The sequence below is a fragment of the Saccopteryx bilineata genome, chromosome 11 (genome assembly GCF_036850765.1).
Source record: "Saccopteryx bilineata isolate mSacBil1 chromosome 11, mSacBil1_pri_phased_curated, whole genome shotgun sequence".
Taxonomy (NCBI): Eukaryota; Metazoa; Chordata; class Mammalia; order Chiroptera; family Emballonuridae; genus Saccopteryx; species Saccopteryx bilineata.
Window position 1 is genome coordinate 71160265 of NC_089500.1, and position 112651 is coordinate 71272915.

The 112651-nt window shown below is 48.7% G+C and overlaps 5 protein-coding genes across 9 annotated transcripts in view; 2 read left to right on the plus strand and 3 right to left on the minus strand.

Moving 5' to 3' along the window:
- Positions 1–255, minus strand: part of AMPD2 (adenosine monophosphate deaminase 2) — a 13780-nt gene extending 13525 nt beyond the window's left edge. For all 3 annotated transcript variants that reach the window (XM_066247647.1, XM_066247643.1, XM_066247642.1), the window contains exon 1: positions 1–255. This exon is cut by the window's left edge and continues 174 nt beyond it. The gene's annotated coding sequence lies outside the window, so the exon portion shown is untranslated.
- Positions 256–9310: 9055 nt separating this feature from the next.
- On the plus strand, positions 9311–17395 carry GNAT2 (G protein subunit alpha transducin 2). Its single transcript, XM_066246915.1, has 9 exons — positions 9311–9540; positions 9651–9827; positions 11434–11476; positions 11720–11861; positions 12577–12734; positions 13089–13217; positions 13471–13600; positions 15117–15270; positions 15802–17395. Exons 2-9 carry the CDS (start codon positions 9710–9712, stop codon positions 15990–15992), a joined length of 1065 nt encoding a protein of 354 aa, XP_066103012.1. The 5' UTR covers positions 9311–9540; positions 9651–9709; the 3' UTR covers positions 15993–17395.
- Positions 17396–25255: 7860 nt separating this feature from the next.
- Positions 25256–68359, minus strand: GNAI3 (G protein subunit alpha i3). The gene is made up of 9 exons (XM_066247624.1): positions 68113–68359; positions 42887–42929; positions 42630–42771; positions 37508–37665; positions 34314–34442; positions 31190–31319; positions 30614–30767; positions 26468–26680; positions 25256–26378 (listed from the first exon to the last, which is right to left on the minus strand). The coding sequence occupies exons 1-8, from the start codon at positions 68228–68230 to the stop codon at positions 26490–26492; spliced, it is 1065 nt and encodes a 354-aa protein (XP_066103721.1). The 5' UTR covers positions 68231–68359; the 3' UTR covers positions 25256–26378; positions 26468–26489.
- Positions 68360–70253: 1894 nt separating this feature from the next.
- On the minus strand, positions 70254–75013 carry GPR61 (G protein-coupled receptor 61). 3 transcript variants are annotated; one of them, XM_066247622.1, is made up of 3 exons: positions 72913–75013; positions 71440–71513; positions 70254–70853 (listed from the first exon to the last, which is right to left on the minus strand). In XM_066247622.1, exon 1 carries the CDS (start codon positions 74518–74520, stop codon positions 73168–73170), a length of 1353 nt encoding a protein of 450 aa, XP_066103719.1. In that variant the 5' UTR covers positions 74521–75013; the 3' UTR covers positions 70254–70853; positions 71440–71513; positions 72913–73167. The 3 variants fall into 3 exon arrangements, with proteins under 3 accessions (XP_066103719.1, XP_066103718.1, XP_066103717.1); XM_066247621.1 differs by having other exon boundaries at positions 71156–71513; XM_066247620.1 differs by having other exon boundaries at positions 70254–71513.
- Positions 75014–104706: 29693 nt separating this feature from the next.
- On the plus strand, positions 104707–109987 carry AMIGO1 (adhesion molecule with Ig like domain 1). The gene is made up of 2 exons (XM_066247619.1): positions 104707–104845; positions 105295–109987. Exon 2 carries the CDS (start codon positions 105356–105358, stop codon positions 106814–106816), a length of 1461 nt encoding a protein of 486 aa, XP_066103716.1. The 5' UTR covers positions 104707–104845; positions 105295–105355; the 3' UTR covers positions 106817–109987.
- Positions 109988–112651: the final 2664 nt, after the last annotated feature.

Genomic DNA, 112651 nt, shown 5'->3' on the forward strand with positions numbered 1-112651 from the left:
GCTGGCAGGAGGTGGACCCCCGCTGACCTTGGCCGCTCCACTGGCCTGGAAGACCCCCAGGCCCACACTCGACAGGCGGGCAGGCCACGTGCTCCCAGCAGAGTGGGACCCGGCACTCGTCTGGGCTTCTCCCCACACTCTCCGGGGGTTCGGGGTCGGCCCGCCGTAGCTGGATCTTAGGGTAGTCACGCAACAGGTGCGACCCTACAGAGACCTGGGCAGCGCCGCCCCTAGTCTCCACCGCCCCAGACCCCGCCCCTAAGCCGGCTGGCCCCGCCCCGCCATCTTTCCTTCACCCGGCGCCACGTGGGCCGCTGCCCCTAAGCGGTCGGCCCCGCCGGTTCTAGTGCAAGTTCTGTGCGTCAGCTTCTCATCAGTAAATGCGATGAGGCAATGGCACTACCTCACTGAAAGGAGTTATTGCACGAAGTCAGCGCCCAGTGAAAGATAGCTATTATTACAGTCCCAGGGTTCACTTTTAGGAGAACTACCCACGGCATTCTCACCCTGGGTGTCTGTTTTCTCCTGGCAGGCGTGGGTAGGCAGGGTGTGCCCTGCATTCTGGCTCCCCTTCCCACATACATTTCTATATTTGTTGGTTAAGAGCTTAGGCTCTGTGGCCAGAATGCCTCAGTTCAATTCCAGACTCCACCAATTTCCTTACTGACTTTGGGAAAGTTACTTAACCTAGCTGAACTTCTATTTTGTCTGCAAAATGAGTGGAAGAGACCCTGCTTTATATGGTGGTTGTTAGGGTAAATGAGCTCGTATAAGTGCTCGGAACAGTGCCTGACCTGTAATCACTACCCCGTTAATATTTGTGTATTATTGCTTTGGCCTTGGAGTTGGTTCCCTATTAACACGCCCACAGGTTGATTCACCTTGCAGCCTACGAAAAGGTGGAGTTGGGCTGTTTGAGGGACTGCAGACACCCCACCCAGCCAGCACCCTCACTCCCAAGTAACCGAGAATCCCACCTAAAGGCACCTTGCTGGGGAAAGTCCCTAATACTTCACTGAACGTAAGAGTATCAGCAGCAATCAGTCTTTTTCCGATTTCTCCACCTTGTGGGAGCCCTTTGCCCCCCCCCAGGCAGTTTTATTAATGCTGTTTGTCCCGCTCGTCCCAGTTCTCAACACCCCCACAGCCGAATTCCTTCCCAAATTCTGCCTCCCCCATCTTCCCCCAAGCTGGATCATGGACCCTGAACCCTCTTCTCTACCTGCATCTGGTGTCACCTCCATTGATCCCTGTCCACAGCTAGCTCCTCACACAGGACAAACTCCAAAAACATGGCCTCCATAAACATGGTGGGGGGGAGGAGTTCACCTCACAAAGATTCAGTATAACTAAAAAGGGGATAGGTAGGGTGACACCACGTTATCCCATTAAATAAGCAAAGGTTAAGGGGAAACGTCCTCATGCATGCGAACGTGTAGTTAGTAAGCTGGCACACACACGCACTACTGGTGGGCATAAACGTTGACATGATCTTTCTGAAATGTAGTAATATAAATCTAGTAATATAAGATCAGGAATCTCTTAAAAATCCATACTATTTGACCCAGTAATCCACTTTCAGGAAATTATTCTTCTAAAGAGAGCAGCCCGAAAAACACGCAGGAGGTTGTTAATAACTGCAACATTTATCATGTACAGGGGCTGGCTACTTAAATGTCCAACAATCAGGGAATATTTCAATTCTGTCACATACATACAAGTGAAATACAGCCATTAAAAATTACTCTTGGCCTGACCAGGTGGGGGCGCAGTGGATAGAGCATCAGACTGGGATGCAGAAGGACCCAGGTTCAAGACCCCGAGGTCGCCAGTTTGAGCGCGGGCTCATCTGGTTTGAGCAAAAAGCTCACCGGCTTGAGCCCGAGGTCGCTGGCTCAAGCAAGGGGTTACTTGGTCTGCTTAAGGCCTGCAGTCAAGGCACATGAAAAAGCAATCAATGAACAACTAAGGTGTTGCAACACACATTGAAAAACTAATGATTGATGCTTCTCATTTAAAAATTTAAAAAACTGGCCAGTTGGCTCAGCGGTGGAGCGTCGGCCTGGCGTGCGGGGGACCCGGGTTTGATTCCCGGCCAGGGCACATAGGAGAAGCGCCCATTTGCTTCTCCACCCCCCCCCTCCTTCCTCTCTGTCTCTCTCTTCCCCTCCGCAGCCAAGGCTCCAATGGAGCAAGGATGGCCCGGGCGCTGGGGATGGCTTCTTGGCCTCTGCCCCAGGCGCTAGAGTGGCTCTGGTCTTGGCAGAGCGACGCCCCGGAGGGGCAGAGCATCGCCCCCTGGTGGGCAGAGCATCGCCCCTGGTGGGCGTGCCGGGTGGATCCCAGTCGGGCGCATGCGGGAGTCTGTCTGACTGTCTCTCCCCGTTTCCAGCTTCAGAAAAATACAAAAAAAAAATAATAATAATAAAAATTTTTTAAATTAAAAAAAAATTACTCTTGGAGAATTTCCTCCTGAGGTAGAAATGTTTATGATGTAAAGTGAGGAGGAAAATGGATGTTAAAATCTGTCCATAGGGCCCTAACTGTGGGACATATATGAATAGGAAATAAACACACTAGAATGTTCACAAATAATTACCTGTGAGTGGCAGGTTTATGGCTTATATTTATTTTCTTCTTTATGCTTATCTGCATTTTAAAAATTATCCACAATACATATTCAATACTTTTCCAATCAAGGGAACAGAAACAAACCAAAGTCTGTAAAAATCTTTAATAACCTCCATAACCCTACCCCAACAGGCTCTCCTGGGTTCTAATCCCAGACTAAGTTGGTCTTGGAGCCCTTAGGAATTCTAAGACCTCCCAACAATAAATAATAAGTCCCCAAACTAAATATCAAGCACCAGGTGACCATGTAGAATGCCAACTATATTCTGATAAAATGCAAATTTTATCACATAGTTTTAAGGGGTGATACCTTGCATTGGGCCAGGTCAATTTAGGATTCCCCTTTCATCCAGATCTGCCTACCTATTTACCTACCTGAACAGCCCACAGTTTGCAAGTCCCTGCCCTCCGTCCTACCCAGGCAAACCGGTTCACTCGTCCCTTCATGCTTCTCCCCAAGTGACGTGCGACACACCCTTCACCCTCCCCATGTTCAGGCCCTTTGGTACACTGTCCCTGCTTGGAAGCCTGCCCTGATTACAGCATCCATCTTCCCACCTACACAACCCCAGCAAGAATCTCGGTGGGGTTTCCACTGCCTACGTAGAACAGGGTTTGGGAAATAAAGGAGTGAGTCATCCCTGGGGCCTCGGCTCTTTTCATATTGGGACCTCAGTGTTGTCTTTGAGCCTCTGGAATCTTCCCCCAGCTCTAAACACAGCTTCCTCCCCTCCTTGCCTATTCACCAGATGTTCCTTAAATAACCCTCCTTGAACCCCGCTGATGGATGTTCCTTCATTCTCTCAAGATCTGCTTCTCTGAGGTCTGGCCTGAGCTCACCTGTGATGGCAGCCTCCAACCCAGGCCTGGCCACTCTCTGCAGATATTAGACTTGGAAGAGAACACTTGCACCTCAAAAAGCTTCCTCGCCAGGACAATCCCTCCAACCATACTCTATGCCTAGATCCTTCTAGAACCAAGCTATCCAGCTCTTGTTCCTCAGCTTGTCCCAGTGGCCACCCGCCCCTTCATCCCAGTCACCAGCCTTGTTTATAGCACCCTGCAGCTGTATCCATCTGTCCTTGTTTATGTCTCTCTAAAGTTGTAGCCACTTTGTTGCTCAAGGCCCTTCACGGCTGGCCCCAGTTTCCCTTTCCTGTCCGAATCTCCAGCACCTCCCCCCACCATTGCCTTCACTCTCTCACTCCAGTCCAGTTCCATCCGGCCTCCCCATCTTCTCTGAGCACACTTGTACCTGTGCCCCCATGCCTTCCTCTTCTCACTCTCTTCCCTCTCGCAAAAGTGCCTGTCCCCCATTCCTACTGTGCTCTGCTTCTCTGTGCAGAGTCTGTCCATTTGACAATCGCTCCGTCCTCTCTCTATTACGGAACTGATCGGTCGGACAGTTAGCTGTGTGAATCCCTGACTTTCCTCCTGGGGTGCAGGCTGGGTTTTAAACCGTTCCAGATTCTCCAGCACTGGCACAGGGTTGTTTTAATTAAGTTGTTTCTCTGTGAATTTACCCCACCTCTGCCTATGGACTGGGAGGTCCTGAAGGCAGTTCCTCATTTTTCATCTCCCCTCTACACGCGAGCGCACACACGCTCCAACTGGGTGTGAGATCCTGAGATCTCTCCCTTAGCTCAGGAAACAGGACCAAAATCGTTAGGAAATGGTGATTCTTTTTTCACTCAAAATGATATGATGATGAGGCTGGTGAACTAGGTAGGACACCTGAGCTCTAGTCAATTCTGATACTAAGTTGTTTATTAATATTGAGACAATAGAGGGACTTGGGCCTGAAAATGGAAAAATACCAGGTGGTCAGGAGCCAAGTTAAGACAAGGTAGCCAGAAGATGTCAAAATCAGTGTTACACATGTGCAGTTGATCAACATTTGGACGCTATAGGACCTTCTTGGGATGGTGGTAATGAGCAATGCCATCATCTTGCCCCCACAGCACAGGCCTGGAAATAGTTGCCAAGCAACCCGGAGAAGGAAGAAGTAACCTCACCCTGACATGCTAAATTCTACTCCCTCAACCCTTTCAGCAAGTCTGCCTTTTCCTGCGAGCCCATCTTTCTTGTCGCACAAACCTGCTTTGTCCCCAGCTTATAAAAGCAGCCAAGCAGAGCCAGCCCCCATACCAGCTCAGAGGACCTGTCTTTCCTCTGTGCTGCCTCCCATGTGCTCAAGTGTAAGCTTAATAAAAATCTGTCTAGAAATTTCTCCAGGGTTTTCTCTCGATTTCTATCTTGAGGAACCCAATGCCATTAACCACATGAGGATCGCCACCTCTAAAATAGGAATGGCGCCTATGTGCTTTATCCACTCCACCAGGACACTGAACCCAAATGCAGTAATCAAGTAGAGCTGCCACAGGTGCGAGACAGGAGCTGGGGACGCGAGGCAGGTCTCCGGAAGCAGGATGGCGCATGCGCAGTAGCACGTCTGTGCTATGGGGCCAGCTGAGGGTCAGGAGTTCCCTTGTTCAGCCTAGTCGCCTGCCCCGTTGTGGGAAAGGGGAGCCAGTGAGCTACGCAGCAAGTAGAAATAGTATAAACGTTTGCAGTCGTAGCAGCTGAAAAAAGGAATGAGCTCAAACATTTCCCCCATGTGAAAAACAGGTCAGGGGTTCCTTTACCAAGCCAAGTGCTGCTGTTATTAAGCTCATGCATTTATTTGCCTGTCTTTTTTTGCCCAAGTGTTCTTTTTCTGGCTGGTATGTCTGTTTACTAAACTTTATGACCTTGAACAAGTTACTTAACCCTCCAGTCTGTTGTCTGGTCTGTAAACTGGGGACAAGAGCACCCCGCTTGAAGTTACTGCAGGACTCCTTGCTCTGCACCCTGTAAATTGTCTAGCACAGCTCCTGGCAGCCCCTTGCTGTGACCAGCAGGGGCGGCGGCACAGCTCTACCAATACAACAGGCAGGCTAGGGCAGGTATTACTGAAACCTCCTAGCCAAGATTCCAAGGCAGTCACAATTTCAAAGACACTCCCCTGTTCTCCCTTCAGTCAGGAGGCACTTGTCCCCTTTTTTATTTTTATTTTTTGTATTTTTCTGAAGCTGGAAATGGGGAGAGACAGTCAGACAGACTCCCGCATGCGCCCCACCGGGATCCACCCGGCACGCCCACCAGGGGCGACGCTCTGCCCACCAGGGGGCAATGCTCTGCCCCTCCGAGGCATCGCTCTGCCTTGACCAGAGCCACTCTAGCGCCTGGGGCAGAGGCCAAGGAGCCATCCCCAGCGCCCGGGCCATTCTTGCTCCAATGGAGCCTCGCTGCGGGAGGGGAAGAGAGAGACAGAGAGGAAGGAGAGGGGGAGGGGTGGAGAAGCAGATGGGCGCTTCTCCTGTGTGCCCTGGCCGGGAATCGAACCCGGGTCCCCCGCACGCTAGGCCGACGCTCTACCACTGAGCCAACCGGCCAGGGCCACACTTGTCCACTTTTGATCAAGAAAACATGATTGCCATGGAAGGCACCGTGGCAGCTATTTCTCCATCAGCTCCGAGAGTCTGGGCTCCAGGCCCAGAGCTTCCCAGTCAGACCCCTGGATACACAGCTACAAGGCGGTGGGGAGGAGGAAGGTGGTCAGCCTGGCTGGGGGTTCCTGGTGGGAGGGAGTCCCTCTGGCGGCTGCTGCACAGTCCCAGCTCATAAAGGAAAGAGAAAGTTAAATCCTTTGAGCTGAGTGGTTCCCTACCTGGGCTTCAAATCAGAATCACTGGAGCAAATTCAAAAATCTTCATGCCTGGACTGTATTCCAGACCAATTAAATCAGTAATTGTTTTTTAAAAGCTCTTTAAGTAAATTTAAATGGACACCAGAAGTTGAGAACCACTGTTCTGGATCAGAGTTTTTCAAACTTGCCATATGACAATAATCATCTATCAGTTTACAATATAGTTACTCAGGCTCTGGAATTAACACACCATTACTAGAACTTACCGATTCTAAACACACTCTTTTAATTTTATTTATTTTTTACAGAGACAGAGAGTGAGTCAGAGAGAGGGATAGATAGGGACAGACAGGAACGGAGAGAGATGAGAAGCATCAATCATTAGTTTTTCATTGTGCATTGCAACAACCTAGTTGTTCATTGATTGCTGTCTCATATGTGCCTTGACAGTGGGCCTTCAAGGACCGAGTGGGCCTTGCTGGAGCCAGCGACCTTGGGTTCAAGTTGGTGGGCTTTTTTGCTCAAACCAGATGAGCCCATGCTCAAGCTGGCGACCTCGGGGTCTCGAACCTGGGTCCTCTGCATCCCAGTCTGATGCTCTATCCACTGTACCATCGCCTGGTCAGGCTAAACACACTCTTTTAAAACCATGTATAACATTTGAACACCTTTGAGGTTGGATGATCTTCCAAACAGCGGTCCCTAAGTTTTGATGAAATGCATGAGCATTCCAGGTGGTCCTTATCACGAGGAGAGTGTGAGGACAAACCAGCTCCCAGTCCGCCCTGGGCAGTGCTCCCCAGCATTGATGTCCTTGAGGTCACCTGCGATCCTGTTAACAAGGCAGGTTCTGGGTTCAGGCCCGCGAGGCTGCATTTCTAACAAGCTCCCAGGTGACCTGGGTTGGATCCTGCACACACTTGGGCAGCAAAGACCTAAAGTGTCTCATTCTGCAGAGGCCCCCCCCACCTCTTACTTTAGGTAAACTGAGGTAACCGGTACAGAGAAATGTAACTGGTGGGGAGGGCGTTTGTTGGGCAAATGAGTTTGTAAAATTTGTATTTTCTGAGTTGCTCACTTTTTTTTTTTTTTTTAATTTTTTATTTATTCATTTTAGAGAGGAGAGGGAGAGACAGAGAGAGAGAGAGGGAAGGGGGGAGGAGCTGGAAGCATCAACTCCCATATGTGCCTTGACCAGGCAAGCCCAGGGTTTTGAACCGGCGACCTCAGCATTTCCAGGTCGACGCTTTATCCACTGCGCCACCACAGGTCAGGCTGAGTTGCTCACTTTTATTGTTAAAAATGGCTGCCGCCTGACCAGGCGGTGGCGCAGTAGATAGAGCATCGGACTGGGACCTGGAGGATCCAGGTTCGAGACCCTGAGGTTGCCAGCTTGAGCACAGGCTCATCTGGTTTGAGCAAAAAGCTCATCAGCTTGAACCCAAGGTCGCTGGCTTGAGCAAGGGGTTACCTGGTCTGCTGTAGCCCCACGGTCAAGGCACATATAGGAAAGCAATCAATGAACAACTAAAGTGCCTCCCTCCATCAGCACCCATGAGCTTGTCCTTGACCCAGGAACAGAACCAGGGCCGGGATGGACCCACCTGTCTCCAAATCTAACAACAAAACGGATGATTGATGCTTCTGATCTCTCTCCATTCCTGTCTGTCTGTCCCTGTCTATCCCTCTCTCTGACTCTATCTCTCTCTGTCTCTGTAAAAGAAAAAGAAAAAAAGCTACCCAGATATGTGATCTGTGAAACTGCTAATTACCTCCCTGCTTGGGAAGGGCCATTGTTATGGTAATGTTTGCTGGAGGAGGGGTTTTTCACCAAAAAGTTTTAAGAAGAAGGAGGAAGGAGAGAGAAGGAAGCCATTTTTTGCAGAGAAGGCAGCCAAGATGTCAGGGTGCTGAAGGAGAAGCCAGTGTGTGCCGAGATGAAAAGGGAGAAGGTGTGTAGATGGGAAACAGAGGTGAGAGCTCTTGTGAGCTCCGCTGAGACTTGTGGGGGCTTTGATTCTAGGAAAAATCAGAAACGATTCTCCTGGCTGTGGAACTGGAGAAGGTGTGAGCGGGTTTTGGAGCCCTCTGTGTGTTTGTTTTTACTCGCTGGCCGGTTGTGAGGCTAGAATAAAGGAATGGCCCGCCATTTTTCAGTTCCACTGTTTCTTTACCGTCTGTCTGAATCTATGTGAACCTGCACCTGCCTGGCTGTGGTGGCCGTGGCTACCGGCCCTCCTGTAGCATTCAGTCCATCTGTGAGGCAATTGCTGAACCGCACTCGTGTCTCCCAGGAAGGGGCAGCTGGGCTGGGGTTGAGGGAGGGCTGCCCCAACCCTTGAGAAGCCAGAGGCTGGAGCCCTATTTCCCAAGGACACAGTTTGCTACGTGAGGCAGCACAGCCCGCCGCCTTGAAGACCCCCGAGTTCACTCACCAAGTGAAGCTGGGCCTTGGGGGGCGTTAGCGGATCTAGAGGAAGCAGCCCCATTCTTTTGACCACATACCCTTTTCCCTCCCTCCCTCCCTCTCTCCCTCCCTCCCTCCCTCCCTTCACCAAACCCTTACTGAGGATCCACTAGGTCGGCTGATTCAGAGAGGAGTCAGATTTGGTCCCTGACCTCCGGGGGGGAGGAATTCGGTCTGGGGCCAACTCACATGTAACAACACAAAGCACAGTGTGAATGTGTAAGAGCCATTGACAGAAGTGTGTACAAGGACAGGAGCCAACAGAACGATGCTAAGAGCTTTCTGGTACAGCAGCTGCTGGAAGAAACACGTCTACTCTTTCCAAGGAAGGGCAGCATCCCAAGCAAAAATCCTTGCCAGGCCGCCCGCAGCGATAGAAGAGTGTGCTTTGACGCCTTGAAGCCCTCGAAACCAAGACCCTGAAATCTGGACTCTGAGGGAGGCTTCCCACGTTTGTGCTTGTAATCTCTAGGTCTGAGATGCCAGTGAACCTGAGAAAGAGACTGTCAGGGGCTCAGCCATTCTTCCATTCCAGAGCTCTGGTGCCCACAGCCTCCCTTCCTGTGTCAGAATCCAGCAGATCACTTCCCTAGACAGCGAAACACTGGAGTCCTTGCCTTTTGTCACACTGAGCTCTTAATTGGCTTGGCCCATCACATCGCTAGAGGTAAAGGCTCCAATCCCAGACTAAGTAGGTCTCCAGCTGGGGTGGAAGTCTTGGCCAGCCAGCCCAGACTGGCAGGGGACCAGGGGGGTGAGATCGGGAGCCTGCTCCCTCGCCCAACCCCCGGTAGACTAGCTTTCTGGGACCGAGGAACTGATACGCAATCCTGGTTTACTTTGTCCTCATCTTCCTCCCCGCAGATAGAAACCCTCGAGGAGAAAGGAGCGTCGGGGCTGGAGGAAGCAGCCCGGGCAGAGAGATGGGAGGCGGCGTCAGCGCTGAGGACAGGGAGCTGGCCAAGAGGTCCAAGGAGCTGGAGAGGCGGCTGCAGGAGGACGCCGACAAGGAGGCCAAGACCGTCAAGCTGCTGCTGCTGGGTGAGCGGGAGGGGACAGTGAGCTAGAGGAGGAGAAGGCCCTGCTCCTTCCTGTGTGTCCCGGATGGAGGTGGGTTCCGGCCCGCCCCAGGGGGAGGCAGGGGGACGGGTCTCAGGCCAGGGGGATGGGAGCTCTGGGCTGAGCACAGCCACCCCGACACACAGAATGCCAAAGCTCCTCCGGAATTGTCCTGCTTGTCCTTGAACCAGGAACAGAACCAGGGCCGGGATGGACCCACCCGTCCTCCAAGCCCACACCTGATGGCCTGGCAAATACCGCAGACCCTGGACTTGCAGACCATGTCCCAATCTGCAGGCAGAGAACTCTGAGTCAAGGACTCAGAAGTCCTACCATATGTATAATCAGCGTCCCGTCGTCCCGGGGACAGGCCCACTCGTCAAGTATCCTGGTCCCGTCTTCTTGTTCTCAGTAACACTTAGCAGTAGGGAGCCCTGAGGTGGAGGGATGGCGTCTCCGGGAGCAGTGCTCTCCCGCTTTCTGCCCGAGAGCCCCCCTCGAAGGCCCCCGCCAGAGGGGGAGTTCATGCCCTTGATGAGCTCCTAAGCAGATCAGCGGTTTGGGCTGAAAACAGAAAAGCTCCCAGTGGTCAGAGCAACTGGTCACGGCTGTAAAGAGAACTAAGACGGTGGAGTTCGGGACACCCAATGGCAGTGCAGAGGGGTGCAGCCGGGGTGGCAGGCCGGGCAGCGTGTCCAAACCCAGGAGCAGCCCGGGACCTGCAGCCCCACCCGGGTGCGGCCTGGCTCTGGGGACACGCTAATAGAACACCCCTCTGCAAGCTGGGCCCCAGCTCCACAGAGCCCAGGAGGCCACAGAAGGGGGAAGAGAGCCGCTGGGCCACTGGGAGACCTTTTAAGCCTAAGCGGCTTTCTTCTGCATTCAGGATAAGCAGCTTGAGTTGGGGAACAAGCACAAGCTAAGGGGGCGGGAGGGGGGGAGACATGGGGCCATATAGATTGGGGGGGGAGGCCCAGGGGCTCGTGAGTGCTGAAGGAGGGAGAGCAGAGTGTGAAGGAGGAGAGGAGGGCATTTCAGTCAGTAAAGGAAACAGCATGACGATGAAAAATGCAGTATTTCTGTGAAGGAACGCAGCTCTCTCCCATCCTGCCCCAAGGTCACTCTCCTGAGTAACATGGTCAGAGAGCAGGAATGTGTTCAAGGAATCTCCCGAATCTGTCCCTGGTTCTCAGTGAGAGTTGCCACCTCCCCCCCACCCCCACCTTCTCCTGTGGGGACATCTGGAAATGTCCAGAGGCATTTTTGGTTGTCGCAACTGTAAGCATCGAGTGCTGCTGACTTCTCATGGGTGGAGGCCAGGGATGCTGCTAAACCCTCTCCAATGCGCAGGACAGCACCCCCCTCCCGAAAAACCACCCAGCCCAAAATGCCACTAGCGCTGAGGTCGAGAAACCGCTCTAAATCCAGACGGACTGGCCCGAGCTGGAGCTCCAGGCCGGCAGAACGGAGGGCAGCAATGAGCCACTGCTGTTCCGCACACATGGCTCCCAGGCAGGCCCGGCGTCTCACTGAGGGGGGTGGGGTGGGGGCAGGAGCAGATCTGGAGCATGAGCGTCCCTCCCTGCAGGTGCCGGAGAGTCGGGAAAGAGCACCATCGTCAAACAGATGAAGTGAGTAGGAACAAAGCCCCGAAGGACCGAGGGAGGGAGAGGCACGGAGAGAGGGCTCTTTAGCTTTAAGGCGCCCTGATGTGAAGGATACAAAGGACCCAATGCCCCTCTAACTCTCCACTTTGGGGACAGCAGTAGGAAGAGAGAGAGCAGGCTCCTACGACCCTTGAAGTCCTCCCAGATCCCCACTGCCTTAGGTCCGGCCGCCCAGGCCCAGCTGAGGGTCGGTGTGCGCTCCCGCAGGATTATTCATCAGGACGGCTATTCGCCGGAAGAGTGCCTGGAATACAAGTCCATCATCTACGGCAACGTGCTGCAGTCCATCCTGGCCATCATCCGGGCCATGTCCACACTGGGCATCGACTACGCCGAACCAAGCTGCGCGGTACGTGCTTGACGGCATGTGGTGAGGGGCGGGAGGAAGAAAGGCTAATAAGAAACAGACGCGCGGCCAGCAAGCTGTGCGGAACCGTGGGCCAGAGGAGTTCGGCACAACTAAAATCCCACACACTGAGCTTCCAAATCGTTTTCCTTCAGTCTTGGACGAGTATGCACTTCCAGCCTTTATAGCAAGTGTCTACAAAAATCTGCTGACAGCTTCCTCTGCCTTTTGTCTTCTGTTACCATTTAAATCGCTCCCCTCGGGCTCCTTGTCCTGGCTATGGGACTTGTGTGAACTCAATCCCTAGTTCCAATATGGCCTTTCCTCAGATTTAACACAGTGACAGGTTCCTGTCTACTATCTTGTCTCCCCATGGCCAGTCTGGTCTTTAAACCTCCAGTCTCCCCAGTAGAGGACCGCATTCTGGGGCAGCAGCACACTTTCGGACTAAGGATGGAGGGTAGGAACACAGGGAGGAAGTCCCTGGGCCCTCTGCTCCCTGCTGGGCACCCCAGGACTGGGTAGATTGTCGCCCTCCACATCTCAGAAGCCCCCTCAGAAAGTACCCAGTATGTTTTCATAGGGGATCTTCTCTGGACAGTGTCTCCACCTCAGGCCTTGGTTAGCATCGCACACTGCTTCCCTTCCCGCAGACCTCCCGGGGCCTCTGGAAAGCCAGGACTCCTGTGTGGGCCTCAGCCAGGTTTCTGCCTTGCAGGACGACGGGCGGCAGCTCAACAACCTGGCCGACTCCATCGAGGAGGGCACCATGCCCCCCGAGCTGGTGGAGGTCATCAGGAAGCTGTGGAAGGATGGCGGGGTGCAAGCCTGCTTCGACAGAGCCGCCGAGTACCAGCTCAACGACTCGGCGTCCTAGTGAGGCTCTGACGGGGGAGGGGGGAGGGATCGCAGGCTGCCTTCTGGGGGATGCCCCACCCAGCCTGAAGGGCCAGTCACTGAAGCTGGGGACCCAGGGACTGAGTTCAGCCTGCCCTTTCACTGTGCTTGGAATGGAACGCCTTCAGACCGGGCCATGTGCCACATTCCACATTTCCTGCCACTCTATTGCTTTGCATTGGCCCCCAAAGCCGAACACCTCGAATTCCAAACGCGGACTCCAGCCCTGGTCCCATCGCCAAGCTAGCTGGATGCCTGTGGGTAAGATTCTTTCCTTTCCTGGCTTTGGCTGCAGGAAATTTAATGTCATCCATGCCAATCACTTTTCTCTAGCTACCTGAACCAATTAGACCGGATCACGGCCCCTGACTACCTCCCTAATGAGCAAGATGTGCTCCGGTCCCGAGTCAAAACCACAGGCATCATTGAGACCAAGTTTTCCGTCAAAGACTTGAACTTCAGGTGAGTGCGTGGTCCCCTGAAGGCACCAGCAGACACACATCCGGTTCCCTGATAGCAGAGGGCGTGAGTGTGCTTCCTGACCTTCGCTGGGGCCCAGTCTGCATCAGTGTCCTGCTGCCCCTCCTCCCGGCCACCTTCCCATCTGACCACCAACTGGCCCCAAAGTGGCCAGTTCCGGGGGTTGGGGAGGAGACCACACCGAGTGCATGTGGGTCACAGCTGGGCACAGAATGAGAACAGCTGTCTCCCTCAGGATGTTTGACGTGGGGGGACAGCGGTCAGAGAGGAAGAAGTGGATCCACTGCTTCGAGGGCGTCACCTGCATCATTTTCTGTGCTGCTCTCAGTGCCTACGACATGGTGCTGGTGGAAGACGACGAAGTGGTAAGTGGCCCTTGTACCAGGCAACCTTGAAAGACAGGCCCCCATGACCATTCCTCAAAGCTGTGCATCACTCCCAATGCTGGACTTGGGTCAGATCAGCTAACAGTGACATACTACCAGTCTTCCAGCAGGCCCATCCATACCACAGGCAAATAATTCTAGAAAAACCTCTTCTTCTGCCAGCCCCAGCTTAGCTTCTAGGTTGGCACTTTAGAGGTCCGGAGTTACTGAGAGTGAGCACAAAGCCCGTAAGAGGAACTGAGTGTTAAAGGGATAAGGGTCATCACCTTGGCAAAGCAAAGGAGTTACATTAGTACTTCCTGGGGAAGTGAGGGGTGGGAGACGGAAGTGATGGAGCAGCAGGAACAGCGTGTGCTGTGCACCTTCATGCTGTTCACGTTAGCCCAGACACACACAGGCCTAAGCAGCGAGACCAGACCAGGTTCCTCACATGCCGCATCAAGTGGCAGCCAGACGACTACCTGCGGGTCAGTCTCTCGAGCCTGTAGTTTTCCAGCACAGGGAGCTCTGCAGGACAAGTGTCAGCCCCACCGTCACCTTCTGAGTTTGAGACAGAGGATGTCAACGGTATGGCTAACACTGATTTCACATAAGCATCGGCTTCATTCATGGAGGCCCAGAGCTTACTGACAGAAGACGAAGCTCCTGTCTTCTCCCTTCTCTTTAGTAGTTCAAGTTCACATCAGAGCACTCTGAATACCTTCCAGACGAAATGTCTTACAGGGCCATTCATTTTCCAAGACCTCGAGTCAATGAGGTCTTAAAGGGTTTTGCAGGAGTATTAACAACGAGAAGAGGCTACAGATTAGGTTTGTTTTCTTTATTAGATGAAAGGATTGAGCCCAAGTGAGCTAACAGCATGCTTCCAGACCCTGAGCACAGGCTGGCGGGGGCACTGGGCAGCCTCTGGGCTCTGCGGATGCCCAGCACCATCTCCCCCTCACGCAGAGTGGCCGCCGAACAAGGGAATAAGGCAGAAGTGCTTGTGGGGTGGGGAATTCTCGAGGCCTCACCATTTGGCACCAGGGCAAAGGATCTCGCTGATGTTCCTGCCCAAACTGAGATTCAGGAGTCCGTAACAGAAGCCTATCAAACTCACCCCGGAGACGCAAATGGGTACATGCTAACTCGGGCCCAGCTCAACCCTGTACCAGCAGTTTATGGATGTCAACACCCTTAGCTGTGCCCTGGCTGCCAACGACTGCATAGCATTCTTGACCTTCACCATCACAGACGTTCCCCATATATGATCTCATTCACCTTGTATAATCACCCTATACGACAGAGAAGACTCAGAAAAGCTCTGTACTTTCCCCCAGACCACAGCCGTGATAGAGAGGATTAGAAGGCAGATTTGGTTGGCGGCACTCAAAAGAAATAACCTATCCCCTATCTTTCCTTTCACATTTGGACACTAGTCTCTCCAAGAGCAGGAGGTAAGACAGATACCCCACAAGCCCAGCCTGATATCTCTGATGGTATTTCCTCTCACCAGAATCGTATGCATGAGTCACTGCACCTGTTCAACAGCATATGTAACCACAAGTTCTTTGCGGCGACTTCCATTGTCCTCTTTCTCAACAAGAAGGACCTCTTTGAGGAAAAAATCAAGAAAGTCCACCTCGGCATTTGCTTTCCAGAGTACGATGGTAAGTGTCAAGGGCTGGAGACAATGGTAATGCCGTCTTTGTGGTGACTGGTGACAGCCTCATGAACTACACCAAGGGGACATAAAAGGACTTGTCTTTGAGGAGTACTAAGTGAAACCCCTGCTTTGCCACGTTGATGATCCCTTTTCCCTTTAATACTCCTTCCTCTTAGGAGCTTTGTGATGTCCAAGTGATACTTGGATGTCTAATCTGAGAGACTTGGGCATTTAGTTAGAGGTTTAAGTTCAGATGTCTCTGGAATAGAGCAGACATTAGATGCAAGAGAGCCACTGACTATTCAGGTGCTACTTACCAGGAACCCAGGGTGGAGACATAGACCTCTCTTCCTCAATTTCTTTGGTTAACTCGGGTGAGAGATGCTGGAGTGCATTACAGGAGAGGAACCTCCCTCCTCGACCCCCCAACCGCAGCCGTTTAGCGCATTTTGAGAATCAGGTCACCTAAAAAGTAAGCGAGCAGCTAAGAGGAGTGCATTTACCCTACTTCTTTACTATTTTTCTGGAAAACCAGGAAACAACTCTTATGAGGATGCAGGAAATTATATCAAGAGCCAATTCCTTGACCTCAACATGCGAAAGGATGTCAAAGAAATCTACAGTCACATGACCTGTGCTACGGACACGCAAAATGTCAAGTTTGTATTTGATGCAGTTACAGATATTATCATCAAAGAAAACCTCAAGGACTGCGGGCTCTTCTAACCTTCATTCCTCAAGGATACCCTCTACGAACAGGCTTGGAATCTGGGGGATTTCAAGCAGACAATCACAGGTCACGACACCATGACACAGGGAATGAATGCATTCTCCCAGGGAGCTGGGGTATGCAGGGTTGCAACTCTCTCTCCCACATTCTTTGCAAAGCTGGGTAGCTAGTGCACTTTAAAGAGCCCAGGCCCGGAGGCAGGAGACCCAGTTTCCCACACTGGTTCTACAACTCACTCTAGAATGTAAAGACTTCATCTCTCTGAGCCTAGAGTCACTTCCCTATAAGACAAAGGTAACTTCTTCACTACTTCACAGGGTTATGACGACGACGACAATCAAAGCTGAAGGGAAGGCACAGGAAGGCTGTGTGGTTAGAGTCGCAGAAAGAAATCCTATATAAAAGCTGCCATGTATGAAAGTCAACACCAGGTGTAGATGAACTATCCCAAGCAAAACAGCAAAATGCAATTAACAACGAAACCTCAGTAAGCCCCCCCCCCCCCCCTTAGCTAACAGACCTCTGTGTGCCCTTAGCTCAGAGATCTGGATCCCTGAGCAGGAGAGAGGAGCTGGTTTCTAAGGCACGCATCTAAAAATGATCCTCTTTATTAAGCACAGACTAGCCCTCTGCCCACCCCCAAGCTGCTGAAAGAACCCAGCTTCCTTCATAAGTAACGGTTTCTCAGCCCCACAAGACACTTTCTGAATAAACCTGAACGACATCAACACATTCCCACTTGTGGTGTTAATGATTTTATTGCCACTTCTCTATCATAGAATTTAAGAGTATGTGAGCAATCTTAGAATTCTCATTTCAACAGCTACGTGTTTCAGAACAAAAAAAGGCAGCTGATCTTGCTTCAGGCAATAAAAAATTCCCTGCAGTTGGGTCTGTTCCCATGACATGTGGCTGAACACGTCCTCCCAAACAGACCGAGAAGAGAACTAGTCCTTTTAACTCCTTTGAAGGGAAAGGAAGCTCGCATTTATCCTGACAGGAGGTTGTGAAGTCACGCATAGATTTAGCATTGACAACTACTAGTGAGGAAGGCTCCTGGCATCCAGATTTAGTATATAAAAGAATGTGTCAATTGAAATGAAAATACTCCCCTTGCCAGAAACACACCTTCGTCCTTAGGCTGCTACTCGCAATATTGATACTAGCCATATGAGCTGGAAATACGCTGGAGAATAAATTTGCAGCTGTTAAAACTGGATTCGCTTAATAGTCTGATTCCTTGAAAAGAAACCAACTTGGGAGCATTACCAGAGAATTAAGGAAAACTCTGCCCGCTGTCTACCGAAAACCTTAAGCCAAAGAAAAAACATGGGTAAGGTTTCTCATGTCCAAGAGCTGCTCAGGAACACTATTATTATTAAATGGCTTGCACCAACTATGACGGACCTGCTTGCTTTAGTTCAACATACAGGGGTTCTGAGATGTTTGTTTGTACGTGCAAGGATCCCTCTGACAGTCTAATGAAATCTACAGGCCTCTTCTCACAATATTTAAAACCGCATAAAGTAAATTCAGAGTACTACAAAGAAAACCAACATACTGAATACAGTTCTATCTTTGCAGCTCTGATGCACCAGGCTGGAATCTTCGCTACAGCAATGACCTTGTCTACACATGCCCCAAATGTGTGATTTATCCCATTTAATCCATCCTCATAAAGGGGAGGAGCCCTGCCTTCCCCCAGTCATACTAGATTGTTTGCTTCTGTGAATAACTTTTCCTTAATCTCTGAATCTGGCAGGAATTGTTATGGGCCGAACTATTCAGGCCGAACCCAGGCTTTTTGGTTGCTTGGTGGTTTAGATGTTCCTATAGAACCTGTCCTACAGAATGAGCATGGGAACAGAGCCAGTCGGGCAGGTCTGGTGGAACACCCCTAGCAAAATAAAGCAGTGTCCTTTAATCCTCCTTTTTCTCTGGTTGCCATCCCAACTTTCACGGGTTTATAAACAAATTCACACAAACCACCTTGTGCGAACACTCAAGTTTACTTTGGAGGCGGGAGTAGCAGCATCTAAAGCTACCATGCTGCACAGCTGTGTTAGGGCCTGGTTATTCATCTTCTAACGCTCTCAAGCCAAACCTCTTCTGGCAAGCCGATACGGGGTAAAACTTAGGGGGCGGCGGTCATCCATTCATCTGTGTCTTAGAACAAAATCAAGGTAATTTTCTGAAACTCTTGGCCAACACTAGGCGTTCCTCTGAGTAAAGGTCAAACGCTCTGGACAGGCCTCCCAAAAAGGCACTCCTCTTCACCCCAGCTTCAGGGTCAGGCCCAGAGGTGACTCCGGAACTCCACGTGCCAGGGCTGGAGACAAAGGGCACCACTGCCGCTTCCCAACAGTTGGCTTCTTTTTATCCCACGGACTATGTGGTGAGTGTGCACGCAAAGTTCTCTGCACGAAACAGCGGCTAGAAAGCTTAAACCCCAAATTAAGCCACATCCTCTGCTGTCTTTGTCTTCTCCTGCTTCATTTTAAATTTACTCTATCCTGTTGAATTTTAAGTACTTTTATAAGCGATCAGAAGTTCTTTTTGGGAACAAGGTCAGAAACAAATATTCAACCCTACTCTCATGAACTGCAACCTTAACTCTTAGAACATTAAAGCTAGAAGGAACTTAAAAACATTCCAGCCCCATCACTAGCAATTTATGGGTAAGAAACTAAGGCCCAGGGAGGTAGAATGTCTTTATCAAGATCACGCTGCTTGGAAGCAGCAGATGGAGAACTTCAAAACAAGTCTTCTGAGCCCACAGCCAGTGATCTTCACGCACGCCGGCACACTCCCGTTGGTCGGTTTCCTCACTCTCCTAAGCTCCTCCCATTCCCAACCAAAGTCAGTTATTTTTTCATTGTGCATCTCTAAATCAGAAATAGTTAACAAAATCATTCCAAACTAAATAAAAGAGGGTCTCAAATGTGGAATTAACATAAAATAACAAAAATAAACACCGCTTTGTTTGCTGAAGGTATAATTTCCTGTCCGTATCCTGGAGGGCAGAGACCGCATTGCACTTCTCTTGCAGTGCATTAGACACTGATGACAGTAAACCAGGTTCCAATCATAAGTAAATCTAATGAAAAAAATTTTTTTACAATACGATTGTACAAAAAGGACATATACAGTATGTTCCATTTACATGAGGCAGAATGCCATTTCCCAGGGCTGAGTGGAGAGGGGAATAGTGTTTACTGGGGACCGAGCTTCACTTTGGGAAGATGAAAAGTTCTGGAGACGGTTGGAGGTGACAAGTATGGGACAGTGTGAATGTAAACACCACCGAACTGTACGCTTTCAGATTCTTTTTTTTTTTTTTTTTTTTTTGCATTTTTCTGAAGCTGGAAACAGGGAGAGACAGTCAGACAGACTCCCGCATGCGCCTGACCGGGATCCACCCGGCACGCCCACCATGGGGCGATGCTCTGCCCACCAGGGGGTGATGCTCTGTCCATCCTGGGCATCGCCATGTTGCGACCAGAGCCACTCTAGCGCCTGAGGCAGAGGCCACAGAGCCATCCCCAGCGCCCCGGCCATCTTTGCTCCAATGGAGCCTCGGCTGCGGGAGGGGAAGAGAGAGACAGAGAGGAAGGCGCAGCGGAGGGGTGGAGAAGCAAATGGGCGCTTCTCCTGTGTGCCCTGGCCGGGAATCGAACCCGGGTCCTCTGCACGCTAGGCCGACGCTCTACCACTGAGCCAACCGGCCAGGGCTCAGATTCTTAAGATGGTAAGTTTTATGTTACATATATTTTACCACAATAAAAAAATGGAAAAACACCCACTATAACTAGAGATGGGCTTTTATGTTTCTGTGGATAAGAATGAGGAAAGAAGCACACAAATCCAATCTTAAAAGCAGTGTAAAGACACTGACTTGTAATAGGTCCTATGCCGATTTAAAAAAAAAATCATTTACATGTACCCCAAACAGTTCAAATCAGGACAGCCCCATCACCAAGGGGAGAAATACCAGCACTCCAAACCCAGTCTACACGTGGTGGCGTACCCTGGACCAAAGCGTGCCAGCCACGCTGGGTGGAGAAGCCCCCACCCCCAGCCCGGAACACAGAACCCAGCAGGACTTCAGCGTCAGGCCGGGGACCTTGAGGAGTGTGCCAGAACCTCTGGTGGTCCTGCTAGGTCAAAGCATGAAGACAGGCCCTGGCCAGTTGGCTCAGCGGTGGAGCGTCGGCCTGGCATGTGGGGGACCCGGGTTCGATTCCTGGCCAGGGCACACAGGAGAAGCGCCCATTTGCTTCTCCACCCCCCCCTCCTTCCTCTCTGTCTCTCTCTTCCCCTCCCGCAGCCGAGGCTCCATTGGAGCAAGGATGGCCCGGGCGCTGAGGATGGCTCCTTGGCCTCTGCCCCAGGCGCTGGAGTGGCTCTGGTCGCGGTGGAGCCACGCCCCGGAGGGGCGGAGCATCGCCCCCTGGTGGGCAGGGCTTCACCCCTGGTGGGCGTGCCGGGTAGATCCCAGTCGGCACATGCGGGAGTCTGTCTGACTGTCTCTCCCCGTTTCCAGCTTCAAGAAAAAGAAAAAGAAAAAAAAAAAAGCATGAAGACAGTTCGGGAAGGTCAGACACCCAGCAAATTGCAGAAGGGGTCTTTTCCGCCTTTTGGTCATGAAAAGCAAGCACTATATGACTAGAAAATAAAGAACTGGATTTACATGCAGAACAAAGACCTTTCACCTGTTCCCCATACAGCTGGACTTCATTTCAGATCCTCAAAGTGAACACGGGAAGTGACGCGAGCAAAGACAACCAGACCAGCTGCAATGAACCCGGTTCGTGGATGTCAGCGCCTTAGATGACGTTTTTTATATTGCAGTATAATCTGGAATATCATGAATATTCACAAAGCACGTTTAAATTAAATGTTACTTCTATTTGATGAGAGCCATGGAACATCACAGTTGGAAGGTATCACTAAGCCTGTCTTTAGTTAACAGAATAGTGATGTAAAACTGAAAGATTTCACAGGTAGGCGGGAGCAGGGGAAAAACCAGAACCTAGCACACCAAACTCTCCATCCTCCTGAGTCTGAGGTCTCAGGACCCTGACGCTACACGAGCAAGAGTGAACAGTTAGCACAGGCAAGTTAGACATACATCTTGTGATGTATGTCTACCAGGACCTCTCCCACAGGGACTGCGGGCGCATGAGGGTAGTAGTTAGGACAGATTTTCAAACGGTGCGCTGCAAGAATTTTTAAAACATGTGATGCCTGACGATTTAGTCAGAGGCACTGGCCTCTTTTCCCTTAGGATGTCAAATAAAAAAATGACAACAGCCAGCACAAAAATAGCCATCCAGTGTGAATAAAAATTATATATTTTGTCAGACTAGCAAAAATACATTTTTTGGTGTGCCGTAGAATTGTAGTTTATCTGTGCCATGAGATGAAAGACATTGAAAATCGCTGGGTTAGGAGATGAAAAAATCAAGTTGTACAAAATTTAACATTGTAGCTCTCAAAAACCTTACAGCTGAGTGACACTATACACTGAGACGCCGTGTCCCCGCTGTGCACCTACTAATTATGTTGCTTCTGCAACCCTGTTGATCCCCATAGACTTCGGGCAGAGAACAGCACTGGGCATACAAAGCCTTTAATATATATTTGACTCCTCAATCATGCCCCTTCCCAAACCCTCTCAAAGACTTTCATTCCCTAGCTCAGGCCGGCTAGCGTTGCCCTTTATTCCCCAATGGTACATGTTCAAGTTATTACGTATACAGCTAGTGCTGTCCCAGGGTTTTATCTTTACTTTGATGTGTGTAGTTTTCAAGTTTCACTGCAAAAATGTAGTGATATAAATAAATGTTTAGAAGCCCGTTTCTTGTTTTGTTTTAATTTTATAAAAACTCAACACTCTGTATCTGAAATGTAAGAATATTCTGAGCAGTTCTCATACTAACAGAATTTTTTTGGGGCGGAAGACACTGTAAATCATGCACAGAAAGTGCTTCTTACTGGCAAAAGGAACTCAGTTGTTCACTAGTGATTCTGAGGTTACCTGCCTGCTCTTTGTGCTGATACTGAATTTAATATTAGGCGCTACTCAGTTGTCCCCAAATGTTGGCCCAGGTTAGCTGCTGCATCATAACCACTTGAGGAATTAAGTAAACACATGCTCCTAGGACCTGTCCCAGACATCTTAACGCAGTAGGTTAGCCAAGGAATGTCTGTATCTTAACTGTGCATCTCAGGCACCCACTCCGTGTAACATTCCGTGTATCTCATTCCTGAGAAGACCGAGTTAGGCCAGCTCGAGGCTTGCCTCAGTGCTGGAGGAAACCGCCCTGTCCCGCCCCGGTCTGGGCCGCAGAGCTCGGGAAAGGGTATGACAAGACAGTGGGGCTGCGGAGGGGGCGTGTAAACCTTAACCAAAGGTAACAGAACAAAGATCTGGACCATCCTGGAATTTAGTTCTCTGATACCTCACTTACATCTTCCTCTTACTTCCCCACAGCTGTTAACAAGACCAACTTTCAACGTGAGGCCTCCTGCGCGTGGCTGGCCATGACGCCATGTGGACAGCTGCGGCCGGCCCAAGGTCATAGCTCCCATCTGCGCGACTGCGCTTGGAGTAGAACACAGAAATTACCTGAAGTACTGGGAAACTGAGATCACTTTGTTCTTAAAGTCAGTATCACATATGAAAGATTTCTCAAGTGGTATCAGTGAAGGGAGTCAAGGCTCTTTTAGGTTTTTATAAATGAGTTGAGGACGTGAATGAACATCTGGAAGGGGAAACATCCATCAATCAAAGGCAAGGTTTGGCCCTGGCCGGTTGGCTCAGCAGTAGAGCGTCGGCCTGGCGTGCGGGGGACCCGGGTTCGATTCCCGGCCAGGGCACATAGGAGAAGCGCCCATTTGCTTCTCCACCCCCCCCCCTCCTTCCTCTCTGTCTCTCTCTTCCCCTCCCGCAGCCAAGGCTCCATTGGAGCAAAGATGGCCCGGGCGCTGGGCATGGCTCTGTGGCCTCCGCCTCAGGCGCTAGAGTGGCTCTGGTCGCGGCAGAGCAACGCCCCCGGAGGGGCAGAGCATCACCCCCTGGTGGGCAGAGCATCGCCCCTGGTGGGCGTGCAGGGTGGATCCCGGTCGGGCGCATGCGGGAGTCTGTCTGTCTCTCCCTGTTTCCAGCTTCAGAAAAATACAAAAAAAAAAAAAAAAAAAAAGGCAAGGTTTAATGGAAATGAGGGTGCCTTTACCGGATGTGTGGCGGCCAGTACAGCACGGCGCTCGGCCACAGGACGCCCCACACCTATGCTAAGCGAATGGATAGGCGGTGAAGGAACTAGTCAGGCGAGGCAAAGAGTGTTCAAAGTCACAACTACAAACCAGAGAACAATGACCAGGAGGTACAAAAATAAGGTGGGCAAATGAATCAGAAGAACCAGCAATTATTTTTAAATACTCCAAAATGTGCATATAAAACAAACAGTACATGAGAGAATAAATAAGAAACAAGGCTAGAGAACTGTTTTTAAAAATTTGGTCCATCTATTCTTAGAATGCAGCACCTTGTAAAAAAGAATCATCTATCAGTGAAAATAAAGTGATAAACTGACCTAGACTTAGGCACCTAACTCTCCAAGATGAGAATGTCATCTTAACCCGCACTTCCGAGTCACTATAAAAGTTTTGGAATGTTCATGCCAGGAGGTGAAACTGTTGAAAGGCTGAATTGTAAGGTAGGAAATACTAGCCATGAAGAAGTAGGATGCTTCTTCCTCTTTAACTAGAGTTCAGTGGACGGACAGCAATTCTACAGCCCAAGGGTTAATCAGGTGAAGATATGACTGTCAACAAAATGAAGTTACTATTGCAGTCCTTCCTGCTAGGGTCTAATAAATACTGTTCTTATTAAAATTTAATTTTCTTAGGTGTGCTTATTTCTTGGATGGTCCGAAGCCTGGCCACTTGAGTTCTGAAATATGATCCACCACAAATTTCCAGCATTCTTCACAGACAAGACACAAAGCAACTTTGTGTTTCTTTGATTACAAATATCAATCCTTTTTCTTCAAACTAGTAGATATGTTTCACCCCACATTCTAATTCTGCTGTAAGAAAAAAAATCTTTTATTTCAAAATACGATAGTGATTTGCAAGGCTGATAATCAGAATGATGTTTTGAAAGCTACAGCTTACTAGCCCACTGGCCAAGAGTCCATCTCTGAGATAAAGCCAGATGATGTGGACCTAAGACATATTTGAAAACCCTTGAATTTAAATTGAGTCCCTGTGTCTGCAAGGTGTGTGCATTTAGGTTAAATTATTTGGGATGATGGGGTAGGGGTTGGTCTTCATGTAAATACAGAACAAGTGTAAATGGTGTAGAGGCAGAAAAGTGGAGAACTGTTTCTCACTAACAAAGGGCTAAAAATGAACATGTAGATGTACTCAAATGCAAATACAAAATGCATTTCAAAATAAAATTAACTTTTTTTGGTTTATCTGTTATTCTGGGTTATGAACAACACCATCCCATTAGCCCAGACTATCACCGATGACCACAGTTACAACAGTATTGGAGCAGTTCTCATTTCCAGATGATTCTATTTACAGAACACAATAAGGAAAAGATATATTCAAAACAAACAAGAACTATCAAACCTATTTACATTGTAGGTATAAGTCAATCACCAGTTTTCCAACCCTAAAAAAAAAATTTGTTAGATAACATAGTTTACTATCTGCAGAGTTATATTTGCTGAAAAAGAATAAGAAAAAACAACACTACCAATAAAGGCACTGAACTACTGTGGCTTACTTTTTGAACCAAACTTTTTTTTTTAAACCAGTGATAGGTCACATCAAAAAATGAAATAGAATCCAGTTCTAAAAGACTGGACCCCAAAGGCACTGCTTAAATTGTGGATACAGAATGCTCAAACTGTCTTCTCTTCATTGCCTCCCCCAGTGGACCATCCAATAGTCAAAGACATTTGCTGTACATTGTACAAAGGGACCTGCGGGCTGAGGCGAATATAGCTCTCCACACAACCAAAATATAAATCTGGAAAATGGACTGTGACTACAAATCACTTACACAGACAGGACATAAGACCTTCAGGCCAGCCAAGACTCACAATACTACTGCACCAGAAGACTAGACCTCCTGGGAACCTTTCTACTAAACCCACTCTCAGACAAATGCCAAAGCGCACTCACCGGGGCAAAAAGAAACATGTCCAGAAATGACTAGTTACAAACAGGAACAAACCTGGACTCTTTACTCACCATTTTAATACTGCCGCCAACTATAACAGATCAAAATCTGTACACACACAAAGTAGAAAAAGGTCCCAAAATGCAATTGTTTCGGCAAAAGAAGGTACTAAGGAAGTTAACATTGCTACAATAAAAACAATGGCAAACAGGGATTTGGCACCACGTTTACAAAGTAAAGGCATGCACTGTTAACACACGTTAGATGTTTCCCAGCAGAAAAGGCCATGGAAGGTGGAAAACAAGGGGTATCTTTTACAAAACTCCCTGCGACTGAGACAAACAAGAATCAAAGCAGTCAATTCGGTAGGGATGTAGCAGCAAAGTCACTGGTTCTGTTTGAAATTGAGCAATTTGCATTTCTGATTGGCAGCTGCCGTGGGTGTGTCTGTATCCAAGAAGTTGACTTTACCAAACTACAGGAGCATTTATCTAGTAATTTGCTAATCAGCATAAACCAAGTTAAACTTTAACTAAAGGCTTAAAAAAAAAGAGCTAGAATCTTATTACAGTGTAATTACCATTTAGAAACCATAATGGTACTTTCAACAGGATAATAATGCAAAACTTCATCCAAAAAAGCCATAATTATAGCCCCAATAACTGAAGAATTACATAATTACAGAAATATTATACTCTGACCATACCAAGTTAAAAAACAAAGAGTTCCTACTAAGAGGAATATTTTCAAGAGGATCTGCTCAAATGTGCATAGTTAAGACTGTGTTTTAATAAAGATTCTTTTGCAAACAAAGAAAATTTAGTAAAGTTATTCTTGATGGAAAAAAACCCTCTAAAAATGAACTACTGATGGTCTGTTAAGAAGAGGGGAAAAGAATAAGCTACACATTGAGTTCTGGAACGCAGCACCTCAACCTCACATCGGCCCTAAACATTGAGATTATGAAAACCAAGCGATGTCCTGATTCATACTTTACATTTGTTCCAATTCCAATGTCTGACTTTAGCATCTCGTGTCAATTAAAGTTCCCTAATACAGAAGATTGTGCTAGACAGTGCTAAGATTCCACAGGCGCTGCCATGCCTGGTCCCGCTGACGCTCACCGCTGCCCCGGGAGACAGCAACGGAAGTCTGGTCTCAATACTCCACACGGTCATAACTGGAAAAGAAGAGCATCCTTAGTTAGAGAGCGTTGCTAAGTCAAGAGATGTCACTGTAGCGCTGTCAACAAAGCCATCCGAGGTTTACCTTTCTCTCACACCCACACACTTCAATAAAGTCCGCACTCCTTTAAGTTGTTTTTAATGATGACGTCTGTAACAGCATCAAAAACAAACTGCACGTTCTTGGTGTCTGTGGCACAGGTGAAGTGGGTGTAGATCTCCTTGGTGTCTTTTCTCCTGTTCAGATCTTCAAACTGGCACTGGATGTAAGCAGCTGCTTCTTCGTACGTGTTGGAACCTGAACGGACACCCAATAGTCTCAGTTCCAACTATAACAGCTGCCTGAACTCAACTCAGTCAGGCCAGCACCACTTGCTGACGAAGACAGGGAATGTGACCCAACTGAACACTGACAGACTTCCATATTTCTATAATCACTAGATTCTTCTTGAGAGCAGACTCATATCAGTATAAATGAAATAAAATCATCGCACACAAAGATCTAGAAAAACAAGACCTAACATTTCTCCTTCCTCTTTTCATTTCGACTTTTTGGTTACAAATTCTAGAAAGCAGAAAACTAGGGAAATAGAAGACATTTCTAGAACACAATAGTTTAAAAGGTCACAAAGCCTGTGCTCCTTAAGTGAAATAATTCAAAAGGGTAAGTCCTGCTTCTTTTCAAAATCACTCCAATGTTAAGGGTTTTAGCCTCAGGGCTGCATGGTAATAATTTAAATAACCAAAGGTAAACTAATAGATACAAATGGAAAGGTCCCTGAATTACATACCTGTAAGTAATTTTATGGTATGTGAATTTTATCTCAATATGCAGTTTTTTGGGGAAGAATTTTGGGTTTGAAAGAGAGAAAAAGAGAAAGAGAAACATCAATTTGTTGTTATGCATTCGTTGGTTGATTCCTGTATGGACCCTGACCGGGAATCAAACCCACAATCTTGCTACCCTTGGTGTAGCAAGACGATGCTCTGACCAACTGAACTATCCGCTCGAGGCAATGCTGTATTTTTTTAAGGTGAGTGGACCAAAAGTAAACCCCATTTTCAACCACATTTGTAATGAACACCCTTAGCCACCTGCTTCCTCCTCCATCTTGTCTGCCTGTGAGCCTTCAGAGCAGTCCTAGAAACTGGCTACCGAACCAGGGCAACGCAACAAAAACACAGTCACTCCTGGGCACCAGAGGCTACTTTCAGTGATACTAAGCAAGACAAAAAATGCCAGCAACTACATATAAACACTAAATAACAAAGAAAAGCTTAAAAAGGGGGTATTATTTCAACAAAGTATTTAAAGAACTGAAGGAAGATAGTTTGGCAGGGGCTTGAAATGATTTTCTTGACATCATGCAATTTAAAAAAGGTAGATGATTGAAGTCTATTTGGTCTTGTAGGAACAGATGCTGATACTTGGGAAATCAGGACTGTGAGAATCCTTACGCAGAATAAAGTCAACGGAAACAGGGTTGGAAGGTCACTAAAAAAATTAAAATGTGACACTGAGGATTTTGCTATGCGTGAAGATTCCCAGATGGAACATTAATGTTGCTTAAGAAAGATTACTCGCATCCTAAAACTTGCCTAACTTTCTACACTCACTACCCAGCTCGCACCTCCCACCTCATCCTGAACGGATTTCCAGCCTCCCTGAGGAACAGTGGCCAAGGGGTTTAAGTTGTAATTTAAACCTTTTAGCTCAACACCTTGCTTAAAAAATTACTGCTATCTGCACTTATATTTGTGTCTCTGGCCTTAGAGAGGTCTTCCCTCTGGTTCAAAATTTAACTGCTCTTCTTTAAAAGTTGAGTGAAATTCACATACCATATAAACCAGTGGTCCCCAATCTTTTTTGGGCCACGGACTAGTTTAATGTCAGAAAATATTTTCACAAACCGGCCTTTAGGGTGGGACGGATAAATGTATCACGCGACGGAGACAAGCGTCAAGAGTGAATCTTAGACAGATGTAACAGAGGGAATCTGGTCATTTTAAAAAAATAAAACATCGTTCAGACTTAAACATAAATAAAACGGAAATAATGTAAGTTATTTATTCTTTCTCTGCAGACTAGTACCAAATGGCCCACGGATCGGTACCGGTCCACGGCCTGGGGACCACTGATATAAACCATTTAAAGTGTACAATACAGCAGCATTTCCTGTATTCAAGATGTTAAGCAACCACCACCTCTCTCTAGTTTTAAAACTTGTTCACCACCCTAGAAAAACATCCCAGTTCCATTAATCACTCCCCATTCCCCCACTCCCACCCGGCAATTTCCTGATAACCACCAACCAATCTGCCCTCTGTCTCTCTGGATTTGCCTATTTTAGATGTATCCTATAAAAGGAATCACACAAATGTGACCTTCTGTGTTTGGCTTCTTTCACACAGCATAATGTTTATGGGGTTCATCCCAGCTGTAGCACCCATCAGTTCTTCCTTTTTGATGGCTGAATAATATTTCATTGCATGGACCTACCATTCTTTGTCCATCCATTCACCCTAACAAGACTTTTTTATTTTTTTAAAAAGATTTATTGGTTTTAGAGAGAAAAGAGGGAGGAAGAAAGGCACAAGGGGGAGGAGCAGGAAGCATCAACTCATAGTTGCTTCTCATATGTACCTTGACCGGACATGCCTGGGGTTTTGAACTGGCGACCTCAGCATTCCAGTGTCTGTCTGCTCAGCGAGTAAGCGTTCCCATTCCCTGGGAAATACCCAGCTCTGATCTAAAGGTCATGGTGGTGCAGCCCTGGCAGGCATGTTCAAGAACCTGAACCCAGGGCCAACCAATCCCAGCCTAGCCTGGTCTTCCAAACAGAAGAGAATAGGGGGTGTGGCGGGGAGGCGGTGGCGGAGGGTGCAGGGGGAATACATGGGGACGGAGGGAGACCTGACTTGCGGGGTGGGGGAGGTAAACACAATACAGTGTACAGGTGATGTGCTGTACAACCGTGCACTTGAAACCATGTAATTCTGTTAGCCAAGTCACCCCAATAAATTCAATTAAATAAGTAAATAAATAGATGGAGGAGACATAGAAACTGTGGCAGAACCACCTTTTGTCACATAAACTAAGCAGGAAAAAAAGTTGGTAAGAAGAGCAAAGAATAAAGAAAAGGACACAGAGAAGGAGGAAAAAATAGGAAATGTTTCCAGGATTCTTGACAGCTGTCTGTTTGCTAGTTCTGACTGCATTCTTCAAACATGTCTCCTTCTTGCTCTTGGCTTCTATGATGTCCTCACCAAAGTTTGTATTGCATCCAAAGAGCCTCCACTAATTCAGCTCCCCTACTATCTTTGTTGCCATTTATCTCATAATCCTTTTGAAACACAGTTCCTACATGTTTCCCAATTAAACTCTGCACTAGCTCCCCACTGTCTCAGCACAGGAAGCCAGGCCCTCCGTGAGCTCCCCTGCCCGTCCCTCCAAAACATTCCCCCGCCCCCTAAAGCTCCAGCCACACCACACTCCTAAGTTCCAGAAGCAACCATGACATTTTTCCACCTCTGTACTGTCATCCATGCTATTCCCTCTTTTTAAAATGTTTGTATTGCCCTGTCTCCCTAGTGATTTCTAATTCATCCTCTTACCATCTCATTCCAAATGTCATTTCCTCTAGAAAAAGACAACACTGACCCCACAGGGTAACCACTGCACTGCTTCTGTTCTTATTCATGAACATCTCATATGACAGTGAAATTCTATGCGTGTGTGTGTCTCTCTACAACTAATGTCAGTTTTTAAAAAATTTGTATTTAGACAATTAATTTTAATGGGGCGACATAGATCAGAGTGCATAAATTCAGAGAAAACATCTCCAGATCATTTTGACATTTGATTATGTTGTATACCCATCAGCCAAAGTCAAATTACCCTCTGTCACCTTTTATTTGGTTTTCTTTATGCCCCTCTCCTCCCTCTAATGTCAGTTTCTTGAGTGCAATGATTGTACCCTATTCTTGTATTTTCCTGAATGTATTTATACTAAATTTTTATTTTTGTCTTTCTCTCTATTCCTCAAAAAAAAAGAGGACAGGCATATAAAACAAACTAGTAAACTCGTTTATGTCTGGAATAGCATTTTGGCCTTAAGGGGTCTTAATCACACACTTAAGCTGGTTGTTCAACATGAAAAGCAGCTGTAGGTGAGTCACTTGTGTTGACCTAGGGTGGGTCCCTCCTACAGAATCTGTCATGACTCCTTACCCGTGTATTCCGGATAACAGATAGTTAATGGACTCCTCTTTATTTTTTCCTCAAAAAGATCTTTCTTGTTGAGGAAGAGAATGATTGAAGTGTCTGTAAACCATTTGTTGTTACAAATGCTGTCAAACAGTTTCATGCTTTCATGCATTCGGTTCTGAAAAAGAAATAAAGAACGATAGGTCAGTAACAAAAAGTAAAGGTGGATTACTGTTCATGAAAAAACAGACCAAGAAGTTTTCAAAGCACTGAATGGCACTCATGAGATTAAGCCAGACACTGAAAACAAAAGCTGGGCTGGTCCTCGTTTCTGTGATTCCTGGAAGGCTGGCGCTGGGAAGGAGGACTGGCTGGCGAGAGGACTTCACCCTGCCCACAGACTCATGTGCTGTCATCTCTTAGGAGTTAACAGGGCATGAATGGATATTCTGAAAATCTAACCTCACCGACAAGGAAAAAGATGAAGACTAGTAAGTTTTGATCCGACGAGCACACAGGTGTACAAAGTCTTCCTTCCTACGAGTTACTTTCCACTCCCCGGATGCACAAGACAGGCTTTTCTCAGCAGCTCTGACATACCATCTCCTCATCCTCAGCCAGAACAAGGTCATAATCACTGAGGGCCACACAGAAGATAATTGCTGTCACTCCCTCAAAACAGTGGATCCACTTCTTCCGTTCTGATCTTTGGCCACCTACATCAAACATCCTGAGTGAGGGGGAAAGCACAAGTTCAGCAAGGTCACACACGCACATCTGCTGCGTATTCCAAACCCCGTTTATCACAGAAAAACCAAAGAGCGGACAAAATGTTGTCAAAATAATTATCTGTGGTTTAAAGCAAAATAAAATATGAGAAAATAAATTTTCAGAATAATCAAAATTCTCCTTTTAGAGAATGAGTTGAGCTTCCTTTTCTACTGAAGCTTGTACCAGCTGTGCCATGCCAGCAGACTAAGCATTAAAATGGACTAAAGGAAGGAGAAGGAGGACAGGAAAAATAAAAAGCTGAATGATACAGCTTAAGATACTAGCAATACAACTAATATTTATTAACTGTTTACCATGGTGCCAGACACCACCCTAAACAACTTCAGTACATTAACTGATCTAACCCTCACAGTGCTCCTGTAGGTACCCGTTTTACAGATGGAACAACTGAGGCACACTAACAAATGGGGCGTGGGGAGCTGCACCCCAGACTGACTCCAGCCCCCAAGCTCTTCTCCCCACGCCACTGCATCTCTCAATGACCCACCTCTTTCGTTCAGAGGACAGAACACAATATAAATCCCAACTTGTGTTCTCTTCCATAACCTCACAACCTCTCCCACTGATTTGATTTCCTTTTTTAACTGAGGTATAACTAAGATAATGTTTTCCTTGCTCAAAGAAAATAATATTTTAGAGAGTAATTATGGAAAATAAATTGTATTTTATGGTAGGACTCTTTAAGAACTCACTATCTAAAAACAAACTATAAACAATGTGTCTCAACCCCAAGTCTTATTTGAACCTAATTAATAATAATTAAACCTCAAATGTGCACACATGCGATGTTGCATCCAGATTCGCTTGTGCCCACTGCTCCATTCTGGGGGCTTTCTTGATACCCTGACTCAGTTGCTGAACTTCTGTCAGCAACGTCCTCATCTACCTCCTCCAGGACTAGAAACACCTGCACAGCTTTGTCTCGGCTGGCACGGGGTCTGAGCAGGTACGCACAAATGGTTAGAGACATTTATAAGATGTATGTTTGATGATGGAGACAAAATGCTTAAAGGTTAAAACTCTGCCAAGCTGGTTTAGTTTATCAGATCTACAGTGACTGGGGGTCTATTTCCAGGAATTGTTTCCCTGCAGAGATTGAGAGAAGTTAAAAGAGAGTTGAGTAACTTCTCAATGTGTGTTTGAAGAGAACAGTCATCTTATCTCTTCATGACCCAACTTTTTCTTCTGATGACCTTGCAGTGTTTCTCACCCTTTAGTCATGATAGCTATGATGATGCAATCCCAAGTTGGCTTTAATACAGGATCACACTATAGATTTTAGGAAAGCTAATGTCATAGGTTTCACCATGGACGTATCTCAAGGAGAGACCAATATTTTCAGTTTACTCCATTTTCTTCTGAAAAGTCCCTAAAACTGGTTGAACACTATGAAGTTCCCAAGATGGGTTTTTACCACATATTAACATTACAATATCATTCACTCACAGATCAACATTTTATAAACATTACCTCATAACTGAGAGGCAAGTAAGCAATTACACAATGCCTTGTATATAGTAGATGCTCAATAAATGTTTGAATAAATGGATAGTGGTTTTGCCTAGAGAGAAGAGGAAAAGTAAGAAAGGATAGTATTTCATTACAAGATATCTGCATGCCAATAATAAAGTGGGTACAGCACTTTAATTATATCCTGACATAAGAAGACCAGTGGGATTTATCTAACTAAAGATCAATCTATAACAAAATCAACAAGAAAGTTTCCCCACATTAAATAAACAAGGGTCACAACATTTAATTGTAAATGGATTACTAATCTTACAGTACAAAGAGACATCTCATTCCTATGGTTTCATGGGTGATAATCCAAGTGGCTTCTGCTACTCTTGTTAAATAAACCCACAGTACTAAACATAAGCAGCTCTTCTAGTCTATAGCTATTCAGGTGAACTGCTATTTCCTGTACCAGGTTTCAAATCCGTTTAGGTGTGTAAAGATTTCAAGACCTCAACTGAATCTAGTTTACACAGTAATACATTAAAATCTGTGCACTTCACAAGTCCTCTGAATCGATTATTTTCAGAGAAAAAACAGAGAGGATCTGAGCTAAGTTACATTTGCATGCAAAAATGCCATCACATTCTAGGTACGTGCATAACGAGGTAGCTAAAAAGAACATCACATACTGAAGAGGAAAAGTCTACTTCTAATCTCAAAGGTCACAAAAGCTGAAAACAGGAACCAAAGACAGTTCTAATATTTGCAAAAGACCATGAACATAGAACAAGCTGAAGCCTATTTTGGAATTACTAATGCAGATGAGAAAATCCTTTGTATTAAAACACTAGAATTTTCTCTAAACAGCCATTGTTTATATGCCATCATCCCTCCCCAAAATACCTCTGGGCCCAGATCACTTTTCCATTCTGCACTATATTAATAACTTAGTTGTGCACGATACTGTGCACAGGTCAGTCCGAGAGCCATGACTACATTCCATTATCTTAAAGGGATATGCAACCCGGTAAAAAAGAATGACACTGATGAGAAGAACATTTCTATCTTAATGCCAAAAAGGCAGAATAAGGCCACAGAACTGGTTTCCTGTCCTATCAGTACTGTTGTCACCCTTTTAACAGCAAATACTCAATACCTGTTCTGGCGGTCCCAACAAAAAGCAGCTGAAAAGAATAAAATTATAAATAAACATTGATAACCATGATTACTTTTACTGATACTTAAGTTACAATTTAATTTTAAATTTAGCTCCTCCAAATGGAAAAATGCATTTATGCTATTTGGAGAAAAAATACTTGGGCTCCCATAGTTAAAACACTCAAATACTAGCTGATGAATATAAGTTTCTAAACCAAGAAATATTGCCTAGAGAAGTTTTACTCTGATTAAGAGATACCAACTAAAGAAAAGGTATTTCTTTCAGGCCCATCCAGCCAAAAGGCTCATGACTTACTTGAAGTACAGGTCTTTGAAGGTGAAATGCGTTTCCACAATGCCTGTGGTCTTCACTCTTGTCCGCAGGACATCTTGCTGAGTTGGAATGTAGTTGGTTTGGGATATTCTATCCAAATCATTTAGGTAACTAAATAAAATACACATTTACTGTTACCTGATGAAGCCAACCATGTGCACAGCAAGTCAACAGACTGAACTAGTTCCCTGCAAAAGCAGAACCTGAACTGACGAGGCAGAACAGAGCCAGATCTTCAGTGTCCCAGAAACAGTAGTAAGAAAATGTGGGCCTAGCATGAGACAATTACAACAGGTTCTACATACAGTACACAAAAGTGGTTTCAATTCTACCAGAGTTAAACTGGGAAGGCCAATTAAAAACAAATATGGAAATGTTACACTTCTTAAAAAAAGATTCCTGGCCCTGGCCGGTTGGCTCAGCGGTAGAGCGTCGACCTAGTGTGCGGAGGACCTGGGTTCGATTCCCGGCCAGGGCACACAGGAGAAGCGCCCATTAGCTTCTCCACCCCTCCGCCGCGCCTTCCTCTCTGTCTCTCTCTTCCCCTCCCGCAGCCAAGGCTCCATTGGAGCAAAGATGGCCCGGGCGCTGGGGATGGCTCTGTGGCCTCTGCCTCAGGCGCTAGAGTGGCTCTGGTCGCAACATGGCGACGCCCAGGATGGGCAGAGCATCGCCCCCTGGTGGGCAGAGCGTTGCCCCTGGTGGGCGTGCCGGGTGGATCCCGGTCGGGCTCATGCGGGAGTCTGTCTGACTGTCTCTCCCTGTTTCCAGCTTCAGAAAAATGAAAAAGAAAAAAAAAGGAAAAAAAAAAAAAAAAAAAAGATTCCTGAAGGCCCTGGCTGGTTGGCTCAGCGGTAGAGCGTCGGCCTGGCGTGCAGGGGACCCGGGTTCGATTCCCGGCCAGGGCACATAGGAGACGCGCCCATTTGCTTCTCTACCCCCCACCCCTCCTTCCTCTCTGTCTCTCTCTTCCCCTCCCGCAGCCAAGGCTCCATTGGAGCAAGGATGGCCCGGGCGCTGGGGATGGCTTCTTGGCCTCTGCCTCAGGCGCTAGAGTGGCTCTGGTCGCAACGTGGCGACGCCCAGGATGGGCAGAGCATCGCCCCCTGGTGGGCAGAGCATCGCCCCTGGTGGGCGTGCCGGGTGGATCCCGGTCGGGCGCATGCGGGAGTCTGTCTGACTGTCTCTCCCTGTTTCCAGCTTCAGAAAAATGAAAAGAAAAATAAATAAATAAATAAAAAATAAAAAATCTAAGCCAAAAAGAAGCTATAAATACCTTCAAAGAAATTTGTCAGTGAAATAATTAAAAGACTGCTTCAAAATGAAATTACACTCTTCACAATTTCAGGGTTTCTAAAGAATTTTTGGCCTGACAAGTGAAGAGCAGGTGCATCACTCTAAGTGAATCATCAGGAAGGAATCAGTCCAGCTTAGGTCCACAATCACAGGGAGTGGGTGTAGTCAGGGATTCAGAGCTTATTGAGTGTATGATGAAAAAACAATTACAACCTAGCTCTGATGATGACTAGAAGAATTATTTAAACTAACAATATCTGCAATTTAAAAATACTATTAAAAGATGGGCAAGAATCCTGAAATGCTCCTAAAGTCAAATTTTCTCTTAAAGAATAAGTAAGCTTTTCAAACATCATTTAATTTCTTCTTGTAACAATGTAAGCTAGAATGAGGATGGGAAAGTAGAGAAATATAATACTGGAAAAATATCTTCATGTTTAAAAGTGCCTTCATTTAGTAAAGAAATGAATCTGCCTGACCAGGCATTGGCGCAGTGGACAGAGCATCGGACCGGGATGCGGAGGACCCAGATTCAAGACCCCGAGGTCCCCAGCTTGAGTGCAGGCTCAGCTGATTTGAGCAAAAAGCTCACCAGCTTGAGCCCAAGGTTGCTGGCTCGAGCAAGGGGTCACTCACTCTGCTATAGCCCCTGGTCAAGGCACATATGAGAAATCAATCAATGAACAACTAAGGAACTGCAACAAAGAATTAATGTTTCTCATCTCTCCCCCTTCCTGTCTGTCTGTCCCTCTCTCTGACTCTGTCTCTCCCACAAGAAAAAAAAAAAAAGAAATGAATCTAAGTAACAACTCACCAAGCCCCAAAAATGCATGTTAAAAAAAAAAAGCAGCGTTCTGAATATAGGTCTTGTAAGTAACCATGTCGTAAAAGAAACAAAATAGGATAGCAGGCTGCTCCAGAATATTAATTACACATTTACTAAAACTGCCTAACACTCAAGAGGATTTCCTTGACAACAGATGCTCAACTTCGTTCTAAGACTCAACATTATCTATCGAGTCTGCTGTTGTGATCTGGCAAAAGATTTCTAAGTGGTGACTGGTACTTGAGAAATCCACCATGCAACCCAGCCAGAGAGAGCTGGATGCATAAAAACGGTTATCACCGTTCTGAATTCCCTCGCTGGCTGGCAGTCGGCAGGGCTCTGACGCGGAGGGGACGGACTGAGCTGGAAGAGAACCAGCACCCGAGAGCCGCTCGCCAATTCCACGTGCTGACTATAAAGCACCATCCATGGTGCCAAGTCTCCCATGTACACTCCAAGAGGAAACGTTTTTCTCCATGTCATACAAAAAGGCCAGGGGCTCTACAACTAAACTGAAACCATCTTTATAAGGAATCTGTATACTTTGAAGCTGTCTGTTACCTGACCATCTTTTTTTTTTTTTTTTTTGTATTTTTCTGAAGCTAGAAACGGGGAGAGATAGTCAGACAGACTCCCGCATGCGCCCGACCGGGATCCATCCGGCACGCCCACCAGGGGCGACGCTCTGCCCACCAGGGGGCGATGCTCTGCCCCTCTGGAGCGTAGCTCTTTTGCGACCAGAGCCACTCCAGCGCCTGGGGCAGAGGCCAAGGAGCCATCCCCAGCGCCCAGGCCATCTTTGCTCCAGTGGAGCCTTGGCTGCAGGAAGGGAAGAGAGAGACAGAGAGGAAGGAGAGGGGGAGGGGTGGAGAAGCAGATGGGCGCTTCTCCTGTGTGCCCTGGCCGGGAATCGAACCCGGGACCCCTGCCAGGCCGACGCTCTACCACTGAGACAACTGGCCAGGGCCCTGACCATCTTCTTAAGGATGGGCTATGACTTTCTCCAGGCACCACGTTATTTTCTGTTACAGTTTCACAGAGAGAAATGACTTACTAGGAAGCAGAATCATTGAGCTGATACTCCCTGGATCTGCAGAAGCAAGCCTGCACCCCACCATCTCGCCATAACCGCTTAATCACGCCTGCTAGCTCTGGAGTCATGACTCCTTCTTCGGCACTGCCAGCCAAGACGAACAGCTGTCGGGCATCGTCCTGTAGAGAGGGACAGGTGAGTCTCCACTTCTCAAAGACTTGGCGAGGCTCTAACACAGACATGCACACAGAAAAGCATTAAATGTTACATTATTTCTAAAGAGGCACTACAGAGGCCTCTGCTGGCAGGGCAGTAGGAGAGAATGTACAGTGACCTCTGACCCCTTCTCCACTACGGTTAGGAGTACAGAGCTGAGCACACGAGTGGTTTCACGCTCCCTACCCCTACCTGCCACTTCTCTACACACCACCACCCCTGCAGAGATCTCTTCTGACTGGCTCACACACCTCCATCTGGTTACTCATCAATTCTGACAGGAAAAAACTGGCCTGTGAGACAGACACATGTAATTCATTCACATTCTGGTCAAGGAAGCCTCCAATAAAAATAACAAAAAGGCTGGCACCTAAGAGGTCAAGTTGTACATGTCAAACAGAATAAAACAAGGCTCAAGAAAAAAATGTACCCTCCTTTCCTTTCAGGTCACAGGAATTGGAAGCCTAGTGGGGGAAATGAACCCCCAGGGAAAACCCAGTCTCTGGATGTCCCCAGAGGAGTAATAGCCCTCTGAATAAGACAGGGCGGCAAAGGCAGCAGGAGGAAAAGAAAGTTACGAGAGATTTGATCAAACTTCATAAGTCATAGACACGGCTTTACAAGTGGTTATAGGTTTTAAACTTAAAATATGGGAGAGGAAGAGAGGACCGAAAGGGGCTCTGAGAACTGACTTTTTTGCCTTATTCTTCTCCGCCCTAATTGTCAGATGATACAAAAATGAACACCAGTGTCATGGAAGGATTCCCCACTCAAATCTAATAGTGACCTCCTCAGGAGATTTCCAAATGACTACACAAACACATAGCCTAAGACAGCGCCCTCTGGGCAAAGAAAAAGTAAGGGGGCGGGGAGCAGTCAACTGTATCACCAGCGGTCATCACAACAGTCAAGCAGCCAGCAAGAAGCTTTTCAGCCCCTAGGTGCAAGCACAACCACAAACTCTCTCTCTCTCTTCTTTTTAGATTTTATTTACTGATTTTTGGATGGGTAAGGGAAGAAGCAGAAAGTATCAACTCATAGTTGCTTCCTGTATGTGCCTTGACCAGGCAAGTGCAGGGATTTGAATCGGCGACCTGAGCGTTCCAGGTCAATGCTTTATCCACTGCGCCAGCACAGGTCAGGCCCATCCACATACTCTAAGACTTCTCTATCCACCTAAACAAAGCAAAGCAAAACAAAACTAACCAGAGGGAATTCCAATTAATTTTGCCAAACTCAGGGTCTTCGCCTCAATGGCATTTGCCAAGTAATTTGTCCTTTAGGATCCTTCCCTGAATTTCCTGTACTTTTTTAGCCCAACCCTCTCTAAGAAAGTTTATCTAACATCTGTATTCCCCTCCTCTCTTTCCGGAGATAAAAATTTAATATAAAGGAATGAATGACTAAGAAAAGTGGAAAAAATACATAAATTGGCACTCAACAGGGAGCAGGCCCTCTGATGCAGGTGGTATAGTGCTTTCACATTGGAAGACTTGAACAGTCTCTTGGCTCTGAAATTTGACCTATACTCATGCAGGTATTCACAAACTTCAATAAGCATTACTTTTTAATATAATGATCCTAGCCTGACCAGGTGGTGGCGCAGTGGATAGAGCGTCGGACTGGGATGCGGAAGGACCCAGGTTCGAGACCCCGAGGTCACCAGCTTGAGCATGGGCTCATCTGGCTTGAGCAAAGAGCTCACCAGCTTGGACCCAAGGTCGCTGGCTCCAGGGGGGTTACTCGGTCTGCTGAAGGCCCACGGTCAAGGCACATGTGAGAAAGCAATCAATGAACAACTAAGAAGTCGCAACGCGCAAGGAGAAACTGATGATTGATGCTTCTCATCTCTCTTCGTTCCTGTCTGTCTGTCCCTGTCTATCTCTGCCTCTGTAAAAAAAAAAAAAAAAAAAAAAAAAAATCCTAATTTTAGAAACTTGATAAAATAGAAAACGAGCTACTGCTACATGATTTTGCTGTCCTGACTTTGTCAACACTGTTTTTGGAGAAATGCTTTTCCTCTATCACTTATCCTCTTCCACTGACCAATCTTGCTTCCCCACAATAAACCTTGATCAGTCTGTAAAGAAGTCCCTCTATGCAATGAACTTCTTATCTTTATCCTAAGCAGATGTGAAAAAGCAACCTGCCCACAATCAGCTTTATTCTTTCCCATCCACTCTCTAACCAACCCTAAACAACTAGAGGAGGACAACAGAGGAGCTATAAATATCAAATCTTATGTCTTAAAAAAAAGTGTAAAAAATTATATAGGAGTATAGATCTGGGTGGGTGGGTGCTGGAGAGCGAGGTGACTCAGGAGGCCTGAGGGGAATTAATGATGTCAACTATATCTGACGACAAAGAAGTGTAAGGACCCAAAAATTAATGAAACAGACTTGATAAATTAAATTAAGGAGCCTGACCAGGGAGTGGCACAATGGATAGAGCGTCAGGACTGGGACACAGAGGACCCAGGTTCGAAACCTCGAGGTTGCCAGCTCGAGCATGGGCTTACTAGCTTGAGCGAGGGGTCACTGGCTTGAGCGTGGGATCATAGACATGTCCCCATGGAGGCTGGCTTGAGCCCAAAGGTCACTGGCTTGAACAAGTGGTCACTCGCTCTGATGTAGCCCTAGCCACATCAAGGCAAATGTGAGAAAGTAATCACTAAACAACTAAGGAGCTACAACAAAGAATTGATACTTCTCACCTCTCTCCCTTCCTGTCTGTCTGTCCCTATCTGTCCCTCTCTCTGACTTGTCAAAAGAAAAAAAAAAGAAATGAAAGGAGAAGGGATCATACGGTCTAAATGTTCATGTCTTCCCCAAATTTAGAGGTTGAAATCCTAATGCCCAATGTGACCGTATTAGGAGGTGGAGCTTAGGTCACAAGGATAGAGCCCTCAGGAGTGAGAGTCATGCCTTTATGATAGAGACCCTATAGAGATCCCTGCTCCTCTACCATGTGAGGACGCGGCAAGATGTATGCAACGTGGAGGAGGGACCTCGTCCAGCCTGATATTGGACTGCCAACCTCCAGAAGTGGGAGAAATAAATTTTCATTGTTCGTAAGCTATGGAATCTATGCTATTCTGTTATAGCAGCCCAAACTGACTGCGACTGAAAATGTGAACTGCAGCTGGTGAAAAAGGAGTGACAGGACCCAAGATTAACAACAACTAATTTGATAATGGAAAGAAATAAAAGGAAGAATGATCAAGAGAAAAGACAAAGGGTGCAAAATAAAAAAGAAACTAAGAAAAGAAGTCAATAATTGAGATGGAGAAAAAGCCAACAAAGAGAGGGAAGAGCACAAACACAGTATTACTGACCAGTTATCAGACACAGCAAATATGGGTTAACAAAAGTTTATAGTTGTTCATATGGAAAGTAATACAAAAATTAACACATAATAATATAATAATTAACTGTTTTATGTACTCACAACTGTAAACCTACTTTTGCCCCATCTTGTACAGTTAGGTGAGAGGAAAAAATGAGAAAAAGGAGGGAGAAAAGAGACACAGGAGAGAGCTGGTAGGAAGAGGAAAAAAGAAAAAAGAAAAGAAAAGCAGAAGGTAAGAGAAGGAAAGGCAAAAAGACAGCCAGCCTGACCTGTGGGGGAGCAGTGGATAGAGCATCGACCTGGGACACGGAGGTGGCCGGCTCAAGGCCCCAGCATTCCTGGTCAAGGCACATTTGAGAAGCAACTACGAGTTGAAGCTTCCTGCTTCCCCCCTTCTCTCTCTCTATCTCAAAATCAATAAATAAAATCTTTAAAAAGAAAGAAAGAAGGAAAGCAAAATAAACTTTATCTATTCTTGCCTTAGCTATCACATTTCCTCTGCTCGGGGGCTTAGAGAAATAGTCCCTAATATCTGTGATGTGGTACCTTTTCACAAAAACCTGAGAGCCATGTCTCCCACATTCCCTCTTCCCTTATCCTTTGCTATCTTCTCTCCAACATTCTCCAGTCCTTCCTTAGCTCCTCCCTTCCCTACGCCACTTCTAGGACCTCCTCATCTAATACCATCCAATTATAGACACCATGCATTATGTTTACCTTCAACAATTTCCCTATTTACTTACTGATATTAATTTGCACTTGACTGATGAGTTGAGAGCTGCTCAGAAGAGTCCCTGAGCTACTTTGCGGACAGAGGCGAGGCCTTCAGGCAGCCTCCCCGCATTCCTTCCTTTCACTGCCCATTGCACCTACGTGTGACACTCCGGATGACTCCCTTAGTCCAGGACATCCCTCTCTGCAATCCCAGGCTTCTGTGGAATTTAGCTGACCATAAAAGCTTCCCTGTCCTCATTTTGGTCCTTGCCCCACTATAGCAAACATCCTAATTTACAAACTAGCCCTTTAGGGCCCACTAAGTATTATAATTAATCAACATGATTTTGACTATCTGCCATGCGCAAGAATTATACTACGGCACAGGAGAATCCACTCCTATAGCCTATAGTTCAATGTAGTATAGGGATACAGTAGTCCTGAATACCTGAAAACTGCCTTTAAAATTTAGGTTTGGTGTGCATGTCCTTACCAAGTATATTATGGGAGACTGGTATTTGCCTTTAATCTCAACACCTCAGAAAACAGAGCTACATACCATGGCAAACTCTTGTAAATCATATCAATGTACTGTCATTTGCTATAAAATAAAAACCAGTGCTGTAAAAGGAGCAAGTGAAGAAAATTTTATAACAGAAACCTCCAATGTTCATTTCCTAGACTCTTCTTTGTGTGCTAATCTAGCATCTCCTAAAGCGGATGGCTAACCTTCTCAAATGAACACATAGTACTTTGCTACATCTCACCTCATTGCTTAAATTCATTTCCTTAAAACATGAAGCAAATTTTGCATAACTGCATCTCCTGAGAAAAAGCAAGTGGAGAGGAAATGAGAAGCACTCACGGCTCTGGCGGCTTCCCCAAAGTCGATCTTGAGCCGCCCCATGGCCCTGATGATGGCGATGATGGACTGGATAGTGTTGCTATAGACGACCACTTTATACTGCTTACATTCCTCCTCGGAGTAGCCATCCTCGTGAATGATTCTTGGAAAAGAAGAAAACCACAAATCATTACCCTGGACCCAAAATGAAAAGGTCCTGTGGGCTTTCACGCATTATGAGGAAATGCAGGCTTACAAAAGGCCTCGTTTCAACTTACTTCATCTGCTTCACGATGGTGCTTTTACCAGATTCTCCAGCACCTGAAAGAAAAGAAAATCAGACTTTGAACTCATCTGTAATCGAACACAAAAGCATGAAATCAACATGAGTGATAACTGCAGATTAACGGAAACCACAGGTCCTAAGGAAAATCTTGCTGAAGTTTTCTATCAGGAAAAAACACTGAACTTCCACATTAGTTTGTTGTTGTTGTTTTTTAAACTTTCTTTATGTAACTCAGCAACCGAATCAAGTTCACTGAGAGTGTCCCGGGGCCTACAACATACCACTTGTACGAAGCAGGCCCTCTCAAGGAGCTAAGCCAACACAAACACCTTCAGGAACTCATCTTCCACAAGAAACAGGATACAGACACTGAACATAGGCAAAAATGAGATGATCTGTTATGGCCAATTCACTTTGATTAATGCCTCAATCAACACCCACGACCTGAGAACTGTTCCAAGAGCAATCCTCTCAATGATGGGACTAAAGAGTCCAAAACAGAAGCAGAGGAGGCACTACCCCCAGTGCTTTCTCACTCTACACCCCTCCACACCCAGAGCACGATTCCCTCCTCATCCAGCTAGAACCACTTTAATGACCACGGATGGTCAGATGGGCCCTCTGAACTCCTTGACCTTCCTGCATTTCCCTAGCCAGTTCATTCTCCCACTTTCCAACATGCCTGTGCCACAACCTCTCTTCTCTCTTAAACCTTACAAACCCCTCCCACTCGACTCTCAGCTGATGATCTTAAACACACACACACACACACACACACTCCTACCTTCCCTGACTCTTTCCTTTAGCTACCACTCCATCTTTTCTCTTCCTCTTTACAGCCAACCCCTCTGAGCCGTCTATACTCCCGCTCTCCAGTGCTGAGCCTCCAGTTCTGCCCTCCACGCAGGTGTTCCTACCCACCACGATACCGAGTGACAGCAGGTGTTCCTACCCACCACGATACCGAGTGACACCACATCTCAAGGTCTCCAACCACTTTCATCTGAACAAACCCAATGGTCAGTTCTCGGTCCTCATCTTACTCCATCTCTTAAAACAGATTTTGTCCAAGCTGATGACTTCTCCCTTGAAATATTTTCTTCACCACATCCTCTGGTTTGACTCCTATCCACTCCTTCTCAGTCTCCTCCCTCCTGTTTCTGAATTCTAAAGGCCATATTATTTCCTTGGCACTTTTCTACGTTCATTCTCTAGGTCATCTTATCTAATCTCATGGTTTTAAATACCATTCATAAACTAATTATAATAGTTACCACCTAATGAGAACTGAGTGCCAGACACGGTTCTAAGCCCTTTGCTTGTATTAACCTAGTGACCGTACTTCCCCATGGATAAGACACACCTTAATTTCAGGGCCTGAAACTTGAAAAAACAAAGTATCACATAAAGTTATTGAACTCAAGTTTTATTCATCATTAAATTCATACAACTCCTCATCACTGTCAGAACTCCCATCCATTAGCTTGTCCTCATCTGTGTCTGATGACGAATCAATCTTCAACAATGAGTGCAAAAACAAGTGCGAAAAACCGGGAAAAGCCAGTAAAAAATCTACAACCACTGTATAAAACGCACCCCGTTTTAAGACCCCAAATTTTTCGGGGAAAGGTGCATCTTATACATGATGTAAGTAATTCCCACAGTTTGGCTACAAAGTCGTATACTGCCTCTCTGCCAAAGATTTCCAAATTTAGATCTCTAGTCTTGGCTTCTAACCTTGGCTCCAGACTCACACATCTAACCATCTACCTGATATAGCTATCTCATTGGGTTTCTGTTAGACATCTCAAACCTAAAATGCCCCAAACCCAGTGCCGCTTCCCCGCCTCACCACCGAAGCCTGCCCTGCCCTGTTCCTCATCTCAGTGACACCAGCTGACTCAGTCGCTCAAGCTAAAAATGGTAAGCGACACACAACTAACAGATGAAATGTGAATGCCAGTACCAGTATGTACATTAAATATTAGTAAAGGTTCATTTCTAAAATAAATGAATAGCTCTGACAGTTTCTTCTTGCAGGACAATGGAAGAACTAGAGCACAAGGGAAACCACAGGCTCTCAGTGCAAAACCTCCCTAAAGGCTCTGATGCTTCAGACCGTGCCTTTCCTACAGCCACTGCTCCGCTCGGCAGCGGAATGAAGTCTGTACACTGCAAACCAGCTCAGGTCCCAGCTCTGCCCCCAAATTCTCCGGTGGCCTCCAATTACTCACCCAAACCCACCGACAGGAGGCCCACTGTGCACTGGCCCCTGCCTGCCCGTCCCCCTCGACTCTGGTCCCTCTCCACTTTGTTCTGTCTGCTCGTCAGACCAGATTTCTTGCTTTTCCTCCAACATACCAAACTGGTTCTCACTAAGCTTGATCCTGACTCATGGTCTCTGTGTCCACCATTCCCTCTGCCTGAAAGAAGTTTTTACCAAGTGTTCCTCTTCCTTCAGAACACCCTTCCTTGACTAAACCACCTAAAAAGCCCCGCCCATCACTTCTCCCCCTTCACTCTGTATTATATATTTTTTCAAAGCACTGTCACATCTTCAACATTACAGATTTGCTAATTTCCTGTCTTCTCCACTAAAATATAAGCTTCATGAAGGTTTATGCATTTCTGTCTTCTCAGGGCCTAAAACTGGGCCTGACACAAACTGGTCATGCAAATAAATAGTGCTGAACAGATAAATGGCTAATGTTTTTTTGTTTTTTGTTTTTTAATATATCATCTTTTTTTAAAATTTTTTTAAATTTATTCATTTTAGAGAGGAGAGAGAAAGACAGAGAGAGAGAGAGAGAGAGAGAGAGAGAGAGAGAGAGAGGAGAGATAGGGGAGGAGCTGGAAGCATCAACTCCCATATGTGCCTTGACCAGGCAAGCCCAGGGTTTCGAACCGGCGACCTCAGCATTTCCAGGTTGATGCTTTATCCACTGCGCCACCACAGGTCAGGCATGGCTAATGTTTTAATACGTATGATCTTTTACTAAATATTTCTCAACTCGGTCAACTAAAAATGTTAAAATAAAATTCAAATAACTTAAGATCCAGGTATCTACATTTTTACAGCCTCAAACAGGACATTTACATACAACTTTCTCTCTGTTCTTATCACCTAATCAATAATCAGGGCAGCACTAAAATACTTTATGTTCAAGGAGCACACTGAGAACGTTCTAATGACACTGTTAGAAAGAAGGGATTTCTCCTGTGCATATCTTAAAAATAACAACAACAAAAAATTCTAATGATTTGATTTTGATTCTAGGGAAGAAAACACGAAAGTGTACCAGTTATATTTTAAATAGTTTAAAAGAGAATTCCCAAGTTATCCCACGTTAGCAATAACAACTAAATTAACTAGGAAAAGCAGGGATTAATGAAGTAATATTCACCATTCTTTTATATATTAAAAACAGCATTTCTACCACTTATTATTTTAAGTGAAATAACAACTTCAGAGTCCATTTCCATCCATTTCATTAAGTTCTACCTGATGAAGGTGCTGATTAAAATACATATATGTAAATATGGTACCCTACCTCTCTGTTTTTCCAAGGCTCCCTGATAAAGTGTCAGTTTGTCCTTCTCTTCGTTATGACACCATACATATATATTCCACCCAAGCTTTTATTATGTATCCAGTTCCATCTCTTAAAAGAAGGCACCTCTGATTGCCCACAGAACTGAGTAAGATTTATTTCCGTGGGTGTTCCAAAGCATTTTATACAAATAAAGACTGAATCACTTTATAACAAAAGTGTTGGACCCATTTGGCTTCTGGATCACCATGAAAAGTGCCACCATCTTACTTTTCTTCCAAGTACGAAATCTAAGAGTCATCTGGAACCCACTCCTTCTCTCCTTACATCAGACTGTAACAAAATCTTCTCTCCTAAAGCATTTCTCAAATTAATCCTTTCTACGCCTCACATGTCCAAGCCCAACGTTGTCCCAATTATATGTTACTGCGGCATTTTTCTCAAAATTCCAGCTCAATGGGTCCTTCTCATCATTTCCAAATGGCACTATTCTAAAAAGCACTAGTTTATCTACTAATTATCCAAATTCTAACATTTTCTATAACCCTTTCTTATTAGGTCTGCACTCTTCATTTGTGCCTCAGTCCTCTGTGCTCTTTTGCTTCGGGAGTCATTCCCCTCTGGTAACTCCTTGCTCTTAGGTTTTCCCCATATTGCTTCCTATGTCTCACCTCCCTCCCTCAGTATGTATATGGTGTTTGGAGCTCCCTGACTTTATCTACATCTTTTTACCTACTTTCTTTCAAAATTCATCACAAGTGGAGGGAGAGTCACCCGCCCGTCTTGGATCTACCGGGGTAGTAACCATAAGTATATGTGGCACAGGACCACAACAAGGGACGGCAAAGACAAGCTGCGGCCTGGAGAGGGCTGAAGAGGCCTCCGCAGACAGAGGCATGGAGCCGGGCAGGGCCCGGTGTGCAGCAGAGGAGAGTCGGAAAGGCCGCAGAGACAGGCGGGAACAGGATCAGTTCGACTTGGAAGATTATCCTTAAAACAATATGTAGCTAAAGATCATCCTCTATCAATAGGAAGAAAGGATGAGGAGTAAAGCTACAGAGATTTTTGAAAGAAAAAGGGCAGAAGGAGCTAAGTTAGATGGTCTCGCTCTCAGTACAAGCAAGGCAATACAGAGAATAAGGAGGTGGGATTTAGACACAAACAGAACAAGAAGTATGTGCACAGCTCAGCGTAATCACCAACACTGTCCGATGAAAAACACCTCACCAGTACAACCTCTATTCTAGAGCTACTGTATTTACCTAAACACGTTCTACATTTTATTTTTGAGGAGCTCCCTGCGAGCGGGCCCCATATTACGTGCCCCGATTCCTTCCCACAATACAGACCGCATTAGGGGAATGAAAAATGAGAGATGGTGAGGATTCCTTCGCAAGATTTTTTTTCAAAGGCCAGTGAAATGTTAACATAAATAAATCATTATCCCATAAGTAAATACATTCAGCTCACATACAACCTGCTTTTAAAAATTAACCCTGAAAGATGTCTGAGCCTCAAAAACAGCGTCACCTGATGCCTTCTCTTTTTCCTCTTTCACTGTGACTAAAGAAAACTGAAAAGCCAGTCCACAGAAGGAATAGATATATATCGTGCTCCTTTACACTCTTGTGCCTTCAGGGATAAGGTTTACTTATGTGTAAAATGGGTCAACCGAGGATGCTTAGAACAGTGCCCGACACACATTAGACAGTCAAAACATACCAACCAGCTATTACTATGAAGAATGTTTTCACTGTCAGAATACCACCATCTAATGTTAGGGCCCAAAGAATGTAATTGAATGAAAATTCCTTGGATGTTGATATTGGTTCAAAATCCCAGTGGCAGCTGTTTCCCAACAATCAAACCTTAGATGGAATACATATTCTTAAACAGCAACTTATAACCTAAAAGCTACAGCAAACTACATGGAAGCACCAGTCATTTTCTCCAACCCACTCAGAGGAACAAAAAAAAAAAAACCTCTCTGGGTTAAATACATTTTTGACTCAAGATAGCTGGTCCACTACCTCCTCTGCCACACTCCTCACCACCTGCACCTCTACAGCTTTCCCTGTGTTTCCTGCTTGTCCCACTGCCTCGTGTACTAGTGGTAATTCCAGCAGCACCTGGAACATCTTTTCCTTCTCAATACTGGTTTCCATAAAAAAGCTCGAAAGATCTTTTTAAAGGCCAGGATTATAACTAGAGCGCTGCCCCTTTTTGGGATGCCTACACAGTTAAGTCCCAATAGGGCACTATTTGTGGATAACCCTCTAGCCCATGCTAGATCAAGACACTCCTGGTCGCTCTACAGTCCCCATTATCAGACATATGGGAACATACAACTACAGCAGGACAGACTTCCATCCTACAACAGTTTGAAACTCAGCCAGCACATAAATTTGATTTTTCTTTCTCACTTATACCTGACCTTGCATTTACAACTCACACACTTAAAAAGATTTTTTTAGTAAATGATACCATGTCATAATAAACTCCATGGAAGAGTAGACTTTAGTCCTAGCTCTGCCATGACTAACTGTGGAACCATGGGCAAGTCACCTAGCTTCACAATGCCTGTCTCCTTATATACTGCTCACAAAAATGAGGGGATATAGCCCTGGCCGGCTGGCTCAGCGGTAGAGCGTCGGCCTAGCGTGCGGAGGACCCGGGTTCGATTCCCGGCCAGGGCACACACAGGAGAAGCGCCCATTTGCTTCTCCACCCCTCCGCTGCGCTTTCCTCTCTGTCTCTCTCTTCCCCTCCCGCAGCCAAGGCTCCATTGGAGCAAAGATGGCCCGGGCGCTGGGGATGGCTCTGTGGCCTCTACCTCAGGCACTAGAGTGGCTCTGGTCGCAACATGGCGACGCTCAGGATGGGCAGAGCGTCGCCCCTGGTGGGCGTGCCAGGTGGATCCCGGTCGGGCGCATGCGGGAGTCTGTCTGACTGTCTCTCCCCGTTTCCAGCTTCAGAAAAATGAAAAAAAAAAAAAAAAAAAAAATGAGGGGATATTTCAAAACGAATATGAAGCTATAAAATATCCCCTCATTTTTGTGAGCAGTGTATATAAAATGTGAAGGGCTTTGGCCTCCGTGTGCTCTATGATTGCACACTAACATTATGACTATAATTATATAAAGGCTAAGAGCAGACAAAATCTCTAATTCTGACACACACAGGCTTGAAATCAAACCATGATTCACCTCTTCCTATTAACCCAACCATTCACAACAGCCACAATTCAGCAATGAGAGTGTTCTCCAATCAGGCACTCCTGATCAAGAGGGGGACAAAGAGTAGAAAGAGACAGTGCAGCAACAGAAAGGAAGGGATGGCAGTCTGACAGCAAACCTCTAGTCATGCTCTACTCTGTCATGATATAATCTCAAACTGGCAGAAAAAAATGTGACTATCCACAGCTAAAGGTCACAGGAACACAGTGCATGCTAGTCCAGTCATAAGACTATCGTATCTATGGTTCCTGCTGATTCCTTTTATTTTTTTATTCATTTTTTTTTAGAGAGGAGAGAGAGACAGAGAGAGAGAAGGGGGGAGGAGCTGGAAGCATCAACTCCCATATGTGCCTTGACCAGGCAGGCCCAGGGTTTCGAACCGGCGACCTCAGCATTTCCAAGTCGAAGCTTTATCCACTGCGCCACCACAGGTCAGGCTGCTTCCTTTTTATTGACATGAAAAATTCAGATTAATCCTGACTGGTGGGCACAGTGGATAGAGCATCGGCCTAGGAAGCTGTGGTCCCAGGTTAGAGACCCCGAGGCAGCTGGCTTAAACATGGAATCATGTGCATGATCCTATGGTTGCTGGCTGAGCCCAGAGGTCACTGGCTTGAGCAACGAGTCACTGGCTGAAGTCCCTCAAGCCCCCACATCAAGGCCTGTATGAGAAGCAATCATGCCAAAGCGCCACAACTACGAGTTGGTGCTTACTATCGGTTGGTGCTTCTCATTTTTCTCCTTTCCTGTCTCTCTCCCTCTCTTAAAAAAAAACTTTTTTTTTTCAAATTATGGCACTTCAATTAAAATGCTTTTCAAGGTACTGTTCTTAATACAAAAACCAGTCACTTTCTAATTCAGTTAATGAAAAGGTTACCACAATTACAGAAGAGAAAAATGTCACAGAGCAAACAAAATGTTTAGTCTTTTTTTTCCCAAGCAATTTTTATATGTGTTACAAACTGCTGGGCAGAGACTTCAAAAACTATTTTTCATGTGAAATTAGCAAGTTCCTTAGCCTGAAATTTCCACAGAGCCCATTGTCCCTTTCCCGTGCCCAGCCTCCACATATAAACATCCTTGAAACCCTATCCAGTTCAAACTTCAAGTCTCTGTGGAGGCTTCTCCACTCCCTCGGCATATTACTACTCCCGCTCGGATGCTGGCATGGATTATTCACTGTCTTTCAGCATCTGTTCCAGAGGTTAATTTCCCAAAATTCAGTCCCATACTGTCCTTTCCAAACACCTCGCCTTATTTTATCTCCCAGACATCTCTGGCTACTTTAAAAAAATTTATCTGACTATCTTCCCATCTTCTCAGTTTTCGTAAGCTGCTAATTGGTTTTCCAGGGTTGTTTTAAAATGGCAACGAAACTCTTTTGTATTACAGGGAACTTCCACACCCGTGTGCTTCTCCCTCGAGGGCACTGACTAGGCTTAGCCTGATCCTATAGGCTAGTGTCAAACACCATCCCACGAATACTTGGTCAAATTACTGTAATTATTTGGGTTTGTACTTGTTTAGGACTCCCGTAGTCCTACGCTCAAAAGCACATTCTTCAAAAGCACAAAATAGTGTTCTTGTTGGGTGCCCCCCCCCCCCAAGCTAGACCACAATCCAGGGCCGGCAGGCACATGACAACTGCGGGCACATGAATGGCTTGCGTTTCTATGACAGTCAATGGTTACCTAATCACATTTTGCAAATGCTGGTTGCAATGGATGGAATTTTCGATGTGGGCAGTTAACAGAAACAGAAGATTTCCATTCCTCTGCTATCTTTTGCTCAGCCCCACACCCATTCCTGGCTGTGCCCTCACCCCACAACTACACCTGACAATAATCTGGACTCGCTCACAAGCCTCCACCCAGTCTCCCTGCTCCTTTCGACACCTTACTGAAGCCTGTCCCAGCTCCCTGGCACCCCTTCCATCCACTTCAGTGAAACTACCACCAATCTGTCCCGTCCACCCCGTACCCCAAACCTAAAAGAGTGCATGAACACAGTGAGTCCTCATTAACTATCTGTTCAGTGAGTGAATAAACGAACATCGTCAGGGGAAAAGACGGCAGTGAGTTGCGAGGGGGACAGAGAAAATGGTCTCTCCCCTCAAAAGGTCTTTCTAGGAATCAACCACTAAAAAGGTTTATAGTGTATATAAGGAATTTTTGATAAAAGTTAATTGATAGATTAGACAGAGTTTAAGAGTGTCTATCTTCCCATAACCCCATGCAGAGATCTCTACTCTGCCTCCTCAGTGGAAAATGGCCTACATATGGGCCACTGCCCTCCCTGCAACTGGCTCAGGAAGTAAACACCTGGCCAGGAGTCACCCGTCCGGGCTGCCAGAGGGTCTGCACCCTGTTCCATCAGATTATCTGAGGAATCCGCACACAGAGAGAACAAATAACCCTAAACTACAAGGTTGCAAGGTGTGAAAACCAAGGCTACCATCACAGGGCCTTCAGGCACACCAGGGTCACACAGGGAAGGACCAGGGGCAGCTGCGAGCGAGGAGCCAGGAAGGTGCCCCGACAGAGAGAGAGCACACAGAAGAGACAGAGGTGAGGAAACAGAACGGCTGGACCAAAGAGACAAAACAAAAGAGGGAAGGACAAAGGAGAACAAGGGAAGACGACAGAAAGCAAAAAGAGGCAGGGAGAGGGAAGACAAGGAGAAAGAGACAGGACCTGAAGGCGGCAGAGACGAAGCAGCCTGGCAGTGCCGTGCCCTACCCTCCCGTTCTCCCTGCGCTCCCGGGAAACCTCGCTGTTCTCACAGTAATTCCCTCCCAACTCTGAGCTGGCCTGAAGAAGTGTTCTATTCCTTGTGACGAGAACAAAACAAAAAATAAGGAAACTGACTGGGACTGGCTTGAAGTTCATTAGAATCAATTACCTTTTCCTGGCTTTAAAAAAATCTTAATTTGGTTAAATTAAATTTTGACTACATAAAAGGGAATATCTGTGAAATTCCAAAATATTACAAAAGATACATCTGTGCACCTACCACTCAGCATAAAATATTAAAGATGACTAGTTATCTCTGATGTCACCTGTGTCGCTCCCCAACATCAATTACTTTTTCCGTGAAATATTTCTAGGAGGTAAATATGCAATGAGGGAGGGGAGGTAGTAAAAAAGAAAAACAACCCTAACAACCAAAATATGTTCGGCTTCCACAGTAGTCTATTTGTTCTGTTCCACATCTTTCTCCCATTACATGGGACACTATCCTATTGTTTTACAAGCCTATAAACCATAAAGCTAATAGCCATTTTAACATTCACAAATCACCGAAGGAAGATGGCGGTTTGATTTAGAGGGGAAAAAAGGCAGGTCACTTCACCAAGGAGCTCTGCTCAAAACGTTATCACTTGAGAATATGAACAAGGTAACTTGAGTGTGGCCAAAGATCAGGTGTTCTGTACGGGCAACGGGCCAGTGAGAGGGAGAAGTGGGGTTCCCTTCTCACTTTTGCAGCCTATAAAGTGGATGCTTGAGGGAGCTGTCACTGGCAAGTAAGGGGGGATTAACCTCTGGCTGCCTCAGTGTCCTAAGTATGGCTTCTGTTGAATCAATTTCCTTTCACTTCTTTGAAAGCAAGCCATTTTTATGTAAATTATATGGTATGTACATAAGACATCACTGAAAACTAATTTTGCCAAGGTATACTTCTAACTAGCCCTGCTTCCAAATTTTCTTGTGAGATAGAAATGTAAAATGTTCAAATTAGGCCTGTGGTGGCGCAGTGGACAGAGCATGGACCTGGAACGCTAAGGTTGCCAGTTCGAAGCCTTGGGCTTGCCCGGTCAGGGCATATACAACAAGCAACCAATGAACAGCTAGAGCAGGGGTAGTCAACCTTTTTTATACCTACTGCCCACTTTTGTATCTCTATTAGTAGTAAAATTTTCTAACCGCCCACAGGTTCCACAGTAATGGTGATTTATAAAGTAGTTACAGCAAGTTAAAGCATATAATAATAATTACTTACCAAGTACTTTATGTAGGATTTTCGCTAAGTTTGGCAGAATAAATCTTTATAAAACAACTTACTATAGTTAAATCTATCTTTTTATTTATACTTTGGTTGCTCCGCTAACACCCACCATGAAAGCTGGGAATGCCCACTAGTGGGCGGTAGGGACCAGGTTGACCACCACTGAGCTAGAGTGAAGCAACTATAAGTTGATACTTATCGCTCCCCCTGTTTCTGTAAAAATCAATAAATAAAATTTTTTAATTTTTTTTTTTTTTTTTACAGAGACAGAGAGAGAGTTAGAGAGAGGGATAGACAGGGACAGACTGACAGGAACGGAGAGATGAGAAGCATCAATCATTAGTTTTTCGTTGCACATTGCAACACCTTAGTTGTTCATTGATTGCTTTCTCATATGTGCCTTGACCACGGGCCTTCAGCAGACCAAGTAACCCCCTTGCTGGAGTCAGCGACCTTGGGTCCAAGCTGGTAAGCTTTTGCTCAAACCGGATGAGCCCGCGCTCAAGTTGGCGACCTCGGGGTCTCGAACCTGGGTCCTCCTCTGCATCCCAGTCCAATACTGCGCCACTGCCTGGTCAGGCTAATTATTTTTTTAAAAATTCAAATCAACACTCTTCTCACCCCTGCATACCTTTCCAGCATTAGTCCCTCTGCTTCTAGATCAAGCCTTCATCCAGGCGAATCTAATTATTTGCTCACTGATTATTTCTGAGCTTTTGTACATACTATTATTCTTTCTGTCTGGATGCACTTCTCTGCAGTCTCTGCCTTCTATTCATTCTTCAAAGTCCACCTCAAATATCACCTCCCCTGGGAGGGCTGCCCTGATAGGTCTCTTTCTCCTCCTCCTTCCAAGATTTGGCTACTCCTTCTGTAACCACATGCCACATATATTATCACTGTTTACTTCTGTATCTCCACGGCTCAAATTGCTTGGGAGTTCTAGTTCTCAGTTATTTTCTATCTCCAAGGTAGGAGCGTACCTGAGCACACAGAAGATGGCCAGAGAGCCTAATCACAAGTGGCTGAATAAATGAGCCTCCTTTGACCAGTGCAACACTGAAAGCCAGAAAGCCAAACAACAGTAGTCTTGACTAAATGCAATGCAGTGTCCTGGGCTGGCCCCCGGAGCAGAGAGTGTCAGTGGGAAAACTGCTGAAACCCCAATACAGAGTGACGCCCAGGGCTGACAAACATATGTTGCCACATGGCCACGCTACGGGAAACCAGGTGAAAGCATACAGGAACTCTGTACTACATCTGTGCCTTTTCTATAAATCTAAAATTATTTCAAAATAAAGTTTATTTAAAGAGCTTTAAAGTAGTCTAGAAACGGTTAAAAGAACTACAAATACTGACAAAAACATTCATCAGGAAAGCAACAAAAGAACAACAGAAATGTGAAATCTGCACCAAATAAAAGGAAAACTCCCAGTTTCATACCTATTCAGTGCAGTTCGATGTGCGCTCACACAAAGATTTTTTTTTTTTTTTTGTATTTTTCTGAAGTTGGAAACGGGGAGGCAGTCAGACAGACTCCCGCATGCGCCCAAATGGGATCCACCTGCCATGCCCACCAGGGGGTGATGCTCTGCCCATCTGGGGCATCACTCTGTGCAACCAGAGCCATTCTAGCGCCTGAGGCAGAGGCCATAGATAGAGCCATCCCCAGCACCTGGGCCAACTTTGCTCCAATGGAGGCTTGGCTGTGGGAGGGGAAGAGAGAGAGGAAGGAGAGGGGGAGGGGTGGAGAAGCAGATGGGCGCTTCTCCTGTGTACCCTGGCCGGGAATCGAACCCAGGACTCCTGCACGTCAGGCCGACACTCTACCACTGAGCCAACCGGCCAGGGCCTCACGCACAGATTTTTTAGCTCCTCAGGTAGCTATCCCATATAGCCTCTACAGACTCGTCACTGACTGATGGCCTACCAGAACGGGGTTTCTCCACCAAACTGCTGGTTTCCTTCAACAGCTTATCCCACCAAGTAATGTTATTTCTATGTGGTGGCGCTTCGTTTTAAACGCGCTGATATTCACGTTGCACTTTGGTCACAGATTCGAATTTAGCGAGCCACGGAACACACTGAACTATCCTCTGTACCGTCCACATCTCGACTGGCATGGCCGTGGGCTGCTCTGCTGTATACACGGTGTTACGTCATCTTCTGCGCATGCACATATGCTGCCACATCATCCTACAGAAACTGGGAGGGTTTTCCTTTTATTTGGTACAAATTTCACATTTCTATCTTCTTTTGTTGCCTTCCCTGTGACCAGTCAAAAGTACACCATGACTTTACGGACACCCTGTACTACTCTTCTTAGAAGTAAAGAAAGAAAGGAAATTCTTTTTTAGCAACCTGAAATGAACTAGGTATGTGAGAATGTATTAATGTTGCAAATTGGTGAACTACTGAAATAGTTCAATGTTATTTTCCGAAATACATAACTGAGCACGGCGAGTTTAAGGTGCACTGTCACATCATAGACACCAGAACTGCACTATGTAAATCATGGTCGCAATTACATCACTATCTCAAACACAGCCCTGTTTTGAAGTTAATCATTTCCACGTTCTAACTTCAGAAAACAGAGGGGGAAATGTTGTATTAAAAGTATGCCACTCTAGCCTGACCTGTGGTGGCACAGTGGATAAAGCGTCAACCTGGAAACGCTGAGGTTGCCAGTTCAAAACCCTGGGCTTACCTGGTCAAGGCACATATGGGAGTTGATGCTTCCTGCTCCTCCCCCCCCTCCCCTCCCTATAATGAATAAAATCTTTAAAAAAAAAAAAGTATGCCACTCTAAACCAATCCTTCTGTAATTTATAGTAATTCATAAAATGTAATCTCCAAGATCCTAGGTAAAATCCATTTCCTTACAACACTATCCATTTAATAAGATTCTTTAAAAACTAGGGATATCAATACATGACTAAAACAGAAAGCCACATACAGTGTAACATTTCCATAAGGTTTAGAATTCAATGGAATACTATTTTAATTTCAAAACCCAACCATTACTGGAAAATTACAAGACACCAAGAATCAAGCCACCTTGTGAATTTTAAAGAAGTCTGATTTAAATGATCCCTGTGTCGCCAGTGTAATAAGTGTTAACATCAGGCCACATGGACAAAGCAGGAAATACAGCACAATATAAACATACAAATAGAGTGTATGCTTTCATCATGGTGAGACATGCCTGACTCTACAGCTGCAAATTGAATGAGCAGCTAGAAAAAATTTAGAACACTAAAACCTTTGGATTAAGCAATTTTTAGATGTAATATACTTACATCATTCAAAAAACTAAGACTTTTTATATGAATATTAAAAACATTAACCCATTTGAGTAGACTTGATGACAAAAAAGAGGTTCCCGGCACCAAACACAGAGCACAATGATACCTCAGCTAACATCCCTCTTAAACTTTTCATATCACCTGACCTATGGTGGCATAATGCATAAAAGCGTCCACCTGGAACGCTGAAGTCACCAGTTCGAAACCCTGGGCTTGCCTGGTCAAGGCACACATGGGAGTTGATACTTCCTGCTCCTCTCCCACTTCTTTCTCTTTCTCTCTCTTTCTCCCCCCCACTCCCTCCCCCTCTCTCTCTCCCCCCTCTAAAAAATGGATATATAAAAAAATCTTTTGGCTCTGGCCGGTTGGCTCAGCGGCAGAGCGTCGGCCTGGCATGCGGGGGACCCGGGTTCGATTCCCGGCCAGGGTACATAGGAGAAGCGCCCATTTGCTTCTCCACCCCCCTTTCCTCTCTGTCTCTCTCCTCTGTCTCTCTCTTCCCCTCCCGCAGCCAAGGCTCCATTGGAGCAAAGATGGCCTCGGGCGCTGGGGATGGCTCCTTGGCCTCTGCCCCAGGCACTAGTGTGGCTCTGGTCGCGCAGAGCAACGCCCCGGAGGGGCAGAGCATCGCCCCCTGGTGGGCAAAGCATCGCCCCTGGTGGGCGTGCCGGATCGATCCCGGTCGGCACATGCGGCAGTCTGTCTGTCTCTCCCGGTTTCCAGCTTCAGAAAAATACAAAAAAAAAAAATCTTTTTAAAAAACCCAAAAAAATTTTCAGTATCTTTCAGGTCTAACCTGTCAAGCAAAGGAAAGGAAATTCATGTCTAAAGTCTAGATCCTCCTGACCCTTGTCTCAAAGACTAGGCCATTTTTCAGGTAGAAAGTAAACAAATTTGTTCTTTTTAGTATGTTTCTTTGGTTAGTTTCCATCAGCTATATTAATTTCTGTTATAACTTAATAGCAAAACATGGAAAATAGGATATTTCATTTACATAGAGCACTGTATCCAAACAGAACAATTAAACAGTGATACTAACACAATGTTATTCAGTTCAAGCAGCTTGAATTACAGAAATGATACAGATGATTGCTAAGCAGGTAACAGGATAGCCTGGATAGATAAAGGATTAAAGATAATTCTAACTTGCTAAACACTGAAAAAAAAAATACCAAAAACTAAGACAGTTAAAAAGCTGGAGGATGAAATTAAATATTAGAACAATTTCTATTTTTAAAAGAATCCTCTTGCAAAAAAGAGAGCGGTCTAGATGGTTTTACATTTTGATTCCTACCAAACCCTAAAGGAATAGATCATCTCAAACTATTTTAGAAAGAAGAAATAGGGAAGTTCCCAACTCAATTTATAAGACTAAAAAGAAAAAAAAGAGAATAATTTCTTTATATTCTCTTGACCATTTGCACCAGGCGCCCCCAAATTGCGGCCTCGAGGCCATTTATCCGGCCCCGCCGCACTTCCGGAAGGGACACCTCTTTCATTGGTGGTCAGTGAGAGGAGCACTGTATGTGGTGGCCCTCCAACAGTCTGAGGGACAGTGAACTGGCCCCTGTGTAAAAAGTTTGGGGACCCTTGATTTACACTATGGACACTTTATGTCATTTACTGTATTTCCTCATGTACACGACACACATTTTTTCAAAATATTTGGGGTCTAAAAACTGGGTGCATCTTATACAGTGGTTGTAGATGTTTTTACTTGCATTTCCTGCTTTTTCGCACTTGTTTTTGCACTCATTGTTGAAGACAGTGATTCATCATCAGACACAGACGAGGTTGAGAGTTTTGACAGTGATGAGGAGTTGTATGAATTTTATGATGAATAAAACTTGAGTTCAGTAACTTTACATAATACATTTTTTTTCACATTTCAGGCCCATCTTTATACATGGAAGCATCTTATACACGGGGAAATATGGTATGCCTTTCAGTTTTTTTGTTTGTTTCTAAGTGAGAGGTGGGGGGGGCAGAAAGACAGACTGCCAAACCTGGACTCACCCTCTACCAGGCAATGCTCTGCTCTTCTGGGGCCACTGCTCTGCTGCTCTGCAACCAGCTATTTTATTTTAGCACCTGAGGCAAGGCCATGGAACCATCCTCAGGGCCTGGGGCCAACTTGCTCAACCATTCAAGCCATGTTGCAGGAGAGGAAGACAAAGAGAGAGAGAGAGAGAGAAACAGAGAGAGAGAGAGAGAGAGAAAGAGAAGGGAGAGGGGATGGGAGGGGTGGAGAAGCAGATGATCACTTCTCCTGTGTGCCCCCACTGGGAATCGAACCTGGGACTTCCACACGTCATCAGGCCAATGTTCCACCGCAGAGCCAACCAGCCAGTGCCTAACTTCAGTTTTTAACTATCTTCCTGAACAGCTTTATTATGTTAAATTAAGTTCAATTAAACTCAAGAATTAGAGAACTAATAATGCAAAAATAGCCCTCTTCATAACTTGCTAAAATATTCCATCTGGTTGATAATATTAACTTCACAAAGGACCCCTGAAATCAGACCTCATTATGCCGAACAAGGAAAATGAAGCTCAGACTCTAGGACTGATCCCCAATTTCCAGGCCTTATACTGCATGGTACCTCCTATTTCCGAATTGAGTTACAGTTCAAAGAGATTTTATTAGTGTTAGCCTACTGTATACTGTTTTAAAAAACAAATTTTTAAATAAACATCAGTAATGTGAACAAATTTAGCGTCTTATGAGATCTACGTTTCTATTTTTTGTCTTTATAGCTAACATTCTAGCTCCTAAGTACTGAAAGCATCTTTTCCTCCTCACTTTCCCCGATGACCCCTAACTCCTAATAAAACCACACTAAATGAACTAAATGTAAGACAAGGCATGATAACTCAGATCTATGATGAATGTGCTTTGCCAAATGTTTTTACCTACTCCCTAAAAAAAAATCCTCTATGCAAAATTATTGACAAGGAGCAAAATAGTCTGTTTGACCTCTTTCCTTAGCTTTGGACAATTTTCTGGTGCTCATAGAAACAGTAGGAGAAACACAGCCAGGAAAAAGCAGGGATGGTGATGCACAGACCCTGTACTGATCATATGCTTCAGAAAATTAATTCCTGAATTAAAATTAAAGTAATTAAATTCAGGTGACCTTAACTATCCTGAGTTGGATGTGTTCATAATGGGAGTTTAAAATTGTGTACTCTACCTTAAGTTAAATTTACTGACATCTCCTAACCATACAAAATGACAACTTAATATTGAGAATGAGCAGGCATATTCTTGTGATTTAATGAAAAACTAAAGTAGAGATATGTTTAGTTTTTCCACATTTCCATCTCATTCCATTAAATTTTACTTGTATTTAATGAATGCCTACTAGATAGGACTGTCTTCTGGTAATCATTAATTCTCTATCCATCGTTTTTTTGAGAGAGAGAGACAGGAAGGGAGGGAGATGAGAAGCATCAACTCATAGTTGTGGCACTTTAGTTGTTCACTGATTGCTTCTCATACATGCCTTTACTGGAGGGCTCCAGCCCAGACAGCGACCCTTTGCTCAAGCCAGCAATCTTAGGCTTCAAGCCAGTGACCTTTGTGCTAAAGCCAGCAACCATGGGGTCATGTCTATGATCCGTCTATGATCCCATGCTCAAGCTGATGAATCTACGCTTAAGCTGGTGAGCCTGTGCTCAATCTGGTGACCTCGGGGTTTTGAACCTGGGACCAGGTCAACACTCTATTCACTGTACCACCACTGGTCAGGCTATCCAGGACTTTTTTTTTTTTTTTTTTACAGAGACAGAGAGAGAGTCAGAGAGAGGGATAGAGAGGGACAGACAGACAGGAACAGAGAGATGAGAAGCATCAATCATTAGTTTTTCGTTGCGCATTGCAACACCTTATTCATTGATTGCTTTCTCATATGTGCCTTGACCGTGGGGCTACAGCAGACCGAGTAACCCTTTGCTCGAGCCAGCGACCTTGAGTCCAAGCTGGTGAGCTTTTGCTCAAACCAGATGAGCCCGTGCTCAAGCTGGCGACCTCGGGGTCTCGAACCTGGGTCCTCGGCATCCCAGTCCAATGCTCTATCCACTGTGCCAATGCCTGGTCAGGCTATCCAGGACTTTTTAATAGAGAATTTGACTCACCCACTCTTTGAAAGGGTCAGCCTTATGGAACTCATAATACCTAATAAATCCTGCCATATTCCCTCCACAGCTGATCAGATAGCAGTGAGCAGCTGACACAGCTGGGCCAATCTGATATTCCTTCCCAGGAACCTGAAATGGGGATACTGGGAACTGGAGTCAGATGACATGAAACACCTGAACTACCAGGTCAGGCAGGGTGTGAGCCAGAAGTGTCAGAGTAAGCGAAAGCTGAAAACTGGGGGTGGCAAAGAAGTCATAAGTGAGCAGAGAAAGCTGATCTGAAGAGGTGACTTACCAACAAAGCAGAGCAAATGACCCTTCTGCTCTAGGAGAAATGGGGGACAAGGGTACGTATCACAATCCATGTGCATGCGACCTGGCTCTGTTTCATTTCTTTTTTTTTTTTTTTTTTTTTTTTTTCCATTTTTCTGAAGCTGGAAACAGGGAGAGACAGTCAGACAGACTCCCGCATGCGCCCGACCGGGATCCACCCGGCACGCCCACCAGGGGCGACGCTCTGCCCACCAGGGGGCGATGCTCTGCCCATCCTGGGCGTCGCCATATTGTGACCAGAGCCGCTCTAGCGCCTGAGGCAGAGGCCAGAGCCATCCCCAGCGCCCGGGCCATCTTTGCTCCAATGGAGCCTTGGCTGCGGGAGGGGAAGAGAGAGACAGAGAGGAAAGCGCGGCGGAAGGGTGGAGAAGCAAATGGGCGCTTCTCCTGTGTGCCCTGGCCGGGAATCGAACCCGGGTCCTCCGCACGCTAGGCCGACGCTCTACCACTGAGCCAACCGGCCAGGGCCTCTGTTTCATTTCTTACCTATCCTTGGCTGATGCCTAGGAAGCTGCCCACTGCGTCCTTTCAATAAACTCATCCTTGATTGGAAGAAATATAAGTAAGTTTCTATTCCTTAGGGACAAAACACCTTAGCAGTATATTAGGTCCTACGGCAGATACAAAGAGGAGAAATTCCTAGTTCTCTCAGCCCTCAAGGACAATGTTGTTATGAGCAGCTAAGTATACAAATAACCAGAGGGACAGATCACAGCCAATTCAGATGAGGTTGGGCGCGTTCAGGCGGTATGGCCGCAGACACAGCCAATTCAGAACATCAAAAAGGTTTCATGGAGGAAAGAGAACCAAACAGTAATCATAACAGATGGTACTTCGAGATAGTTTTAAAATGTATTTACTAAGAAAATTTTGGAATTTTAAGTCAACAACAAAAAGTTAATTTTACTGGTCCATGAACTCCCAAAATCTGGTAACTGTGTCACAGGACTTGGCAATTAGCTGGTTATAATGAGAGCAAGAGAAGAGTTAAAACACAGTTCTGTTTTCAGCCAAGACGGTTTTTAGAATGATGAAGCCAGAAAAGGAATGTTCACAATAGGTGGGTTTGGGGCAGAGAAGTGAAGTGGGGAGGTAAGTTCTGCATCAGATTTACTGACGTGAGGTCAGTGGCAACCAGTAAATAGTTCATTAATTCACTGGAGAAACGGGAAAGATGAGCCATCTGAAGTACAGAAAACAGATTTCTCAAAAACACCAAGTCAAAAACTGTCCTCTAAAAGAGGAACTAAAGACTCTCCAGTGTCTAGGTTTTTTCTTCTGCATTTTGAACATTCCATTTTCGCACAGCTACCGATCTTCCGGTCCAAGTGAGGGACTACAGAACGGAGGGTGGGGGGCATTGTGGGAGAAGAGCCCGACGGAATCTGAGACGCCCCTGCCCAGAGAATGCCTATGACCACACATTTTTAAAGCCACAGACCTTCTGGAGCCCTAAGGGGTACACACACACCAGGAAGACACCAGAAAGGAAAAGAGGGTTGAAGACCACACATTTTTAAAGCCACAGACCTTCTGGAGCCCTAAGGGGTACACACACACCAGGAAGACACCAGAAAGGAAAAGAGGGTTGAAGGCAAACAGGAAGTACCTGCCAAGATCCATCCACTCCCTTTTCCTTTCCAAGAAACTAGGGGTGCAGCAGCTCAGCGCCACGGGGGGAGGAACAGGGCAAGGCGCTCGCTCTCCGGGTTTCACCAGCCTTCTCTAAAAGAGGAACCGCTTTTGCTAGAGACAACAGCCAAAAAACTCAGACTTTTTTGTAATAGTGCAAGTAAGTTTAATAGGCTAAAAGTTATTCTTGAAGAAACAATGATGCAGCCCTGATTAAAAGGCTACATGCTCTGTAAAATCTAGTAAGTACTAAGCACCCTGCTCTCTGTCATCACTACAGAATTAGCCTATTCAAGGAAGATTACAATCTTATAATTCCTGAAAAGGACCACACGGTCAGAAAGAATGCTGAATGCATTTAAACAGGACACAAAGAATAGTAAGGGCTTATTTAAAAAAGGCCTATTTTTAGTATGTGAATTTCTACTTTTTATGGCAGTCTTTTGGTTGTTCTTTTTTTTGGCTCAGACACTAGATTCATCCTCACAAGAAATTTAACAACTGTCTGTGAATCTTATGCCAAATAATGGCAAACATTTGAAAAAAATATCATCCAAATATAATATATATGGTATTTATCAAAAGACTGCCTTATTTTCAATAACATATTCAATCAGTGATCTGCAGATATTTAAATGTGAATCATCGACTGTATAACACAAGATATAAGTGAATTAAATGATTCCAATTCTCTGAATGCAACTTAAGTCTTGCCATGCCACCACTGATAACATCCTAACCAAAACATCAACCTCATCTTGTATTATGTTTTGTCAGGATTTGCAAACGGGCACTATCAAGAAATGGAAATCTGGATGTAGCACTGGAGTAAATCATGCAATACTTACAGAAGATTGATATTAAAATTCCTTGAAGATCTTTAAAAAGGTTATGTTAATATTTGAAGAATAATCAAACATCTGGCTGAAACACCCTTGAAAAAGTAGCAAAAATGACAAATTTCACAAACATCATTGCAATAAGAGTTACCATTTACTGTTTGTTTGCTAAGCATTTACAAATATCACGTCATTTCATATTATGAAGTAGGCATCACCGTCCCCACTTTATAGAAGGGAAAATTAAGACTCATATGGCTAAGTTACATGCTCTGGGTCTCACAGTTTGTAAATGAAGGTGGGAACTGAATTCAGTTTTACGTGACTCCCAAAGCAGTGCTCCTGTCGATTACACCAGTGCTTCCCAACTTTGTCACGTCATGGCACACACTGAAAATGATAGTATTTGTGAGGCTCATTAAGGTAAGATGGAAAGCTTGGTAAAATTAATACATACTTTCTATATATTATAAAATTATGACATAAAAATTAAAACAAAGTGGCCCTGGCCAGTTGGCTCAGTGGTAGAGCATCGGCCTGGCGTGCAGGAGTCCTGGGTTCAATTCCCGGCCAGGGCACACAGGAGAAGCGCCCATCTGCTTCTCCACCCCTCCCCCTCTCCTTCCTCTCTGTCTCTCTCTTCCCCTCCCGCAGCCAAGGCTCCATTGGAGCAAAGATGGCCCGGGCGCTGGGGATGGCTCTGTGGCCTCTGCCTCAGGTGCTAGAATGGCTCTGGATGCAACAGAGCGACGCCCCAGAGGGGCAGAACATCGTCTGCGGGAGTCTGTCTGACTGCCTCCCCATTTCCAGCTTCAGAAAAAAAAAAGAAGAAAAAAAAAGGTTTTATAAAAAAGAAAATTAAAACAAAGTAACTACAGATGATATTAAATGCTAATTGTCATAAACCTTCCAAATGAAATATTTTCAATACCAAATTCAGGAAGTTTACAGAAGAAATCATACCAAAAATATCATTTCAATTGATATAATAAAAAATTATAAAAGTGATTTAAAATTTCAAAACTATTTTAAACTAAACGGCACACTTGTAGGACATCATGTTTGCTGCACTCTGGTTGAGAAGCTTTGCAAAATTTAACTTTGTCTTTCTACAGAGTATTATGATTAAACACTAATTTGGAATATCAAGATCCTCCCAATGCCTGACCTGTGGTGGCACAGTGGATAAAGCATCGACCTGGAAATGCTGAGGTCGCCGGTTCGAAACCCTGGGCTTGCCTGGTCAAGGCACATATGGGAGTTGATGCTCCCAGCTCCTCCCCCCTTCTCTCTCTCTGTCTCTCCTCTCTCTCTCTCTCTCTCTCCCTCTCCTCTCTAAAATGAATAAGTAAAAAATTAAAAAAAAAAAAAAAAAAGATCCTCCCAATAACAGAGCTAAAAGAAATTCAAGCCAAAGGTAATCAAAGGATTGTAGTACTGAAGCCTTCCTTAACTAATTTGGCCCACAATAATTTCTTAATCTGAATTTCATAGTACCCGTAATCAGTAAATTTTTGATTTAACAACAACAAAAAACAGTAATATTCACTGAGTTAATACAGTGTACCACACTGTGTTCTACTTCACATTATTATATTTAACCCTCACAGCAATCCTACGAAGTACCTCTATTTTCTCCATTTTAAAGATGAGGAGACTGAGGTAGAAAGAAATTGTGTAAATAACTTTCCCACGGTCATAGCTGGTAAATGGGAATTAGAATTTTAAACAGTCTGACTTCAGAGCCCATGTTGTTAATCACTATGCTAAAAAACTACATTCCTGCAAGGAAGAAAATACAGTAATAGTTAATGAACACCTATTATGTGCCAGGACAGACAAGTAAACAGATCTCAACCTAGACTACATCCAATAGCTTCACAGTGACGAAGTCATGTTCATGTACATCCAAGGAAGTGTTCTACAGCAAAAAGAAAATTCTTTGTACACTGTGATGGGTGCATTTTGCTTAAAAACTTGAATTTTATATGTGCATTAGGATATGGTTTAAAAAAAAGCATCTGTATCTGTAACCTATTGGAATTTGTTGATTAAACTTGCTCAGGATTATTTAAAAATCTTACCTAAAACAATGAAATTGATAAAAAGTAAAAGCAAGTGTGTTAGTGCTTAGAATTTTACTTACTGCTTTTGAAGCTCCCTAAGTCATCATGAGTTTCATTTTGTTTTTAATTAAATGCACTATTCATAAAGTCCTGAATAGAGATTTTGGTAGACATTGGACAAGTTCTGCTTGCCCAGGTTCTGCCTGCCAAATCCTGACACCTGGAAGAAAAGCTCACAGTTTACAGCTGTATTACAACAGGCTAATATCCTGAGGGGACCTCTGATAGTCAACCTAAATCAAAACATTCACAGAAGATGGGATACACCTTTAATTCTATAGCCAATTGATCAATACAGACAATGTTAATGTCTTGAGTATTGGGGTCTATATCACACACCTGAAAGGCCCCACGGAGCAATGTCTTTAACAGTAAAGAGCACCTACGAGGTGCCTGTGCCCATGCTCTTTAACAAATGATACTTGCTGTACAGAGTGTCTGTCTAGAAGTACAATGTGAATCCATGCTTTCTGAAAGATCAGATATTCCAACTGAAAGCTCAGGCTCTAATGCATAACTTTCCCCCTACATCCAAAGAGCCATAATCAAGGCTTCTGCAATCTACAAACCACCAAACAGGCTAACGTGAAGAGACCCGGCACATCTTAGAGTACAAAATTAGGCTATGATGTAGCACCTCTCCTAAAGCAACTTTTTCTCAAAAAACAGTTTTCAAAAGCAAAGTTCTAGGCCCTGGCTGGTTAGCTCAGTCAGTTAGAGCACTGTCCTGAAATGCCAAGGTTGTGGGTTTGATCCCTGGTCAAGCCACATATAGGAAAGCAAACAATGAATGCACATCTAAGTGGAACAACAAATGAATGCTTCCCCCGCCCCTTCCTCCCTCTGTCTCTCTAAAATAAATCAATAAAAAAAATAGAAATAAAAAGTCAAGTTCTGCTTACAGAAAGCATTAATCCTACGTATTGTTCTCCAACAGATACCTAGAAAATACTCCTAGTGCAAAAATGTAGCTGGATTTATTGGTAAGCTGATGCTAGGGTACTTACTTGGTAGGGTTACTGAGCCTCTAACCAGTAAATTTTAAAACCAAGTAAAATGTATCTGACTACACCTAAAAATCACTTAAAACGAATGTGGGGCAAAATAAACAATAATCCTGAAGCCACTGTTTTTAATTTGAAGAGAGCAAAAATGATAAAAAGCTCAGAGAAGTCTGTCCAAGTCTTTACGGTATATGTCAAACTACATAATTTATCACAAGATCACTCCATTCCCACTGCACATCATCCCCAACAACTATTCAGCAACTGCCAACGTGTAACTTATGTCCACTACGTCCTTTGTCACAAGCCTCAAGCAAGGCAGTCCTTAAATTCCCTCAGCTCACACCATCTCCCCTTCATAAAAACGAGGAAAGGGGTTGTAAAACCTTAAGGGAATAAAAATGATAGAAAAAGGTGGAAAAGTATAGACAGCCACTGCAACCAAGCTCTTATCCGTTATACCTGAGAACTTGTCATTTGGCTCGACCACACACCTTTATGTTACTGAATAAGGCAGGGTTCTCCCCCCTTATGAACAGCTCAAAGTGCCCACCCTCTAACAGATGACAGGGTCCTTTTGTGACCACTCTGGCCAGCACTTCTCTTTACGTTAATCATTCAAGCCACCCAGCTCCACCGTGTCATCAAGTATCAGTACACTCCAAACTCGCAAGCCCAACACACGCTATCCCGTCCTCCAAACCCTTGCAGAAACTTCCCTAGTATCCTTCCCTTCCTTTACGAGCTTTTCCTATGTACCTAACACACTCCCAACGTCCTATTTCTCCACACGGCCAACTGTCGACGTTAAATGTAATTCCAGCACGGAGTCACACCCTCTCTAGCCTAATTCGTACAACCTGAAAACCGCACCCCCTCATCACGCCCTCCGGAGCCTCAGCCACCAACCCAACACCACACCCCATGCCCGTCACGCCCTCCATCCTCCTTCGGGGTCCAGTCCACCAGCCCCGCCTGACCCCCTCAAGACCCCCAAGTGCCTAGGCGCTCCCGAAAGCCCCGCCAGCCCCGCCCCCAGGCCCTCACCGAGTAGCAGCAGCTTCACTTCTTTAGCCGCTTTCTCTCCGTCCTCACGCAAGTTGCGGTCGATCATCTTGCTCCGTTCCACCGCCGCCTTGTCTTCGGCGCTCAACGTGCAGCCCATGGCGGCGGCGGGAGAGGGGACCGGGCCCGGACTCACTCACACACCACGGAGACTACGGTTCGACTGGCCTAGACGACGTCTACTGCTGGGCGGCGGCGCTCTCGGTCAGGTCCTGGAGCACTCGGGGAGACCGGATATCCGGCGTTTACGACACTTCCGGCAACGCCCCGCGGCCGTTACCGCTGGAACTTTTCTAGCTCGGGTAGTATAGGTGCAACCGGAAGCGGAAGTACGGGGAGGGAGACGAAGCCCACCGTGGTTCCGCCGACTACCCAGGTTCTGTGTGCAACTTGCATCACCCTGCTCGGTATTAGACTCCTTTCCCGTTCATGTTTTCGGCTGTCTTAATTGGATAAATGTAGAAAAAACGGGAACTGGCTTCATCAGTTCATGGCGCCCTCCTAAGGTCACACAGCTCTGCTTTGGATGAGGGTAGGTTGCGGGGGAATTTCCAAGCCCACAACCCGCACGGGAATTTCTGCTGGGAATTTCTCACTGGCCAAACCCGGGGTCTACTCAGCTAGATCTTTGGGATGGAGGCAAACTACAGAGCCTAGGTCCCGGCCACGCTTCACATTTGAGATCTGTAAGACCGACTAAGACTAGGACTTGAGCGTTCCCTTTCTGCCATGTCTGGCCCACCGCCTTCTGCTCTCTGGCCCTCGTGCAGATTTCTGTGGGCTTGATAGTTGCCTAGCTACTTGGTTGTTGGCAAAGGGCCACTTGAAATCGCTAGCTGATACTACCTGAACGGTAAGCGTGTAGTTAGGTCCTCCATAAGATTTTCATGCTGTTACCCAGTGTAAGCCCGTTTTAGAGCTCACAGATCGTTTTGTTTTGAGGGTTTAGGACTTGTACCAAGATTAAGCAACCTCAGTCCCACACCCCCAAACAAACCAATGCATCCTGTGAATCTCCTAAAATTTCCTGTTGCGATACCACACAAAAAGGGAAATTAGAGTCAAATTCGCCTTTCGGTTCTAGCATCACTTGAAAAGTAGTAAATCCCCTATGAAAGCCCCGTGCTGATAGCCTTTTTCACTCAAATTCCTGGGTACTATCGTGAAAGTGACCCCAAAGTATCTTTTCTCCCACTAGTCCCACAAATACTCTTCACCATACCTGTTGTAGCCCCCAAAGTCTTTCCCTAACACTATTAAAAATCGTTTCCCTAATACAATCTAAATCTTAGAATATGAGGTTCCAACAGGAAAGTCTATATGGCAATGATTCAATAATTAGAAAAGCCTCATAAGAGCCACCTTAAACAGCCTCAACCCCCACCACTTAATATGGTTTTCAAAGTGTGGAAAAACTTAGAATGAAAGGGACTGCTTTTCCATAATCAATACGTAAGGGGACAAAGGGCAAAGGAAAGGGAAGAAAAACCAACATTTATTGTGTACCTGTTCGCCAGGTATGACTAGGTGCTTGCACGTGTCATCCTCACAACAACCCTGTGAGGTAGGTGTAGGTAGTGTTCTCCCCACTTTTACAGATGAGGAAACAGGCTCAGAGAAGTTAAGCATCTTTCCCAAGTCCACACAGTGAGTAAGTAGATCAGTCTGACTCCCAAATTCACCCCCTTTCTGTCAATGCCACTGTAAGATGTATCTGGGGAGACCTGACAACGGGAGGTTTTCATGTATGATTGAGTTCTTCCAACACCGCCAGGGTGCAAGAAGAAGGAACTGACGGATGGTTGTCTCAACCTGCAGATTCTTCAGTGGATGAGGGAGGTCAAAGTCTGTCCAGTAACAACTTTCACAGCTAAGAATGACATATCGAACTTTGCTGAGCAATCCTGGCAGCTAGCAAACTCCTGGAAGGTGGTCATGGCAGAAACTGTTAGGAAAGTTCTTAGCATACTATATAGAAGAGAAATTTTTATTTCCTTCATTATCCATTCTGGGAAAATTAAATGGCTAACGAACCAGAGTATGTCCAATTCTGTAATAAACACCAGTGAGATCACAGTGTCAGGAAATTTCAGCCTGAATTAGAGTTATCCTTGCTCTTAAGGTTTTCTTCTTTGATGTATGGGAAGGAAGGGTTGATTGGCAAAGTCAAAGGAAAAGACAAATGAACAAAATGGCTGCCAGACCAGGTTGAATGCCCTCCGGTCTTCGCTCTTCCCCCTTTCTTTCTATTTCCACTGGACTCACACTGCCACCTACTGGCAATGCTTAGAGCCTACTAGCAGATCAGTGACGTTTGGAAGTTGTTCCCCTGCCTAGGAATGAGATTCCACCCTTAGGAGTTTCTCTTAAAAGGGAAGAGGGAGGAGAGTATGTTTTGCAATCACAAAAGACTCCTGGGGGTACAGAGTATTTAAGGGATTTCCTCAATGTAATAGGCGCTAGGATCCAGTAAGTCTAGTGGTAGGAAGACAAAAACCTGGAGATTTTCCTAGATCTAAAGGGGGAAAGCTCTTTGCCCAGTTTCACTTAATTATTTTTTTCAACTAGAGTTTCATTTACAATCCGCACACTTTCCACACTCGGCAAGAAACCTCCATGTCGATATCTTGCTGCAACGAACTGAACTTAGGAGTGAGAACCATGAACATGCTCTCCAGTATATTTTGCCCACAAGTCTTTAGTGCTTTACCAGGTGCGAGGCTCTGTAAAAATACAAGGTACTTGGTCAAATTAGACTAAACTCCTTGAAGACAGTGACTTCACATCCTCTGTGTGGGACCCAGATAATATTGGGTGTTCAACTATGGTGCACTGAATTGAACTGAAGGAGTCAATGTTGATATCAGTATAACTTTTATAATAAAAAGTATTTATTGGCTGTTCAAGGGAGACTCTAGCCCACTCCCACCAAGCCATCTTCCCCTTTGATGCTCAGTGAGCCAGGTATTTGTTAAAATACAGACCACACCACCCTCTTGGTCCTGCCTCAGACCTGTAATGTCACCTGATTCAGTTGCGGGAAGCAGATGGACAAGTAGCCCCTGGTGGATGTCCTGTCCAGTTTGCAATTATTTCCCCTCCCTCGGAAATACCACCACCAATAGCGAACACCACAGTTCCTACAATCTCAGTCAGTGAGCAGCTGAGGCCCACTCCTGTGTTCTCTCTCCACCCCAGGGCTGCAGATGGAAGAGAGATTTGTCTTTGTCTGAAGCTAGTTTTGAGAGACAAATGGGAGTAGAGAGGTTTTTAATGGCCCATGGAAACCCCACCTGACCTATTCCGAACCTTAGTCTCTGAACCGGATTGTCCATGGGGCTGGAGGTGGGTCACTGCCATGAGAGAGACCAGGGAGGCCAGTCCTAGGAGACAAAAATAAAAAGATTTACAGTGTTATTGGTGAGGGTGGTTACCTGGCCTCTCCGTATCCAGCCACCTTAGCAATTCAAATGCTAACCCCTACCTTCAGCCATCCAACCCCCAGTCTCCCCACTTCTTCATCCTAAAAGACAAGGAGAAAAAGCCATCCTGTCCTAGTCTCGCCTCTGCTGAGAGAAACCCCCACGCCTGAAGTTGCAGGTGCGGGAGAGGGACAAAGCCGTGGAGGAGAAGGGCGGTTCCCGGATGGCCGCTTCCCCGCCCCGTGTGCCCCGACTGCTGTTCCCCATTGCTTCTGGACAAACTCGGGAAGGACTGCATCTGTTCAGCTGGGCCTCAAGTCTAAAGCTAGAAAAAGAACTACCTACTCAAATCAAAACACTTGGCTGTAATAGTTCTTTTTAAACCTAGCAGGAAGACGAGAAGACACGGGTCACTTTCTTACCTTGCTCAGGTGCAATTACTGCCCTGGACAATGACACTGAAAAGTGAAATAGCCCCCTAAAGGGTCCCCAGAATAACTTCAAACCTGGCCTGCTGCCCTATAATCCTCCAACTCCTAGTCTTTTTTTTTTTTTTTTTTTTACAGGGACAGAGAGAGAGAGGGATAGATAGGGACAGACAGACAGGAACGGAGAGATGAGAAGCATCAATCATCAGTTTTTTTGTTTTGTTTTATTCTTGTTTGTTTTGTTTTGGGTTTTTTTGGTATTTTTCTGAAGCTGGAAACGGGGAGAGACAGTCAGACAGACTCCCGCATGCGCCCGACCAGGATCCACCCGGCACGCCCACCAGGGGCGAAGCTCTGCCCACCAGGGGGCGATGCTCTGCCCCTCCGGGGCGGCTGGGGCAGAGGCCAAGGAGCCATCCCCAGCGCCCGGGCCATCTTTGCTCCAATGGAGCCTCGGCTGCGGGAGGGGAAGAGAGAGACAGAGAGGAAGGAGGGGGTGGGGGTGGAGAAGCAAATGGGCGCTTCTCCTATGTGCCCTGGCCGGGAATCGAACCCGGGTCCCCCACACGCCAGGCCGACGCTCTACCGCTGAGCCAACCGGCCAGGGCAATCATCAGTTTTTTGTTGCGACACCTTAGTTGTTCATTGATTGCTTTCTCATATGTGCTTTGACCGTGGGCCTTCAGCAGACCGAGTAACCCCTTGCTCGAGCCAGCGACCTTGGGTCCAAGCTGGTGAGCTTTTGCTCAAACCAGATGAGCCCGCGCTCAAGCTGGCAACCTCGGGGTCTCGAACCTGGGTCCTCGGCATCCCAATCCGACGCTCTATCCACTGTGCCACCACCTGGTCTGGCCAGCTCCTAGTCTTAAGAGAGTTCCCCTGCTTCCTGAAGAGTGGGAAGATCACTGGTTAAAGGACACCAGTCAGCTCACCTTCATGACCCTTGACTCTCGCCACCGTCTCACTGGTTTCCTCCCCTCGTGGTCCAGGACCATAGCCATATACAAAGCTTCTGCCACATGTCCATCCTGTTGGCTCTGCTCCTGACCCAGAAAATGCTAAGCAAAAGCTGTGTGCAGAGACCCCAGCCCCAGCTCCAGAGAGCTGGGAAAAGGAGATCCCACAAGGTGTTCCTTGCAGTCCCAGCTGGCCCCAGCCAGGTCTCCCTCCAGGTGGCCAGCGGCCCCTCATGACTCTGGTTGAGGCGAGGGGGCAGGGCGGAGGTAGCTGTCTGACATGATGTCGCTGGTGAGTTGTTGCTCCAGGAACTCGGAGGTCTCCTCAGCTATCTGGCCCGGAATTCGAAAGTCCACGGCAGCTGGCTCCTGCTTGGGGCTGGGCAGGGGCCGGGAGACCCAGGACTCCGTGGAACACCCCGTCCCCTGAAGGAACTGCAGGAAGTTCTCCTCGATGGAGCCCTCGCGGCTCGGGAGCCGCAGCTCCTCCCCTGGAGCCTGCTTGAAGAAGCACACGAACTGCTTGCTGAGCTCCCCGCGGATCTGCCGGTTGAGGCAGCCGTAGAAGAAAGGGTTGGAAGTGAAGCAGAAGTAGCCGATCCACGTCACCACGTTCTCTACCTGTCCAGTCGAACTGGGCTGAGCACTCAGGGCAACGTAGAGGTGGAAAGAGAAGTAGGGCAACCAACAGAGCAGGAACTGTCCCCCCACGGCCAGCAGGACCACTGCCGCCTTCCCTCCCCCAAACGTCCGGTGTGGGGTAGTCTGGTGCGCCCCTGAGCTGGTGACCATGGTGGAGCGGCTGCTGAGGGACTCGGAGCGCTGCCGGGGCGTCTCCATCCACGTGGGCAGCGGTCCGTGCTGCATGGCAGCCACGCGCGCCACGCGGAACATGCTGCAGTAGACCACAAGGATGAGGAGCAGGGGCAGGAGGAAATAAAGGACAGCAAAGACCACCACGAAAAGCTGGCAGTAGGCACTGCGGCTCCATTGGAGTGAGCAGCCGGGAGGGATGCCGGGAACGCCCTCCTCCCGGGAGGCCCTTCCCAGCACCGGCATGGCCGCCATGGCCAAGGCCTTCACCCACACTCCCACCAGCACAGAAGTCACCAGCCCCAGCGTCATGCGCACCTCATAGCGCATGGGGTGGACCACGTAATAGTAGCGCTCCACGTTGATGGCGGACACCGAGAGAATGGCCAGGCTGACAAAGCATATGCTCAGAAACAAGTAGAGGCGGCAGGCGACCTCCCCAAAGAGGTCGTGGTCAAAGAGGGCGGAGCTGGAGAGCATGGCCAGGGGCATGAGGGTCAGGGCGGCCAGCAGGTCCACCAGGCAGAGGTGGAAGACAAAGACGAACTTTCGGAGGGCGGGTGTCTTGGCGATAACAGCCATCACGGCTGCGTTGCCGGCCACAGCAGTCAGGTCCAGCAGGAGCATGAAGAAGAGGGCCACGGATTCCGACGCCACGTCCTGCATCCCCGCCTCCGGGACCCCACTGGCAGTGGAGGGACCTGGGCTTTGCGGGACCCTCCCCAGAGTGGAAGAGTTCCCTGATGACTGGGGGATGGGTGAGGACTCCATGGGGCCGAGAGAGGACGCCCAGGGCACCTCCTGTCACAGGCCCATCCCCCATCCTAGTCCAGTGATCCTGGGGTGGCCAGCCCAGGCCCAGGCGCCCCAGTGCTGTGTGTCGGGGGAGGGGAGAGGGCGCCTCCTGCTGGAGTTCCTCAGGCAGGTTCTTGGGGCCAGCCTCGGGGGCTGGGCCACAGGGACAGGGCGCCAGGCCAGAACCCAAGGGCTCAGGCGCTCATCTCTTTGAGAGGGGCAGCTCCGGGTCTGCCATGACGACTGTCATGATGGTGGGGAGCCTGGCCCACTCAACACCCCACCTTCTGCCTGGTCTCCGGCTCCTTCTTCACCACTTTCTCTCCTCTGCTGTCCATACCCTTCTCCCTGTCCAGGTGCTCTTATCCCGAGACTCTAAATCCTCTGGTGCCCCTGCTCTGGGTCCTGCTGAGCTCCGGGACAGTACCCAGTGTTGAGGTCATTTACGAAAATGTTCTGATTTCTTGTCTCCTCAGAACGACAGGCGCTGCTGGGGGCAGAAAGAACACGAGCTTGGGCTTCCGGTCCCAGATCTGGGAAGTACTAACGCGGTGACTCTTCTGAACTTCAGCGTCCTCGTAAAGGCATCTGTAAAATTAAAGGAATAATACTTCACAACCACGTTCGGAGGCTCCTGTGAGACTTGTTAATAAAAATGCTAATAATAAGCAGTGGCATTATATGATGCTTTCCACGTGCCAGGCCCTGTTCTGCATACTCTCTCTATATATTTTTTTTCATTTTTCCAAAGCTGGAAACGGGGAGGCAGTCAGACTCCCGCATGCGCCCGACCAGGATCCACCCGGCACGCCCACCAGGAGGCGATGCTCTGCCCTTCCAGGGCATCACTCTGTTGCATCCAGAGCCATTCTAGCGCCTGAGGCAGAGACCATGGAGCCATCCTCAGCGCCCGGGCCAACTTTGCTCCAATGGAGCCTTGGCTGTGGGAGGGGAAGAGAGGGACAGGGAGAAAGGAGAGGGGGAGAGGTGGAGAAGCAGATGGGTGCTTCTCCAGTGTGCCCTGGCCGGGAATCAAACCTGGGACTCCTGCACACCAGGCCGACGCTCTACCGCTGAGCCAACCAGCCAGGGCCTGCATACTCTATATATTAAGTCATTTTAATCCTCATGCCACGCTGTCAGGTATACATTATTCTTATTTCCAGTTTCCAGTCAATAAAACTGAGGCCTAGAGAGGGTAAGTAACTTACCAAAGGTCACACAGCTAGTAAGTGGCAAGGTCTGGGTACGCTGAGTTTGATGGTGCCGTCCATAGCGGCTAGAATTTATCAGCATTCAGTCAATAGTTCTTGAGTTTAAACTATCTCTAAAGATGTCTCTTGCTGCTTTGGGGCTACCACTGGGAAGGGGTCTCCTGAAAAGGGGATGGACGGTGCTGTAGCCTGCTTGAACACCCCCCCCCCCAAGACTAAGGGCTGGCACTTTGGGAGTGTTAAGAAGGAACAGCTAAACAAAACACCCGGTTGGTGGCGCTGTGGATAAAGCATCGACCTGGAAATGCTGAGGTCGCTGGTTCGAAACCCTGGGCTTGCCTGGTCAAGGCACATATGGGAGTTGATGCTTCCAGCTCCTCCCCCTTCTCTCTCTCTCTCTCTCTCTGCCTCTCTCTGTCTTCTCTAAAAATGAATAAATAAAATTAAATTTAAAAAAACAACAACACCCGGTTGGAAGGAGGCTGGGCAGTCAGCTCACCGAGCCGCCACTACCAAAGCAGGAAGGGCAGAAGTCACTAGGAAGCTGCCCTGGTCCGCCCACTCATTAACTGCTCATGGCCTAATATTATGTCCCTGCAGGTGGGAGAGGAGCCATCCCTAACCTCCCATACTCCAGGACCCCAGATCTCTGATCACCAGAGGTGACCACCAGAGGACCCCTGGCCCAAAGACCTCTTGTTCCAGAACTGTTACCACATCACAGTGGGGGGGAGGGTAGAAAAGCAGGCATCTGAGGGGTCCAGTGTGAGAGTGGGTCGATGGCTGTGGCCATGAAGCTGGGTGAGCGTGAAGCTGAGAAGAAACTGGGAGAGACTGGGAGAGGAAGTCTGGGGTCTCCGTGTCTCTCGTGTCTCCTGGTCAAATGGTAGATCAGACCTGTTTCCCGTGACCCATGCTCAGTTTGCATAAAACTGAAACAAGTTGCCCAGTGTCATTGTCAGTCTTTCTCATCTCCATGTACCGTCCCTGCAGTCCAGATGAACTCAGTGTCGTGCGCTAAGGTATGCGAGCGAGAACCCCACTGTGGACAGGCTAAACCACAAGGTGCCTGGGTCCCCATTTCTGCATCTGTAGAAAGGGGGGGACTCCTGGGCTACAGAGGGCCTGGTGGTCGCTCCATTTAAGAAGCCATCCTTCCTCGGACTGCAGTACGGAGGACCGCGTGGGGCAGATGGGTCCCAATCCCCCTCCAGAGTTACAGCCCAAACCGTGCTTGGCTTTGGGCGTTCCCACCAACCTGGCACTAATTTCCCTGCTAGCATGCCAGGTGGGCAATGGGTGCTCAGTGCAATTTTGTGAACTGAATCAAACTCAAATTGATGAGCTGAACCCTGGCGCCAGTACGTCCTCCAGGAACGCTCAGTCAGCTGCGTGCCAGCAGCAGCTCCCGGCAAGGGCAGCGGGCTCTGGGACTCCAGGCCGCCCTGACTCCGGACAACCGCCTAGAGACGAGCCTCTCCCCAGGGAAAACGGGAAGCTCATTTTCCACTTAAAATGGCCACAGAGACTCAGAGGCTGCAGAAAAGGTGAAGAGAGCCCCAAAGGGGAGACATCAGCTTCTCAGAAGACAGTCTACCAGAAAAAAAAAAAAATGCAGAAAGAAATACGAGAGGAGGCATCCTTGCCCCGCACTCTCCACATGATGACTTCCCCAGCGCTTCTACCTGGGCGTGGGGCCCAGGAGATGTGGCTCCAAGGCCCTGGGGGCTGAAGGAGTAGGGGCCCACCAGGTCTGCCTGGACATCAGGAGTCCGCCAGCAGGGTCCACCCAAGGGGTCCCTGACTGACGGGAGCAAACATGGTGGCCACGTGGAGATGGGGGGCAGGGAGCCATAATAAAGCACTCGACAAGAAAGCCTTGGACATGTCTCTGTTCCCTAGCCCCATCGGCCTTGCCAGGATCTCCACACTGACTCCTACATTCCAGGATTCCTATGGACCTCCTAACAGATGGCCTGATGTACCTGCTCCCGGCATGCCCACGCCGGTGGGCTGGAGCTGAGAGCGGAGGGCCCACTGAGAGTGGGCCAGTGTCAGGGGGAAGCCCAGGGCCTCGGTCCTCCCCTCGCTCATCTCATCACGCCTTCCCAGATGCTCTCTTCCACAGCTTCCTTCCAGCACCCCGCCCCCGCCCCCCTCCCCTCAGGACCTCTCAGGACCCGAAGGCTTGGCCACCCTTGGGACTGAGGTCTGGGCCTCCAGCAAGGACATGGTCAAGTTAAGGATATACTCATTTCTGGATGCGAGATGCACACCAGTGCCCAGCCCAAGGCCACGGAGGTGTTGGTGGGCTTGTCATGCACCTGTTTCTCAGAGACAGGGCTGCCATCCCAAAGTCCCGAGCCTGGCCTCCCTCCAGACTAGAGGGTGTCCCTCCTGAGCCAGGGAAGACTTCCAGGGTCACCAACAACTCTCCCCAGCAGAGTGCCCACGCCCAGGACACAGAGTTGCCCATCGGCCCGGATGCCAAAGGAGCCATTCCTAGGACACGGGAGACCCATCTCTATGACACGGACTGAGATAGATGGAGAACCCTGTCTGCCTGCAGAATGGGGGTACTCATGTTGGCAGGAGATCAACCCCACGGTGCTAGGCTTTGGACATGCCCACACCCCAGTACTGCCTTCAAGATACCTGTGAGCCATCCCTGGCATAAGGTAGGGTGAGCTGGTCCCTGGGACTCAGAGCGACCCTTCTGTAGGGCCCCTCAGCACCCAGCACCAGGCCCCAGGTCTGGCCCCTGTTCCCGGCCTAGTCGGCAACTCCTACCTTTGCTGAGCAGCTCCCGGTTCCCTGTGATAGCTCCTCCGGCTGATGCTTCACTGAGGCTGCTGAAGCCACTGCAGTGAGCTTGAGAGAGGCAGCCGGCAGAGCGGATGCTCCGAGAGCCTCTGGGTCCTAATGGCCCCCTACTTCCCACCCAGCCCCTTGGAGCCAGTTCAGGCCCTGGGGGCACTGCAGCGCCCCCAGGCAAGGCACCCAGCAGCAGGCCCTGCCAGTCCCACTTCTGTCAGGCTGCTGGAGTAGCACCTCAAATGCCTCGTGGGGCAGCATGATGGGTGGCAGGGGAGACCCTGCTGGTCAGCCAGGTGAAGGAAAAAGAGCATTTGGTATCACAGAGTCCCGGTGTAGGGCCTGGCAGGGGCACTCACTACCTATGTGACGTTGGGCAAGTCACTTCCATTTCTGACCTGAGTTTCTTACCTGTTCAAAGAGAAAAAGGAGAAGTGATCCCTGGGGCTCCCCACAGCCCTAGGTTGGCCTGGTTCTTGGTGACCTCAGAACCAAGGTGCTCTGTAGCAAGCTTCTCAGTGCAGACACGGAGCCCTGGGGCCAGGTCTGGCAGGGGCCGAGCCGCCAGGGACAGCCCACCGCCCGACTCCCATGGAGGCTGCAGAATGTGCATGGCGGTCAGGTTTCAGAGCCGGGTCAGGTTTGAAGGGACACTCAAGGCCTTGTCCGGACCCTGCTCTTGCCCCTCAAAAGCACATTATTACTGTTTTCTTCCCTTGTACGTTCACTCTGGGTGGGGCCGTAAGAGCTGACAGAAATGGGGGCTCTAACGTTAATCCCCGTGAGCCCACTGAAGGCAGAGTCAGGTGCCTAGGAAGCTCCAATTGGTTGCTATCTGTAGGATGGACAGAGTTGGGGAACATCAACCATGGAGGGTCCGAGACCACGTGATGGGCCCTAGGAGGCAAGAGGACGGGGCACAGCTTCTCACTGGCTCTGCAGAAAACAGCCAGTGCCCCCGGGCGCGGGACTGACACCCAGGACTGTCACTCAGGACAGGATCCACACACGGCAGAGCTGTAAGACCTCCTACAGCAGGGGTCGGGAACCTATGGCTCGCGAGCCAGATGCGGCTCTTTTGATGGCTCCATCTGGCTTGCAGACAAATCTTTAATAAAAATAATAATAACGTTAAAAAAATACAAAACATTCTCATGTATTACAATCCACTCATTTCCTACCGCTCATGTTCATGGTTGCGGGTGGCTGGAGCCAATCACAGCTGTCCTCCGGGACAACACCAAATTTTTATTGGATAATGTGTAAGGTACATGGGTCGTTGTATGGCTCTCACAGAATTACATTTTAAAATATGTGGCGTTCAGGGCTCCCTCAGTCAAAAAGTTTCCCGACCCCTGTCCTCCAGGCTAAGGCATCCACGTTTCTGAGGCCCAGAGAGGTAACGAGATTGTCTAAAGCCACACGTGGCAGAGCCATGAGCCTAGACAAGGAATGCAGGCATGGCACCACTCTGGAGCCCTCTGCCCTCAGACATGCCCATCCTGAAACCCCTTCTAGCTCTCAAAGAGAAGAAAGGGAATTCTGGGATTGATAACCAGGACCTATGCAAAGAGCTGTAAGAACAAAGAATTAGTTAGGGAACTCCAGAGGGGGAGAGGGTGGCTGCCCCAGGCCCCAGGGCAACAACAGAGAGACCACCAAGGCTACGATCTTCCCTATCCCCAGCAGCCCTCTCTAGAGCCCCTACGAGTGCCAGGGCCTTTCCGTGCAGTGCCCCCAGTCCTCACACCAGTTCCATGAGGCCACCACCGCTGGCCTTGTCTTCCGGAGGAGGAAATGGGTGCCCGAGGCTTCATGACTTTCCCCAAGTCACGTGGTAAGTGCCGGAGCCAGTATTTGAACCCAGGTCTGTTTGAAGCCAAAGCATTGACTTCTTCCTCCATGTCCCCATGGCCTCTCTAGAGCCATGAGACTCTGCGCTGAAGCCCTAAAGCTGATTCCACAGAAGTGGCCACTGTCTTCCAGGAAACAGCCTCCAACAAAACTGGATATACCTGAGTACGGCGAAATCAAATTAAAATGTCCAATTAAACCCCGTAGACAGCAAAGCGATTTCTATCAAAGCCTGTGCTGTCATGTTGGCAGGATCATCCTGGCAGCAGTCAAACCCTCTGGGATCAGGTAACCCCCCCCATCAGCACCATCCTCCCTGTGGGCACCCCCACACCCCTCGCCAGACTGGCATGGCCCCTCCCAAGGGTTCCGAAGAACCAGAGCAGACTCAGGCTCATCAGAACAGGATTAGAGAAAGAGCAGCAGATTGCTCAGAAAACCGTGGTCTGACTGAGCTCTTCTCTGTTGGTTGGTGGTGAGATCTGGCTGCCTGTTGGCCATCTGTGCCTTCATTTTCCCATCTCTAAAATGGGGGAAAGTCCTCACTCTCCAGACACTCTAACACGGACAGGGAGCTTGCAGTACCCACGCAGCCCTGGGGACCCGGCACAGCTACATGGGCTGCCAAACAGTCTCCAGGTCCTGAGGCCCCTCCCAGCGAGCCTTTTGGAAAGGTGGCTCCAGGAAGCATGAACCCTAGAGGGTCTTCTCAGTTGCTGGAAGCCTCCTTGGCTCAAGAGGGGTGGGTAGGGGACTGCCTATCCTGGCCTAGAGGCAGATGAGGAGGAGGAGGAGGAGGACCACGACGATGACGAGGACGACAATGACACTAGTTACTGAGGACCCAATCTGGGAGGCTCTTCTGCTGCATCTCATGATCTCAGTCAGGGTCTGGACAGCTATTGACATTACATCCCCTCCACCCCACCCCGCCAGTCCTTCCTCTTAGAGCCTAGCACGAAGGAAGAGGTGAGAAAGACCACATGGAGAAACTGCAGGTGCTTCCACGAAACACATCAGAGATCCACGATCCCCGCGCCGCATACGCATGCGCGCCTGGCAGCGGGCTCCTGGTACAGGTCAGGGCGGAGTGCCCCTCTCCTCCGCATGGTGCCGAGCCCTTGGCGCTGAGGTCTGCGTTCTCCATCCCAGACTTCCTCCTTGGTCAGCCTGGCCCGCGCTTACCCACCAAACACTTCCTGACAAGTCTATGTCCACCCCCCACAGCACCCCACCCCTTCCTGTCCCCTCAGATGCGACCTCAAAATGGACCTAGTTTGTTTTTCATTGATCCATCCCTTTATTCAATAAATACGGATCAACTGCTCTCTCTGTGCCCACAGCCCCGCCCTGCCGCCCCCGCAGGTCGTGGCGCCCACGCCCTCCCCTGTCCTCTCCGCCTGGTCAGACGGAACCTGCTCTCAGGAAAGAGGCTGATCCATCCACTTACACTGAGCAGCGCAACACGCTCTCTCCCAAGAATATTAGCAATTTAACAGGGCACAGAGGGAAGAGGCTGAATGAACACTGGGATTCCAGCAGCGACCAGGGGTGTTCCTGAGATGGCACACCATAGGCTGTCTGTTCAGACGCCTACTCCCCAGCCCGGCCTCGCCCCCGGGATGCCAGCCTCAGGTCCTCCCTGCACCCATCTCCATCTTCGTGGACCCTGGCCCTCCCCCACAGACAGCAGGCTCATAGCTGAGACCACCCGCCTCCGGGAGCAGGGGGGGGTCCTGCCTGCTGCCTAGCCCCCACCCCCCTGCCCACCCTCTAGGGGCCAGGCTGTGGGACTGAGGCAGTGTTTTCCTGTGTTCCCCCACAGTCTGGCCTGCACCCCCTGCCAGGAGCCAAGAGCCAACGGTATATTCAGCTGCAGCTGCCACTGGTCATGTGAGCCCATTGCTAGGTTACAGGGACCCAAAAATAAATCCTTCCCAACCAGATTAGAAACTGGGGGCCTTAGATGAACCAGGCTCAAAAGAGTGGCAGGAACACCCACAGCGCCTGTGCCGGCCGGGCCTGCTATGAGACCGGAAGCCGTTCCCAGGCCGCCCGCCCCTGCCTGTCAGCTGGGGCTCAACGCTGGGCCTCCAAAGAAAAATTCCCAGACGGCTTCTGGGTCCTGGAGGACTGCAGACGAAGTGACCCTTCCTCACTGGCAGTCAGGGGCTGCCTGGCTGATACCCCTCTGCCCCTCTTCCCATCCAGCCTCCCTCCCATCGGCCTGCCCTTCCAAATGCTGCCCCCCCCATCCCTAGCGCATCATGAGTCATCTGCCTCGTGGTCTGTCCTAGTTGTCTTCCCCACGAGTCAGGAGGGAGATCCAGTAGTGGGCACAGCACTGGGCACTTACACATGAGTCGTTTTATGACAATCTTCTGAGTTTGTTTGTTTGTTTGTTTATTTATTTATTTATTTATTTTGACAGAGACAGAGAGGAACAGAGAGGGACAGGCAGACAGGAAGGGAGAGAGATGAGAAGCATCAGTTCTTCGTTGCGGCACCTTAGTTGTTCATTGATTGCTTTCTCATATGTGCCTTGACGGGGGGGGGGGGGATACAGCAGACGGAGTGACCCCTTGCTCAAGCCAGCGGCCTTGAGCTCAAGCTGGTGAGCCTTGCTCAAACCAGATGAGATCGTGCTCAAGCCAGCAATCTCGGGGTTTTGAACTTGGGCCCTCTGCGTCCCAGTCCGACGCACTATCTATCCACTGTGCCACCGCCTGGTCAGACCTGAGTTTATTTATTATAATAACTCCATTTACAGACATGGACACTGAGGCTCAGAGAGGTTGAGCTACTTTCTCAGAGTCACACAGTTGAGCAGCTGGGATTCAAATCCCAGATCTATGTTTACTGAGTCTGGGGACAGGACAAGGAAGAGGACAGGAAGCACGGAGAAAGAAAGGGGGTCCCTAGAAACCCTTCTCTGGTGCTGACAACTAGGCACTTGACTTGCTCTGAGTTGGAGGTGCTGTCTCCCTCCCCCCCTGCCACCCCCTTTCACGTTCTCTGAGCCAGGCGACAGTCTACTCAGGCCACATGGCTCTGGCTTTGGACTCTGTCACCTCCTCTGGGCTAGGACCTAGGTGGGTCTCTTGGTGCTCAGGCCTGGGGGCAGGTGGTCATGCACAAATCCCCACCTCATTGAGCTTTACGCTTCTACTTCTGAACCTCGAAACAGGGTCAGAACAGCAGAGCTAAAAAAGGCATAGGAGGTCAGGCATGTATCTACATTCAAACGGATGGGTCGGGAGAGGGGAAGTAACTGGCCCAAGGCCACACAGCCATAGGATGAGGGAGCTACGAGCAGAATCCAAGCCTCCAGATTCCTACTCCTTTTTTGGCCTGTCACTAAGGATGTAGACAATTAGGGCCCATCATATCTGGCACTGAAGCCAACCTGTAGTCCCCCAACACCTGGGGTCCTTCCTCAACCCACCACATCTCCAAGGCCCTCCCAGCCACCTGTGCTCTTCAGCGAAGTGCTCCTCCTCCTGGCAAGGTTCCAAGGGGACCCAGACTCCCGCTCACCTCCCTAAGCAGACCCTTGCCTACCCATTCTGAGCACACTCCTACAGTCTCCTGAGCCTCAGAGTGCCACTTCCCATCTCCTTCAGCTCCCAGCAGCCCAACTGCAGGCTCCATGTCACTCAATTCCAGAGAAGTTTATTGAGCACCTACTATATGCAAAGCTCTGTATAGGCGTAAGGGATAGATGAAAGAAATACAAACCTTGCGCTTTTGGAGCTTATAGTCTGGAATAGAGACAGAGTGGGTTATAATCTTCAAAGGAGGGTCAAACTGCTGCAGAGCTCCAAAGGAAAAAGTGAACGCACTCCCTTAGGAAATCTGGGAAGGATTCACAAAGGAAACATCCTGCAGGTTAAAGGAAGGGTAAGGTTTTAATTGGGAATTTGAAAGAGAGAAGTCCAAGTGGAAGGAACAGGCCTAGTAAACACCTGGAAACAGGCAAGTTCACGGAATATCAGGGCCCCGTGAGTTACCTGGTTTGACTGAAAAATAATTCGTGTGTAGGGAAGACTTGAGCACAGAGGCAGATTGGCTGGCCTGCGGAAGGCCTGCTAAGCCAGACTGAAAGGTCAGCACACTAGCATGCTTTGAGCAGGGAAATGCAGGGCCCCAGATGTGCTCACCTCCTGTCTTTTAGTGAGTCAGGCGATGAGGATTTACTGAACCTACACGGTCCAGAGCAAGGGGCTGAACCTGAGGCTGGGAAATTTTCCTCATCCCTCAAGACCAGAAGGGGGAGAGGAAAAAAACTATGGGTCATCGAGGGGCTGGTGCCTGTGAACACATGTCGGAGGGACTCAGAGAGGAAGGGGAGGTCAGTGGGGAAAGTAGGTAGAGGTCAAAAGCTACGCTTGCTTCCTGGGTGGGGTCCTCAGCAGGGTGGGGCTCTCAGAGCACAGGCACAGGTCCCCGAGAGCGACCTGCACGTCCCTCCTGTGGGGAGGAGGTCAAGGGCGGGGTGGTGATCTGAGTGTCTGGAAATTCCCCCTCCAGATCCATGGTGTCACAAGAAGTTGTCCAGCCTGATTGGCCGGGACGTGCACCCCGGGTCACCCAGCCACCCATTCCTGCACAGCACAGCTCTGCTGGCTTCTCTCTCTAGCCTCTCCACAAAGTGGGGCAGGTTTCCTAACTCGGGCACCCCCAGCAGGGCCTGCTCTCTGACTCTGGGGGGAACCCTTGTTCTATGGTTTCTGGGGGGCAGCCCCCCACCACACAGCAACCAGTTCCCAGACCAGCCAGCCCCTTGGAGCCCTGCAGCAGCCTGACCCTTTCTTCTGTGCCCCAGGCAGCCTGGGCACAGGCATCTGGGCCCTGTGGCCTCTTCCCCAGACATCTCCTTGCCTCCAAAGTCCTCTCCTTGCATTTCTGACCCACCTAGAAACAGGACTCCCCTCCCGTTCAACTGTCATGTCCCTGTGTCTCAGGAAAGGCCAGAGCCCAGACCCAGGGCTCCTTAGGACGGAGAGATGGCTTGTCAGTGGCCCTGTAAGGGGCTGGAGTGGTAGCCAGGGCGATAGTCAGCCCTCACTCACGTACCTGAGGACCATATTGGACAATGGTGAACCAAAGCTCAGTCACTTGGATGGCCTTGCCTGGAGGGTCTAAATCAGCCTTGCACCGGGGCTAGGGTCCTTGGATGGTAAGGACCTGGGTGAGAAAGAGGAATCAACCAACTGCTCCATTTCAGGGCCCCTTACAGCCAGCAGCCACAAGAGGGCAGTGTTGGCCAGAGAGCTGCAACATTCTGCTGCCGTCTCTGGGAGATGATTCTCCCTTCCAAACCCACAGGCTTTGTCCCTCGAAGGGGACTTGCTGTCCTGTGGGACCCAACTTTTCACCTTTTGACCTCCTGCAATCTCGGCTTGGAGGGCCAGGCAACGGGGCCAAGGCCCCCGAGGGAAAATCCCTCCTACTCCCCGGACATGGTTAGGAAGAGGGCCGGGCAGGCGTCCTGGTATGAGCACTCATCTCAGAATCCTAAGGCTGCATTCGCCTAAGTGAGCAGAGCACCTGGGGTGACTGTCCTCGCTTATCAGAGCCCAGCTTCCAAGGAGGGGTTGCACTAGGCCTGGGGCCGCTCGCTAAACTCCTCTGCCGCTCTAGATTTTGAGTCTGAGTCAGCAACTCCTTGAGTGGCTTCTCTCTCCAGGTCCCTGACAGCTTGAGAGATTGAGGCCGGGGGGGCAGGGCGTGGGTGCCGGCGACAGTAGTGGGCACCTCTGCCTTCCACAAACCAGGTCATTCCTCTGGGCAGCACAATCAGGAAGAAATTCAGTCCTAGGACCAGAAGGGATGACCAGGGCCAGCTGGGCCCCAGAAAGACCCCTTGGAGGGGCTCCATCTGACTGATTTGTATGTGACTATGTGAATGGTAGGAGAACGGGACACTAGCTAGAGAATGTCCCTCCAGGCCAAGGCTACCCAAAAAGCCACAGGGCCAGACTGGGCTGCCTTAAATCGGAGGCTACAGAAAACCTAGAGCCCCTCCCCTGGCCTTTTCACTCCGGAACCCCCCAGATTCACCTTCCCTTCTCCCCACACTGCCGAGTCCTGCTTCCAGCCCCCTGCCCACACCCTCACCCAAACAGCAGAGCCCACAGCCTGAGTCTCAGGGGAGGGGCCCTGCCTGGCCTCCCAGTCCCTAGACTCCATCCCCGCCCTCTTCCCGCTGTTCTCTGTGCCTCTTTGACCCCAGGCATTCTCTCTTGACTCCTGTAATTTCACACCGGGCCCCTGGACACTCTGCCCAGCACCTCAGCTTCCCTGATGGGGCATTTGATCCGGCACCTGGGGCCTGACCCCACCTGGCACAGGGTGTATCCAGCTCCTTGTCTCCCATCTCCTCTTTTTTCCCTGGTGGCCCCATTTCTCACTTTTTCTGTCTCTTACTTGGCCTGCCTCCTTTGCTCTCTCTCTTCTGTTCCCCCGTTCTCAGAGTCTCGGAGCCTCGGCCTCCTTGGCCCGGGCCTCAGCTGCCCCAGCCCTGTCCCCTGCCTTAGCTACACCTTTCCCCTCCCGTCTCCCTCCACCTTTCCCCTCCCGTCTCCCTCCTTGGCCCTGGCCTCAGCCGCCCCCGCCTTGTCCCCTGCCTTAGCTACACCTTTCCCCTTCTGTCTGCCTCCCCACCTGCACTTCCTCCTGGGCAGTGAGTACATTGAGAAGCTGATCCAGCCCTCTCTGGACTGAGGGTATAAATAGCAGAGGGAGGCCCTGGCCAGGAGCCAGAGTTGCTCCCATCCTCTTCCCTGCAGTCTGGGACCCGGGGCATCCAGGACCAGTGGTGGGGAGGGGGAAGCGTCCTGGGCAGGGTCCCCGAGGCAGACACTTGGAGGGTTGGAACTGAAGGCTACTGTAGAGGGACAGACCCAGGCAGAGATGGATGTGACCAGGGTAGGGTACAGAGCTTCACATTCAGGCCAGGTTCTCCCACCCGCCTGTTCACCCCCACATGAGGAGGTTATGGAGTCCCTACTTCTGCTGCTAGAGAAGGAGCTCCGCATCTGAAGACTCCCCGGGCTGGCACGGCCCTGCCCCCTCCCCCAGGGCACAGATGTGTGGGCCCAGGTGGCTGCCAGCAGACAGCAGCTGGGGCTGGAGTGGAAGTGGCGCCCTCAGGAAACAGGCGGCACACTCGCCCCAGCCAGCTCCCAGGCCTCATTAGAGACCGGAAGGGGCATTGATCGTCCCTGAGCTCGTTATGTCACAGCTGAGGAACAGCTGGCCTGTTTTTTCCAGGCCATTAGCTGCGCCATGAAGTGGAGAGAGGGAGGGGGGTGTGCGCGGGATCAATACCCCGTCTGTCTGGGGGGATGCGGCCTGGTGGCTGCTGCCTTTGGCACTGGGGGCTGTCTTATGCTGAGTCCCTTCGAGTTCACACAGGAAAGCTCAGCCTCTTCCAGCCGGACACGTGGCTTCTGGGCTGACCCCGATCTGGCCCACTCTGACCCTCTGGGTCTTCTCTCTCAGGGAATTAGAAGGACAGCAAAGAGGTTCAGTTTACTCACACTGGTCTCAGATGAGACGTTAAAAGTCCACAGCAAGATGACACCTAAAACAAACAGCTGTTTCTGCTGGCCCCGAGCCCACCGCTCTGCACCCCTGAGCAGCCCGGTTTGGTTTCCTGTGGGTGGGGAGATGGTGGGGGGTGCTCTGGCCCTTGGGGTACGGCCGTGGTGGAAGGAGGGAGGAAAGGGATGACAGCCCCCACTCTCTCCCTTTCCCTGGCTCTGGAAGCAGGCCAGCTGGGCGGCGCCCAAGGCAGGGGAGACCTGTCCATACTGCCTGATCTCATGAGCCCCACTGTCGGTGTTATTGAATGATCCGGCTCTTTACTTATGGAGTTATAAGTGTCAAGGCTGCAGGAGACCGCCAAAGCATCCTGAGCCACGGCCCTCATTTTGTGGAGGGAGAAAGCTCTAGTATGCCTGGCTGCCTGTCATAGGGTGCTTCGTGAAGTGCTTTGTTTGAATTCTCTCTGTTCCCCACTGAGCACTAGGATAGCCGGGGCTCTCGGACACCGGACACCGTGTCCTCAGGTCTCTGGTGCAGGCTTGGCTCACCAGTAGGGTTGTGGGGTCTGCGGGGCTCCCCTCAGCCCAGCCTCCACCATCCCCACCCCCGCACCACCACAGGGGACACCAGCCGCGGGTGGTCCCACTGGGTCTGGCTGCCGGGTTCCTGGGCAGTTCCCTATGCCACTGAGCACACACCAGGCTGGGCACAGTGCCCTCTGCGCCCCAGACGCCCGCCGTGGCATCGGCTTCCAAAATCAGCAGAGACTGGAACGCGGGCGTCAGAAGGCCTGAATTCCAGACTCGAGTTCCTCCCAGGCCCGGCTCCAGCCCCGGGAGCCAGCAACGGATGGACCCAGAAGTCCACGGAGGCCAAAGAGGCCTTGGAATTGACCCCTCATGTTGCCCACGAGGAAACTGTGGCCCAGGGAGCAGAAGGGACTCGCGCAAGGACACCCAGCTGCTGGAGGCACCTTTGAGGCCAGGCGGGCCAACTGCTGAGTGGTCAGTATTGGTTCTGTTCTGCCCCAGGGATGGGCTCTGAGTTCAAAAGCCACTCCTTGAGGCGCAGTGGCTCACCCTTGACCCATCCAGCGTATCCCAACACACCCAGCACCCTGCCCCTAGCATACCTAGGGGGCACCGTCTTTCTCAGGCTCTCAGAAGAAAGAGGGGACCAGAGCCAGGGAGAAAGCACACTGGCCACACGCCTGCTACCAGAAGTGGCCTTTCTCCCCATGAGCCTCTGTCAGGTCAGGAGAAGCTGTTTCCTGGGGATGGAGCTGAGACCGGTGGGACTCTGCTGGGTCTAATGTCTGCCCGTCTGTCTGTCTGGGCGTAGGAGGCACTTGGAGGAGCGGGACCCTAGTGATAACTTAGCGTTGTTGGAATTCCTCTGGCCTCATTCACAGTGATGGAGTCAGTTAGAAGGAGTTCAGCATTGCTCCACGTACTGTCACTGTGAAGAGAGAAATGTCCACAGACTAGAAGATGACACAGCAGCTGGCCTGGGAAACAGAGGCACGTAAATACAATAGTTTCGTTTCCCGGGGCCAGCTTCTCGAGGCCATTGGGAGGATAGCCTCACCCTCGTTTTCCTGTATCTTGGCTCCTGGCTCCAGAACAGCCTTAAGCAGCAGGGGCTAAGATGCTCAGTCCCTGTGGATCTAGGCAGAATGTAGCGGAAGGGGGTAGCCAGACTGCCTGCAGAGGGAGCCCAGCATAGGGCGCCTCTGGGAGGATCCTCCTGACAGAAGAGCTCTGAGAAGCCAAGGGCGCAGGAAACAGCGGCCCCTGGAGGCAGGAAAGGGATGGGAGAGGTGCCAATGACAAACCATCTCCAAGTCGTGGCTTGAGGTCCCAGCTGTGTCATTTGACAGCCCTTGCGGACTGGGGCAAGTCCTGCTCTCTAACCGCTAGGCTGTCCCGACCTGGGGAAAGATGCCGGGAGCAGGGACTGCTGTCATGTTAAGGTTCATAGGAGCGAATGTCCGTGACAGGCTTCAGAAAGCGTATCAGACAACAGAGATAAATATTACCCCTCCCTGCCATCCATCAGCTCATCTGTGCGGTGTGGCTTTAGGACCCTGATTCCTAAGTTGCCAGAGGATGAGGATGGTTTGTGTCACAACACCGTGTACACAAGAATGTTTGCCAGGAGTGACAGAAGCAAAGGGGCTTTCCTTCTAGAAGGGACTACCTGGGCCCCACTAGCAGATGCTTATGAACTTACAACAGCATCAGTCCCCACAGAGTCTCTCTGCTTACAGAGAAGGAGCCTAAAATCGGGGTTTCCAGGATACGAGTGCGTGCGCAGACACACACACACACACACACACACACTCACGGACAGCCACCTATACACCACGCAGGCCCCAGTGGCTTTACCGTCAACTTCCCCCTGCCTGGGTGCCCAGCCTCTCGGTTCTCAGTCAGTAAAGGGAATAACCCTCTGAGAATAACGTCACGATGGTAACCAGATAAAGAACTGGAAAAACCGTTAGGACTGAAGAGCTGGTTTTACATTCATTAGTTGTAGTTTTCTGGGAGAAGGAAGATACTACGAATGATTTATATTCAGCATCATGTTTTATGACTTACAAAGAGCTGTCACATACATTATTATTGAAGTCACACGGCACTCCCATGAGACGCATGCTATTATCAGAGGCTCAGGGAGGTGAAGTGCCTTTCTCCAGATAACCCACCTGGTAGGTGACAAGATCAAGACTCAGCGAGGTTGTTTCTCCCCCAGCCCTCTTAGCTTTTTATGACACCTCGCTGCTTCTCACCTCTTGTTAACTTCCGGCTCCCGCCACGTGTCCCTCCTGCCTGAGTCCAGAGGCACAGATGTTCTGTATGCTATACGTTCTATGATCTTTTAAAACTTTTATTTTGCAATTATTTCAAACGTACAGAAAATTGTAAGAAGGGCACAAAGAACTCCTGTATACCTTTCAATGAGTTCCTCAATTTGTTTTACGTCTCAAATTTTAACACACTTGCCTCATTGGGCAATCCCCTTCCTTCCCCTCCCTCCCTCTTTGTATATGTATAGGTGTAATTTTTGATCCATTTAGGAGTGATGCCCCATTAGCTCTTAATACTTCAGTGTGTATTTCCTCAAAACAAGGGCATTTTCCCACTTAACCACAGTGCAACATCACAATTAGGAAACCAACGCTGTTACAAAACTACTGTCTCATCCAGAGGCCCCATTCAAATTCCACTGATGATTCTAATAACATTGTTGATAGGCTCGGGATCCAAGCCAGGATCGTGGGTTGCATTTAATTGTTGTTTTAGACTCCTTCAATCTGGAATAGTCTCTCAGCGTTTCCTTGTCTTTTGTGATGTTGGTTTTTTTTTTAATTTTTTTAATTCATTTTTAGAGAGGAGAGAGAGAGAGAGAGACAGAGAGAGGAGAGACAGAGAGAAGGAGGGAGGAGCTGGAAGCATCAACTCCCATATGTGCCTTGACCAGGCAAGCCCAGGGTTTCGAACCGGCAACCTCAGCATTTCCAGGTCGACGCTTTGTCCACTGCGCCACCACAGGTCAGGTCTGATGTTGGTAGTTTTGAAGAGTCGCGTCCCGGTTACTGTGTGGAATGTCTCTCTCCTTGGGCTTGTCTGTGGTTTCCTCAGGAGAGGAGGCAGGGTCTGTATTTTTTTCAGGAACGCTACAGAACTGAATGAAGCCCCAGGTTTGCCTAACCATCATTTTGTAGAGAAATGCCTCACACTCACTTCATCGAGAAGGAATTGAGGACCAGAGTGATGAAGGAGCAAGTCCAAGGTCACAGAGATAGGCAGGCAGGACTAGAACCCAGACCCGCCAAGTTCAATACCAGTGCTCTGCACTTTTCTCCTCTGCTTGCCAGCCTGCTGGGAACCACTCAGTTCAAGCAGCTGGAGTAGCAGATGTAATTAGGATACTAAGTGCTGGAGAGTGTGGTCCCTGAGGACCCATCTCTCCACGACCTTGGCCAACCCCCAAGCCTCCATGAAAGCCATTCTCTGCTTCCACAGAAACCTGCTCCCATCACCCACTAAGGTCTGGCACAAACAGTCTGTCTGGGGCGAGTCTCTGAATTCCAAGATGAAGCAGGAGTGGGAACACCTCCCCTCGGAACTCCAGAGCAGCTGGGAAGGGCCAGTGTCTCCAGACTGGAAGGGCCTGGAAATTTCCCTGAACCCTGGAGCACGCTTGGAACAGGATCAGCTGCACATCACCACTCCAGCCCAGCCTCGTTAGTGAGGCAAGCCGCAATCAGGAGATAATTAGCTTGCTGTTATTTATTCCCAGCACTAATCAGCAGCCCACGGTGGAGAGGGCTCCCACCCCCAGAGCTGTGGGGTTCTCGGGGACCTTTCGTTACCAGCCAGGAAACAAGTAGCAGAAGACAAAGGGCCGGGAGAGGGCGAGAGCGGAGGAGACCCGACTGACCGCAGGGCCCGGGCGCCGCCGGTTTCTCTGCGCAGCGCACAGCTCCCCGGGGAGACGCGGCGGGCCCACCAGGAGCCCCCCGCAGCTCTCCGCTCCTCCGCGCTTTGTTCTTGGGGTTGGGCTCAGGTCGATAAAGGGCGGCTGCCGCTCAGCTCCCTGTTCTGCCTCACTGCAGTCAAATTGCCTTTTTCCAAGGCGACTTTAAAAAAAAAAAGATGACATTTATCAAAGCCTGCTGAGTGGTGACCTTGGTGGGAGGGAGAGAGGGCGGGTGGACTGTCTGTGGCAGCAGGCACAGAAAATGAGGACAACCTGGAGGGAAGGAAGGGCTTTCAAACCTCACAGTCGTCAGGGCAGTCGTGGGGAGGTGGCTCCAGGTTTGGGGACAGCTCCAAGCAATCCCGCCTGCCCCTTCCTCACCCTCACCAGCATTCCCCGCGGGCAGTCCCTGCCTCTCCAGCCCAGACAGGAGACTGAAGAGGCTCTATTCAAGTAGCAGTATCTGGGAAGGGCTCAGACCTCTGACTTTGAAGCTTTGCACGACACACGCCCTCAGGAGGAGTAGCAGTTTCAGAACTTCTACAATGTATAGAACTAAGAGGCTGCCATTCGGCTGGAAGGCAGGGGTGGAGGGGAGCGGGAAGGCTTGTCCTGAAGCTGTGTTTGCAAAGCAAGTACACTGGGCTTTTTGTTGGTTGTTTTTTTTGTTTGTTTGTTTTGTTTTGAACAAACATTGTACATCTATTTGGAGAAGCATGGATAAAGTCCTCCTCTCAAGTCACAACTTTAGCACCAGCACTGCACAGAATATCAAAGTTGGAAGAGGAATTTGGGGTCATCTGGTCAACCTCTAGCCTCCATAGGACTGCTCCACAAGTATGCTCCCTTCTCTTCTTTGGTCTCCTAAGTCCTTACACGTGGGCTCTTATATCACCTGTCACCATGCATTGTGACCATCTGTGTCTCTGTTTCCATCAGCAAACCATGGCACCTGAGAACAGAGAGAGTTTATCTACCTGCCTTTGTATTTCACTCCTGAACACACACAGATTTTGTTACGTGTGAATGGGTGTGTGTGATGGAATGAATGACTGAACACACGGAGGGGCATCTGTCCAAAGTAGTCGTCCAGTCTCTGCTTGAATGCGTCCTGTGGCAGTGAATTCATTACATCAAGATGAGAAAGATTGCCTGACCAGGTGGTGGCGCAGTGGATAGAGCGTCGGACTGGGATGCGGAAGGACCCAGGTTCGAGACCCCGAGGTCGCCAGCTTGAGCACGGGTTCATCTGGCTTGAGCAAAAAAGCTCACCAGCTTGGACCCAAGGTCGCTGGCTCCAGCAAGGGGTTACCCGGTCTGCTGAAGGCCCACGGTCAAGGCACATATGAGAAAGCAATCAATGAACAACTAAGAAGTTGCAACGCGCAACGAAAAATGAATGATTGATGCTTCTCATCTCTCTCCGTTTCTGTCTGTCTGTCCCTGTCTATCTCTGCCTCTGTAAAAAAAAAAAAAAAAAAAAAAAAAGATGAGAAAGATCCATGATTGGACGGTTGAAATGTCAGAAGATGTTTCCATACATGAGGTGGAAATCTACTTTTATGACACTTCTACCCAGCAGGATACTTCTTCCCTGTTGAAGCCCAGAAGAACAGAGGTCCTCAATCCAGCAGTCCACGGAGACACCTTACGAGACCCCTGCCCTCAAGAAATATGTGTAAAATGGTGTGTCACTGCCCAGGTGCACGGGGGGGGGTGGGATCCATTGGTTCCACAAAGGAGTCTGTATTACCAAATTTTAGGGCCACACTTTGTTACGCCCTCTTCCTCATAAAAATGCATACTAGACAAACCAAGAGGCCTCAGAATGCCTAATCTTTTAGATTTCTCTCCTTACTTTTCTAACCAACCAACACAGATTCCAAGTTGTTTCTTACGTTGAGCACAACTAACTCTATTACTCTAACCATGGGTGATTGGATGAGAATTAATTCACACACTGAAGTTAATTTAACCAGGTATGAGTCGGGCACGCAAGAAGCCAAAAGAAAGGGCTTCATAGGAACTTTGCTCTAAAGGGTGCTCCATACTGGATGGTAGCAATTGGACTCATTCAGAGCCTCGTATTGGGGAAGGAGACATTCTAGTGTTACCCATGTAAGGTGAATAACTTGAGGGTTGCAAGCCTCTTTCTCCCATTTTAAACCACTGCTTCAATGCTCCCAATCTGGGAAGCACTGGGCCCCCAGTGGCTGCAGCTAATAACACAACTTCCCAACTACAATAAACCTCTGTGCAGATGTGGTTATGAAGAATTCCTCCCAAAGTAAAATATTCTCCTTGCTAAGCCAAAGTATTCATGTACATTCTCACTCACCATAATCCTCAGAAAAATCCTACAATGGTGGTCCTCAAATGGGGGGGTACCAAAATCATCTGGATTCCTCTTAAGTACAGATGCCCAAGCCGCCAACTCCAGAGGTTCTAAGCAAGTCTGCAGAGGGCCTTAAAATCCTCTTTTGGGACAATTGCTTTGAGGTTCTGAGGTCGGCAGCCTGAGGCCCACACAAGAAGAACACTGACCTAATGATCAAAATGCTCCCTGGGCCTGACCTGTAGTGGCACAGTGGATAAAGCGTCGACCTGGAAATGCTGAGGTTGCCGGTTCGAAACCCTGGGCTTGCCTGGTCAAGGCACATATGGGAGTTGATGCTTCCAGCTCCTCCCCCCTTCTCTCTGTCTCTCCTCTCTCTCTCTGTCTCTGTCTCTCTCTGTCTCTCCCTCTCCTCTCTAAAATGAATAAATAAATAAAAAAAATAAAAATAAAAAAGCCTGACCTGTGGTGGCACAGTGGATAAGGTGTTGACCTGGAATGCTGAGGTCACTGGTTCAAGGCCCCAGGCTTGCCTGGTCAGGGCACATATGGGAGTTGATGCTTCCTGCTCCTTCCCCCTTCTCTCTCTCCTCTCTCTCTAAAAATGAATAAAAAACAACAAAAAAAAATTTTTTTTTAAATGCTCCCCGGACTCCTCTCAGGAAAATTCTGAGTCTGGGATTTGGACTTTTAATAGGGCAGGTAACAGAACTTCCATTTTTATCTGCGAGAAAACCTAGCCCAAGGGTAACTTATCCACAGCTGTCCATCTGGTTGATGACAGCGGTGAGACCAGGATCCAGCAACCTTGACACTCAGTCCAGTGCTCTTTTTACTGGGTCACAAGGGCCATGCCACCTAGAGTCCAGAACATAACAGGCAATTGACAGATGTTTGTTAAGTTGGCTAGAATCCTCGTGATTTCTTTGTAGGTCCTAGAGGGAAGATATTTCCGAAGCGTATCTGCACCCTCCCCACCCAGCCTCAGCCCGAGCATTTATGTGTCTCTCTCTCTCTTTTTTTTTTTTAGATTGTATTTATTCACTTTAGAGAGAGGAGACAGAGAGAGAAGGGAAGGAGGAGCAGAAAGCATCAACTCCCATATGTGCCTTGACCGGGCAAGCCCCAGGTTTTGAACCAGCAACCTCAGTGTTCCAGGTCGACGCTTTACCCACTGTGCCACCACAGGTCAGGCCAGCCCAAACATTTAACACAGTGGTCTGCCCAGGGGCTCAACAGACGTTAGTGAGACAATGCCTTGTGCTATGACGACTGGACTGTGTGTGCTTCCTCAGCTGCCTCTGGCTGGGTTCCAGGCTGTAAATGAGCTGCCCAGAACTGAACCTGATACTCCTGCTTATGGTCTGACCCAAACTGAATACATCAGGTGCTCCTTTGCCTGTGGGTTTTTTTGTTTGTTTTTTTATTTTACTTTATTTTTTTAAATTTATTGATTTTTGAGAGAAAGGAAGGGAGAGAGTTGTTCATTGATTGCTTCTCATATGTGCCCTGATCGGGGGCCCAAGCCAAGCCAGTGACCCTTTTCTCAAGCCAGCAACTTTGGGCTTAGGCCAGTGATCTTGGGATCATGTGGGTGATCCCACACTCACATCAGTTCCCCTGCACTCTAGCCAATGAGCCTACACTCAAGCTGGCGACCTTGGGGTTTGGAACTGGGGACTTCAGTGTTCCAGGTCCCTGCTCTATCCACTGTGCCACCACTGGTCAGGACTTTGCCCATGGTTTTTGGGAGTTGTGGTTTGGGTTTTTTTTGTATTTTTCTGAAGTGAGAAGCAGGGGGTGGGGACAGACTCCTGCATGTGCCCAACCAGAATCCACCCAGCATGACCACCAAGGGGCAATGCTCGGCCCCTCTGGGGTGTTGATCTGCTGCAATCAGAGCCATTCTAGCACCTGAGGCAGAGGCCATGGAGCCATCCTCAGCGCCCGGGCCAACTTTGCTCCAATGGAGCCTTGGCTGCAGGAGGAGAAGAGAGAGAGATAGAGAGAAAGGGGAGGGGGAAGGGTAGAGAAGCAGATGGATGCTTCTCCTGTGTGCCCTGGCCAGGAATTGAACCTGGGACATCCACACGCCGGGCTTATACTCTATCACTGCACCAACTGGCCAGGGCCCATAGGTATTCTTATTATGCCCACTTTATAGGTTAAGTAACTGACTCCAGTCACCAAGTGGCACAACCAGGGTTTGATCCTAACTAGCCTGACTCCACAGACTACACTCTTAATCACAAGCTGTACTCCATCTCCAGGTTAACTCAACTCTGCTGTGAACCAGCTTGTGAACCTGACTGAGGTACCTTCCAGCACTGGTAGTCTAAGCCTGTTTAATTATAGGAAGGACCAGACCAGTGAATATACTATTAGCCTGAGAACCGGCTAAGAGCAGAAACCTCAAACATAAATGAATACAGGTAAGGACTCACAGAGTTAGTCAAATGGCCTTAGATGAGGGGAGGGGTCCTTAGTTATAAGCTTACATTTAGTTTAACTATAAAAATAGAATACAAACTGCCTGACCAGGCGGTGGCGCAGTGGATAGAGCGTCGGGCTGGGATGCAGAGGACCCGGGTTCAAGACCCCGAGGTCGCCAGCTTGAGTGCAGGCTCATCTGGTTTGAGGAAAAGCCCACCAGCTTGAACCCAAGGTCGCTGGCTCCAGCAAGGGGTTACTCGGTCTGTCGCTGGCTCCAGCAAGGGGTTACTCGGTCTGCTGAAGGCCCACGGTCAAGGCACATATGAGAAAGCAATCAATGAACAACTAAGGTGTTGCAATGCGCAATGGAAAACTAATGATTGATGCTTCTCATCTCTCTCCATTCCTGTCTGTCTGCCCCTGTCTATCCCTCTCTCTGACTCACTCTCTGTCTCTGTAAAAAAAAAAAAAAATTTTTAAAAATAGAATACAAACTATTCAAGGATTCATATGATATGAATTAGCTGAGAAGTCTCACATTAGTTAAGATTTAAATTTAGATATAAAACGTTTAGAAATCAAAAGAGAGGGTTGCACATACAGTAAAAGAAAATATTGTCAGACTTATGACAATAAGAGAGAGAGAGAGAGACATCGATTTGTCATTCTGTTCTGCATTCACTGCTTGATTCTGATTATGTGCCCTGACCAGGGATAGAACCTTCAACCTTGGTGTATGGGGATGATTCTCTAACCAATGGAGTACCAGCCAGGGCCTGAATAGACTTCTTAATAAAAATACTGAGCTCATTTTGGAGGGCCTCCTGGTTACCCAGAACCACACTCTAGGAGTTCTAGGGAGTCACATTTGTTACAGTGCCTTGGAACCAAAGCTTGCCATCTGTGAGATGTCTGGTCAGCTGCAAGCTGACTGCGGCGGTGGAACCCCGCCCCTAAAGGCTGGAAGAACATTTTCAACCATGAATGTATTTGTCAGCAACATTTCAAAGGCATGTCTATCTGATGACTCAGTGCAGGACTGTTTTGAGATTACCATATGTGAGTGTCAAAAGTCAAGAAAGCTCTATGCTTGCCCTGGCTGGCTGGCTCAGCGGTAGAGCTTCAGCCCGGTGTGTGGAAGTCCCAGGTTCGATTCCCGGTCAGGACACATAGGAGAAGCGCCCATCTGCTTCTCTACCCTTCCCCCTTCTCCTTTCTCTCTATCTCTCTCTTCCCCTCCTGCAGCCAAGGCTCCACTGGAGCAAAGTTGGCCTGGGCGCTGAGGATGGCTCCATGGCCTCTGCCTCAGGCACTAGAATGGCTCTGGTTGCAGCAGAACAATGCCCCAGATGGGCAGAGCATCGCCCCCTGGTGGGAATGCCAGGTGGATCCCAGTCCAGGGCATGTGGAAGTCTGTCTGTCTGCCTCCCAGCTTCTCACTTCAGAAAAATACAAAAACAAGCAAAAAAACAAAAAACAAAAAAAGAAAGTGCTGTACTCATGATTTAGCTATCAAAATGATCACTACTGCGGAAGCAGAATGACCCTGACCATGAACATGAGCTGTTGATTAAACAAGGTGCCTTATGATTTGACAAACCTGAAGAGCCCAGGACGCTAAACTTTTCGATGGCACCCCTCCACCTGCAGTGACTCTTCAGTCCCCAGTTAATATTTACACCGTGTGGTTTCTGCAGGTCCAGTGTGCAGGGCTGAGACAAAAGGATAAGAAGTAACCAAAAGGGAGCCAAATACCAGTTGTCACAAAAGAGGAAACATTTGCCTCCAGGAAAGCAAATAATCCGTGAGCAAGGTAATGGGCTAGTTAAATGTAAAAAGGCTCAGTGAAATGAATGACAGCTATGGAGGTGGGCATGGAGGAATGGCAATACTTAACAAAGGACACGCCTCTATTGCAGCCCCTCCCAGAAAGAGGAAAAAAGCCCCCTCTTTTTGGAGAACTATACAACTGTGCTGACATTAGTAACACCACCAGGGTTCCCCACAAAATGCAAGAATGTTTTGAAGTTTAAAAAATTTTTTTAAATTATATTTACAAATTGTAAATATTTTTAAATTGTAAAAGATAGTTAAGTCAGAGAGGGAGAACTTGAAAATATGAATGGATCTTCCAAACGGGCGATACCCTAGCATGTGGGAACAAGGCAGAGTATCATGGAAGCTGATGTGTACACATGTTGACATCAAGACTGGGCTCTAGTAACCCTGGCAGAGAAAACAGAAGTTTCAAAAGCTAATGCTTATAAACAATAAAACACTTTCACAACTGTCAGCTCATATGCTCCCCCAAATAAGCTCATGAAACCCAGGAGCTAGTCTTGTTCCCATTTAACAGAAAACAGAATGAGATTCAGTAGAACAAAGTGAAATATCCAAAGTCCAAACCCAAACCCCAGGCTCTACCCTTACTCCTACACCAGGCATTGACACTAACATATAATAAATATGTGAATTTAGTGGTTATTAATTAATTCAACAAATGTATTTTAGTTGTTGTACCACTTATATTGCCAGAATTTATGAGGTTCTCACAAACACTTAGTATTGTTAGTTTTTTTTATGATATATTGCTTTCTTTGAAAGATTTTTTTTAATTTATTTTTTTTATTTTATTTATTCATTTTAGAGAGAGGAGACAGAGAGAGAAGGGAGGGAGGAGCAGAAAGCATCAACTCCCATATGTGCCTTGACCAGGGAAGCCCGGGGTTTTGAACCGGCGACCTCAGTGTTCCAGGTCGATGCTTTTACCCACTGCGCCACCGCAGGTCAGGCTAACAAATGTATTTTGAAGCCTATGAAGAGCCAAACCTCAGGCAAATCAATGCTCTGAAGGTGCTTGCAGTCCAATTGGGAAGTGGGCGTGTAAGCAGACAAAAGAGTAGATAAAAAGTTCTGTAAGACCTGACCTGGGCCCTGGCCAGTTGGCTCAGTGGTAGAGTGTCAGCCTGGTGTGTGGAAGTCCTGGGTTCAATTCCTTGTCAGGGCACATAGGAGAAGCGCCCATCTGCTTCTCCACCCTTCCCCCTCTCCTTTCTATCTCTCTCTTCTCCTCCCACAGTCAAGGTTCCATTGGAGCAAAGTTGGCCCGGGCGCTGAGGATGGCTCCATGGCCTCCGCCAGGTACGAGAAAGGCTCTGGCTGCAACGAAGCAATGGCCCAGATGGGTGGAGTATCGCCCCTGGTGGGCACATCTGGTGGATCCTGGTCCGGCGCATGCAGGAGTCTGTCTGACTGCCTCCCCGCTTCTAACTTTGGAAAAATTAAAAAATTAAAAAAAAAAAAAAAAAGACCTGACCTGTGGTGGCACAGTGGATAAAGCGTTGGCCTGGAAATGCTGAGGTGGCTGGTTGGAAACCCTGGGCTTGCCTGGTCAAGGCACATACAGGAAGCAACTACTAGTTGATGCTTCCGCTTCTCCCCCCTCTTTCTCCATTTCTCTATCTCTCCTTTCTCTAAAAATCAATAAAAAAATTTTTTAAGTTCTATAAGGACATATAACACATATACAACATGAAATGGCCACCAAAGTGTACCCAGCAAATTAGGTTACATTGTTCTAAAGAAGGGTGGACGGCCACATGGAGTCTTTAAAAAGGAGTCAGAAGGCTTGACCAGGCGATGGTGCAGTGGATAGAGCGTCAGACTGGGATGCCAAGGACCCAGGTTCGAGACCCCGAGGTTGCCAGCTTGAGCGTGGGCTCATCTGGTTTGAGCAAAAGCTCACCAGCTTGGACCCAAGGTCGCTGGCTCGAGCAAGGGGCTACTCAGACTGCTGAAGGCCCACGGTCAAGGCACATATGAGAAAGCAGTCAATGAACAGCTAAGGTGTCACAATGTGCAACAAAAAACTAATGATTGATGCTTCTCATATCTTCGTTCCTGTCTGTCTGTCCCTATCTATCCCCCCCCCTCTGTGAAAAATTAAAAAATTAAAAAAAATAAAAAGGAGTCAAAAGGCAGCTTTTCAATAGGATGTCCGCCTCCAGTCTCCAGCTCTGACTGGGATGCCCAGTACTAGTTACTGAGAAAAAAAAATCCTTCTAGCATAGAGAAAAGGAATTCATCAGCCTCGTAACCTGGTAGACATAGCCAACCTCTTTTGCTCAAATGCTGAACTAACCAAACAGCCTTCCAAACACCGGGTTGATCCATTCCAGCAAAAGGAAATAAAAAGCCACTCTAAACAACCCGTTGCTGTTTATCCTGCCAAGGCTCTCTTTTCATTTGTGAATTAATAGACGGTTGTTCTGGTCTACAAGGCAACTGTGGGAAAATTCTCACGAGTCAATTTTCTACACACTGCCATCCAATGGAAATTTCCATGATTATGTTCAATAGGGCAGCAAGTCACCTGTGGCTATTGAACATTTGAAATGAGGCTAGGGAAACTGAAGAAGTGATTTATAATGTTATTTAATCTTAATTAATTTAAATAGCCACAGAGAGCTAGTGGCTACTGATTGGACAGCATAGCTCTAGACCCCTATTCCAAGTATGGCCTGTGGGTCTGCAGTGTCTGCATCACCTTATAAGCTTGTTAGAAATGCAGAATCTCGGGCCCCGCCTTAGACTCAGAATCCTCATATTAACAAGATCCCCAGGTGATCTGTCCAGGCATTAGAGTTCGAAAATGGCATGCTTACTTCTGAATGAGCTGGAATAACAAAAGAAAAGGAATGACCAAGGACCACATTTGTGGTGATCTCTCCAAACTGCAGACACTCACACTTGAGACTGGTGACCAGTATAAGGGGTCTTCTTTCTTTGTATCTGTCCCTCCACCATCCCATTGCAGAAAGGGGGAAAGTGAAAAGAGAGAACCTGGAACAATCCCTCTAAGGAAAGTAAGGGAGGTGGGAGGGAAGGTGGGAAGAGCATGTGCTTCTCAGGGACATTATCACTGATAACGATTGAATAGGGATGATGGTTCTGTGAGAGTTCATTGCATTATTTTCTCTACTTTTGCGTATATTTGACATTTTTCAAAATTAAACACTGGATGCCATTTCAGAGATGATGTGTGCGATGGTCAGCCACAGTGATCTCTCCTCCTGGTATTCCCCCCCTTGTGTACTCTCCTTCCAAACTGAATCAGGGCTAGTCCATGCAACTGCAGTGGAGGTGACAGGTGTGACCTCGGAGAGCTGGGCCAATGTGACTTCTGCCTGGCTCCCTCTAGGATATCCTGCTGTGAGGGAGGTCAGCTACCCTGCTGGGAGGACACTCAAGCAGTCCTGTGGAGAGACCTTCATGAAGAGGAGCCAGGGGCCCCTGCCAACAGCCAGCCACATGTGAGTCATGGAAGCGCGCTTCTGTGGAAGTTCATCCTCCTGCCCCAGTAAAGCCTTCCAATGACTGCAGCTCCACCTGACATAATTACAACTGCCTCTTCTAAGCCAGAACTTTCTGCCAAAGTGCTCCTGAATCTCCAACAGAAACTCTCTGTGAAAGATAATAAACATATATGGTTGTATTAAACTACTGAGTTGGGGGGGTAATTTGTTACGCAGCAACAGAGAACTAACATTTCAGGATTTCCCACCCCCTGATACTTTCCCCACCTTACCACAGATGCCTGGAATGAGCAGAAAAAGACCTTTTTACACTATGCATAAGGTTATCATGCTAATACCCCTTGAAGAGCTAGCTGCATTCACTTAAAGTCATGGTAAGCCTGGCCAGATTGCTCGGTTGGTTAGACTCTAACCGTTAGAGCACCGTCCTGAAGCACAGAGGTTGCCAGTTTGATCCCCAGTCAGGGCACTTACAGGAACAGATTCATGCTCCTATCTCTCTCCCCTTTCCTCTGTTTCCAAAATCAATAAAATAAACATAAAAAATAGTATATTGTCGGCCCTGGCTGGTTGGCTCAGTGGTAGAGTGTTGGCCTGGTGTGTAGGAGTCCCGGGTTCAATTCCCAGCCAGGGCACACAGGAGAAGCGCCCATCTGCTTCTCTACCCCTCCCCCTCTCCTTCCTCTCTGTCTCTCTCTTCCCCCCTCCCACAGCCAAGGCTCCATTGGAGCAAAGTTGGCCGGGGCACTGAGGATGGTTCCATGGCCTCTGCCTCAGGTGCTAGAATGGCTCTGGTTGCAACAGAGCAACTCCCCAGATGGGCAGAGCATCGCCCCCTGGTGGGCATGCCGGGTGAATCCCGGTAGGGCACATGCAGGAGTCTGTCTGCCTCCCCGTTTCCAAATTCTTTTCCAAACTCTTAGCAGGCTAATGTATAGAGACATTAATTTCAATCTTGCTCTTGTCGTTGTAAGAGAGTAGAAAGAATAAAAAGGTAATTTCTTCTTCAGGGTCTACCACCCCAATAGCTAAAGTCTTGAATCATAAGGTTTAGGTTCTTCTTACCCCTCACCCAGTCCCTAAACCCTAAAACACATTCCGTGAACAGCTTCTTGGCGTTTCAAGGGCCACCCTAAATAAGACCCCCAGCCCTTGATCCTGAGGGTTAGATAATAACCCTCATAGTTAGAGAAACTATGCTGGAAAGTTGCTCCGTAAGAAAAGAGGGAAAAGCTGGCATTGGGTCAGGAAGGGTTCAAGTGGCCGGACCCAAAGGGATGAGTGATCCCTCAGGCTGGGGAGGGATTTGAAGTTTCCAGGAATGGAAACCGGTCCCTGGCTAGTAGGCAACCTCGGGGTGTGTGTATCAGGGGTGGAGCGGGATTGCTAAGCGGGGCGTCTGAGGAATGCGATCCTGGGGTCTGCGCATGCACCAAAGACCTCCCCTTACCCCACTCCTGCCCACCTGGCTCGCAGGCTGTGGAGCCGTATCCTTCCTTCACTGGTACGGATAAGGGGGTGAAACAGTGGCATCAAGACTGGGGGGGAAAGGGGCCCTTTCCTAAATCTTTCCCCAAATGTTGGGGACTTCCCAGCCCCAGAGAGAGAGAGGAGGGGAAACCTAATGAATTTCCCGCCAACACTGAGCTAGATTTTTTTTTCTTAATTTGTAAATTAAAAGACGGGTGCCGCTCTTTGCCCAGGAGTAAGTTGCAGCGAATTCAGTTAGAGGTACTTTTCCCGAGAGCGGTCTGTGGGGCTGGAGGAAGGAGATGGAAGAAGGTGGAGGAAGTAATAGAGGATTGAAGGCGCCAGAGTCCCCCACCTGACAGTTTCCGTCACCAGGCAGGTCCGGCGTCCGTCACTTTCGGACAGCTACTGACCTGCGCGCGCCCGCCCCTCGGGCTCCGACACAAACACACGCACGTGCGCCCCGCCCCCGCGCGCGCACGCGCCCCGAGGCTCCGGCGGCGGGCGCGCGCGCGGTGCTCGCTGCCCCCACGCCGCTCGCTCCGCTCGGATCGCGGCGCGTCCTGCTCCCGGCTCGGCTCCACGCTGGACCCGCGGATCCCGAAGCGGCGGCCGTGGTCGGTGGGCTCCCGCAAGCGCAGCGGGGCAGACGGCGGTGCCCGGGAAGGGGCGCAGCGGAGCCAGGCGAGTCTCCGGGAGGCGATGTCGCTGGGCGCGGGCCCCTGCGTAAGGCGGGCGCCGCGACAGGCCGGCCGGTGAGGCGCCGCCGGGGGAGGCCGCGACGGAGAGCCCGGACCCGCCATGGGCTGAGACACGTCCTCGCCGAGCAGGTGCAGTGGCCAGCGGTCCCCGGGGAAGCCCGCCCGACAGGCCCGGGGACCCTCAACCCCGTTGGGACGCCCCTGTCTAGCCGGTGCCCTGTTGACCTTCCCTGTCGCCTCCCCAGAGGCCCTGCAGACCCCGCCTCCAAACCGGCCCGGGCAACCTCTGTGAAACCAACCGTGCCCCACATCGCGGGCACGTCCCCTTCCTGCACTCCTGTGACCCCGGCCCAGCAGACCCCTGTACTCACCTCTATCCCAGTATTTTGAACCCATTGCCTGCACAATGCCTGGAACTACCCAGCATCTCTTTCTTTCTTCTCTAGCCCAACGGGGGTTGGGAAGGGGGGAACCAGGTGAAGGACAGAGCTGGTCCTTCCCTCAGCTGGCCCTGGTGACCATAAACCCATCCTGTCTCGCAAGCCTGTAGTGAAAGTGATCCTTCTTTACCCCACCAGAACATGCCTGGGTGACTCCCAGATCTTCCTGGTGTCTTTCCTCGCCCTCCCCGGTGACACTATGCAACCCCAGCGTGACCTGCGAGGCCTCTGGCTCCTGCTGCTGTCCTGGTTCCCGCTCCGCGTTGAGGTGGCCAGAGCTGGCCGGCTGGTGGTGAGCTGCCCTGCCGCCTGCCTGTGCGCCAGCAACATCCTCAGCTGCTCCAAGCAGCAGCTGCCCAACGTGCCCCACGCCCTGCCCAGCTACACAGCTCAGTTAGACCTCAGCCACAACAACCTGAGCCGCCTGCGGGCCGAGTGGACCCCCACGCGCCTGCTCCACCTGCACTCCCTGCTGCTGAGCCACAACCAGCTGAACTTCATCTCCTCGGAGGCCTTTTCCCCGGTACCCAACCTGCGCTACCTGGACCTCTCCTCCAACCAGCTGCGGACACTGGATGAGTCCCTGTTCAGTGAGCTGCGGGTGTTGGAGGTGCTGCTGCTTTACAATAACCATATCATGGCAGTGGACCGCTCGGCCTTCGAGGACGTGGCCCAGCTGCAAAAACTCTACCTGAGCCAGAACCAGATTTCCCGCTTCCCTCTGGAACTGGTCAGGCTTCCCAAGCTGGCGCTTCTAGACCTGTCCTCCAACAAGCTGAAGACCTTACCATTGTCCGACCTGCAGAAGCTGCCCGCGTGGGTCAAGAATGGGCTGTACCTGCACAACAACCCCCTGTTCTGCAACTGTGAGCTCTACCAGCTCTTCGCACACTGGCAGTACCGGCAGCTGAGCCCCGTCGTGGACTTCCAAGAGGACCTGCACTGCATGAGCTCTAAGAAGCTACACAGTGTCTTCAACCTCAACTGCAGCGAGTACAAGGAGCATGCCTGGGTGGCCCACCTGGGGGACACCTTGACCATCCATTGTGACACCAAGCAGCAGGGGATGACTAAGATGTGGGTGACACCCAGCAATGAGCGGGTGCTGGATGCCATGGCCAACAGCACAGTGAGAGTGTTTGAGAATGGCAGTCTTCATTTCCAGCGGGTGCAGGTGGAGGATGGGGGTGTGTATACCTGCTACGCCGTGGGGGAGGCTTTCAATGAGACCCTGTCTGTGGAGTTGAAAGTGTACAATTTCACCTTGCACGGACACCATGACACCCTCAACACAGCCTATACCACCCTCGTGGGCTGTATCCTCAGTGTGGTCCTGGTCCTCATATACCTGTATCTCACCCCTTGTCGCTGCTGGTGCCGGGGCATTGAGAAGCCTTCCAGTCACCAAGGAGACAGCCTCAGCTCTTCTATGCTTAGTACCACACCCAACCACGATCCTATGGCTGGTGGGGACAAGGATGATGGTTTTGAACGGCGGGTGGCCTTCCTGGAACCTGCTGGACCCGGGCAGGGTCAAAATGGCAAGCTCAAGCCAGGCAACACCCTGCCGGTGCCCGAGGCTACAGGCAAGGGCCAGCGGAGGATGTCGGATCCGGAATCGGTCAGCTCGGTCTTCTCTGATACGCCCATTGTGGTGTGAGCAGGGTGGGTTGGTGGGGAGATTCCGCCCCAGGAGAGGTAATGCACCCCGAAGGATTTGAGGGGATGGAGGAGAGGGCTGGCTGCCCAAGGGAGTGGGTACCCCTGACCTCGAGAGAATTGGTTGGGGTACAACAGAAGGAAAGGCCCCACGCAGGGTGTGGCAGCCATGATTTTCAAATGTGGATATATCAACCCTCTGGCAAATGCCACACCCCTCCCCAAAGCCCTGGCGTTTTTCAACATGGTGCAGGAGAAGCAGCACGTCCCAGTTGGGTGGGAATGAGGAAGGGGTGGGAGAAGAGCAGATTCCCTAAACTTTTTTGAGGTCATCCCTAGCTCTTTAAGGGTCATTTGGGGGAAAAGTCATTTTTTCCTATCTCTGCCCACCCACATCGGTGATACTGGGTGTGTCGGGGACTTTCCGCAGGAGCCACACAGGGTAAAAGCTGTAGTATTTTCTCTGGCCAGGAAGTCACACTTCACAGCTGGGGACATTGGAAACATTTGGAAAAATGAGTCAGGAAAAGGCTGAGACCTCGATCGATAGCACTCTCCCGCTGCGGGGAGACTTCCCCTAACGCCTGCATTTCCCCCAAGGAGCCTGGCCTGTCTCCTGTCAGAGATGGCGGCAATGTGAGAGGTGGGACCTGTGCCCCGTCCTGGGACCCGTGGTGCAGAGGGGTCCGCACCACAACCTAGGTGCAGCACAAAGCTTGTATGTGAGTGTGTGTGTGTGTGTGGGGGGGTGCTGTGAACTCCAGATTGGCTTATTACCTGGTTGGTGAAACTCTGGATTAGCATCTGGCTCCAGTACTTATGTGTCAGGCCAAGGCCGAGCTGTCAGTGCCAGATGCCTGCCACGGATGTGGGGTGGGGAGCCTCTCCCCATGAGGTCCGGGAGGGCACATCAGCCTCTCTTAGCAGCACCCAGGGGACCCACCTGACTTTCTGTGTGCACCATCTCTTCGTTCAGTCTCCTTATCAAGCTCAGGTAGGATTCTGAGCTTTCCCTAATATGCTGCTCTGTGGAGGGCAGAGGCCCGGAAGGTCTGGCCGCAGCTGGGTTACACTGGGCTTGGGGACTCAGAGGTATGTGTCTCCGCTCTGTTGACACAGCTGCCTTGCTCCTCAGAGACGTTACCCCTGCTGCAGAGCCAAAGCATGGGATCCCATCATCCGAGGGGTTGGAATTGCACGGTTTTTGCCCTGCAACGGCAGTTGGGAGTGTGGCTCAGAGTTCCATGTATCCACAAGGTAACAGAGACAGTCAGTGGCACTGAGCTTTCAGAAGGGAAGCTCTGCCACCTCCCTCGCTTTCAGCCAGAGGTCTGTGTATCTGTGGTTGTCAGGCCAGAGGAGCTTAGCAGGCCAGCATTCCATTCCATCCAGGGTTACAGAGTCCTCTGGGTATGGAGAGGGCCACTCCTCCAGCTTCTCCCTTTGCCTGGTGTGAGCCCGGGGAGAAGGCCACTCTGAGCTTTGTCAAGGGCACCAGTAGGACAGAGGTGAAAACGTCCTCTGATGTTATCTTTCCCAGTCTGTCCCCTCGCCCACCAAGGTCCCTGTCCCGTGGCAGTTCTGCAGATTTCCTGGTGTTCTGACCTGCTCCTGAGGTTCTAAGAGGTGTCATTTACCTGCGGGTGAGGGCTGCGTGCTAGGAGGGCTGGACTCCCGCTGCCAGTTAAGACTGGGGAAGGGCCCTGGAGCTCAGCGTCCACCCCCCACCCCACCCCGTCTGCTCCTGGGAGGTCAAGGCTTGCTGTCCATCCTTTCTCAGCTCCCGGTTTTGTCGAGAGAGCAGCACTCCCCTCAAGTACTTGCATGCTCATAGGGACGCATGCTTCTAGGTATGCATGCCCACCAGCGCCTCAGTGCCCAGGAGGACAGTGACTCTTCAGTCCCCACTAAAGACCATTTTCAGAATGGCCTCCACCTCTGCGCACCACGTGATGCACACAGCGTCCTTGCCCTGCAGGAGACAGTGATCACGCCAGGCTCCCCAAAGAAACTGCTTGTAGTTAACTGAACTCTCTTGACGCTTCCCCTGCATCTCCTGGCCCCAGACAGCTTCTCTGTGAGGCCTGAGGTAGGAGAGTCACGGGTGAGGGTCCTGGGCGGAGGGGTGACGGGCTGCTGGCCAGGTCCTCAGACCTTCAGCAACTTTCCTTCGGTTCAAGACGACAGATGGGACAGAAATGAACAGCTAGGTCAAGGAAGGACCCAGAGGACACTGGGACCAAGCAGCCATTGTTGCGCTTCCTGTTAACTGCCCTGGTAAGACTGCGGCAGGAGGGAGACATCTGGTTCAGTTCCAGAGACCCGCGGGGATTTTGATACTGGAGCTGGAGGAACTGGGGCTCCCTGCCCCCTTCCCAGGGGCCCCGGGAAACTCTCATCTCCATGCTGGAGTGTCCCCTCCAGGAGTCATCCAGGGCTCTGAAAACCTTGAGTGTCAAAGGAAATAGACCTTCTGGGGCATTCTAGCTGCATTCCTGAGGAGAGGAGGGCCATTTCTTCAGAAGTCCTATCCAAGGTGTGAATTAGAAAAGGCCCTGAGGCTAAATCTTCCTATTCTGTCCACTAGTTTGAGGCTGGGAGGTGTGGCTGGCTTCTCCCCATACACCCCCACCCCAACAGATTGCCCGGATTAGCCTCCTCTGTGGTTTCAGTTGCTAGAACACAAAGGTCGCTTTCTCCTTGGGGGACCAAGTACTCAGCATATGTAAACTCTCTAGAACCCTGTGTGGGAAATTGCTGGGTCTGGTTCTAAGAACAGGCTGAGAGCTCTCCCCCTCCACTCCCCTCCCCTCCCCACACCCATAAACCAGACAGTCTCCCAGGAAGCAGGTGTCCCCGGAGACAGTATGATAGGGCTCGACAATCTGTCTGTGTGATTGTTTGTGACCTGTTTTCTTTGCCTGTATTTATGGGGCTCCCAGGGAGGGGCCAGGAGAAGGCACGCCCCAGCTGGGGAGGGCGAAGCTGGCTGATTCGTTTTCTGTGCATTCTTACCTCTGTACTTCCTTGTAGGCCTGCCGGTGGAGCCAGCCAGCTCCCCGAGTCCAGGACCCTGTTCCTCCCCTTGTGTGTACCCAGGCTGGCAAACCTTGGAGCCTCTGGGCTCTGAAAACTAGACAGTGACCATTAAACCTGGCTTAAGTCTCTGTTCTGGCATAGTCTGTGGCTGGTTTATTTCTCATTTCAGCCTGTGGGTGGGGTTCACTGTACTCAGAGGGGTGTGGCCTGTGTAGGGAGAGAATATTTAAATGCTGTTAGAAGGGCCACTTCCAGGCATTAAGACAGACCAGGGGTCTGCAAACTTTTTCTGTAAAGAGCCAGATAGTACGTTGGGCTTGGCAGGCCATACAGTCTCTGTGACAACTACTCAACTGTACCCAATGTAGCAGGAAGTCACAGACAGCACATAAATGAATGAGCGTGGCTCTGTTCCAGACTTTATTTATGGACATTGAAATCTGGAGTTCATATAACTTTAATGTGTCTTTTGAGTTTCTTCACCCATTTAAAGTGTAAAAACCCTGCCTGCCCAGTGGTGGTACAGTGGATAGAGCATGGGCCCAGGATGCTGAGAGTCCCAGCTCCAGACCCCTGAGGTCGCCGGCTAGAGTGTGGACTCACTGGCTTGAGCACGAGCTTGCCAGCTTGAGAATGGGGTCACTGGCTTGAGTGTGGGATCATCCACGTGATCTTGAAGCCCAAGGTCGCTGGCTGAAGTCCAAGGTCACTGGCTTGAGCAAGAAGAGGTCACTTGCTCAACTTGAGCCCCCAGTCAAGGCACAAATGAGAAGCAATCAGTAAACAACTAAAGTGAAGCAACTATGAGTTGATGCTTCTCATTTCCCTCTTCCTGTCTCTCAAAAAAAAAAAAAAATATGTATTCCCTGCTTACTGTAAAAATATTTAAGATAGTAATAAATAAGGATAAAAACTCTTATTAGCTGACAGACCAGACCATACCAAACCAGGCAGTGGGCTGGTTTGGGTCAGCAGACCACAGGTCAGATAGAGAGAGTCTCAAAAGAAATGTCACTGGTGTGTTAGCAGGAGAGTTTAGAAATTCAGTGATGCCACCGAGAGCCTGTAAATCATAAAGGCTTCCTGGGTCCCTGGGGAGGAGGCTGGCCTCCCTGCAGAGCTGGGTTGAAAGTCTCGAACAAGCCTACTAACGGCCCTGTGGGAAAATGCCTGGACTGGGCTAAAAGAAATGGTGGGAGCAGCTCACTTTCACATTTTATTACCAGTATAATTTCATGTTGTAAATGTTGACCGCCTTAGTTCGGCTATTCATCTAACGGGCAGGTTAATAAGTCCTGACAGTTAAGAGTTCTCGGCGTTGCGCAGAACGGAGCAGCGCCTTCCCCACGTTCTTGGTACAGACGCCGCCCACCAGAAATAGGCCTGGATTCTATTGCACTCTGAACATGCAAATATTATACTTTGGCTACTCTCTAAGTACTTCTGGAAGGGGGCTGTCCTGGTAGATTGATTGCCAGGACATCAATAAGGGGAGAGGAAATGGTGTAAGGAAAAAAGAAATGAAAAGAATCTGAATTTGGGGGGGGGGATCCTAATTTGAATTATTACCGTGTGATAAAATCATTACCTAATGATAAAACCTTGACCAAAGGGCAGCCCTTCCCTGTCTGGAGCGTTTGCTGTCTTTTTCGCTTTGGGAGGAGCAACCCCAGTGGTGAGGGATGGAGACACCTCACAGCCAGCCACACCAGACACTTCAACCCTGGCAGTCAATGCAGTGACACATGTTGAAGCCAGAGCGCCCCCACCCCCGTCTACATGCATAAACGTTTTTCATGTCAGAGCAGCTTTTGCTCTGAGTGTGGCCGGGAGGGTGAAGCTAGGGCAGACGACTGAGGGTGCTCCCTCCTCTTCTGGCCTGTGCTAAGCCCTGTCTCAGCCTGAAAAGGCCTGGAACTCCTTTCTCCATTATCCTCAGGAAGTCCATAGCGGCATCCCCTCCCCACCGCCCTACCACTGGCCTCTGGCCCTGATGTGCGCTTTTGTCTGCCACGTCTTACAGCACCTTCCCTGGCTCCTCTTAGGGGGCCCCTCGGGAGTGGACGAGGCTCCTGTGACTGCCTCGCTGCTCTTCCTCTTGATCTCAACTCCTTCCCTTCCTGCAGTTGTAGTTCTTGGATGGCTTATCTCGTCTCCCAGGAAACCACTGGTGAAGCGCCCCTTTCCCCGCCCACACCGCAGAAGAGGCTCCGGCCCAGGCAGTGGGACGGTGGGCTTTTCTGGTCTGCCTACCGTGAGCCTGCTGGACGCTTCTTCCTCTCCCGGACTGAGAGAAGTAGGCAGCAGCCGCCGCCACATCCGGCCCCTTCCCCAGGCTTACACTCAGCTGGGCGGAAAACATCAAAGGATAAAGATACTAAGACCCGCCCTGAGGCCTCCTAGTCTTCATCGGCGGAGTTACTGTCCCAGAACCAGACGGCATAGAGACCCATGCCAGACAGGACCAACCATCAGTGAGCCAGGACGTGGAGTCCTGCAGAGGGGCTTCCAGGTGCCCTGTAGTGCTGGCATTCATAAGGGCAGAGGGACCCCAGAGTTGGGGGGTGGCTGCACATGTAGGGACAGAGACATGCATGCAGGCTGGGGGCAGTTTCTGGATAGAACTTTGTGCTGCTCCCTCCCCCCATTCCCTTTCTGCCGGGGCTGGCTTTTCACGTGGGTCTAAGCAGAAAGGCTGGCCCAGTCCTGGGCATCCCTGGAAAGCACCGTGAGATAACTGGGTATCTGCGTTAAAAAGGGTGTTGAGCCTGACCTGTGGTGGTGCAGTGGATAAAGT

Coding starts and splice junctions, on each gene's coding strand:
- GNAI3 (XM_066247624.1), bottom strand. CDS start 68,230: ATGGGCTGCACGTTGAGCGCCGAAGACAAGGCGGCGGTGGAACGGAGC. Junction 42,772..42,886: donor ACCATCGTGAAGCAGATGAA/GTAAGTTGAAAC, acceptor TTCTTTTCCAAG/AATCATTCACGAGGATGGCT. Junction 30,768..31,189: donor TGGCTGAGGATGAGGAGATG/GTATGTCAGAGC, acceptor TTTCTTTTTCAG/AACCGAATGCATGAAAGCAT.
- GPR61 (XM_066247622.1), bottom strand. CDS start 74,520: ATGGAGTCCTCACCCATCCCCCAGTCATCAGGGAACTCTTCCACTCTG.
- AMIGO1 (XM_066247619.1), top strand. CDS start 105,356: ATGCAACCCCAGCGTGACCTGCGAGGCCTCTGGCTCCTGCTGCTGTCC.
- GNAT2 (XM_066246915.1), top strand. CDS start 9,710: ATGGGAGGCGGCGTCAGCGCTGAGGACAGGGAGCTGGCCAAGAGGTCC. Junction 9,828..11,433: donor CGTCAAGCTGCTGCTGCTGG/GTGAGCGGGAGG, acceptor CCCTCCCTGCAG/GTGCCGGAGAGTCGGGAAAG. Junction 11,862..12,576: donor ACGCCGAACCAAGCTGCGCG/GTACGTGCTTGA, acceptor TCTGCCTTGCAG/GACGACGGGCGGCAGCTCAA.